The 144,179-nt window shown below is 41.1% G+C and overlaps 7 protein-coding genes and 1 long non-coding RNA gene across 8 annotated transcripts; 4 read left to right on the top strand and 4 right to left on the bottom strand.

The window, feature by feature from the left end:
- Nucleotides 1-17,222: 17,222 nt before the first annotated feature.
- On the bottom strand, nt 17,223-27,302 carry LOC307265959 (3',5'-cyclic-AMP phosphodiesterase 7B-like; the record flags this gene model as incomplete). Its single annotated transcript, XM_080047815.1, has 12 exons — nt 17,223-18,141; nt 18,268-18,348; nt 18,780-18,876; nt 18,975-19,119; nt 19,643-19,734; nt 20,132-20,263; nt 21,235-21,335; nt 21,613-21,708; nt 21,901-21,964; nt 22,113-22,276; nt 22,560-22,649; nt 26,960-27,302. 12 exons carry the CDS (start codon nt 27,300-27,302, stop codon nt 17,873-17,875), a joined length of 1,674 nt encoding a protein of 557 aa, XP_079903941.1. The 3' UTR covers nt 17,223-17,872.
- Nucleotides 27,303-35,363: 8,061 nt separating this feature from the next.
- On the top strand, nt 35,364-42,596 carry LOC307266302. Its single transcript, XR_013845369.1, has 4 exons — nt 35,364-35,479; nt 39,599-39,685; nt 41,269-41,315; nt 41,979-42,596. It is a non-coding gene; the product is annotated as an uncharacterized lncRNA (long non-coding RNA).
- Nucleotides 42,597-43,478: 882 nt separating this feature from the next.
- Nucleotides 43,479-49,310, bottom strand: mtfr2 (mitochondrial fission regulator 2). The gene is made up of 8 exons (XM_080047645.1): nt 49,181-49,310; nt 48,022-48,205; nt 47,690-47,794; nt 47,313-47,437; nt 46,202-46,413; nt 45,532-45,829; nt 45,188-45,371; nt 43,479-44,076 (listed from the first exon to the last, which is right to left on the bottom strand). The coding sequence occupies exons 2-8, from the start codon at nt 48,091-48,093 to the stop codon at nt 44,032-44,034; spliced, it is 1,041 nt and encodes a 346-aa protein (XP_079903771.1). The 5' UTR covers nt 48,094-48,205; nt 49,181-49,310; the 3' UTR covers nt 43,479-44,031.
- A 168-nt stretch (nt 49,311-49,478) lies between these two features.
- armc1l (armadillo repeat containing 1, like) lies at nt 49,479-52,375 on the top strand. The gene is made up of 7 exons (XM_080047706.1): nt 49,479-49,498; nt 49,916-50,091; nt 50,541-50,632; nt 51,033-51,210; nt 51,301-51,417; nt 51,586-51,660; nt 51,803-52,375. The coding sequence occupies exons 2-7, from the start codon at nt 49,939-49,941 to the stop codon at nt 51,992-51,994; spliced, it is 807 nt and encodes a 268-aa protein (XP_079903832.1). The 5' UTR covers nt 49,479-49,498; nt 49,916-49,938; the 3' UTR covers nt 51,995-52,375.
- A 1,373-nt stretch (nt 52,376-53,748) lies between these two features.
- On the bottom strand, nt 53,749-81,832 carry map7b (microtubule-associated protein 7b). Its single transcript, XM_080047583.1, has 18 exons — nt 81,782-81,832; nt 68,089-68,232; nt 67,660-67,737; nt 66,918-67,081; nt 65,379-65,496; nt 64,293-64,403; nt 61,982-62,101; nt 60,450-60,598; nt 59,436-59,575; nt 58,936-59,174; nt 58,335-58,485; nt 56,480-56,651; nt 56,262-56,366; nt 56,118-56,168; nt 55,978-56,011; nt 55,674-55,785; nt 55,195-55,373; nt 53,749-54,326 (listed from the first exon to the last, which is right to left on the bottom strand). Exons 1-18 carry the CDS (start codon nt 81,825-81,827, stop codon nt 54,316-54,318), a joined length of 2,124 nt encoding a protein of 707 aa, XP_079903709.1. The 5' UTR covers nt 81,828-81,832; the 3' UTR covers nt 53,749-54,315.
- An 8,654-nt stretch (nt 81,833-90,486) lies between these two features.
- Nucleotides 90,487-110,048, bottom strand: ppp1r14c (protein phosphatase 1, regulatory (inhibitor) subunit 14C). Its single transcript, XM_080047811.1, has 4 exons — nt 109,706-110,048; nt 94,735-94,818; nt 94,338-94,370; nt 90,487-92,929 (listed from the first exon to the last, which is right to left on the bottom strand). Exons 1-4 carry the CDS (start codon nt 109,955-109,957, stop codon nt 92,855-92,857), a joined length of 444 nt encoding a protein of 147 aa, XP_079903937.1. The 5' UTR covers nt 109,958-110,048; the 3' UTR covers nt 90,487-92,854.
- A 2,015-nt stretch (nt 110,049-112,063) lies between these two features.
- iyd (iodotyrosine deiodinase) lies at nt 112,064-115,100 on the top strand (the record flags this gene model as incomplete). The annotated part of the gene is made up of 5 exons (XM_080047594.1): nt 112,064-112,256; nt 113,346-113,549; nt 113,937-114,096; nt 114,266-114,422; nt 114,918-115,100. 5 exons carry the CDS (start codon nt 112,064-112,066, stop codon nt 115,098-115,100), a joined length of 897 nt encoding a protein of 298 aa, XP_079903720.1.
- A 788-nt stretch (nt 115,101-115,888) lies between these two features.
- On the top strand, nt 115,889-133,191 carry sec63 (SEC63 homolog, protein translocation regulator). The gene is made up of 20 exons (XM_080047914.1): nt 115,889-116,157; nt 117,120-117,219; nt 120,986-121,100; nt 121,232-121,344; nt 121,490-121,551; nt 121,966-122,024; nt 122,250-122,300; nt 122,487-122,595; nt 122,738-122,832; nt 122,994-123,126; nt 123,729-123,821; nt 123,957-124,102; nt 124,226-124,373; nt 124,680-124,762; nt 124,937-125,005; nt 125,146-125,310; nt 126,233-126,436; nt 127,990-128,190; nt 131,050-131,154; nt 131,695-133,191. Exons 1-20 carry the CDS (start codon nt 116,034-116,036, stop codon nt 131,830-131,832), a joined length of 2,313 nt encoding a protein of 770 aa, XP_079904040.1. The 5' UTR covers nt 115,889-116,033; the 3' UTR covers nt 131,833-133,191.
- The last annotated feature ends 10,988 nt before the right edge of the window (nt 133,192-144,179 follow it).

Raw genomic sequence — 144,179 nt, forward strand, 5'->3', positions numbered from 1 at the left:
CTTTTTCCACTCTGAAACTACCATAACAACACATATTGTAACAGTAAGAATCCTGAAAGCTAGCCACACATTCCAGAACTAATGTCGGACTAGTAAAAGAATGATGGGGTTTGGTCAATTAAGCAAAGCAAATTTTCTAAACACTTGAAAGTAACTCTGAACAAAATACAAAATCAAATACAACATATTATAATTCAAAAGGTTTTAATAAGATTCAAATGAAAGATAGAACCAGTTAGATTAGAACACAGTCTGGGGGTCAGAACACAGGACCCTTAAGGCCGAATTCCACTGGCTGCATCTCCGGTCCTTCTCCGCTCCAGCACGGCAGAAACAGTAATACAATTAAGAGCAGTCAGTGGGTGAGTTTCCACCACGTCCGCTGCACCGTCTCTCTGCTCCGCTGCTGCTCCAGCTCTCCGGTGAAATACGCACTGCTTCTATTTCTGCCGGATGCCGGAGCTCACCGCATCAATTTAGCACCGAACACATCGAGATAGACAGGAACACAGGCGCCGACAAAACAATAAAACCTCCGGTTAATTTTCAAAATAAGACACTCGGTGTTCACTGCAGGTGACATTCTCAAAACAGAGACACATACAAGCATGTCCACTGTTCTTTTACTCGTTCGGATGGGAACAATAACCTTCCGTGCGTTCGTTGTTGTGTAAATACCATATAGGAGAATCATATTATCAAGAGCGATCGCCCGTCACTTTTATTACCGCGGGAACTCCTCGTTCTCGCGACTCCAGCTGTTCAGCGGAGCTGGCCGTGCTGCTTTGAAAACGGAGCCGGTGGATATTGACGGACGTGGGCGCACGGAGCAAAACCGTTGGACACCGCACGCGCAGCCAGTGGAATTCCGGGGTTAGAGCCAGCTAGTGTCTGGGGGTCAAAGCATAGGAAAATCAGAACCAGCGAGAACAGCCTGGGACTCAGAACACAGGAGAAGACCCAACTGGATTATAACATCAGCCTGTCATACTCAACTAGGCCTACTCTGCATTCCAGCCCTGAAGTTTACAGGGAAAGATGAGAAGGTGCTCTTTCTGTGTGGTTGACCCAAGTCGTCTTCCTGGTGTATTTCCTTGGCATGATGGCTTTTCTACAATGTGTATGACATTAAAATAAAACATATGTCATGTAATATTACATTAAAATATGTTTAAGACTAAACTTAACTTGTGCCTTATGGTGGGGGAACGTGAGACAGTGGCTCACTTTCCCCCACTACCACAATTTGAGAAAAAACTACCTCTCTTAGCATTTCAGGCTATTCTTCAGTTATCAGCATCACATGGTTTCATATGTTGGTAGTTCATCAACACGTATGATAGAAGTTTTTCTACGTGAATACATTTGCTTTGGCACAACAGTTGATTAAGTTGACAGCAAGAAAATTTACTTTTAGGGTCAAGGGGAAATGAGAGGGGCTTGAAAACATATATCTCACATGACCACAAATGTTTTCCGTTGCCTAGATACAGGGGGTGGCTCACATTACCCGGTACCTCAGATTCCCCCGTTCTCCCCTATCTATTGAAGCAAACTTCTGATCTTCATTTATTTTTGTTTACCTAAACATAACTGGTATGTTATAAAATAAACAATTTCATGTGAACTAATTTCACTCTTTCCTCAAAGAAAATATTACTTTATTTGTGTGAACTAACTCAAATTATTCAAAACTGTAAAAATTAAAAGTTTGTAATTTGAGTATTGGGGTTTGATGCTAGTGTTTCTACTCTGAGTGTGTTCTGAGTGACAGTGTGTGTTATCTCAATGAGGCTGGTTCATAGTGTTTGCTGCACTGAGCCTATTTTGTAGGTGAAGTGAACTGTTCAGCTCCAGTGACTGTTGGTAGTGCAGACTGTAGTTAGAGTTTTGCACATTGAGCTACAGTTGTGCCCACTGTGGGTTAGCAATCGAAAAAAACTGTAAGCTTATATATCTCTCTCATATATAAAAAGTGAAAATGTGCGGTTTGAAAATCCAACGTTTAAAAAAGTCAACTGAAGATGTGTTTTTTTACGGAATCCTGAAGTCAGTGTTAGCCTAATTAGTTGGCCAACCACAGCTGATAAAAAAAAATCTGACAGTTAATTCACATTAAAATTTGAACCCTTTTGTCTACCTCTGTCTGAAATCAAGGATCCATTGCTTCAAAAAAGTGTAAAAGTTTACACATTTAAATCGGCCACCATAATCATAATAATCAGTAGGCCTACTGATAATAGACAGCTTAACAGGTCTATTAAGGGTAACTGGGACAGGTGTTGCTACGGACAGCAAATTGTAGCACATCTGAAATGTTCTTCTTGTGCTGTCTTAACTCAGCCTTTTGAGCACTTTTTCCCATACTTTGTCTCTGTTTAGGCCAAAATTAAAGTTCCACTTGATCATTTGAAAGGATATGGATAGAAGAAGAAAGGCACATTCACCTTAAACGGTACCTTATCTAAAAACTTTTAAATATGAAAACATTTTCAAACACAGGGACAATATTCATGCTAAACTCTAAGAGGCTGCCCACAAATGCCTCAGACTCAAATGCACCTAGCTGAAGTGGGCAGAAAACAGGCTGTTCCTGAATCAGCCACAGGCTCTTCTCTGGGAGGGCATGGTGAGGATTGCAAAACAGGAAACACAGGGCCTTGATAACTCATACACACACACACACACACACACACACACACACACAAAAACACACACTCAGACACACAAACATACAGGGCACTTGCACATACAAAAAGTGTGTGGGCATGTTGCGTAGGGCACTTAGAAATGGGTCATAGTGAAAAAGAGAGTGTGTGTCTTGGCAACAGGGCCCCTTCTGATGCTCTTCTCTTGAGAACTCAATAAGTACAGGATGTGTGTGTGTGTGCAAGTTGTGAAGTTGTTAAGTTGTGAAGTTGAAGGGCTTTCAATGCGTGCAAAGATTATCACAAGTTGTAATTGATGGCACTAAGGCTGTTCGCCCCTCAGTTATACTCTGCCGGACTAACAGGTACAAAAGGAAGGAGCAACATGAAGAGGAAAACATTGTAAATGAAACGAAAGGAGCAGTAATATGAGTAAGTGCTCATTAAGGTGGATGAGAACCTCCTCTTCATCTCTCGTGGTACCTGTTTCTCTGCAATACACACACACACACACACACACACATTCACAGTGTTGTCTTTTCTCTGAATCCTGGACAAGTTTGAACATGCACATCTGCCGATGATGACTTAAGCACACACAGTGCACACATGTTGAACCAGCACTTAGTGTTAGACTTCATCTGACACATGATTGTCACAAGATATTATTGCAGCCATGGTTGTGACAATAGATCCTTAAATGGTACATTCATATGTCTACCACTATATGCCTATAACAATAATTAAAAAAAAAATAGTCAAATGGCATTTAACACCGTACATGTTTTCTTTGCCAATCCAATAGTGCCTTCTTCACTTTGTATTCCTTTTATGTCACAGGAATTGTTGTTCAGAGAATGACCACAATTTGTTTTATAAGTAATGATATCGATATCATACAGATTTTCTTTACTCAAACAATTGCGGTCACATTCATTCATGTGACCGCAATTGTGCAACTGTGCTCATCTTAAAGAGGTTATAGTCTTCTATACATATATGGTGCTTGCAGAGAGAAACTCTGTGCAAAGTTAAGGTATGGTTTTGTCCCTGCTATCTTGGGGAACTTACTGTACATTTTGCGGTACGGGTGGATGTGAGTGACTGAGTGTCTGTGTGTGTGTGTGGGGGGGGGGGGGATTCTTTGGAACAGGATGTACTGTAGCTGTGCAAACGCCTAAAAGCTCATTTTGCTGTGTGTTTGCAGATGAAGAAGTAGTAGGGAGAAGAAAAAAACAGATCCCTTTTCTAAGCCTCAGGTCCGCAATGCACTCTACCACAACCTGTCTGTCATCCTGCCGGTCTGAGGGAGGACAAGCTGTACAACCAGATACAAATCAGTTTGGAAATGCCTTTATCATAATGTATATCCATCAGACATATACACACACACACCAGAAAAAAAGACAATATTTTACAAATATACAGCCGAATGGATCATTTGGCAGCAACACAGTCAAATGCAAAACTATGCAAATAAGATGCAAAGAGTGAGTCAGCGCTAAGATGGAAAATTTCCTCTTGGCTCAGAGACACTTTTTCACCGCAGTGAGAAAGCAAATAAAATGTGACAATCCTTAAGGTCTGATCATGAAAAATCAAACAATCCGGTGCTGATAGTCGCTTAGTACGTTTGCTCAAGTACTGCACTTCATGGGTACAATTATGATGAGGTACTTCTTGTACTTTACTTCAGTGTTTCCATTTTTTTTTTTGCAACTCTATACTTCAACTACAGGAAAGCTTTTTACTCCACCACATTGATCTGACAGCTTTTAGTTAGATATTAACATTTTTAGATGTAACCTAAAAAAAACACATTTATTGTATGGTTTAATTACACAAGGCTCAAAGATTTCAAATGATCATACATCCCATAACAAAAGGAAGTACCTTTAACATTGGTAGAATGAAAATAATTAAATTTACTCCTTTACGGCATGCACTTAAGTATTTGTATGTAGTTTGATTAAAAGTTTAATCCAACCTGTACGATACATTGCACAGACACCTTTATTGTGGTAAAGTAGTTTGTAGATTCCATATTGACAGTTATAAAACGCTGCTTTTACAGTAATGTACACGTAATATCATCTCAATAATAAATATGATAAATGTAACACGGTGGAAGGTTTTTTTTATTTAGTGGTGTACTTTGACTCTTGACACATTTTGCACATTAAACGAATGTACTTGTACTTAAGAAGGCTTTTGAACGCAAACATTTCCATTTTACTATTCTATGGAAATTATTTAATTGAGCTTAAGGGAGAGACACATGTAGTTAAAACTTCTAAATATAACAGTCGAACATGTTTTTGTCATATTTGTACTTAGAGTTGTAAAGTTCATGTTTCAGTCGCTCCCCGCCACGGTGAGGTCAAAGGTCAGAGGCGCGGTTCGTAACCTCGTCCGAGGGCATCTCCACTGAGCAGGTGCACTTGTCAACACCTGCTTAAACAGCACCTACATAAACCATGCGGCATACACAGTATATATACAGAAATTAAAGGTCTAGTAAACTACTTAGCTCATAATGATTCCTCTGTTACACTCCTTCACGGAGCAGGAAGAGCTGGTGACGGGAAAGAAAATCCCTTTTAGATCCAGCTGATAAATGCAGACACAGAAAACAGGTTTGACGGCTATGACTTCATTTCCCTCCTGCCAACAAAAGACGGCGAGGGATGGATGGATGGATGGAGGCGTTGGGAGAGACTGAAGGGAAGACAAGAGCAGGAAGAAAAGACAAAAGAAAAATAGAAAAAGTCACGTCACCACCAAATTCCAGGGACATTAATGGGTCACATGAGATGCCAATGGCAGGGGCGAGGGAGGCAAAGACGCCAACCACACCCCAGCATTTGGTAAGAATTATCTGTGTGTGTATTTGTGTGTGTATTTGTGTCTGTGTTTGTGTGTGTGTGTGTGTGTGTGTGTGTGTGTGTGTGTGTGTGTGTGTGTGTGTATGGGGTTGTCCGTGTGGTAAAAAAAACAGGTGTATTTTAACCACTTGCGTTGACTCAGATGTTCTCTCAGCATCTGGGTCTGGCATCTCGATTTAAAAAAAAAAAAACACTGGGCACATGGGCGCCATATCTCTCTAAACAGTTATGGAAAAACCTTGCGGTCCGGAGAAGGCCGGCTGGCTGATGCCTATCTGGTGCTATTTTCGCATGAAGAAGCTCTCACTTAATCCCCTGTCTGTCCCTCACCCCACCCACCTGCCATACACCGAAACTCTCTCTCTCTCTCTCTATCCCATATAGTTTCTATCTATATACACATCTGACTGTCTTTGCCCAACTTTTTTTTCTCTACTTTTCTTTTCTCAACCTTTTTTTTCTGGCTCCTACTACCTGGAGCGAGAAACGCCGGAGGTTTTTCTCGTGGGAACCTCTTAGGTAGAGGTATGTTGCCCCACAGGGAGTGAGAGGTGGAATCCCGTTTTTCTGGGTCTGCTCTGTCTGCACTCCCTGCTCCGCCATCCCAAACCCCGGACTCTCTCCGTCTTTCCATCGGCAGTCGTGTCGGGACTCGCCATGTATCTGTGTTGGGAAACTCTCGGGGCCTGTTCTCGCTCAACCGGATCCTGGGGTTTTGTTTGCAGGAACTATATTAGCAGGAATTATATTTATGTCATACAGCAAGGAAGACATTTAGGTAACACTTTATAATAAGAGTACATTAATTAGCTGTAAGTTAATGCCAAGTTAATGCTATTTATGGTTAGTTATTGCATAGTTAACACCTATTAAGCAGGGGTTAAGTGTTAATGCTAAGTTATTAACGGTTAGCTAATGCTTCATTAACTAATGCTTAGTTAAGCATAAACTAATCATTACAGTTAGTTGATGTACCCTTATTGTAAAGTGTTACCGACATTAACATTAAAACCGGCAAATAACCTGATTTCCTTCAGTACAATAAAGTTCATCCTGGGTTTACCATAGCACCTTTATAGATGATTAGAAAGGCATCTTACAATGACCTTTAGCCTATTTTTTGGAATATCTATAAAAGGGCAGGTGAATAAAACTATAACTATAAATCAGCAAACTGAAACTGTGTTCATTATCAAAAAGATCCAATCCATTACTGTCTCTAAGAGTGCACCTGCTGCTGCCCCGATAGGCCGTATCAAAGGCCGCTAGTAAGGATCAAGTCACATGATTTACAGTTATCAATCTTCAAGGAAGGGAAAAAACAACAGTGAGAAAGGGAAGTGTGTTTTCCAGCTGTACGTGTGTGTGTTCAGTTGATGAAGAGCAAACATGATTTCTTCAAGTTCTTGGTAAACAAAATTAACCTTTTCCTTCACATCAAGCTCCCAAGAGGATGGGGCTTTTTGATGAGTCCATGTATAGGACTTCAGCCTATCAAAGGAATTTTTTTTTAAAACAACTGTGCATGCAAATCAGGGAATGTATTGTTTAACAGATCAGTGTTGTAGGAAAAAAAAACTGTCTAACAGTTTATGTAAAATGTATTCGGTTAGATTTGAACACAATTACGTTAGAGTGGGTTGACATGATTGAAACATAGATGTCTGAGTCTAAAAGGTTTTTGTGATCTAGAAATGGTGACATGATATCTTGTTATCATGAAAAAATATGCAAAAAAGAGTTATAGTCTCTGGCGTGAACTTCCTTGTTGCACTTCTCCTCTCTCCATTTCCCAGAAAGAGGGGAGGAAAAATGATCAGCTCGAAAACAAGGAAGTTGTGTGAACTTGTTATGTGAAAACTCTGATAACTGTCTCCTTTTCTGTGTGTGTGTGTGTGTGTGTGTGTGTGTGTGTGTGTGTGTGTGTGCATGCGTGTGAGTATGTGTGTGTGTGTCTTAACAAAACACATACTTATCGTGTCCATATTATCCCTAAAAGTCCATCATTGTGTTAATGTGACCCTTTCAAAAGCAAACAATCAATCGATTATTTTGAGATGCTTTCATTTCAAATTTCAGTATACAGCAGAGCAGTCTCACATCCCTATGCGACTTTCAGAATCATTTCACTAACACAGCAATACACTTTTACTTTTGCTTTTGTGTAAACCTGTAGCCACAGAGAAGGCAGGCATGTCCAAACGAGAGGTCATGTGTCCAAAAAACCCTGGACCTGTGTAAAGTGGGGATGCTTATAACACCAGAGGAAGACAAAAAAAAAGAAGTGAGGCAAAGATCAAGTACAAAGAAGTCATGGAACTTACATTGAGAAGACACAACAGCCCAACGTCTTGGAAGAGTATGGAAACGCCAGGAAAAACGGTCCCGGACTTAAGTCTGAATGAACGGGCGCTATGAGAGAGAGAGAGACAGAGAGAGAGAGTGGAAGACAGCAGGAAGTGAGCGCTGTCAGCTGGGTGAAGAGAGCAAGGCTTCCTGGGTCAATCACACACACACACACACACACACACAAACGTACACGCATGTGCATTTAGCAGACTAACACACATCGTGATGCAAGCGCCGGTGACATATCCACTCATCAAACTCACATATGTAAGAAGGTGTTTTTTATGTTTTTTTTTCGCTTGAATTTCACACGTTTCAAACATTTTCCCACACGCAAAACCTGCAAACTTTGGTTTCTGTTCGCTACATTTGTTTCTCTTCTGCTCTCTCTTTCTCTCTCTCGCGCTGTCTCTCTTAACCAGCGGCGAAGGTCAGCGAAGGTCAGAGGAAGAGTTTAGGGAGGCAGTGTGTTACTGGGAACTATACTGTAAATAACCAAAACAAGATTTATAAAAGTTGTTATTTGGGGAAGGGATTTGGTCAACCAATTGGGGAACCGTCTCAATTTTATGGTCTAATCCCTTCATGGAGAACTTGACTGGAGGAAGTGTGATGCAGGAGGAACAACAACAAGAGCAAGATCCAGTCATTTGACTTGTTAATCACATCAGCAGTGGAGCATTGGGTGTGTATCCATCTTTCTGCAATATGCACACACACAAGTTCTCCCCCCCCCCTCCCCTCCCCCCCCCCCCCCCCCCACACACACACATGGAGAGAAGAAGAAAAAGAGGAAATTCTCTCTCAATGAGGCGAACAATACTTGACATATCTTGACATATTTTTACTACACACTTCCCCTCTTTGTGACAACTTCCTCACAGTTTTCACTACTAGTACTACTTACTACTAGAGGGTGCACATGAATGAAGAAAGATGCACACACACACACATGCAGAAGGAGGGAAGTTGTTTTGCAATTATAAAGAGGAAGACACATTTGTCGCTCGTGCTTTTGTGATGCAACAAGGACAACTCAATGAACACACACAAACACACACACACACACACACACACACACACACACACACAAACACACACACACACAGGCTTGAGTTCTCCCCATCACTTATGCAGTATATTATATTGTATTGCGTGGGTACATTTTCATTGCAAAATTAAATTCTACGCCCATGGGACAATGAGGGGGATCTGACGGGGCATGATGTAGCATGAAAGCAAGAGTCCTTCTTTAACTTAATGCTCACACACACACACACACACACACACACACACACACACACAAACACACACACGCACGCACGCACACACACACACACACACACACACACACACACACACACACACACACACACACACACACACACACACACACACACACACACACACACACACACACACACACCATCTGAAGTGACCCACCCCACTTTGCACCCAGCTCTCCTTGCGTCCAACTCCCTGGCACAGCAGCAGATTTGCATAGACTATTTGCAAGTCAAATGAGATGCATGGCAAAGCGGGCGTGTAACTTCGGAGAGCAAACTCCCTCAGAATTCCCCTCTTTGCTGGAGACTCCCAAATCACTTCCAAGAAAAAAGTTTATACTTTCTGCATCAAACTGACATCTGGCATTGGTTAAATTGATTTACATAAAACATTAAAAAAAGTGTTGACCTGCACCTGCACCTGCACATGCACACCCCTACACATTCATTTTTTTCTCATGTACACAATCTAATGTGGGAAATGATTACAGAGCAAAGACACTGCATTGATTTTCTATTATATACCTCACCACAACCAGCCTCAGGGTAGATTCCCCAAATGAAAATCACCCCTATTTGTTTTTGTTGATAGAGATAAAATGTTGTCTTTGTTTCCTGCTAATTGATGCCTAAAGGGGTCAAGAAGAAGTTCACATTCAAACTGCAACCATCACATTTTCAATTGTATTCATTACTTTGAGCTATTTCAACTGTTTCTCTATTTCCTTTAGCTATAACGTTTGTTCAAATAATTACAAATGGAGTCTCACTGTTTCTTTTGTACTTTTAGCTTAAAGGTGCTCAGAGGAACTTTCAGTTTGTGTTCATTTTTGCTCCCCCTTTGGACAAAAGCAGTAGTGTTTTTACTAAGCCAGCTGTAGTTCCTGGGTGAGCTTAAGCATGACAAAGGCATTAAGAAAAACTATATAAAAATATCATTCTTAGCACTGATGGTCTTGTTTACTGTTATATGTCATTTAGGATCATCAGAGGAAAAATTAGTTTCAGAAATACTGAAAAGTTCCGCGTAGCACGTTTAAGAATTAAACTTTCCATTAATTACTTTAAGTAAATAATTGTTACTGTTTATCTATAACTTTGAATGGTTTCTTCATAACTTTTACTTAACAATTTTAATTGTTAAGTAAATTTAACTATTTTGACTATTTATCCCTTCTTCTTTTAGCCAATGATTCTTACAATGAATTTATTATTTTAAGAGAACAATTTTTCCATTATTTTATTTAAGAATCCAGCAATTAAGCTCCATTCTTAAACTTAAAGTATCCCTGGTTAAAAATGACTGCAATACTTAAACATGTTACCTTATGTATTAATGACTTATTTTAAATATACACAAATAATTTTTCTTTTATTATTTATACTCGATGCATTTAAAAAAAAATTAGAAACAATGGTTCAACCATTTTTAGCAATGTCAAAACGTTAGACCTAAGAATTGGAACCAAACAAAGCTCACTGCCCTGATGTGAATTGAGCCTCTTTGAATAAACTAGGTAACATTTTGACTATGCAAATGTGTGGCTTTGCCCTGAGGCCATGCTGGTCTTTATAGGTTAGAACACTATTTAAGCTAATTAACTATTTTGGGTAATTAAGCATTTCGTATATAGGATCTTCCACAGGCTCCATGTCAACCTCCTGCTTAAGTCTCCTTGACCTGTCTGCCCGTCTCCCATCACAGTTCAAAGAGGATGTCCTCAGAAGAACATTACAAGTATTGAATGAACAAAAAATGTAGATAAAGGTTCATCTGAAAATCTGAAATTCTCCTGGAAGAAGAAACACACACACAAAAAAAGATGGATCCAACTACAAATACTCAAAGAACTTGACAAAACAAACAATGGCACACATGCATGAATCCACAACTCCACGCCTTGTTTACAGCAGCAACAATATAACTGAGCCCGTAGAATGGTGACTTTGATAATAATATGATTTGACTAATGATGCGAAGCCGGAGGAACAGGCCTAGCAGGTCCGACTACACTTGTAATAACAAGAGGAGACATGACTCCCGGGAAGCTGCCTGTATTCCCTCAGCCAGCCATAGAGAGGAATTGTTCAAACCAGTAGAGTAGAGAAAAATATGAAATGGTCCCTATTGGGCCACCAGTTACACTGATATATTAATAGCACTTGTTAAAAAACTGTATTGACACTTTTTCTTCTTTTTTTAAAGCCAAAAGGAAAAAGAAGGGAGAATACTTGTGTCTATGAAAAGAGTTCCCCAAACACACAGATTGTCCGTTGTGAAGCTTACAATCATTGTAATGGAAAACAGTTGCACCCTGGGAATTTTAGGATTCACCCTTTTTCAGTGCAATTTGAAGTGCTCCAAAACAAACTATTTATTTGTTATGTGATTGCAAAGTTTGCTAACTTTCTTGCCGTAAATATGCTTTGTACTGTGCTTTGTGTGGTATAAAGTTCAAATGTCACTACTGGGTTATATATTTTTGCACTATGGAAACATTAGGGGGCTAAGGGAAACTATACAAAACCCACCTATACATTTTGGGGACAAATTTCAAAAACCCTCTCCCGATGCTATCAGGCCCAAGGCACTTAACAACCCCATATAATCTGTTGCAGAAGCTTGTGTCAAATGGTCAGAAAACACTGATGAAAAAACATATACATGTGTCTTTCATATGCTAAAAGCCCTCTCACCTGCCCACGCTCTCTTACATATATTTGCAGAATGCAAATTGCAGAAAGCAATCGCATAAGCATATAGTATTAACCATCCAAAGCACACAAAATCACCACACAGCGACAATGTGGAAAAAATGACTGTACACACACACACACACACACACACAGAAATAGAGCAGGTGAAATGTGGCAGGTGTGCTTCTTCAATACCTGGGGGCTGTGTATCACTGAGTCAGAGTAGGAGCGGAAGGATAGGGGTTAGGAAAGATAGATAGGAGATCTCTAAGCGTTCGCACACACACACACAGACACACACACACACACACACACACACACACACACACACACACACACACACACACACACACAGTCAGAGGTGCAAACAGGTTTTGTTCCTGGATAATCATTATGTACATATATTTGTTTGCAGAGTGTTTGTGGATGTGTGGGTGTTGCTCGTACAAGATGTCAGTGCATGAGAAATTAACCCTTTATTTCCCTAAGTGTCCGCTTTAGTCATTCCACAACGCTGGGTGCTGCCTGGAAACCACCTGCTGCATAGAGACACTCAAAAGCAGGGATGTACTGGAGTGTAACGGCCAAAATCCATTTTTATATTTGACAAATGAGTTGAAATCAATGACATTTGAACCATTAATTGTGGTGCGCACATTTACATTCTTTCACTCAGCACTACTTTTTTATGTTAACCACTCACCTCAAAATGAGTCTGAAAAGAAAAGCCATAGCCACTGAGTGTTGCTTACATACTACATGTCTCACAGTCTTACAACTGAACAACCAGCGTTATGACAACATACAGGTTGAAGCCAGACAAACAATAATCAAGCGCCGCCAAGTCATTTTAAAAACAGCTGTCATAAATAACATTATATACTGTACAAAGCTTTAAAATCTCCAGATTGTCAAATTAAATGGTTTAGCTCTGGGGAGTTTACTTTACTGAGAACAATGATGATGATGATGATGATGATGATGATGATGATGATGATGATGATGATGATGATGATGGGGCAACTTGGCGTCTTTGAAACCACACGTTCAATGTGTCATATAAACAAGATATTTCTTATAAGCATGCCATGACAGTAGATTTTTTTTTACTGGCAGATCTGTTAAAAGAGTATTTAGGGAAAAGAGAGCACAGAGAGCATCTTCTACTTGAAAGCGCTGGCTGGGTAGGGCTCTAGCAGTTTCCTCAGTAACTGAAATTGAAGGGGAAAAAATAGCTGATCTCGTTTATAAAAGGAAATGTACAGTAATGTACGCTATGTCAAGAGAGATAGAGAAAGATGTCTTATAACTGCACACATCTCACACATGATGGCTATTCAAAGAAAAGAGAGAAAACAATGCAAAGAAGGGGAGCATATACTAATAGCCTACAGTGCACATAACCAGGGACGCTGACTAACAACAGTAGATTAACCCTTTGAGTGCAGATGCAGCAGCACGGTGGCCAGACAAACGAGGTGAGACAGAGAACAGCCAGAGAACACCGCAAAAGTTTCATTTTTCACTTTCCACAGACACACACAGCCGTAAATCTTCATCTCACTGCAGCGAGGCCAAGGAAGCCAAGGAGTTTCACAATTCTTGGCTCAAATGTGAATATCTCCATAATGCTCTTTTAATCAGAAAATAATCCAATAAAGGTGTATGTCATGTAATGCGTAATTCGTACTACCATAGTTATTTAAAATAGACCTAGTTTATTTAAATGTCCCTGCAACATGCATTTGGGAGGGAGATGGTTATCGGTGCAATAGGCTGATGGGGTGCATGTTTTTCCAGAGGGAGTGGTTGGATGACTAAAGAGGGGGCTCTGTTTGCAGTGTCAATATTTACAGTGACACATGCTGGATGACTTCTGACTGACTGAGGCCAATGGTTTGTGTGTGTGTGTGTGTGTGTGTGTGTGTGTGTGTGTGTGTGTGTGTGTGTGTGTGTGTGTGTGTGTGTGTGTGTGTGTGTGTGTGTGTGTGTGTGTGTGTGTGTGTGTGTGTGTGTGTGTGTGTGTGTGTGTGTGTGTGTGGGAGAGAGAAAGTTTGAAGACAGAAAAGACGGTAAAATGGATGGATTATCAGCATGACCATGGGGATGGATGACACGCTCTGATGGACAGATTGAAAAGTCTTCCAAATACATAACTTCTTCTAATCTTGTTTCATCTACCCCCAAGGCATTAGGTGGCAAAAAGTCCCCCATACTTGTGTGTCAATGGAAACACAGACGCACACACACACACACACACACACACACACACACACAAACACACACACACACACACACACACACACATACACACACACACACACACACACACCACTCCTGTTCCTTTGCTCTCTACAAGATAAAAAAAAAAGTTCAGAGAAGTCAACGGGTGCCACGTTAATGGGATTTTAATAGGTGACCAATCACAAGTGGACTCGGCCGTCTGTCACAATCCACAAGCCTTTTTTTTGCTTTTGCATTGCAAATCTGAGACATGCAAATGAGGGAAACACAGGCCCGCTCAACTCACTATACACTATCTCTTGGTCTATGTGATTTCCCCTTCTTTTTTTCAACCCTGTATTTACACTGTGTACATTTCTTTATTCTCCTCTTTTGAATACTAAATCCCCATCAATCTTCTCAATGTTTATCTACATTTGTCTGACTTTAGAGTTTACATTACACTCCCCCTTTGTTTTGGGGGCGGGGATCCTCTTATCAATCTTCTAAATGCATGTGGGTTCTGTAAAAAAAAAAGCTTTTGAATACGTGAGAAAATGCCACCAATATAGGAGCGCAGTTTCATGATTAAACATTGTGACTCACTGCTTCACGTTCTCTGTTGTTTGTCCTGCAAACTACAACTACCACAACTGTTTGATTTCAGCCCGTCTTTCTTCTTTCTTGAGCTTTTTTTTGTTGTTTACATATGAGCTCATAGCTCCCAGCTATGCTTACATTACAGCAATGTGTCCTGTTGGTTCATAGGGTGACTACTGTGTTTGTACTGTAAACAACAGAGCAGCAAGGAGAGGCATAATGTGCCCCCCCCTGCCATGAGGAGCCAGTGTGTATGGTATCTCATACACAATGATTTTAGCGCCCTCTAGTGCTACAATTGTGTACATTGTGTTTGAAAATTGAGCCGTTGGTTACCACCAGTTCAATTTCAGTGAACTGCAGCACACACACACATACACACACACACACACACACGCATGTACAAACTATCTGCCTTCTTCGGTATTTGAGTGAAAAACATTTATTTAATTGTTCACAGTGCTCAGAGGTTGGTTGTCGGAACAGAAATGTACAGTCAGGAAGTCAGATAATCTATAACCAAACACCAAAATATAGAGATTAACATTATTGGACCAGTGTACCTCTCGTTTAGTACATAATGCAAAACACTCTTTTAATCAACTCTTAATTAGGCTTACTAATACCCGTACATTTCATACATTTTGACATAGGTTCAAATGAAGTCTATTCGTTTGAAGGGTTTCATTCAAAGGTTCTAAAATGACTAAGAAGAATATTGATTTTCCTCCGTAGACATGAGTCCTTGAAGGTAGCTAGCATAACGTTTGTATGAAAATCATTCAACCACAGCAAAAAGTAGCCTCACCTCTGAATGAATCTCTTTGACCATAGAAGACACTCTTTTTTTAATAACATGATAATTAAAATGAGTCTGGTATAATAAAGACCCTGGCATTAAAACGTCAATAAAACACAGAGTACATATTTGTACTGGTTAGAGAAAGCAGTATGGCTCAGTGACCCTGTTTTCAGGGTTTATTTTTGAGAGGTATTGAAAAAGACCTAGGCCTCCTGTCTCCAATATGTTTACACTATGGCAGTAATGTGTGACTTTACTGTAACATGGAATAAACAGTGCACACTTTAGACAATAGTTTGGCTCACATCTAGTGGGAGATTGAGCAAAATCAATAGAGTGTATACGTTTTGAATACATTGCTTATGATAGATATTCTTACAACTTGGCCAGTGGCTTAATTTTATTGCACTGTACATCATAGAAAAGGCTTATGTCACAGTATATATATTATATATTTCTTAAAAAAAAACTCTTTAGGAAATGCATAATTAGGTATGATTTCTTCAATTAGATATATCTTTTACCGTTTTTACAGTGTACATGTCATATAATCTCATATAATACATTGTATGTAGAATATACTGTGTGTTGGCTGGGTTGCTGGAATCATAAAGCTCAGGTTACTGCTCTATAGCTGAGGGAAGACATAGGGCCTCTGTTAGCACCGTGTACACAAAGAAAGGGAGGGAATCTTAAAAGTGACAACCTTAACTATACTTATTTAGAGCAGAGTGAGAAAAAAAATTGAAAAAAACAAGTACATCGTACACTTGGACCAAGTAGTATTTACAAATACTTTCTAAGTCTAGTTTAAGGTTATATCAGCAAGATTTTAGATATAAAACTACCATTTTAGACAATGAATTGTACGTATTAGAATAAGAGGTATTTGCAGTAACTAATTGGCCCAAGGCAGTTCATGACATAAGATTGAGTGCACACAGTGCCAGCAGGAAGTGTAATAAGAAAAGTACTATAAACGCCTTACAGAGGTCACAGAGGAGTGAGTGGAGTGTCGGAGCAGTACATTGGCACCTTGGCAATGCTGAATGGGGTTAAGACCCAATCTGACCCTGATACCGGGCTGAAAGATTAAACAGGAAAGAAGCTGCTGCAGTTCCTTTAGAGTGAGTGTTTCAGTATGCTGGTATGGTTGGAGAAAAACAGGCAGACACTGTAAATGTAACAGTTGGATAGTGTAAGAAAGCTTACCCAGAAAATGGTAAAACACCATTATAAAAAATAGGTTTAACAGACGGACAGACCAAATTGCTGTTAAGGCTTTGTTGTATATGAGCTTGAAAAGTGAAGTTGTCTGTTAAAATGAATGAGCCCATTAGGTTGTTACAAAGGTAACACCAGTGTAGAAATGATATTTTACCAATATTCATACCCACTAAAAAGGTTTTAACATAGGTTTTGGCATGTGAAGTGCGTAGGTCATACATTACAGTATGTACAGGTTACACTGTTTATAACATTACATATGAACACAAACATTTATTAACAAAGAAAAAAGAAAAAAAAGTCTCTGATTTGTTGTCTCCACATCGTTGATTCTGCTGGAGACCAGAAACATCCATCTTAAGTCTCCCTGCCTCACTCAATAACTGTGTGGGCCAGTTCAGTCAGTCATGTACACTTCACAGTCTACAGTGCCTTGACAAACCAACCTAGTGCTCGTGGTAAAATACGCACATCAGTGAAAAGAACACCAGTGAGACACTTGTATGAAAGAGCATCTAATAGAAGTGCAATCTGTACAAAAAGAGAGAAAAAGTGAAGAGCTTAATACAGCATATAGAGTCTAAAAGTTTAAAAAGTATAATATAGTGGATTTATTCATATATTTCCACTTTTTCTTTCAGGTATTTTATGTCATCTTTTCCTGCGTCGTCCAGAGCTGACTTCTATGTCGTTTTGGCCTTTTTATTTCTTCACAGTTCTAGCAGCATTGTGCAACATCAATAATAATACGTGACCCCATCGACCCCTCTTCTTCCACCAGCCATCACCTTATCATTCTATTCCTGCTCTTCTCAGATACTTTGAGGTCAATAGCACAGGGTTAAAGAGCAAAGGCGTCACTCTGTCACAATGGCATATTTACTAAAATCATCCACCCATTGGCCTAACTGAATCTCTCTTTATCTTCTTTTTTTCTTTTTCACTGCAGGAGTAACAGTCTAGTGCTCCAGCAGATGGAGCCATTTCCCATGGTTCCATGGGCTTTATTCCTCATCAAGTGCTGCCACTTTCGCAATTGCCAACTACCAGCAGTGGGAGGACAAATCTGCTCTTGGACAATCAAGGAGGTGGATTAGCACTCCTCTCCTCCGCTCACAAGGGAAGATGAAACAGCTCAAGAGAACCAGAGGAAGATTAAGGGATGTCTTCCCCCTCTCCACCTCCTCCTCCTTCAGGCTGGGGTTCCTCTGCATCAGGCTGTTTGTTTGTGTCTGCAGGTGTGTGTGCGTGTATGTCTGAAGGTGTGTGTGCGTGTGTGTCTGTTGGTGTGTGTGTGTGTCGTAGGAGGCTCCAGCGCGCCTGGTTCTTGTGCAGGTGGCCCATCATGGCGTGGCTGAGCAGGCTGGGCTCAGTGAAGCGCTGCCACTCCTCAAACAGGGGCTCCACAATGTAGGAGATGAACCCTGAGGAAAATGAGGCAAAAATGCAAAAAAGGCAGGATTATCAGTTGAGGGACATAATACGGTTAATGATACATGATGATACAGTTAGATTTAGGTGTATGTAAGTTCTCACTCACTAATACTCACCTATCTGAATGGCTGGGACCGAGTCAGCCTGCTGGTCACACAGAGGACTGATCTCCAAGTCAAACTTTCTCTCCAGGTCACCTGACAGGGTAGAAGCCAAAGAAGCCAAATTAGGGAGACATAGTAATTATAGTAATGGATATAGTGTTTTATTGATTGACGACCATTGCAACTCTCACACAGCCAACATTGGATCATATGAATCAATGTCTTCAGTTGTCCATTGCTATTAAAATGGGAATCTCTCTTTCTCTACCATCCATCCTAAGAATGACACACTGGCAACATGTATTTCTATCATATTCTTAACATGGAGCAGAGGGGGTTTGTGGGAGCATGTGTGTAAACATAACTGTGTGAAATGTGCAATTGATAGTGAAAATGATTTGCTCTGTATTAATATACAGACTGTTAATAGTATTAAGGTTTTAATTTGAATCCTCACAGCTTAAAAGTGACATAACGCTGTGCCTTTAATAAGACATAAAGTATATTTCTGAGAGGACACTCACCTTGCCTGTAGAACTCCTCACACACCCTATCACTCCACTTTTTGCTCAGCTCCCAAACCCGACAGGGGTTGCAGACGTCTGCACACTTTAGAGCAATCTGATGGCAAAGAGAGAGATTTGCACATGAACGAAACATGAGGATAGTTAGATTAATTGTTTCTTCAAATGCATGGACATAGTGTAATGTGAGTATACCTGCAGCATAAAGTGCCTGTGTGAAGCGAGCTGAAGGTCCAGGTCTTGGTTGTCTAGATGTTCTCTGAAGGTTGTCAGGAACTCGTTCTGCCTGCTGATGTCTGTAGCCAGGATGAGAGAGCCCAGCTGCTGTTCTATGTCCTGCCTGAGGAGTAGAGGGGGGCACTGCTGAGCCAAAAACAACTAAAAAACACTACAGCCCGTTGCAATATTGGATTTGACCAACAGCTACATTTTTAAGAATATACTGTGTATTTATTTATCACTGACTTATTCCTGCCCGCTTGCCACACCTTTTCTACAGCTAAGTGCTAAATGGAAAGCCCGCGTGTGTAGCTGGTTTACGACTGACCCTGACCTCCTGACCTTCCTGTGGAGGCTTAGCGATGAAGGGAGATTATGATAGTGAATGCGTCATGATTATTTAACCAAAACAAATGTGTGTGTGTTTCTATTTTAAATCTTTTGCAGGTGACAGGTTTTGAATTTTCTCAATGTTTATGTTTGAAGAAGTAACAGGAAATAAAAAAATATTAATAAAATTAAAATAATGCAGGTAAATATGTGTTTATATTATATCTTTCAGAATTTTTTTCCATATTGATACCAGCCAAACAAATCCAGTGTGTTGTTGTTTTTTTCTGTGTTTGCGTGTTGTGTTTTCTTACGACATGTCAGCAGGCAGGTGTGACAGCAGTCCTGACTCTCGCAGCATGCCCACAGTGGATCTCCAGTGGTGACTCTCCAGCACTGACCTGTTCTGTATGGAATGGGGGGTAACAACCACAATGTTTTTCAAACACACTCAGTTTCAGGCTGGACAATACCAAAGCTATGTAATATAGCACACATTAATATTAGAAATTAGCAATTCAAAAGCTGAGTTCTGATGTTCTTCTGCATTTAGACAGTTCAAAGCAGATAAGATAAACCTTGTTGCATTTGTCACTCTTTTAAATTAGAATTGCTGTGTTGCTTAAGCCTTCCTAACCTTACACATAACATCACCACCAACAAAGGAATGTATAATAATTATGATATCGGACAGTATTGGTATCGGCCCATAATCCAAAACACAGATATCGGAATGGGATCGGACAGAACAATAGTGGATGGGTGCATCTCTACTGAGAAGATGTCATGCCAGCCCTGTGTACCTGGTAGAGGGATGCCAGGTGGTGTCTGGTCTTGATGAGGAAGGGCTGGTTGACTCCAGGATGGTCCACGTCGTGGGCGGCCGCCGCCATCAGACCCAGAAAGACGTCCAGAGGACTCAGCTGCTCTGCCAGCTACAACATAGAATAACACCAAACAGGGCAATGGCTGTTTAACTAGTATCTGGTTTTCCTCCATGTTGTCACTTTGTCACTTTATCCATGATGGTTGTAAACAAAGATAGCTGAAGTGCGCGGCCGGCCTTCAGAATAGTGATTATTCTTATTGTTGAGGCTCTTCTCAGACACTTAATATGGAACAAATCTATACTTGTGACGTAAACGAGCTGGCTTTCACTCTGTATGGGTGTTTGAGGGTGTTTTACATTGTGAGCCCCTTTCATTTTTTGGGAAAGATACTAGATAAAAAGATAATCACATGAGGACTCTAATATCCTCAAATTGTTCTATATTGCTAAGCTGAAAAACAAACAAACAAACAAAAGTGTATGGTTTTACTCCTCTATCTAACTGTGTTTTTTGGAGCTCAATCAATAAATCAATAAATAAACTCCCCCAAACAGTGTACCAATTGAAACTCAATCTTAATAAGCACACTCAAAAATATAAATTTGAATTCATTACAGAGCTAGGTGTGTGACAGGGTAAGGATACATGATTAATGATCAATGAAAGACAAAATGGCATACTGGTGGGAGAAGCAGTATGCTTGACATTTTATACTGCGTGTGTACACTTACAGTATGCAGAACACTTTGACATGTGTGCTGTCTTGAGTTCAATGTATTCATCTAAGAGCTTTTAACAAAATAGGGGCATCCCAAAGTGAGTCACGGACAAAACAAAGTACACAAAAGCAATTACTGTATGAAGGGAAAGATGCAGAGACACTTAATCTGGTCAGAGGGCTCTAGGGATTTCTCCAGGCGCTGATAGATTATGTCAAGGAGAAGCTGAGGCCTAGCAAGCCTTTATAGTGTGTGTGTGTGTGTGTGTGTGTGTGTGTGTGTGTGTGTGTGTGTGTGTGTGTGTGTGTGTGTGTGTGTGTGTGTGTGTGTGTGTGTGAATACAGTTCCATTCATTACCTTGGGCTCCTTCAGGTAGCAGTACATGGCTTGAGTGACATCCGCAGCATGAACAGCATTGTGATAGGGATTCTGGGAATGGTAGTCCTCTTGCACCATGCCTAGAAACACAGACAACAAGGTTTAAAACCCGTTTAACTATCATAACCTCCACATTCTTCATATGGCCTTAACGTTATATAAATGCCTTTGAATTGAGCGTAGCAGAATCTTACTTGTAATAAAATAATTCAGTTGACACACCAAGATTATACCAATCCATACTCTTTACAGTATTTGATGTGCATGTGAATGAAAATAATCAGTTTGCAAGCCATGATCATCAAGTAGATTCAATTAGAATTTTGCTATTCACATCAGGATACACTTTTTATTTACCAAGAAACCTGTGCAGCTTGACCATGTCGAGCTGGAAGTGGTGAATGAGACCGTAGACATTGAAGAGATGGCACATCAGAGTCACTAGGCTGTTTCCTACAGCACACACAAAATATCCAAAGAAAAAAGAGTTTGAGTGCATTAATGTCAGCTATCTGAAAATAAAATGTTACACTACGCAGGGTAGGTAGTAAAACTGTTAAAAATGTTCTCATAAAAATGTAATTGCGACACAAAAAAACAAAACATGCAATCTCAGTTACACAGTAACACAAGAAGCCATCTTACCATTTGTGAGACGGTCGAAGAGGAAAATGTCAAAGTTCCATGTGCTCACTTTAGATAGCATGTGCTGTAACCAAAAGACAGGCTGTTTTTAGAACTGATCTGTGACTCACAACTGATACATACACAATACAGAGAGATGCCTTTAACCTCAGCTCATGTGATGGGTTGTTGTGAGTGAGTGAGTGAGTGAGTGAGTGTGTGTGTGTCCTCACCGCAGCTTGGCCCAGGTAGTCATCATCCAGCAGGTGTAGTGACCCGGGGGTGTGGGGCATCAACCCCCTGAGAAGCCTGGAGGCGTGGCAGTATCTCTGAAAGCTCAGCTGACGCTTCACCTTTCTCCTGGTGCTCGACTCTACCTCCCCCTGCAGGGCACTGGCTGAAATGACAAAAAAAAAAAAAATCAAAAAATGTACTCTACAGGTGCTGTTCTAGAGAGGTGATGATTAATGTTGAAGCATTCTTTTGGAGGATTGCGGTTTGTGGTGAGGCTGAAATGCATTGCATAATACTGACGGGTTTCTATTATTTCGTCCAACCCATTTACTTCCATTTTGAAGTTTGGATTAGAAAGCTATGACACAAATGCATATGAATGGACTATGGAAATTAAAACATCTAGATTAGAGTTGTGTTAGGGGACGGACTGATGGCCGACTCACTTTTGAATATCCGCAGGTCAATCAGCGGGTAGGAGCCTCGTCTCTCGACCAGCAGCACACCAGCATGACCAGTGTTCAGTGTGCCATCAGCTGCACACACAGACAGTGGAAGAGAGAGAGAGAGGGGTGGAAAAGGAGAGGAAGGAGAAAAAGAGAAGATGGGATGAATAACTATAAATATTTGGTGCCATTACCGAGGTTCTGTTGTAGCCAATTTTGGAGGCAGACGTGCTCCATATGAGTTCCATCAATCAAACTTTCCAGATGGAAGTATAGGGACTAAAAGCAGAGGAAATAGGAGGAAGAAAGCAGGCAAAAGGGTGATGGCTGCTGAACAGAGGACAAGAGAGCAAAGTGTCCCCAGTGCTTAAATAGATGTTCAACATAATCAGATTTAAAAATTGTTCTTCCATCAGATTTCATGAAACAAGAGGATCTTTGACATTGCTGAATCACTAGTACATTGTGCATCTGGCCCGAGGAGAATGGATTTTGTGCCGCTGTGCAGCTGTGGTGGTTCATGTCGGAACACTTGTTTATATATGTATATCGCTGCATCGACCGTGAATGTTCTGTTCATAAAATGAGTATATTCTTGTTTTAACCTAACCTCACTTCTTACCTAACACCGATTGCTGATTTGATGCAGTGTAACATTTTGAAGCGCAGGTTTGAGGACTCAAAGGTGTGTATTGTAACCAAGGACTGGGCAGAAGAACTGGACAAAATGTCTGAAGGGTTTGTTTCTAAAACACGATCGTTTAAACAACTGACGGATGTTATCTCACAAAGAATAGTCAAAGATAATTAGTCATATGTCCAAAGTGACCATGTGTTCCTAAACTGCTGAGAATGTTTGTGTCTACGTTATGAATTATTTCCACAGGGAAAGTGTCATTTTGGGTTTGAATCCTTACTGTGAGTGAGCACCTACAAAACAAAGCAGTAGCACAAAGGATCTTTGAATACTATAAACTGTTTAGAATGCACTATACAGACCATCGGGCCCTAAAAAACACAACAGAGCTAGATCCCCAAGTAACAGAGGACATGCACACATGAAAGAGTCACATCTTCCTTGAAAAAGCTCAAAACTATGGGAATACTGAATAATTTACAGATCAAATGTGAGGAACTGGAGCGTATTGTGTCCCTGAGGTAGCCAATTCCCACCACCTTGGTGACTGGCGCTAGGTGAGCGGCTTAACTACCTGTTAATAGGGTCAGTGTCACTGTGGTAACTCTCTTCGGTTGCCAGATCTTGCCCTGCAAGTGTGCGTTGCCAAAGTGGCAGGCAAAACATTACAGGCACGCTGTTGTGGTATTGGTAAATGTCTGTGTGTGCTGTGTATGCTAGGTAGTTATACATAAAACATATGGTGGGAAGGAGACCTCATTCCTTTTTTATGTAGTACATACAAATATGAACTGCTTTTAGGGATGTGACTCAGCCTGTGTGTGTGTGTGTTTGTGTGTGATTGTGTGAAAAAAAGGCACCGCAGTAACACTCAAATCTCACACACACACACACACACCCTCCCTGGGCTCTCTTCCTTCACTCAAGCTATCTCTCCATACTTCTTATTTATGTCAGTCCATCCTTCATTTCTTGCGTAGTTCTGGCTCCTGTCTCCGCATCCTCCCCCCCTCTCTCTCTCTTTCCGTTACTACCCCCTCAACCTTCCCATCATCCTTTATTCCAAGGATGGTGGTGTTATTCAACAACAACACCACCTCTCACCATCTGATCCACGCTTTGACTTGCCTCTCTTCTCTTTAACTCTGTGTGGTAAAATAGGTCATTGTATCTGCGATGCTGGCAGAAGAACTGGGTCATTCAGGATGGAAGCGTGAATCAGTGGGAAAAAGAGGTCTGAAGATGCTGCGATGCACGCGCGCCTCGTCATGCACAACAAGGCATACATGGAGACAAGCAAACGACACTCACTGAACATACGCACGCTTGAAAATGAGGTTAAATCCCTGATTCTAATTGTGAAAAAACAACATCATAACAGACTTTAAACACATCACCCACACACACACACACACACACTGACACATGGGGCACTGTTATGAATATGTTCACTTGGCTTCACTTGAATCTGTGGGTGTTTACGGCATCTATTGTGCTTTAGGGGCTGTTTTCAAGTCAGACACATATGAGGTGCCAACACTTGAATACAAACAGTTTCAAACACACAGTGGCAGCTGATGCTTCAGGCCGCCTGCAGCTGCTGCTTCTTTTTCACGGTAGAAGCGTACAAGGAGTCGACATACTCTGGTTGGAAACTCCGGACACACTTTGATATTTATGTGGGATTCTACAGTGACAGAACAAGCATATTTAGACATATTAGCTTGATTTTTCAGTTGTTTGGTTGATAACAATAGTAAGAATGACTATTAAAATTCCCAAAGCCCATGTTGACATATTCAAATGTCTTGTTAAGTCCAGAAGCTTAAATATAGTACAGAAATATTCATAATGTTATCAGAGAAAATAGGTTCTAAAAAATAGGTTTATTGATCATTTGATTGATCAATTATCAAAATAGTTGGCAAGTAATTTTCTGCATATTATCGACATGGATCAATTGACTGGATCATTTCAGCTTATTTTAATGGTTTGTGCAAAACCTCTAGGTAAATAGCCTTTATCCGCTGCGTTTTAAAGATGAAACACATAATAGTTAGATTTAATAAACGGTTTTGCCTGTGGGCTTGGGACACATAACTGTTCTTTCTTACAAATTTTCGGTCCTTGCAGCGGTAAATGTCAAATTGACTCACTATCAGCGCTGACACGTTATTTCAGTGTCTGGAGACATGACATCAGATATTGCACAGATCGCCTTTTCGACCTCTGTAAGGAGACATGAAATGAATGAGGTCACCACGAGGGAAAGTCACAGGCAGCAGTCAACAACGTGCATTTGGCCATTTTCCACCTTATGAGTCACGGCTTCCGCACAGGTCATTTCCAACAATGTGTGAATCATCAATTACTCCTGACTATTCAAAATCACATTAAATATGTATACTATATGTACAATGTTCAGTTTATGTTATCAAGTGACTTCTCATTAAAGCATTATTCTGGAAAAACATGTATTGTATATAATAGTGTTCATTACTCATGGGTATCAGATTCAAGTCTTTCACTGCATAAGACTTATTTTACTAAATGGAGATGAGTAGAGGTGGTGAAAGAAAATCGATTCATGTAAAAATCGCGATTCCTATCTCCTGCGATTTTAAATCGGTTCATAATTTGCCAAAATCGTTTTTTTTTTTTTTTTTTTACATTAATCACATGCATTACAAGCTTCACATTAAAAAGAATTGATTAAGATAAATAGGACATAGGCTTTAAGTTGCTTTCATGTCATATTTTGCCACAACGCCTCTTAGCACACAGTGGACTGGAGTAGATCCTGAAATCCTCTTTTGTACCGAAATCGATTTTGAATCGAGAATCGTTTTGTATCGAAAATCGATTTTGAATCAAATCGTGACCCCAGGAATCGGAATAGAATCGAATCGTGGGATTCCAAAAGATTCATAGCACTAGAGATGACATCAATATTTTCAAAAACATTTGACAGCTTGTGTCATTCTGACAATGCCAACTAAATGATGTCAATATAAAAAGGCAGAAAGCCTAAGATCAAATCATTAGATCTGATCATTCAAACTGTTCCTCCCTTATAGAAGTATTTCACACCAAACTGTCAACAATGTTAATTTGCATCTCCAGTGTTACACTCCAGACAGACGGCCAGAGTCACTGGACTGATGGCGTCATGTCACTGTGTCATCAGTTACAGCTGCGGCTCAGCAGATGGTTACACAGATTTATTTGGTGGACTCTCTGGCTTACCAGTCCAAATCCCTCATTTTACGCTTCACGGTACCTCTGAACCTCGTCTCAACCCATGTTACTTACGAGCAAACGCATGTTAAAACATATGGCCAGAGGTGTTCTTGTCAAAGATAACGTGCCTCACACACACACACGCACTTGCAAATAAAACAATGCTTGGAGTACCACTACACACAAAATGTATGCAAGAAAACCACACAAAAACACAGCCAGTAATCCTTATAAAGAGTAGTGACCTGCCCAAAACAAGACTACTATTTTAAAGAGACAAATACAAATCCGTTATACACAAATCATTACAAATTGTGAAGGAATGTGACCGATAATCCCCAGAGCCCCACACACACACACACACACACACACACGCTATCTGTTTTCTACCATTAGTGTGTATCATGAAGCATACACAGTTGCCATGTCAAACGAAAAAGAAAAAAACATACATAAAAGACATTAAACATTTATCAGCAACACTGACTCCCCCAAGCTTCTATAACATGTGGGTGAAAGTTACCTTCCAGATGAGCACTCCCGTCCTCATCAATGCCATCATGTTTCACCTCCTCTATCTCTTCCTTCTCTGTTTCCGACCAAGTGCCTGCCTGGCTTCTCTCGGGCCCCAGGGTGCCTGCTCCCCGGCGAGCCCTCCACGCCGCCCGGAGCTGCCGTATGAGAGCCGGGAGCTCCAGGGCCAGCGACAGGCCTCCCCTGCAGCTGACCGGAGGCATCTTGAGGGGCCCCCACACCGGTGTGCGAGGGGCCTCATCGGGACAGACCCCCACTTCCACCCTGTCGCCAAGACCAGAGTCCGGCATCCTCAGACCTCCTGGGGCCCAAAGCTCCTCAAGCACTGGCATACCTCCTCACACACACACAAAAAAAGACGCGTATTTGACGCAAAGGTTCAACGTAAGATGGAAAGATCAAAGTGAAGAGGATGTGAGATGTGGCAGGAAGGAGAAGCTGGCTGTCAGGTAGCCATAAAGGTGAGGACAGTCAGAGTCTGGAGATAGTACCAAGACAGAGGAATAAGGACCGCAGACTGAGAGACCAGAATCAGTACCAAACAGGTCAGAGGCACAAAAGAGATTGAAAGCCAATGAGCAAAGAGGGATGAAAAGGACAGGAAAAATCGCAGTGGGAGGAAAGGCCAGAAAAAAATTAGTGAGAATCTATCTCTATCCCTCTCACTCTCCCGGAGTCTGCAACTGCTCCGTCCTTCTGCCGCATTCTCTCTCCTCTCTACAGTTCTCACTCGCGCCAGTGTTGTTGTGGAGTCTCAATGCCCCTCCCCTCCCAGCTGGGAGCCCCCGCTTACGCACTCTCTCACTCACTGCCTACATGCTGCTGCTACAGCGACGGCAGGCCAATAGGGTTTGCCTGGTGCCCGGTGGAGCTTTCGCTTAACCGATACACAGCCTCGGTCCCCCCACATGAAGTTCTATAAATAATATAAAAAATGTGTATCCAACAAAACAAATCCATACAGACGACACAAAAGAGTCGGATCAGAATGCCGTGCAGGATTACATTTTTCAATGATTTGACTCAATAAAATAATTTTTAATCTATAAAATAATAAATAGTGCAAGAAGCCCATCAAAAATTCCCTGAACTAAAGATTTCATCTTTGCAATGTTTCTTCCAACCCAAAAAAACAAAACCAAGGTTGATTCAATTACAATAAAATACAGAGAAAAGCAGCACATCTGATAGGCTGGAAGCAGCAACTGTTTGACATACTTAATGAATGTCATGCATGATTAAATCAAGAAATCAATGAATTGTTCTTATTGTTAAAGTACTGGTTCTGCGCACGAGTTAAATGAATTAACCTATTAACATTCAGAAACACACAGCAAGGATTTTTCATTGACGCAGATAAACAAGATTTGATTACATATATTTAGAGCTGGTCTAGACTAACAAAATAATTTGTCTCATCGTCTCATTACTTAACAGAGTCTCGTAAACGGAAATTGTTTAAATATCCTTAACTCAGATGGCTTTAACTCAGAGGAACGGATTAATTCATTAGAAGCTGAAAACACTCTCTTTCGGCTGAGCCTAAATGTCAAACAAACCCAAAGGCTTTCCTATGGATATTAATTAACAGGAATGAAATGAAGTGAATGTAAGTAAAATAAACCTATCTGTTCCACTCTATAAGCATGTAATCCTGAAAGACGCAGTGCTGTTACCATTATATATTTCCAGGGAAATGTATTCTTGAGGAACAGTGACACGCATACAAAGGTAGGCTACTAAGGCGCACACACACACACACACACAAACACACACACACACACACACACACACACACACACACACACACACACACACACACACACAGAGACAGGAACAGACTGCCACATATCCTTGAACGTCTCACATTAGACACAATAATTCGATTGCAAGATATCCAGAGACAGAGAAGAGCGTTGAGATAAAATATACAGGCTGTGAGAAACTGTGAGAAGCCACCAGTGAAACACAAAGTCCAGCAGGTTGAAATACACCAGGCTGGAAGTTGTTGTAGCTGTGATCACAAGCAGTTACTTGATATTGTTGTGTAAAATAATGTATTTTCTTGTTGGGTGTAGTAATGTGGTGAGATATAGCCAACAATACTCACTCCACACACATCACTGCTGCTACGTGTCACAGGATTCATAATGTCAGGCTGTTAGCACCAACTGGCCTGGACTATATTGAAACTATCTTTCTATATGTTGCCATGGGCAAAAAACAAAATAAAATAAAATCAATCAATGGAGAATAACAGAGATCTAGTCTTCCTGGGACAAAACCATGCTGAATGTGACTTTAGTATATGAGAACATATGAAAAGCGTCCTTGGGTTTCATGAAAGCCGCTATATAAATCTACTTAATTATTTTTATTCTTATTCTTATTATCATTTAAAGAAAGGGTGGCAATAGAATAACAGCAGCAAACAAAATGAGATATGATTTGTAACTCTGTGAACGTGTGAAAAGAAGGAATGTGGCCGAAAGAGAGAAACATATCAGAGAGCGGACGAGGTCAGTGGGAGGCTGGATTAGTAAACTTGGGAGTGAGCCAGTGGACGAAAGAGACAAACACACACACACACACACACACACTGCACAGTAAACAGTAGGACTGAGGCTCCACCGCACTCTGTGTTGTTTACGTGAGTGAAAAACTCTTATTTCCGATTCTCTTTAATGATGCCAGCAGCGGTCACTCTTCGGGGCTGGCCGCTATAGAAAAGTGGGTCAGACTGTGAATGAAATGGCCTGTCTAAAGAAAACCGCAGCTTGTGTTTCGACTGTGTATATTATCAACATTTCAGCCTGTTTGTGTTTGTGAAGGTGAAAGTTGTGCATGATTAGACCACTGGTCATTTACAATCTCCCTTACTGTGCCCTTTACTTATCTTATCATATGTTTATGCAACTAAGCACTTCTTCAAAGAACATTTAAACAACTTTGACATTAACGTGGGGATTAAATGCTTTAGCTACATGTCAGGGTCTTTGAGGTCTGAGGCTGACGCTGTTATGATAAAAAGTTTCATTTTGCTGGCTCCAGTTAAGACAAAACTTTAGAAATCCTGACTGGAGTGAAAGTCAACATTATGAGTTCAGACCTAACGTTTGTTCCTTATAGTGGAAGGCAGCTTCTGATTGGTTCGTGCCATCCATAAAGTGTGGAGGGCCCCGTCTGACTGAAGGCTAGATTGAGGACGACATGCATAAATCAATCAGAGGCTGCCTTCCACTAACGGAGATTGGAGAAAGACCACTGATCTGTGAGACTGAGAGAGAACTAAACTCGTAAAATCAGGCTGGCCTACAGATTACACTGGGTCATAAGGTGAGTGCCAGCCTTCAGCACTGTCACCAAGTATTTGGACACATCTCAGTTTGCAAGTGGACAACACATATTGGAAACTTTTTGCACCAAGGTATTCAGGTCAGCAGTCTTACCCAGCATGCGTACTTGTGTGGCATTCTGCTCCGACCTTTTAAATGCGACTGCTCCACACCTCTGAAGAAAAGAGAGAGAGAGAGAGAGAAAGAGAGGCTTAGATTAATATTACAACACCTCAACATACACACTGCTATCAAAGAGCATCAATGAACGTCACTAATAAATTGAATCTTTGCAGAAAGTCAAGGTGACATTCTTTGCAAGGCTTCACAAACAGGGCCCTATGTCACACTGGTGGGCCATTCTTCTAGCCACAAACCCCGAAAAAACAAACAGCAGACTTTAACTAAGTAATTTGTTTTTTATTCTTCCACATCAGTACAAGTAACATTAGATTAAAAAGACATGTTTTACTGCAAGATAAAGGCAGACAAATGATTATGGGTTCAAATGTAAATAACTAAATGTTGATCCCTTGATAATCCTTTTTTATTATTATTGCTGTATCTGCTTAAAGATTACTCTTCATCTTAGTGAGTGCTTAGTGCGTAGGCACAGTAAGCGACAGTAGCGTCTGCCGTTCCATCAGCAACATGTCTGTGTGTTGGCCAACAACACTGGGAAAGTGGGTCAGGCAGCAGTCTGGCATAAACTGGCAATGATTTTCACATTAGTCACATGCTTCCACATGGTTGGTCCTCATAGTAAAGTCATTTTTGGGGCATTTTCTATCAAAGGTACGGCTATTGTTGGAAAAGGTTTGATATCAACACAGATACTTATAGCTTGATTCAGATACAAGTCCGTGAATTTTTTATTTCGATAGAATGATGTATGAAATCCGTATAAACAAGATGCCACTACACATAGTGGCTAATGGTTTTCAGCTCCTTTGCATACACATCAGCTAAAATCGACTGCCTTCAAAACGACCACAAATGCCCCTCCTCCTGAGCCACTGCAGCTCCAACAAAATATACGGGCAAAAAGGAACAAAATGTAAACAATGCAATGAATCAGGAGGCGATGTTATGAAGTAATATAATAATAATTTCCATCAAGAGCCCTATGGTTTTAGATTAAAACCAACAATACCATGCCCATCTCTTGCTGCTGAGTAAAATTGATTGTGCATCAGCTGTGTGGTAGACTGCCATTTGAGGTCAGTTACTAATCCTCATTGCATCCCAAAGTCTGGTGCTGCAGTTCACTTCAGGCAGACGCAGCGTGCTCAGTTCATTTCCCAATTGAGGTCATCTATTTAAAATAGCTAGCTAGTAATGGCTAAAATAGTTATAATGACTCAACATCTGTGTGCATAGTGGTCGAGAGTGATAGGGGATTAAATGCACTAAGCAATGTAACTTTGAGGCACAAAGAAAAACACACACACACACACTGGATAGAAATCAGGTTGCCCAGCTGATCTGCATTAAAAATAAAAATATGTCTTACATGGTTTTTATTGTTAGCCCTCTGGAGGGAGAGATAGTCATGGAAGTGTGCCTCGAGTAGGTTGATTTATATCTAAATGATAAATTACGGTAGCACACTGTTGTTTGCGTGCAGGAAATGGGTGGATGGAGACAAACCTAAAGCAATGACATTTGACTCATCCAGCCCACGTGGCTGTGGAATGTTTACATGACGCCCTCTGTGAAATGTTATTTCTATGACATGTACGTAGCTCTATGCTCACATCATTATTCGATTTTACTGGTGTGTCTCTCTCTCTCTCTCTATTTTCTTATGGCTAGCTGCTGTCAAACTGTTCACGTTGGGCAGGTGTGTTCACTGTCTCTTGTATGTTCACCAGAGCTGGCACAAAATGGATTTGGAAAAACTGTTTCACATACCATATGGGCTTTACAATATTTACATTTATAATAATTACATGATTGCTGCAGATTTTTTGCATTAATAAACATTTTCTATGCAAAAATATGTATCTATTTGCATACACAAAATTACAAGAAATTAGAATAGATTAGAATAAGATTGATACATTTTAAAGAGACAGTTTCTAAACCCTCCATGTCAATGTTTGAAGAAGTGTAAATACATGACATACAATTGTGCTTATAACTTAAGGGATGGATAGGCAATGAGGAACAAAACAACAAAGGAGGTTGTTCCAAAACAATCAACAAGTAACAAGCGTTAATGTAAAAAATAATAGATAGTAAACAAAAGTCAAACACCCCTGTGTTTTCACTATGAAGTTCAACCACATTGCCCATCCTGTAGGTTCTTCGCATAGAAGTAACTTAATCAGCATTCCAAGCTTTTTTTTAATCACATGTAAAATGCTCTATAACCGAACACACAGACACCAAACCTTCCTTATAATGTATCCTCCTGCTGCACACCTGCCCCTTCCATGGCCCTATAAAGAAAGGCCCCTTCATATGGTCTGCAGTATCAGGCTGTAGGTTCGCTGCTGTAAAAGCTGTCAATACACTGACGTGACACATTGCAATAATAATACACAAGGCCTACTGTAGCCCATCACTGCAGCTTATAGCAGGGGGGGGGAAATACGGTATAAGAGTCTGCGGCACCAACAAATAAAACAAGGTCACTAAAAAGTCACTTTCTAGATTCAAAACATATTAGCCTACTACGTCACCTACAGTCTATGAGTAGGCTACTACACACACACACACACACACACACACACACACACAGGAATAATGACGCTAAGCATACGCAAAGTCGAAACTCTCTTTTGAGCACTTAAGACACTAGGTCAGGCACATTATAAACATGTAACAGTTGTTTCCCCTTTTACCAGGCCTATTCCAAAACAACTCTGCGTAGGCTATCTATTTGGAGGCACGTCTTCCGTATCTTACATACCTCGACCATTAAACAGGACATTTAACCATCGTAGCCGCTCGTGGGAAGAGAGTGAATGCGACGGAGTCAGGCGCGTGCAGAGTGTTTTCATCAATTTTCATGCCTCGCGCGAACCGCATAGGCTACAGCAGAGCCCTAGGAAAGGGCTACAGCTGGACGAAAGAAAGGTCTATGCCGTGAATGACACCTGTCTATCAAAAAGCTAACAATTTCATCCTCCTCTGCTCGCGAGACCGTGTTCGACCTTACTCGCACTTTAAAGTTGGTGCAGGCTTTTCAAAGAGGGCAAGGTGAAGTTTCCGTTAACTACACCCCTCCTGCTCCACCGCCTCTCTGCGCGTGCCACTGCCGCTTATATGACTGGGTTGTGTGAGCCGCAGAGAGAGGAGAGGGGAGGGGCTGGTTGGAGCATCATAGGGGCGGGACTCGTAGGGAGTCGACCAATCAGCGCTGGATATGATCACTGATTTGAGTACAATTGGTGGTCCTGAATTAAAGAGCGCTTTTAGGAATATTTTAACCAAAAGGAGTCGGAATGCGGGAGAGTTTGCCGAGTATTGCCCACATTAATGCGTTTTATTCAAGCAATCCTCTAGATGGGTTGCATATTGTAGGACTATAACGCCTACTAATGGTCATATAATGTGGTAATTTAGCACCCGTTGTGATTGATCAAATGTAGAGGCAAATAACATCTATTATAAAATAATGAATGCCCTCTTGAAGAATAATGCAGCTGTCAGTTCAGTTTATATTGTTATTTGGTGGAATATAATGGCCTTTTAACAAGTAAGTTTCTTGGTTGGAACCATTGAAGGTTGATAAAAAAAATATCTCTGTATAGTTGGTTAGTAGTCTGGGGACACTTGACTACAGCAAGCTTTAATATAGGGTGGGTGTAAACATGATAACATGATATTGGAAGATATTGTTGCTATTACTGCAGTATTAATGTCCAGTAGGTTTGTGAACAGAGTTTTTCTTTAGAAATATTAGATTAGTAGATGAATTTAGCATTTTTCATTAAAAAGAAAAACACCTAGCCACCATATGCTTAGTTTGCACATATAAAACCCAAAAATGTGGTAACAATGCAGAACACAAAAAGTGACAGCCAGCACTTCAGAAAAAAGTCTAGACACCAAGAAAAGATGTAAAGAATTTAAATTGTGATTTATTTATTTCACTTCCCTTCCTCTAGAAAATACAGGCTTAATGTGTGTGTCACATGTTGTTACTGCTTCTGCTTTTTCATTATGCCTTATTGTAAGTTTATACATCCAATGATAATATCCATGTTTAATATTGTACATGGTCCGTCTCAAATCACATCAACACTTTCAAATATGAGCAGTTGTTAAATTAGTTAAAACACTTTTTCTTTTTAAACTAATCATTTAAAAGAAAATTATTTGTTGTAGATTATTTAAATGTATGTTTAGTGTTTCCTCTACATATTTACGGCTGAGCCTGACATATCCTGGCAGGATGTGGGTTACTTGTTCTGCTGATGATCTCATTTTGTGTTACAGTTACGAAGAAAAACAATGAAAGGTTTGTATTCTTGAAAAGAGTGAGGTGTCTAATTATATCAGAGAGTGAAATTGAATTATGAAGGCATTAGGGCGTAATTTTTAGATAAATCCTACAGGAAGGTTTCAATCAATATGACCAAGATATTTCTGAAATAGGGGGTTAAGAGTGCCTATACCAAGCCAAGAGGGGGGCATGTACCCATAACATGCAGAGGTAATTTGTTTACATACTTTATAGGCCTACTATGTGTTTTGTTGTTCTGCCGAGCAGTTGTGCCAGCAAAGGCTGCATTAGTGCAGATGCTTTACATCGAAAAAAGTGTCTGCACGATGTTAGCAAGACTGTGACTTCTGCAGAGCAGCGTAAAGGTCAGGTTGTTTCCTCCCATCACTTAGGTTTGTGGGAGGCTGCACTTTGCACGTTTCTGTGCAGTGTATAGTTTCCTTTGAGAACTGAAACAGACCAACTTGCAAATCTGTGACATATAACAAGAGGAATACAGAAGTACGATCTCACTTTTGTTCTTTGCCATAGGCAGGAGTTGTACTCTCCTTTGGCGGTGAAATTACCATGATGATATTATTCAAACGATAACTCCAATAGACATAGATCTTTAATGAAACCAACAAGGATGGATGGATTATTCATCAGATCTTTCTCACAACCCAGATGGTGAACCAATGTGAAGAGTCTGTAGCTAACCTTCTATACAAGAAAAGAGGTATGTGTTTTCTTTTGTTTGGTAAGAATATTTTTTGGCATTTTTATGCTTTACTGGACAGTTTGGAGACACAGAGGTGAAATGGGGCAGAGAGGGGTATGACATGCAGAGAACGACCCGGGTCGGATTCAAACCTGTGGTCTGCTGCTTCTGAGAACTCAGCCTCTATATTGGGTGGGCACTCACTATACCATGAGCGTCCACTTGTGTTGTTTTTTTAAATTAGATTTTGGAGGGTAGTGAAGAAAAAATTGTGTACGTTAAATAATGTGTCATCAGCATATATGGAATTAACGTTTGAAAACCTGCTTTGAGTAAGTATTTTTGGAATAGTTTAATAGAGGGAAAGAGGCATTTTTATTTTGTTTACACTGTTGGTTAAAAATAAATAAACAAAGCGATTATTCCTGTAAACCAAGCAAAGTTTTCATGTCATGTTTGAAATAGCAATTTGAAGTTTCTAACATCGTTGTGTATTAATTAGTATAATACGTAAGTGTTAACAGAATTTAGTTTGCTTTATTGTATAATATTTTAATGCACAATACATGCTTTCTGCCTATTGAACTTTGTCTCAGTAAACCTGACAACTCCAAGGGGTTTTTGCTACACTTTAGGACAAAGTTGTTGTTTGGCCTTGGAGGGGAGGCTGCCTGGTGGGATTTTGGCCCATACAGAGGTATGACGCATTCATGTGCACAGTAGTTTCACTCCCCATATTCTGTTATCAGACATTGTATGAAGGATAACACCAGCTGAGATGAATTTCTGGGAATATCTACCTAATTAAAAACATTTCTGCTTTCGCCAGCAAAATAAGGGCTGGACACACCAAACTTAGTGTGTGTTTGCGCACACACCACCTTCTCTTGCATATAATCCCATGTACACTGTTCATTCGATGTATTCAATCATGTAAGCCCATTTGTGATGCATGTTGTTTGACCCTTGCATGCTGTTTGCAAGTAAATTCACCTGCTTCCAAGAAGGCCTGACTCAGTTTCAATTATTCAAACACTTGGGTAGTTTGATGAAATAATTCTAGTAACAAATGGTCCTTCGAGTTGCCGGATCCAACATCTTCTTCTCTGGACAAGAAGAGCCTGCACCGTGAACGGGGGAGTCCAAGATCTCTCGACAAAAGACCTCCAGTAAACAGAGCTACAAAAGAGGCTGTCTGCAGACTCTACTTGGACGGAGGAGGGGTGACGGAATCCAGAGCCAAAACTGAGCGAGTCGAGGCTTTCTTGAAATCAGGTGAATATAAACAGCTGATTTTGTTTTGTCCAGGAATTAGGAATTCCTTTGTTTTATGTATTAGGTAGATAAACTAGTTTATGAAGCAGTATTTCTCATGGTTTTACCGTAAGGGAGAATAACTGATCGTAGTGTTTGGGAAAATGCACTAAAGAGAAAAATATTTCAACCTGTAGTGTTTGGGGAGATGCACTAGAGACAAACCTATCTCAGCCTGTAGTGTTTGGGGAGATGCACTAGAGACAAACCTATCTCAGCCTTTGGTGTTTGAGAATTTACACTGTCAAAAACAAAAGTCTCACGTACGTAATTAGATGATCATTAGTGTGGGGTCGAGGGTGGTCCCTTTATTCTGACAGATATAGTTTGTTCCATTAAACTGAGAGTTCTTTGTAATTCGGGAAGGTTTTATGGAAACAAATTGATATCTGGCTGCTTGTTGTTACTTAGCCTGGGGATATAGTACTGCTCCAGGGAGTTAGTCTATGACAGGTTGTTTATTTGTTTTGTTTTGTTATGTTTGTCAATAGTCTACAACTGCAGAGTAGACTTATTAGTTTTGTTTAGAATACATCACATAGGGTGTTCTAGTTTTAAATTGGTGAATTTTATTAATCAATTGGAGGGAATAGGGGTGTTCACCCTGTTTAAATAGATTACTGGGTAATTTGATATTAGATTTTACATTTAAAAAAATTTAATTACATAATATGGATAATGATAAGATAGACATTAGAAAAAAAAGGAGACTGGTGAAGAAAAGTCTCCTCTACCCCTTCCTGTGTCTCTTTCCATTGAGACCCAAAACCCCGGCTCCTCAGCTGCTCTTCTGCTGGCAGGTCCAGAGAATCAGATAAAGAACAGTAAAGAGAAAGGTGGTGGCCAAAGAGATGAATAAGAGAATGTTGTTGAAAGTGTAAGAGGAAAAAGATTGTTTGGAACTGATTGTTTATGGATGTTATAAAGAAAGAAAAAGTATGTAGGGGAAGGGAGATAAAAGGTTTTAGTAAGTGTGAAACGCTTTAAAGTTTAGAGCTAAATATCTTGCCAATCCAAGACCCATAGTGAACCTTAAAGATTAAAGGTGCAGTCAATCATTTGAAGTCCCAGCATAAACTTACAAAAAAGCGTCCTTTTGTGTTCTTTTTATGAAAATGTTCACTGAAAAGACTTGTTCAATGCTTTTGATTTGAATTACAAGTTAAAGGGGATTTTTATGCTGAAAATATGATCATAATGTGTATTGTTGATATAAATTGATTCAAAAACTGAGCTTCTCAGGAATGTGGTGTGTGTGTGATTCAGTCCCATGCAGAAAAGGGAGGGCCTGTCTCACTGACTGCCTGTGTGTGCTTGAATGCTGCCCAAACACAGACAAAAAATGTGAACTGAAAAATGAAATCAAACCTATCCTAAAATGTTGTTGTGCGTTAATTGTGACATCTAGAGCAAGCAAAATGGATAGGATGATATTTTAGAAACAACCCTGGCAGAATGATGAGCATTTCTTTTGAGAACATGTTACTGCTCAAATTCATTCTGTTTCAGATGCAAGGAGAAGACGAAGCTGACCATTCTTCAATAAGGACAATTGGACACTGAGGAACAATCTGAATCGGTTATGGTAATATCCTACATAACCATTCCCCCAGTGACTGTGATATGAAGGACACTTTGCGTCAGAATGCCACAAAAGGACTTGTTGACCATCAAGACGATCTTGGTTCCTGTTCCCTGGCTTCTAAAAAAACTGTCCTCTCTGAAACTGTACATAGACTGTTGCACCAGTACACACACTTGCATTTTCACAACTGTGATGTTGATGTACTTGATATTATTCTGCTTGACTGAAATATATTTACTCATATCCTTTGCCCTTTTGCTTTGAAGTGTTACCTGAAAGTAGCATTAAATATTATAAAAAGGGTGGAATGTTAACAGAATTTAGTTTGCTTTATTGTATAATATTTTAATGCACAATACATGCTTTCTGCCTATTGAACTTTGTCTCAGTAAACCTGACAACTCCAAGGGGTTTTTGCTACACTTTAGGACAAAGTTGTTGTTTGGCCTTGGAGGGGAGGCTGCCTGGTGGGATTTTGGCCCATACAGAGGTATGACGCATTCATGTGCACAGTAGTTTCACTCCCCATATTCTGTTATCAGACATTGTATGAAGGATAACACCAGCTGAGATGAATTTCTGGGAATATCTACCTAATTAAAAACATTTCTGCTTTCGCCAGCAAAATAAGGGCTGGACACACCAAACTTAGTGTGTGTTTGCGCACACACCACCTTCTCTTGCATATAATCCCATGTACACTGTTCATTCGATGTATTCAATCATGTAAGCCTATTTGTGATACATGTTGTTTGACCCTTGCATGCTGTTTGCAAGTAAATTCACCTGCTTCCAAGAAGGCCTGACTCAGTTTCAATTATTCAAACACTTGGTGAAATAATTCTAGTAACAGTAAGACTTACGTGGTCTGATGATGAAATCACGCTGGTGTGACGTTTCATACAAATGAGAAAGAAGGAAGAGATTAAATGGCTTCCAGCGTTGAAAAAGAAGTGAATGTAAGTTAAACGATTTAAGTTGAAATAAACATATAAGTATTTAGTAAAGTAGCTGGAGGTACTGCAGTTTGGAAATGTACTGTTTTTATTTAGATGTAGACTGACTTGGATTGATTGAATCAGTCATGTAGTCAAGCACAAGTTAGCATGTTGAGGAATTGGACATTTGTTTAAGCAATCTGCTTAATTGCAAATAACTGGTAAAAAAAATGTGGTGTCATAATATCGGTGTTACGAGATTAATAACATTTTGATATTACATTGTTGACAATATTGCAGGTTTCCATCGAGTGTGAGGACAATGCTGATGGAATTCCTGGGGTAGTCGTCTATGATGATCTTACATTTCCCATTTCCTCTCAACAGGTAAGGTTTATACCATTTAGTTAGTTTGTTTAACATCTATTTAAATAAATGGTTTTAAACAATCAATCTTTGTTAATAGAGCAGTGGTCTTCAAACTGTGGGGCGCGGAGTTATGGCAGGGGGGGCGTGGATGAATATGTGAAAAAAAAAACGTAAAAAAACGATGTTAATGTTTTTGTTATTAACATCATATTACGCAAATGTAAGTTATCATACAAAAAAAAGGAATAAAATGTTTTGGTCTAGATAGTTAATCATCTGGGAGGTAATCCGAGGTTAACTGATCACGTCACGTTCACGTCCATGCACAGTCTGTATTGAGTTTATTTTTTTTAAAATATGGAAATGGGGCTGCCCTCAGTTGCCCATGCACTGTGTATAGTCTACAGCCTTTTTCAGCCTCGTCTGTGGAAATAAAGATAGCTGGACAAGAGTTCTTCTGCTTCGTTCCTCTCACTGCATTTAAATGCATTCGCTATATTACAGAGAAATATGTCTCGTTAAAGAAAAAGAGCTCCAAGCCCAACCCAGAGGACCCTGCATATTCTATTTTAGATTAATATTTTTATGGAAAATTCATGTGTCTTTCTTCAATAGCTTCTAATTCATCCGACTCAGTGTCTCCAAATTATTTGTTCACACAAAATCTCTCATATTTAGCCTCCTAATCTCAAAGTGCACCAGATTCATGCATTTCACTTTAAAAGGGTAAAAGAAAATCTACCGGGGGGGCATACTTCTGGGCCCCCCTAGGAGGGTCAGGATCTCTGCTGGCTACTCTTTTCACCCAGCAGGACATTGGAGGCACTAGCGAAAAAACACTGGGAATGACATCTAACAAAAGTCAATAATTTGGACAAGTCTGTCTGCCTATCTTTCTAACTCCACTGCACACTCAGTCACTAGGCCTACTATCCACGCTTAAAGGAAGCAGGATTAAACCACTGGATTAATATGTTCAAATGTATTTTGAAAAAGCAAAACAAAAACATACTTAGATAAAGATGTTAAAATGTTTAACAAAATGTGTTTAAAAACACACAAAGATGTTTAGAATGTTTCAAAAATATGTTTTAAATGTGTAAAATAGGAACAGAGTTGTTTAAAATGTGTAAAATAATTAAAAGATCTTTCAAAACACAAATGAAAAAAAAATGTATGGGGGGGGGGGGCTACGCTGAAATTTGTTCTCTGAGGGGGGGCTCACTCTCTCACACTTTGAAAACCCCTGGCCTAGAGGAAAGAGGGCCGACCAGTAACCGTGAGGTCGATCCCCGGCACCGGACAGGGGGGTATTATTTGTAAAGCTAGTGGTGGTTGGTATTGCATCTATGATGCCCACCATCTCTAGCATGTGTCCTTGAGCAAGGCACTTAACTCCAAAACTGCTTCAGGGGCGCAGCCCCTGCGCATGACCCCCTATATAGAACTGCATGTTTGTGTTAGAGATGTAGGAGGGGGGAGGGAAAACTTAATTTTGATTTCCATGTAAGTGACACCTTATGCATGTGTGTTAATTGACAATAAATGACTTAACTTAACTTGTGCATTGTGTTCTTTCTGTGTTTTTCTTGCATGACCAGGATGACATAGAGAGATCTGCATCTGCTGATGGACAAAACTTTTTCAGGTAAGGCAAGTAAGGTATGTTTGTTTGTATAGGTCCTTTCAACAAAATGGCAATTCAATGTGCTCCACATGAATTCCAACAAAGTCAAGTAGATGGCTTTAAAAAAAATACGATTAATTGGAATAAACAGTGGGATAAAAATTATATGAACAGAGTGTCAAAAATCTAACCTGATGCAATGCCATCAGTATAACCAGAAATGCTGTAAGCCCCTAATCATAACAGAGCAGCAGATCAGAAATCTGTCTGCAAAATGATAATGTATTTTGTTGTTTGCCATAAGCTGTGTATATACTGTGCTAGCGTGAGCATGAACATGATGAAAGAAGAAGCCAGAGTTCTTTATAAATGCAACAATTTAATATAAATATTCCGTCTTCACTTAGGAAGCATTAACTAAACGTTTATAACAGCTTAGTTAATGCCTACTAAGTCGAAACTAAGCATTAACTTACCATTACGCTTAGTAAATGCTTAACTAAGCATTACTTAACTAAGCATTAACTATGCATTAACTATCCGTTAATAGCATAAACTAAGCATTAAATAACAGTCAAGTAATGTGCCCTTATTGTAAAGTGTTACCATTTTATTTAAGGCTTCATATGAATGGATATAATAATTGTAATACTAATCATATATAACTTCTCTGCTGCATTTCAGTCTTTGGGAGGAGGAAGAGGAGGAGCGTGAAGACGATGTCAGGGGGCATCTGCAGCAATCCGGAATCAACATAACAATATTTTGTTGTAGATTTGATATACATCATAATCGCCAGATTGAATGGCATATGTGCATTCTTGTGTTGGGGGTTATTTGATCATTCATCAGCAATTTGTTTTTGATCCAAGCTAAGAAATCCAAAACAGAACTCTTCTTTGCTGGAAGCCATGGCAATGGAGACTCCAGGAAGTAACTGCTCCATGCCAAGAAATAGTCTGGAACGTAACCCCTAATATTTTCCTTTTTGGTGTTTGTACGGATTAAACAGACACACTATAGGCCTATCAATAGAGTATTAATAAGTAAGCCTTTGAGATGCTGGTAGTTGCTGGTTGTTACCTTTCAACAGAGCCAGTCAAACTGTTTCCCTGTTCCCAACTTTTATGCTAAGTTAAACTAATCAGCTGTGTTGTGTTTAATGGAGTATTCAACCTTATTCTTAACAACAAATTCAATATGCTAATTCACTATAGCATTCATTATTGCTGTAAGCTTTATCCTGAACTGAATTAAATCTCTAAATAGATACTCCCTTTTCTGTAAAGAGATACTTCTGTTTAACGCTATAATAAACTTTTCTTGTTTGTCCATATCAGTCTTTTCTTGTTCCTTCTTATCAGTCCGCAAATCAGCAGTGAACAAATCCTAAATGTAGCGTACAATTTAATTAATATTATGCACATCTTTCCAGAAATGAACCAGAAATGTAAAGTGAAGTGTTGATATGCTCTTTACTCATGATTAATTGCAGAATTTGGAAAGGTTGTCTCTGAGGTTGTTCAGAAGATTTAATCAAACTGTTAAGTTATTTAAAGACCTATTATTGACAGTTTGTGGAAATGTTTCTGTGATCATACTGAAACAGGCATAGTAGTATACAGTATGCATGGCTCACCAATGGCAGATTTGATATTTCCCATGCAGTGGCGAGGCAACACCTGTATTGTCCACCGGTGATGATGAAGTCTCTCTGAAGGCAGACTAGCAGGAGTAAGAAAACAAACAGCAAGATAATGACCCAGATTATGGAAATCCAGTGTTTACATTGTGTAAATTTGGACATTATTTTATTGTTCTCTCTTTATGATGCTAAATAATATGGATATATTAATATGAAATTTGGTAGTCACTCAATTTCTAATATTTCTAAATAGTATTGAGGATGACGATGCAGAAATCTCCACTCTTGACTCTGGAAACCATCAGATTCCACAGCCTACTTATTTTCTTATATCATTTATTCTGCTGCATATACACTTACTCACCTTTTAAAATGGTCTCCTCTGAGTCTCAACCTTATGAAAGTACAGTACTCAATTGCTAAATCGTTTAATAATGTGAGATAGCTATTCACACAAAGCAACATGAATCTGGTGCATGATGGCTGCGGTTTAAAGAACAATTATATGGTGTTTCACTGCTTTAAAAGGTCACTCATTTCAACTAAAAATGGATCTGGCCACACTGAAATAGCAAAAAGGAACCAAGAACACATATCAGTGCACTTTCACACTTTAATAAAAGAAAATAAGCCTGAACCAGCAGTTGCATAGAAAACAGCTACATATGTGAATCTCAATAGCCCCCGTTATTCATTTCACTTTGTTGAGGTAAGAATTAAGTCCTCAAAAAGTGACTTTAGAGACATGAAGGCAGGATGCTGCAATCTACAGTGCCTAACTGCTTGAATACATTATCACATTGTCTGTATCAGACTGTACCGGAACCCTTCCCTCACAGCAATCGCTGTCACAAAAATATACATTAACATTTTTTCCCAACAAAGACATACATTAAGACAACAGAAACAAGCACTTTGTTTGATGTGCGACAAACACTCTTAAGACAGATAAAAACAAATATAAAAAAAGAAATGTAAAATCAGTAGCTGCAGTAGTAATCCGTTTATGAGGCACATCCGTGGGAGCTGCAATGGGCTGATGGGTTGTTCGACTTTTAACATTTTGCGGTCAAAAGTTTGTTTGGAGCAGGATCAGAGGTGGAGGCGCCCCAGACTGCGTCTCATGTGCAAAATAACCTGAAACAGAAGCACCTGATTAGTCAAATGTGTAGACAGGTTCAATCTTGCAAACTCAGTTTCAATAAGATACAGAGAAGCCCAAAAAATTAACAACGCCTTATTCCACTTTAAAACCTCATTAAGATGAATGGTAACTGTCAGGTCTATCTTAAGACATACAACAAGACATAGTGACTGTTAACCTGAAATGACTTATTGTATGAACAAATTTATGATGGTGTATCTTAAAAGCAGAAGTAAGTGATATATTTATGTTATTTGTATGTATGTTTGTGTTTTTCATTGAGTACAGACCCAAACAGCATCATTATAAAATAAGAAAAAATAAAGTCATCATTCTGTACAGGTACTACCGATCAATAACATCATGAGTCCCTCAGATGTAATAGACCGTTTTTTAAGGGCGCAACACCGCCTACTACAATCCCATTAGCAATTTGAAAAAACAAAACAGGAAGCAATGAAAGTAGGGGAGAGTGGCCTAAATTGTGCCACTTTTTACTCAAAGTGATTTTAAAGTGAGGCATTGACAGTAAAGTCTCCAATTCAAATATGTACATATATTTCAGGATGTTGTGCATCCCTGGCAATACAAACTTTGGATCTGGAATAAACTGTTTAAGAAATATAGCTTTCGGAAAAAAAGTTGTCGTGGCACAACTTGCCCCCGGTGTGGTGCAAGTTGTGCCACAGAAAGAGCCGAGAGAAAGAAAAAGAAACTTCACAAAACAGGTGCTCCGGCTGACTGACGTAACGGCGCTAGCTGATTATAATGTCATCCACACTGAATAAAACACAACTTAAAACACACCGGTCTCCTCACTAGCAGTTTGTGTAGTTTGGAGCCAGGGGTGCGTTCGGATTGAACAGTTTATTCAATCAATTCATAGTAGGCTAACGCACCGCATTTAACGTTCAGTAACGATAACGGCGTTGTAACAACGGAAAAAGTAATTAGTTAGATTACCCCGTTACTGAAAAAAGAACGGCGTTACCTAACGCCGTTATTTTAAACGGCGTTATTCCCAACACTGCAATTTAGGCCACGCTCCCCTATAGAAAAATTAAATAAAGTGAGTTAGAAATGATTGATCTTTGTGAAACAAACCTTGGGTGATTCTGGGCTGCCGAATGGTGAGAGCTCGAGTGAATTCTCTTTGTCGGAGGAGTTGTTATGGCGATACTGGGAAAACTTTCTCTTGAGTGCCTCGGCAATAAGAGCCGCTGGATCACTGAGCAATGCTGCACTTCCCTTACTGCGCCGCCTTCCGACTGGTGTGCCCCCTGGTGATCTACAAAGAAAGGGAAGGAAGATGATAAATAGGACAGAAAAAGAAACAAAAGAGCATTCTGCCACATCAGGACGGACACAAGAACACCATGTTTTAGGATATGAACCGCTCGATCGAAAAATTCTAACATATTCATATTCAAATCAAATGTAGTTTGTACCTATCCACTGTCCGCAGTTTAACATGATTTAAGTCCTTGAGAACATCCAGCATGGATGGCGTCCCTTTAACTTCTGACCCCATGCCGAGGCCTGATTCCTGGGTCTTGACGTTGGTTTTGCGCCGGCGGATCAGCTCAACTAGAGACGAAGTCTCAGTGGAGGAGTTAGGACAGGGAGGAGGAGGAGGAGGAGGAGGAGGTGGAGGAGGGGGAGCACAGCGAGGCGTGGAGGTGAGAGCTGGCAGAGGCGGAGGAGACATCAGAGGCGTTCCTGGGGCGTTCTGAGACTCATTCAGACCTAACAAAATGTTGAAAGAACACAAAGGGTTATAACAATGACAGTATAACTTTTTCAATTTGTTTGGTTTATTTGTATTTCATTATTTCTTTCTGATTTTTATTTCCTCCTTTGGCTTAATCTTTATTTTCCCTTTTCAAAAATGTATCATCACTAAGGGATATATGATAAGATGTCATTTGTAATGTTGACTACAATGTTGACTACAATGTAACAGCGGTGTACAAAAACTCAATAAAATACAAATTATATATATAAAAAAAAAACAATCACAGTATAACATGCTAATAAACATGTGTACGTGTTTGTGAAAAAAAAAAAAAAAAAAAAAAAAAGCAAGTTGAAAGTTGGCAGAGAAAAATGTGTAAAAACCTGAGGCCGGAGCGGCTGTAACGATCATGGCGATCTGAGCTCGTAGTTTTAGCAGCTCGCTCTCCAGAGCTGTGATCTTATTCAAGGTGTCTGGATTGCTGCTTGTCTGCCTCACGGATCCTCCCCCTCTCTTGGCTTGATTGACGGCCGGTGCTGGGTATCTCGGCGCATCCCGATTAACGGTACTTTGCTTCATCGGAGGTAAATGGTTCCTATTGGAGACCGAGCATCAGTTAAAGGTGAAGTAAGCAATTTATTTATGTTAACATAAGTGTTAAATCGCTCTTTGTTCATACAGTGATCACTTATATAGTGTGCACGTTTCATAAAGCCAATCTCTCAGTCACTCGCTCTGCATGTAATCGTCAAATACACTTTTCTGTGATCCCACTACTAATAACCAATCAGAAGAGAGAACGCTACAAACCGGCACCCGTCTCACTGCCGGTGCACCCGCAGAGCGACAGATGGTGAATGTTTATGCGCCTACAATGGCAGAGCAGGTAGAAATCCTTCCCAATGTCTGTTTTGATGGTTTGTATCATGTTTTATCACACTTATAGATCTGAGATGATGCTAGATAACTTGCTGCTTGAAGACCACAGTGCATTAATGTGGTGACGTGGGGACGAGGGAGGGGACTGATAACTGCAGTCATTGAAAGGAAGTTAGCTAAACTGACTATTCCGCTTACTGAACCTTTAACTTCATGACCAAAGTATTATATGAGGTAAGAATGGTGTCGTTTGTACTCCGTAGTCCACACAAAGAGTTTTCCTCCTCAGACAGGCTGCCTACACAGTACGTTACCAGCTTACACTGCATTTTCAAACAGGTAGGCTTAGAGTGGCTCTATTTACCAGGCACAACTACTAAATTACTCATGCATACAGAAAGCAAGTTCTTCTGCTTGCTTCAGAAAAGTACAAACTATGCTTTTTATGTACCAATGCAATAAACGATAAGGCCACTCTTAGCGCCCTGCTAGCCATATAGAGTACACACATATTTTGAGCGAATGTGCTTTTTTTTCTTTAGTTATTGTTTACTGTATACCTGCACTGGAAAGCATTACCTTGACTGCGTTTTTTTGTTTCCATTCTGTTCTCACCTGGTCTTGGCAAAGCTTTCACCCTCGTCCTCAAACACCCACAGGACGTCAGCGAATGAGGGGATGGCAGGTGTATCCGCAGGGATCTCTTCATAACCATGGGGCCTGTAGTTGAGCAGCGGGATCTGAGGAAGACACATACAGACAGATTAGGAAACACGACAATCACTATTTCTCTTTTTTTAATATTATAATAGATACATTTGGACAAAATAAGAATATAATTCTGCTGAAGGGGTGTTTAAATGAAAAATAAAAGTAAGGAAGGTGTGAAACAAATTGATATCTGTTTTGGGTGTGTGTCACTTCAAACAAATCAAACTGACACCTGAGCTCTATTAATCCTTTTCAGTGTGTATACCCAAGTAGTACAGTACCTCAAAGTGGACCCGTGGTGTAGGTTCCAGTTGCATGTTGGTCCCGATCATCCGCACAATGCTACGATACTGACCACACAGCTCACTGTCCCACACTGGGACCAGCTGCAAAAGAAAATGTATCTTGGTTTAAATTTGCCATAAGGTGTCAATGAAGTAACACTACTGTTGATGAAAACAACTAGCAATCCCCTTGATCCCGGTTTGAGAATAGGCAAGATAATCATATAATAGAAGTGTGTGTGTGTGTGTGTGTGTGTGTGTGTGTGTGTGTGTGTGTGTGTGTGTGTGTGTGTGTGTGTGTGTGTGTGTGTGTGTGTGTGTGTGCTCACCATCTCTGGAGGCACTCCAAAGTACTCGAGGACGAAGTGCAGCACATGCAGAATATCCTCTACTAAAGACATTGGAAGGTCTTTTTCATGCACAAGCTGATGACGGCAAAGCTCCTCTTTCTGCTGACTGACTGGATAAGAGGCCCACACAGATTGGATGCCAACAATGTCACATACTTAACACCTGAAACAAAAACAAAACATTCCACACTTAACGCTTAAAAAAAAGAAGAGAACCATTACAATTCCCTACTTGAATCCCTTAAGAGCAGTTATGGAAATGTGTGGATATTGTCCCCAGAGTTAATAAATACAATTGAAAAAGAGCATTCCATTTTATGCTCTTACTTTTGTCAAATAAATTATATTAGGTATTCATACTCACCCCACATTACACTGCACTTTTTGAAAATTATTCTATTTATATAAATTTTGGCTTGTTTTTTTGTGTCTTTCAATGCATATTTCTGTTTTCTTCCCCCAATATACATTGTATTTTGTTCTATAATATGTTTAGCATCTTTTTAAATATCTTATTAAAATATTTTGAATTGTCCTGATGTTGATATGTGCTATAGCCTACACATGTTTGCCTAAATGCTGAATTTCCATCACTGAAACAGGTAAAAAAGGCCTAGATAAATACATCTTCAAACCAAGTAGAATTATGTATTATAATTAAGGAATTACACCCGCTTTAGTGAAATAGGTCAAACACATAAATAAAGTAACATAGGAACAATCCAACCTACACCAAATGTACACTTTTGTGACAATGTGCAACAGAATGTGTGAATTTATATTGCAAGATTAGAGATTCCACGAGCCCTTGGAGTCCATTATTGATCCAACTGCCTTTCGTGTCACCTGGTGGCAACTGGCAACACAAACAGATGATGCTCAGAGAGGCAGTTGTCTCGAGTTCGGAGTTTTCTAAGCCTGTACCGCTGAATGCTGGCTAGGCATTACTGGCCCAGCACTAGGAGGGGTTTCCGAGTGAGTTTTAGTGTTTTAACCTTAAAAAAGTATTAACATTGTGTGTGCCAGCTAGGCCGCACAGGCACTGCAGTGGCTCCCACCGCAAAGCGAGGCTCTTCATAAGTGAATGCAACGTCAGGAAACATATACAGGGATATCTGGGAAACATGCGTAGACTTACCGTTGGACTTTCTCGTCAAAAATGGCTTTTAATAGCGTCTTCCTTTGACCGGTATCTTCATAATAACCGAAAATAAACTCTGTAACACACTAATAACTAGCAGCAGCTTTTCTTCCTCGCTCGCGCATCCAAGGCAGCGAGTCCTGTGAAGTCAAATAAAGCCGCAGTAACAAAACCTCCTCCGATTGGCTGTGGATACAGAGCAGCCAATAGGAAGGGGCGACTTTGCAGTGTAGGCAACGGCTGGTCGACCAATCGTGTGTCACGAGAGCGGAGCTCCAAATTCGTATTTTTGTTTCCACGAGCTTCCTCTTTTGGGTAAGAAAACATCGCCTAACTGAATTTTAACCACACGTATCGCACTTTCAGTGTTTTTTTTCATTATGAGGTATCGCTATCTCACTGTTGCATGTTAGAACGACGCAACGAAACAAATAAAAAAACTGTATTTTAAGTAAAGCTGGTTTGCTTCTTCACGTTTCAAACTTAGCTAGCTTCTTTAGCTTAGCTGCAACGTTTACGCCATCGCGCTGAATTGACAGGACTACTTTTAGTACTTGAGCGTATATAAACAAGTCTCGGAGATGGAGGTTCATAGCTGAAGACACACACGTATGAGTTATACACAATTGTCGCTTTTTGTGGTTTCAATTGGTTCAACGTTTTCACAACGAGCACGTCATTGTCCACAATCGATGTTATATCTTCGCTTTAACGTGACCATTCTGTTTTCAGGTCTAGGGTAAAGTAAACAAAAGATGATGGACGCTCTGTCGGTGGTGAGTCAGCTGCGGGACTTGGCCTCTGAGCCGCAGAACCGAGAGGTGATAGTCCAGGACCAGGGCTGTCTCCCCGGGCTGGTTCTGTTTCTGGATCACCAGAACCCGGACGTGCTACTCGCGACTCTTCAGGTGACAGATTTATAATAGGGCCATGGTGACAGACGACAGAGGCTGGGCTGGTTCGTGTCGCGTTTGGTCTGAAGCTGCAACTTTGTAATTTGAGAGTAACAACACGTGACGTCACTGTAACAGCAACAGTTATAGTCACAGTTATTATGGATAATCAATATCAAGCATGTCTTTAGTCTCTGAAAATAAACTGTTATATCTTTGCTGATATTCAATTAAAACATATGGCTTCATTAAAGGTACAACAACTAATTCTCCTTAAATAATGTAACAAGAAAAGAAAAGAAAAAAAATGGGACAGCTTTATAAATTGAGAATGCCCTGTTAGTTATTAATGCAGGACAGCTTGTGTAATGGATGGGATGTGAAATGTTTGGCAGCTGCATGTGACTGTTTGCCCAAATGCAGTGTATATTTATAATCCCTGTTCTGTCTTCCCTTGTCCTCAGACCCTGCGCTACTTGGCGGAGTTGTCTCCCAACATCCCCACCATGAAGAATGAACTGGGTATGATGGTGAGCTTGGAGAATCTAATTGTGAGGTAAGGAGATATTTTCTTTTTTATATCATCTTGTATTTTCAGGGACCCTGAAGCCAACCTTGCAGAAGTCTCTAGACGGGTGCTACACCAGGATGCTGCGTGCAGTACTTAACATCAGCAGGAGTACACATGTTACCAACAGTATCCTGTATGAAGGAATACCAAGGGTTAGCGAGAAAGTAGCTTCTAGAAGAATGAGACTGGCGGGACACTGCCTTAGAAAGCAGTGATTTATTGGATGAATATAACAAGTTTATATAATGCAACTGGTGTTCAGTCAACCTCAAACATAGGACTAAATGTAGCCTGATAATCATGCTGAATTACCATTTCTTTTCACTTCTGATTTAGAGGATCTGGAAGACTTAAATAACATAAAATGTCATATTTCTCCATGTAGGCAGGGTCTGTCTATCGACATCACAGCCTTGGCCCGGGAGGTGTTCAATATTCTCGGTGCACCTGCTAACCCTGTCCCACGCCCATCTGAGAAAATAAAGAAATCCCAGTTCTTTATCAACTCCACCAACAAGAAAGCCAAGTCTGTTACTCTGCACATCCAGGGGCTGGACAGCGCTGTGAGTAGGGAGACACACACACATTCTTATTACATTAACAATCGTTATTACCAGCCTGTTAAATAACACATTCTGCCTCTCTTTATCAAGAGCCAGCGAGGCTTGTGTGAGGAGGCTCTTCTCAAAGTCAAAGGAGTGATCAGCTTCACCTTCCAGATGGCCTCCAAGAGATGCACCGTCCGCATCCGTTCAGACCTGTCCACTGAGGTAGCACAAACATTTTCTGTCAGTGTCTGTTTCCAACGCAGACGGCCTATTGATATATTGGCTTTATATCCCTAAGGTTAATATTCAACGTCTGTATTATTACTGACGTCACCGAAACCAGTGGGTATGTGGTTCAGGAACATGATTTTGGGTTTATTCATTCTCCAGAGTCTGGCGTCGGCCATCGCTGCCACTCAGGTGCTGTCAGCCCAACAGGTGTTGAAGAACGAGGCAGGAGAAGAGGTGAGTGGTGGTCAAAGAGCATGTGCATTGACTATGATGATGAGTTGACGATAAACTATTTGAATGTCCACCAGAGAATAAACCAAGAATCGCAGATGTGAGTTCACTCTTTAACTTTTGAACCGTTTTCTGTTTTCTTCAGGTTTTAATTTCTCTGAACCCATCCGGGGCGGAGGTGCAGCAGAACTCGGCTATACCAGATTACCTCCCGGAAGAGGAGGAGGGCCCCGAAGAGGTGGACCGAGCAATATCCCGCACCACAGCCAAGGACGATTCTAACGGAAGCTGGCTCAACTCCGCAGCCAGTTTCCTCACAAAAACATTCTACTGGTGAAGAGTTCGATTCCAACCCCCTGAGATCCAGTGACGCAAAGTTCTACAAAAAGACTACTACTGTTTGTTTTTGGAATGGATCACAGGACAACATCCTGGCTTTGTGTGCATAAGTCTGAACATCACCAAAAGCGCTACTCATTTGACCGCTTATTGTGCCCACTTATTTGAATGGAAGCACACACACACACTTGAGAAATAACTTTCATCTCTGGACTTACATGATGCTGTTGTATAGCCAGCATTCTCTTCAAATGTAAATATTTTCTGTCTGTTCTTTCCAAAACTTGTGTACTTTTCTATACAGTTTGAAAAGTATTTTTCTGTATCATACTGTGTGTTAGTTTTTATTGGCTTGTGCTGAATAAATCTACAAAATGCATTCGTTTCATTATTCTGTATCTTTGTATCTTTGATCAAAAAAGGAGGATAAAAGCATCAGTGACTAGATAATCAATTGGAAAACGTTTTATTTATTTGCCAAACACCGGCTGCAACAGTTGAATAGTGATTTCAGTTTTACAGTGGTTTCAAACATCACATGCCACAGCTACTCTTCTGAAGTAGAGGGGCTGGTATTTTCAAAGCTTTATGGTCAGTCTTAGTAAAATATATTGACTTTAAACATAATGTATAGGATATTTCTGTATAATGTAATTTACAAGTGATGCTTGCTTCCATCAAAGCAATGTATTTGCAAGTCAAGTAACCATGTTGATAACATGTTATGTACAACCAGTTGAAACCAGCTACACGTAACCAGGACGTTTATCTTTCTGAAGTTCCTTCTATTTTGGTGGTACTGCAAGATATGAACGAAGATAACTTTAAGTGCAAAAGTTTCAGAACAGCTAGGAGAGCAGCATGTTTAGTGTAATGGTAGGGCTCCTGTGTTTTAAATGTCTCAATTGTTTGACATTATAGCTCCAATGTGAAGACATAATGTACAAACTTGACAACATTTCTTCCAATCCATACTTTTAACATCAATCAAGAAAAGGAAGCCACAGGAGATTCCGGTGCGTGTTGCCGGAATGCCAAAGCTCACACTGGGAATGCATATATTTATTTTGGTGAGTGAGTACAGACAAGCCGCCTCAATCTTTCTGCGATGCGGTAAGGCAAAGGAACGTCAAAATTAGCAGCATGTCTTCTTCAATCCTTCATTAAAGAGATCAAATCAAATCAACATTTTCTGAATTAACATTATTTTTTTATCCAAAAGGTTAACCTATAAACTACAGCAGCCTCCTTCAGTACGGTTCGGTTAGACAGTGTGACAGGACATAGGATGCAGCATTGATCCCTCAATCTAGAGGGTCAACAAATTAAAGTAAAAGGGGCGGGATTTAACGTCAAAGAAGATTTTTTTCTCTCTCAAATGGAACAGAAATTGGAGACTGCATGAGGACGAAACAAACAAAAATAATCGCATTTTATATGTACAGTAATTAAATAAAACTAAACAAAAATCAGTAGTTTACACCCTAATTCTCTGAAGGAACAGTATTTTCATATATTATTTTTTAAACTTAAACTCCATGATGCTCCGACACCCCCGTCTCAGCCCAACAATAACCTCTAGTCTTAGACACTGTCGAACACAGCATACATATATTACATGACACCATTCCTTTTAGTCTGAATACAACTTCATGCACTGACTTAATTTCCTAGATCCCATTTCTTCTTGGACATTGCCATAGCAATGTCGAAACACGAAAATTAAATGAAACCTTGTAATTCTGAGCCTGTTGTGCGTTCTCCAGTTATAACGTCACATTGCTGATTTTTCTTTGAGAAAAAAAAAACTAAAACAAAAAAAAAAACTCTTCAAGTATCGCTGCTGAAGACTTTACAGCTGATCTCTGTTTACAACATTCTAATCTCTCATTCACACACACACACACACTCATGAAACACATGCACACAGAGTCACACAATGGAATAGGCCCGTTCAATGCCCTTTCAGGACATTCACTTCAGTATGAGGGGGTAGTTAGGGATCCCAGAACATTAGAAACCGCGTAAGGGATCTGTTTCCCAAGTGAGCTTGTTGAGGGGAGGATGAGTAACTTCTCTCTGGAGATGCTTTTGGGAAGTGTCTTTGGAGACGCCATCTTTGGAGGAAATGGCTCTTCTGTCGCAGGAGGAGGGAGAGATGGAAGTTAAAGGTCTGGAAGGGTCTGGCCGTGATGCTGCCAGTTAGTTCCTTCCTTCCTCAGATTCAGTCCGGCAGCAGCTCTCTGTGCAGCTACCTCTCTCTGACCGCCTCACTTCCTGTCTCTCTGGGCGTGCTATCATCACGGTCTAACGGAGCAATCAGGCAACATCTGAAAACCAAAGGGAAACAGAAAAGAAGGCCAGTTGCTGTGAAGGCTAGTTGCACTGTATTTTCCACACACAGTAAGGGTAGTGCACTTCTACCACCTTTCATACCAATGACTTTGTATTCAAGATGATTGGATTACTATTGGACACTAGTATTATTGAAGCTCTGGATAGAACATTTGACCAAATGTCATTAACTGACAACATCCTGGCTTTGGCTAGCAAGCTAACTGGCCGATTCAGATGACAATGAGGGTACAGTATGTGAAGCTAAGAGGATGAGGAAAAGGATGGATGATCAGGAGAGATACACAAAAAATAAATAAAAGGGTGAGTTGACACACTATAAGAAACCACTACAAATCAACTACCCTAAGCCAGAAGTGTGTCTTTCCTTTGGATGATATTTTCTAGAGTGTGTAGACCCATTAAAAATGGGCCAAGCTCCACAAAAAATGGATCCTACGTTCCCCATAATGCAACGCTATAGCGTTTAAACCCCTATGACACATTGTTATGCCATCACCATGACATCAGAGACTTTGGGGAGCTCCCTGTAGAGCCACAGAAGACAGAAATACTATGGTTTTCACAGCAGGCTAGCTGTATCAACTTTACGAGATCTGATTTAATATGTTAGTGTATCAAACAGAGGTGTAGTCTGGGGCGTGTACCATATTGTCTCCGGCCTTCGTTGCAGTGGTCGCGGGTTAAAGTCCGACATGTGGACCTTTACTGCATGTCATCCCCCCTCTCTCTCTGTCTCCCCATTTCAACTCTGTACTGTCAAATAAAGCTTGAAAATGCAAAAAAAAAAAAAAAAATGTAGTAGAGGACTACAAATAAAAGAAGCAGAGGAGGTGTATTGACCTGGTCCCTGCTGGGCTGATAGATCCTCCATTCCACTGAGAGGCTTTAGGAGACCGTTCTCCTTGAAGGCTATGACAGGAACTCTCTCTTCATCCTGCTGCTGCTCCTCCTCTCCCTCAGCAGGAGACAGCCTGGAATCTGAAGGCAGTACAATCACCTCTTCAAACTCCCCGTTCTCCCTGGAAAACCAGAGGAATAAAAAGAGATAGGTTTTTTATACCCACAACAGTCATGGATAAATGGTTTTTCACAGACCCAAAGCGCTTAACATTATTGTATAGACACACACCCAATCACACACACATTTATAGACCGATATCAGCAGCTACCGGGCAGGGTGCAAGCTAACTATCCGGAGCAATTTAGGGTATAGTGTCTTGCCCGGGGACACTGACCCTGCAACCCAGAGGACAACCGCCCTACCTACTTCGCCACAGCCGCCTAAGACATGGATATGTGACCATTGACATGACATTTACCTCTGGTCAGTGTGGCTGAGTGTGGTGGGGTTGGGGTCAAGGTTGGGGTCAGGTTGGCCACCATTGCTGTTGTTGCCACTGTGTGCAGATGGACTCGGAGCGGCAGAGGTCACTGATGATTGAGAGAGAAGCAACACAGCAGTAAGAAAAAAATCTTCATTCACTGGAACTCTACAGTGGATGCATTTTTGAAGTACAGGACAATACTGTAACAAAAGTTATATTCCTGCAAATGTGACTATTCACTTTTTCCAAAATAATAAAATAATGTTTATGATTATAGACAAAAGTTAATTGATGTTACCTGCATCGTCTCCATTGCTGTTAGGAACTACTTTCTAGGGATGGCAAAGAAGAAGGGAGTTAGAACTCAGGAACAACACAAACTCTTCTTAATAAGTCAGATACTTGCTACATTTGAACCGTGTTTCTTTAAGGCGTTACCTTCTCTGCTGGGTCTGAACGTCTTGTTCTCTTCATGATCTCCTCCAGACGCTGTTGAATTGAAAATAGAGATTTGTTTTCCCCCTGTACTGCACATTAAGGAATATTATGAAATATCAAAACGTGTGTATGAACATGTGTCACCTTTTTTCTCTCCAATCGTTCGGCCTCCTGTTTCTGGAAGTGTTTGTCTCTCTCCTGCCTCAGTCGCTCTGCCTCCTCTTTCTGGCGAGACTCTTCCTCCTCTTTCTAAACAACACACACACAACAAGTTTTTAATTTTATTGTGACACCGACAAACCTCCATGGGTTCTTGCACTGAGTTAAGCCTTTCCCCAATTTGCCTGTACACGTTTTCTGACCTGTTTCTGGAGTCTCTCGGCCTCCTCTCTCTCTTTCTGAAGTCGCTCTTCCTCCTCCTTCTTCCTCTCCTCTTCCTCCTTTCTCTTCATCTCCTCCATGTTACGCTGGGCCTCCTCCTCTCGCTTGGCTCGCTCCTCGGCCTTGCGGCGAGCCATCTCCTCCTTCGCTATCCTGTACATACACACACGCATACAAATTAATCCCAGTAAAAGGCGGCAGATAAACACATACATATATACAGTAAATGTCATCCATCTCCTTTCACTCTCAACAGATGGTAAATGGACTTCACTTACAGTGGCTTGCAAAAGTATTCATACCCCTTGAAATGTTCTACATTTAGTCACGTTACAACCACATACGTACATTTATTTTATTGGGATTTTATGTGATAGACCAACACAAAGTGGCCCAACATTGTGAAGTGGAATGAAAATGAAACATGGTTTTAAAAAAAAATTATAAATAAAAAACTGAAAAGTGTGGCGTGCAAAAGTATTCAGCCCCCTGAGTCAATGCTTTGTAGAACCACGTATCGCTGCAATTACAGCTGCAAATCTATTGGAGTATTTCTCTACCAGCTTTGCACATCTACAGACTGATATTTATTGCCCATTCTTCTTTGCAAAATAGCTCGAACTCCAGATTCAGCATCAGATTGGATGGAGAGCGTCTGTGAACCGCAATTTTCAAGTATTTCTCAATATTCTCAATTGTTTTTAGGTCTGGACTTTGACTGGGCCATTCTAACACATGCCTATGCTTTGATTTTATCCATCCCTTGCCAAAAGCCATGCATAGTCAGATGAGACCAAACGTGACGTTTTTGGCCTGAATGCAAAATGCAATGTGTGGCGGAAACTAACACTACAAACCACCCTATACACACCATCACCACCGTGAAACATGGTGGTGGCAGCATCATGCTATGGGGATGCTTTTCTTCAGCAGGTACAGCGAAGCTGGTTAGAGTTGATGGGAAGATGAATGGAGCCAAATACAGGGCAGAAAACCTGTTAGAGTCTGCAAAAGACTTGAGACTGGGGCAGAGGTTAACCTTCCAGAAGGAAAACTACCCTAAACATACAACCAGATCTACTATGAAATGGTTTAAATCAAAGCATAGTCATGTGTTAGAATGGCCCAGTCAAAGTCTAGACCTAAAAACTATTGAGAATATTGAGAAAGACTTGAAAATTGCTATTGACAGACACTCTCCATCCAATCTGATGCTGAATCTGAACCTTGAGCTATTTTGCAAAGAAGAATGGACAAAATATATCAGTCTGTAGATGTCCAATAGATTTGCAGCTGTAATGGCAGCGATTGGTGGTTCTACAAAGCATTGACTCAGGGGACTGAATACTTTTGCACGCCACACTTTTCAGTTTTTATTTATAAAAAAAAATTAAAACCACGTTTCATTTTCCTTCCACTTCACAATGTTGCGCCACTTTGTGTTGGTGTATCACATAAAATCCCAATAAAATAAATATACGTATGTGGTTGTAACGTGACAAAATGTGGAAAATTTCAAGGGGTATGAATACTTTTGCAAGCCACTGTATATAGCGCTTTTCCCTGTTTTTTCACAGACCCAAAGCGCTTTACATAAATTTTTTGCACACATCACCCACACATTCATACACCAATAGCAGCAGCTAACCACGCAGGGTGCAAGTTAATTATCTGGAGCAATTTAGGGTTCATTGTCTTGCCCAGGGACACTTGTGGCGTGGCGACAGGGGATTGAACCACTGACCCTGCAACCCAGTGGACGACCGCCCTACCTGCTTCACTACAGCTACACAGATCAAACACACACACACTTGTCCATGCAGTAAGTCCGCGTACCTGGCTTGCTCCTCCTGTTGCTTGCGCTCCTCTTCCTCTCTCTCCCTCTGCTCGCGGGCCAGTCGACGGTTCTCGGCCAGGATGCGACCGGCCTCCTCTCGGTCTGTGGTGCCTGCTGAGGGTTTGTGGGCTGGAGGACTGCTCACACTCTCTGCAAAGACATGATCAATTAGAAAACTGACTGATAAAAACCATCCAGGCTGCGTGATTTATGTCAGTAGAGCCTAGTTTCCAATGAGCGGTTTGCTGCGGCACGCTTTTTTTTGTGTTTCTTTCCACTGTTGGGAAGGGTCCAAAATAAGAGAGCCAAGTCAGACCCTTTTCAGTTTCGTCCCAAAGGGTCCCAAAAGGGTGGAGCTCAGCACTACAGTCCGTTGATTGGCAACAGAATAATTTCCGTTTGTAGTCACCTCGGCAAGAGTGAAGGGTCCTGTTTTTAAGAGGAAAATTTCGTTTTTCCCATTCATTTGAGTTATCAGCAGGTGGTAGAAACGCATGCCATATCTAGGGTTACCGTGCCCCAGCCGAACCAAACCGAACCGAACTGTGTCGCTCAGTGGAAACGAGGCATAAGAGACTGGGCTTGGGAGTGGTCACTGACCGCTGGCTGCTGTGGGTGTGGTTTCACTGCTGCTCTTGTTCTGACCCAGAGGCTGAGGCCGAGGCTGAAGAGGACTGAGGACCTGCTCTCCCTCTCCCTCCTCCTCCTCTCTTTGTCCCGGGGCGGTGCTGGGGCTCTGGGGTGGGACCCTGAAAGGACGAAAGTTCCCAGGGTCCTCTGGCCCCGGAGACTTAAGCTGCTTGGGGGTCGGCGGGCGCCCCGATGACTTTTGTGGAGGTCTACATGCAGAAAAAGAAAAAGCAGCATTTCAGCAACTCACAAAGCTGTTACACCTTCACTTTTTTTTCCATTAACCTGAACTTAAATTTAGACATGAGAATGTTCCTGTCTAAATTCCTGTCCATGGATTCCCAAACATGAAAGTTTCATTTCAAAAACATAATTTTAAATTTTAAAATAAAGACAAGTCACAATAAAACAAACAATTAAAAGTGAATGTTGTTTTAAAATTGTCAGCTATCATGGGTGTGTTCTCCTACCTGCCAGGAGAGGGTGCTGTCACTTTGCTGGTCCTCTTGCCCGGTGAAGAGGAGCGCTTCTTGGGGGGCAGAGTCAGAATGGGAACCAATGGGAGTGACAGGTTGCTCCACGACTTCCTCACATTGTCACGGCTCTTCGGCTATTGGTGCGGGAGATGGAGATGAAAAAAAAATATTTAAAAGAGTATTATTCCAAATGAGCAGGATTGTTTTTTCACCCTCATCAGGCCCCCGGGTCAGCCTGCAACATATGGCCTTTTACAAAATTGTATTGCTCTTCAGAAAAATGTCCTTAGCAACAAACACAGTAATCAGGTGGTTTATAAAGTGCCCTACTGAGAGCAGCAGAACATGTCCAGTAACAGGATTAGACTCAGACAGCCGTCCTTTGGCTGTGTACAACCTTTGGATCAAAGCCATGACACCAATATGTAAAAACTCAACTGTTTTTTGTTACTCTGAAAATCAACATTTTCTCACTCTAACAATCATATCTTCAGTCATTAATCATATCCTGCTTGTAGGGGTGATGTGCAGGTCACAACTCCCTCAGCTATACATTAACAATGACGAAGCTCAATACATCCCTGGTATATCCTTGGTATGAAGGATTGGATCCAGCATATTAATGTGTTTGTGTATATGTACAGTCTATGCATTTTTTCTCACTACAGGTGACAGTGTGGAATATATAGTACAGAAGATGCCTTCCTTTTAAGACCTTAATGGTATAAGCAGCAGACAGATGGACATTGGGTCCAGTGGTGTGTGTGTGTTCGTGTGTGTGTGCATGCGTGAGTGGGTGTGTGTGAAGAGCACAGCTTCACAGAGACTTGATTTTTCTGTTCTATATCACATAGCTAATGTCTGAAAAAAATAAAACAATAATATATATATTTTTTTAATTGATCGGAGATGTCAGTATGATGTCCGATACGTAGATCCCTGCCATACCTGACCCGATACCCATATTGGATGGGATGGGCCCCATCCCTTCTGATGACATGAACCCACCTGTGTGCTGCCGGTGGTCTTTCTGCGGGCGCTCTTGGCGCAGGACGCGGCCGTCTCCCGGCTGAGGTTGCGGTCGTGGCTGCGGCAGTGAGGGATGGGCTGGGCCTGGATGGCCTTAAAGGACATGGAGCCCATGGGGTGGCAAGACACTGAGCGAGGACACACAGGCATGGCTACATTGATGTATGGAGGAGGAGGGGGGGAGGGGCGGGATTCGGAAGTGTGTTTTGGGGGAAGGTGTTACAGATCGGGGCAGTGTGTGTGAGGATTTATGGAACGTCGGGGAAAAAGGTTTGAGAAACGGGAGGCACGGAGAGAGTGAGAGAGAGAGAGAGAGAGGGAGAGAGATATCGGGAAGTTGAGGAAGGAATGAGACGGGTGTCAGATGAATAAATGAGTGAACAGAGTTTGGAAGGAACGGCGGAGGATTGGGAGGAATGAACAGATGATGAAACAGAGAAAGAGAAAGAAGGCATTAGTGCTACTGATTAGAAGCACATCGGTTAATATACTGCAACCATCACCTCAGAACTAGACGACGAAGAAATCAATGTTTAAATCTTTTAAGGTGAAGTATCTACTAGGATTGGCTAGTCAGGTTAGAGCTTAAGAAGAAAATGACATCTTTAAAGAAGCAAAATGTAATCATGTCAAATTCCCTTTGTGCCATTACACTTTTATGGGCAAATGTCCTGGCAAACCAATCCCTGCTCTAAAAAGTCCCATTGTGAGAAACATCTCGACAATGTAAGACTTTGTGGTCCAGTTTGTCATTATAAACTCCTAACTGTGGATGCATTAGACCCTACACTGAATAGAGAGAGTGAGCAAGTAGAAAAATACAGAAAACCCATGCAAGAAGAGCAATGTTGTGGAGTATATAGAAGTGTGCAGAGCAGAGGAAAGCAGAAAAAGACAAAGCGTGCTGTGTGTGTCAGTATGATTGAGTGACTGTGTGTGGGAGAATAACAGAGTGATTTTCTCAACAACAAAAAGAGAATTTTTTTTTTAACCAATTCGCAGTTCACAATACACAATTACAACAAGCAATGCATTAATTTCAGGTAAAAGGAAGTGACACGAATTGGCTTATTTAGACTACATGGGTTCTTACTTAATATTATATATTTTACATTACATTATTTCGGGTAATTTTTTCAACAAAGGGCTTCACCAAGAAAAACCTGCAAATATTCACACACAAACTATCTAAAGCTTTTGTTGTTGTGGTGACAACAGAATAAGACAAGGATTTAAATCCACGTGGAAATACTTCCTCAACAGCCTAATTGTTTTAGACCTTTGTGTGGCTTTGAGTGCCTGATACAGGCTGGTGAAGGAAGTTCCAGACGGTGTAATGCTTTAAGTCTGGCCAAATCTGATTAACATCCGAATCTGCTCTGGTCAAGAGACCAAACTATATAACAGCGTAAATAGTATACTTCTAGCACTATGAGCTGCCATTACATTTGCCACTGACCATAAAAGCCAAGAGGGGTCTCTCATGTGGGTTGTGTGTGTGTATATATTACATGATTGCTCTCCTGACAGACTCATGGCACTGCGACTGCGAGCCAGGTAGGAGTGTGTGGGCTGCTGCAGGCGGTTGACCACATTGCTCTCCCAGGGTGTCAGTGGAAGACGGCGCAGGCCTGAAAACACACACAAATAATATTTTAGGTTTGATAACAGCTAAAAACTATTAACCGGGCGCCCACTGATTAGCCTCAAGAAATCCGTCAAAGCAGATTATAATTGCTGCAAAATGACTTTGTTCCATGCCATCCCTCACACTTCACAGTAGGCGAGAGCTAAAAAGTGGTAAAGGAGTTTTTACTATGCACAGGCTACTGTGTTACGCCTACACCTGCATGCACCAGTTTCTTAATTATGAGTGGAAGTAAACAGCCTGGAGGTAAAGTGCGAAACCAAGAGCAAACAGGGAGGAGAACATTCAAATAAGCAAAGCAGAACAAAAGGACATACTGCATTTGCATTTTATTGAGCATGAGTAAAGACCCATTCATTAAAGAAGTGCTGAAAGCCATGCACAGTCGTAGTACCTCGGTATAAAAGTTGGTGCAGGTAATTAACCAGAGTTGGACGATTGCCAAAATGAATTCATCTTCATTCGGACCTGATCTGCCACAGTTTAGTCAGGCAACACATGCAGCATTGCTCGCTCCGATAATGGAGCACAAGGTTACAGGCTGCAGAACGAGGGGGTTCAAAGATACAACTGGGCTGGAAACTGCGAAAAAAAAGGACAATTCCGTGTCTCTAATCTACACCGCTTTGTATGCAAGCGACGTACGGCTTTCAAAGTTGCTGTTGCACTCAGTGAATGTGTGACGTTTCTCACAGTGTCAGTTTGAGCGGCCAGGGTTTGCCTTGGCAACATTCAAACTTGGCTCATGATTACTTTTTTTTATGTCTACGATTTGTGTAAGTACGATAGTTGAAATGTGGGTGTTGATTTTGCCAGTTGGGATACAAACAGTCTACAGTGTTCCCACAAAAACAAAAAGATTATCCAACAGAGGATTAGAGAAAGGGGTCACGCTAGAGCCGGGGAAAAAATCTTGATCCCTCTGAAAGTGCAAATACATGCACATATACCATACAGTGTTTTATATGCCATTAGCCCAGTATCATTTTGTAAAATATTGTGGGATTTCTCAATTATACTCGATACTCAATTATCAAATACATGTCATCAAGGTAAAAACAGGACAGTACACAGGGGAATCGCAATTTATTTCCCATTGAAAATCCCTCAACAGTTTCCAGCCCATGATCTTTTTTGCTGTAACATGTAATATGACGAGGGACCTAATTGCAAATAATTCCCAGAAAACACCTGTGTTTTTGTGCTGGGTGGTCTTTCCCTGGTGTAGGCGGGGTTTGGACTGAGCTTTACTTATGACAGGAGAGGACGCTGTTCTCATCCGTAAGCCTGTCAGCAACATATGAACAGCACAGAATGTGTGATCTACTTGTAAAATTAGCACAATAGCTAAATATATAATTCATAGAATAATTTGATATTCTGACAGGTATGTTCATTAGCTTTATGGTTTAAGATGAGAAGATCAATACAGGCAGCTTGTTAGCTTAGCTTAGCTTAGCATACAGATGGAAAAAAAGGGAAAACAGCCAGTCTGGCTACCAGCACCTCTAAAACTAATTAATGACATCATCTATAGCTTGTTTGTTTAATCTGTCTGAAATATGGAAGTGTAAAAATGTCAGGTAGTTGTATTAGGGAGGTTTTGTCCAGCCCCATTTCTTTTAAGGGTGCTGTCTGGCAACCTTAAACTCCAACTTGTCATTGATACACTTGTTTCTTGTACAGATTAAACAAACAAGATATCAGTATAATTAGTGAGTTTAAGAGGTGTTGGTAGGCTGCCTTTGTAACGGCCTGCAAATAGCAAGTCTAGCTGCTTCTCGTATACTAATTAAGCTAAGCTAACTGTCTGTCTACTACCTGTGCTCTGAAACCAAGTTGTATAGCCTAGGCTCTGTAAACAGGTATGTTGAATGCTACGGTGGGCCCCCTTTGTTTCCGTTCTCTTTGTTTCCATACCAGTTTACAGAGCCTAGGCTGTGTATTAACACCAGATTTTTTTTTTCAAAATATTTTACAAGTATTCTCCAGAATCTCTGACTCCACCTGGCTGTAATGCATCATTCTGTCTTTTTTCCATCTCAATGTCACAGTATCCTTGAATAGAATTTGGTTAAAAAAAAGAAAACCATGAGCGCTTAAGACTGTCACAAGGTTATGTCCCAGCTGTATAATACTGGCGTTTCTGTGTGTAAAGTTAATTTTTTCTTTACCTCTGTCTGGTGAGTGTAGGAGTGTGGCAGAGGAGTAGGAGAGGCGCTTGGTAATAACAGGGTCTGTATGTTTGGATAGATTCATGGTGGACACGGACCGCCTGTCAGAATCTAGAAAAACAAGGAAGATACACGATATACACAAATGAATGGTTTATTAAATAGGTGGACTTGAAGACAGAGAACAATAGGAATAGAGGGAGAGACGGAGCCAGCAATCTCTCTTGGAAGGATTAATCTAATCTAGTTTGGTTAAACCATGTTAGATGTCGAGAAACTACCAAACATGTTGCTAAAGAGGAAAACATATTAGTGCTAAACGGGTCTTACGTCGTCTATGAAAATGGAGCAACAATGGTTTTGAATTAATGATGCTTTTGTCTTGGGACATGAGTTCAAGTTACAAACTGGAATTGCTACATGCAAATAAAAACAGCCAACACTAATCACTGCTAATTCACATTGACCTACTTTGCCACTAATAAGCTAAAATGGAGCCGGTACAGTTACGGTGCTAGTGCCAGCGGTCTAACGCTGGCCGCCTAATTGACACACTTCTACAATAATATTCACATTCGGAGGTCATTCCGCGGTATCTGCGGTAGTGACCGAGAGCACCCTGCATGTGCTCTAGTCCGGCAAGGTCGAGTGGAAAGAGGAAAGCCGACTCGACAAAACCTGGACCGGGAGAGGACAATAGCGGGGAAACAAAGAGCATAGAGGGAGGTAGAGGGAGATCAGGTAGATGGAGAGAGAGAGAGAGATAAGGCGAGAGAGAGAGAGTTTGAGAATAAGGGAGGGAGAGAAATAGAAGGAGAGCCAGAGCAGGGTGTGAGTCAGCAATAACAACAGAGGGCAGGGGGATGTGAAAAGTTCAAATACAAACATGGCAGAACAATAGTGACACGCAGAGGCAGGCAGACATATTTACACAGGAGACAAACGGTCTGGCAACCAGGAAGATGAGATATACCGTATCAAACATTTTTGAGAAACCAAAAAAAACAAAACACTGGTACTCTTCAGGAGGCAAAGTGGCTCAACGATACATAAGACAAATACTGTGTGTGAGATGTGTGAAGGTACCGGCGGGTGTGCTCGGAGTGTTGGTATGCAGTACTCCTCCCCAAGACCACCGGTTGGGCTTCTGTCTGGTCTTATTGCTCTTCTCCAACGTCCGACGTATCACTGCCTCATGGCGAGCCTAAAACAAAATGACAACATCGATTTGTCACACAATCGGCATTGAATAAAAACAGCCAAACCTGCAAATACAAATGGAAGACTGAAACAACTTTTTGCTCTGAAAGAAACTTGGGGAGATATGTTCAGTCTACAGCTATGAGGTGTATTATGTACAAAGAAGATACAAAAAGTACAAGGCAACATGCTCAAAATGAAAGCAGAAAAGTTAGAGATTATTACCCAGGAGGTGAAGATATTCTCTAGGCTGTTGCAATGCCAAAAATAATTAAAAAATTGTTTTACCTTTCCTAAAAAAATAAATCACAAAATTCCCATTAAAAACTAGCCAAGTAGGGCGTCTGCTGGTGGAGTAGTGGTTAGGGCGGATGCCACCTTGCGCCAACATAGCCAGTTCATTTCAAACCGGGTGCCTTTGTTGCATTAAATGATGCCTGCATCTCTCATTCCCTGCACTGAAACCCTACTGTAACTAATAAATAAAGGGAAAATGCAAGTTGCAATCAAATATCGCAAACTTTGAGGTACTTATAAATATAATTTTTGAAGATTTGTTTTGTTTTGAAGAATTGGTCTAGCCTTATTTGACAACAGGTAGAACATGCGATTACATTTTTGACCACTTGGCCACAGGGACTCAACTTTTAAAAGTTCCTTTGAACTAGGGGTGTGCACGTGTAACCGTTTAGTAAATCATAACCGAAAAATCAATAAACAAATCGGCGCGCACACACACACACACACGGGGAGTCGCCGTGCTCGGGTACGAGTCACAGCCTAAAGAGTTACCCGGTTGACGCGAACTACGCGCGTAGGTAGCCTGAACTTCATAACACCTGTTCAACCTGCATAAACGTGGACATGTAGAAAGCGATAGGCTATATTAATCAGGAAATTAATGAAGGGCGATAATGACATGACAGGCGACCGTGTGTGTGTGTGTGTACCATGGACCTATTATAAGAGCTGTGTAAACGAGCGTAGTTCATGTCAACTGTGTGTTTACAGGCGAACAAACGCGTATTTGTGTGTGCGCGCGCCTACAAGACAGTGGGCGCACAAGGACAATGACGTCACGGTTAACCGTGTACACAAAAAAAAAATCCGTCGTGTACACGGTTAGACTTTTTGTAAACGTTCACACCCCTAGTTTGAACCTGGTGGGAAGATATGAGAAACTATTATCCACAGCGACTTCCAACTTGAACACAGATAGCATTAAGGGTCTTGCCAAACGTCCCATTGATGACATTGCAAAATGCATATCGTCCATGTTTCCCTATTACTCCATGGGGCAAGAAAGTTAAAAAATCCAACTGCCTTAAGTGAAGAGGGAAGGGGGCAGAGTGTATGTTAAAAGATGGTTCATGTCTATTAGGTCACAGCCCACAGGTTGAGTACGGGGCCTTTTGTGTGTCAGACCTTGTCTTCCTCCAGTTTCTGCCGTCGTTTCTCCTCCACGGCAGCCCGTCTCTTGTCCTCTTTCACCCTCTGCTCCTCCAGCCTTCTCTTCCTGTCCTCCAGGTGCTTCTCATAGTGCTGCTTGGCTCGCTCCTCGCGCGCCTGCCACTGGGCCTCCTTAGCAGCTTATTCATTGAGTAACACAAACAAACACATACACTTAGAAATGATTTGATGCATATGCAATAGTGTGTTCACTTGTGCTCACAGGCTAAAAACAAGAGTGTTCATAATAATCATATGCACAAACACATGCCACATGGACACACACAGGCTTATGGCAGTGGTGTGATGGCTCAGCTAGAGATCATGTGACGAGGGCTTTAGCTCTCCTCACAAAAGAAAATCCCCTCAGCTGGGGCCAGAGGTTTTTGACCACTGTGTATGATGCTATGAACACAAACGCATGTCACTAATGAAAACAGACTGACACAAATGGGTCACAACTTCCTAAAAAAAAACATTAGTTGCGATATGTTACTCACACACTCTTACAAAAACACACATTTAAAAAAAATAACACTAACCTCCCCTTAACCACCATCCCATGGCCTGAGCCATTATGTAACATTGGCGCCATGGCAACGGAGGGGGTCTGGCTTCAGGCTAAACTTTTATGTAACAATCAAGCCAAGCGGGCACCACAGCTACCAAGCAAGGTTAGTCATGAACACACACACACACACACACAAATAATACACACCATTATGTTTCTCATACTCCTCACGGCGCTCACGGGCTAACCTCTGTCTCTCGTCAATCTTGTTGAAGAGCAACGAGTCTGCAACAAAAAAAAAACTGTCAAACAGCAGCAAAAAGAACTCCACAGCCCGATTGAGACACTGGTGAAGGCAAAACCAATGCTGCTCATGTCTTAAAGGTGCTCCGAGGAACTTTCAGTTCATTTCTATTCTTTCACCCCCTTTGCACAAAAGCGGAAGTTTCTAGGTGAGAGTACCCATGACAACTTTATACAAATAACATTATTTGCACTGATGGTCTCGTTTGCCGTTGCATGTAATGTTTGATCATCAGAGGAAGAATTAGACAGAAATATTGAAAAGTTCCTCGTAGCACCTTTAATATAGTGTTTAAACATAACAGACAGATGTTTTTCTGTAACAAAGTGTACCTGTTTTGGTGGAAGCATTGTTGGTGTGACCCGGGGTGGGGGTTGGGGTTGGGGTGAGGGTAGGGGTCACGGTGGGAGTGTAGGTGTGCCCGGAACCCCATGAGCTGGGGCGGGTAGCATCCTCCGATTTATACTGGTAAGATGCTGGAAAGAAAGACAAGAAAGTGTCAATAACTACAAAGTCGATAGAAAGAGACACTAAGAGGTGAAATAAGAGACAGACAAGGAGTAATGTACATTTAGGAATTACTGAGAAAGACTTCTCATCAGAAATATCAGCATAGTAGTCATCCTACACAGTGAGGAAAGTTTAATAACAAGAAAAATCATCCATTGACTAGCATTCCCAGTACTTTCTCTTCCTTTAGAAAACAAGTCAAGGTATTGGTAATGGTAGGTGTGACCACAATGAACTGCTGTTTAACATACAAAACACATCAGACACACATGTCTTGCACGCTTCATAAATCCACTTCCCAGTGATACATACAAGACTGGCTGAGGGGCAGGACAACAGCTTCCCCACCTTGTGCCCACACACTCACACAAAATGTAGCCAACCTCTTTCCCAACACGATGACAATGCAACCAGAAACACACCATGAGAGTCAATGTAGCAAAGTAAGTAACAACGTGATAGACCAAAACACACACCAGACATAGCACCACCACCAGTTAACCTTAATGTACAAGTTATTTTATGAAGAATTATATTTATTTGATATTATTCAATTGTGTCCCTCCAATACAGCATACTCAGTTATATCTATATCTTTTTTTCTTTATTTTTTTTTTACTATTGTAAGTCTTTTTGTTTTACCTGAACAGGGTCTCTTTGGTCATAAGGAGGTGCCAGGATTAACCAAAGTTAAGAAGTAATTTGGGCATGAAGATGACACATAGTAACGTAAGGTATGAACACATTGTGTGTGTGTGTGTGTGTGTGTGTGTGTGTGTGTGTGTGTGTGTGTGTGTGTGTGTGTGTGTGTGTGTGTGTGTGTGTGTGTGTGTGTGTGTGTGTGTGTGTGTGTGTGGTTCATATGAAAACAATCAAGAGTAAAAGAGAAACTAAACAAGTGTTGGGAATTAAACATATTGACCAAGAAGCGAGTGGCCATTGACATGTAGAGTAAACCACATTCTAGCTCGCAGTCTGCACATGCTGCATCTATTTTTGGAATCTGACAATTGGGTTTTGGAGACATTTAGGGCCTATGTAGTGCGACCTGAAAACAATATATCAGTGATTCTTGAGAACCAGGATAACAGGCCGTCTCCCATATGTAACTGCTGTTATCTTTAAAAATTAAAATATTTAAAATTGTAGATGTTATTAGGGATTAAGAATAGAATGTCTGGAGCACAATTATCCCCTTAAATCAAATATATGACACTTGTTATCTTCTCACGACGTCCAAAACAGTGTGTCTCGCAGGCTCTGAGCAGAGCGGACAACCACCTGTTGCTCCCGACATCAACTGTCACCCATGGCAGTTGATTTTATATACTATTTATGCCCCCGACACAGACGTGACCGTTAGAAGTTTAAAACACGGCATGGGCTAGCGAGCTGTTATGTTTGGCTGTGCGCAGCTACTGATCCTGGCTGGGTCAGCCACAAGTGACTGTAGTAGTACAGAGCCGGTGGGATGCACGGGGCGGATCATTCTGCACAAGCGTTAATTGCGATGAAAAAAAACGCGTTCATTTCAGAAATTAATCACCCTGCGTTAACGCGTTAATTTTGACAGCCCTAAACAATAAATGATTATATTTCATAGTTGTTGAGGAATGGTTGGTCATATGTGAAAATCTAACCAGTCACCTAACATGAGAATGTGTTTTGAAATTTGAAACACATCTTGATTGTTGTTAATTTTAAAGTAAACATTCCATTACACAGTTCAACTGAAGAACATAGAGGAAAATCGATATAAAATATCTATATAATAGTCATATACATTTTGAAAATATTTTTGTGGCCTCTGTCAGTCTTGGTGAATACTTGTGATCACAATTCTTCTCATGGGTCTAGCATAAATTGAGGGAAAATTGATTTGTGTTTTTGGTGTCCGACGGTGTTGACACAAAATAAGGAATGGCAAGGTAAAAAGCCCATTTTGATAAAAAGGATAAAAGCTGTGAGGTTGTATCAAAGCTTAGCTCGGTAGCTTAGCATATGTTGGAAACATACATGTAATTTAATTTGCCTAAACATAGGGTTTTTTTTTTCAACATTGCACCCTGTTTTGTCCCACTTCTCAAGAATCACTGATATAATGTGTTCCCTGTATTCCCAATATGTTCCCAGTGTGTTGCAGTGTTTCCACTCAGTTTAGAGCTATATTGATTGATGGCAGTGTCATGCTCAGGGTGACTCAGCACTTCCAGGCTCAGAGCATAACATCGAGTCTAAGGCAGACACAGATGAGCCTGTGTGACGGATGTTCTAAAATCACAACATGCACGCACTAGCCTGTGCCCCGGGGGGGATTCAATTCATTAATCAAGGATCCAATGTCAAACATTATGAGGCTGGCAAACTCAGGGACAATTTGCTGGCACACAAATAAAATCTATCAAAATTCAAAGGTGAGGTCAGCGATTCTAGAGAACACTTGTTGTCAAAATCCCCTTTTGTCAAAATCGGTGAATATCTTCTCACGATCCACTACCTGTCCATGTGCGTAGGAAATAGTGTTAATACACTGCCTAGGCTCTGTAAACTGGTATATTGCTAGCTACGGTGGGCCCCTTTGGTTACTTACCCTTTGTTTACATAGCAGAAAGGATACTGTGTATTAACATCGCCAGATTTATTTTCAGTGCAGACACACACAGTACAGATAGGTAGCTTATCGGGAAAAGATTAGGGCTGCAGCTAACGATTATTTTGATAATCGATTAATCTGTCGATTATTTTCTCGATTCATCGATTATTAATCGATTAGTGTGGCCCGTAAAATGTCAGAAAATGGTGAAACATGTTGATCAATTTTCCAAAGCCCATGTTGACTTCCTCAAATGTATTTTTATGTCCAAAACACAAAGATATTTCAGTTTACTCTCATAATAGGATTGAAGAAACCAGAAAATATTCACATTTGAGACGCTGAAATCAGAGAATTTGGACATTTTTTATTAAAAAATTACTTGAAACGATTAATCGATTATCAAAATAGTTGGCGATTATTTTAATAATCGATTAATAATCGCTTAGTCGATTAATCGTTGCAGCTCTAGAAAAGATAATCATGGATTTTGACAAAAAGTAATTTTGACAACAAACGGTTCATCAAAATCACTGACTCCACCTTTAACTGAAACTGTACAGTACTCTATGCAACGGTACTGTGGGTCTGCAAAATGAGTATTCAACACTCCCTTTGCGTGACTGTGGTGAAAAGTGACAGTTAAAGCTCCACCAATATGTGCCAGAAAGTGGGCGGCTAAATCAAATGACCCAAATTGACAAACTGAAACTACAACACGTCCTCTACCTGAAATAGCACAAGTTGCACAACCCATCATACACCTTTCTACATGCTTTCTTTATCTCTTCACTTCAGTGGCATGTCAGCAGGACAGATAAATAATGATGCCGTTGGACCAGGTGCAAAGTACAAGTTTCATATTGACTGCTACAGGTGGATTCTCTTACGCCATGATAAACAAGTACACTGTGTATTTAAATGTAATAATCAAAACTTCAACTATCCTCCTTTTACCGCATAGTTCAATGCATCTGCTGATTTCCCCCCACTGCTGAGTTTTAGATGATCAGACTAAACCTGTTTGATATCTATGCTTTATTAAAATAATAACCTGGCTACTAAGACGCTACAGTGTAGTCAGCGTAAGGACTGTGGGAAACGGCACTGAACATGTTCCTCTGAATACTCAAAAGTACTAAATCTGCATGCTGTGTGCCATACGAGTGTAATATGTAAACTCAATTTCCAGCTTATGAATAAAATTCCTAAAAACTTAAATTTAATATGAAACTTTGTTTCTACACTTTTTCGTTTGTGATGTGGCAGAAAATGTTATCAATCTCAAACACTCAAACGCTGTCTCCACCCTAACACATTATGATGTTGTAAGTCACAAAAGGACATGCCAGACAAAGACATTAGATCATATCTGCAGAGGAGAGGTATTGCATGTCACAGTCTATGAGACATCTACAGAGCAGTGTGCATGGGTATAACCAGATTTACCAAGCCTCAGGTGCACCAGCTTTGGAACTGGTTTTTTAAAATGGCTATTGTCCTGAAGAGAAAGGCTGGGCTGCCCCAGGTTATAGTAATGTGAAATCCTTTTCATTAAACAAAAGACTAGCTCACTAACAGAGGAGTATATTGTGCTCGCTGTAGTCAAATACTACTGCGGATATTTGTGAATGGGCTTTCAGGACCATAAAAAAAGTAAAAGGATTTAATTCAAATAGAAATATAATATATATATACAGTGTTTATTAACCAGCAATTTACTTCCACAACAAAGGTCAAGTGGCTCTAGAGTCTAGATTGGCCTCAAAGTGACATTTGTTCAAGTTAAGTTCCATTGACTGATGAAGTGGAACCTTGTGACAAGCTGAGTGGGCAACACACTCCACAATAAGCCAGTGGTGACAGCCTAAAGGGCACAACCACTTTTCTTCAATTTGACAGCTTGCCCCCTGGAACACTTCACTGAAGGAGCTGGGAACGGTCTGAACCACACACATAAGAAGAAACTATTCTCTTCCTTGAAAAGTCTGGCACAGAAAACTAAGCCACACAAAAACAAAAGAGACGGGGACAAACAGAGATTGTCCACGAGGAAGGAATTTAAAAAAATATGTTCCATTTAAAATATTGCACAATATATAACAGTGTAAATGCATCTACCATCATAATGATTACTAAGGCATCAATGCTATTATTTATTTTTTATTTATTATTCTTTCGGACAATTCCACACAATTATCTCTTTCACATCATACTTTGTGTTGTCCGAAGGGTGAAGGAAGAAGCCAAAGGCTTATCAGGTCCCGCCCCCATTTTCATCAGATTCAGATTCAGATACACATTACATTAAACATTATCAATGAATCATGCTGTAAATGATGCTTGTGGGAAATTTGGATTCCTACAAGAAAAACTGCTGACACAATGCGGCTCTAGTTTAGAATGATTACATTAATATTTCACCAATTCAATTTGAATAGCAGCAACCTAACCCTTATCAAAAGATTTGTATATGTATATATGACACACACTTTATTATGTGACAAAGTATAAATCGCCAAGGCAGTTATTGGATGTTGAATAAGGCCATGTCAGAGGTGTGTGTATAATAACATACTCATCATTTTAGAATTCTAAAAAGGGGTGGATTTATGACGTCAGGAAGACACATATAAGACCAGCACAGATATGCACAACTTCAGTGGTGTACATTGTTTGCCTAAACCTACAGTAAGAGTCAACGTCCATATTCAAATGTTCACAGCAGGCTCAGTTTGGGATATGGCTTTGCATAGCCCAGTTTGAGTGAACCAAAATCAATACAAAAGCCATAAATTGGAGTCATCCTGCACCTGCATTCAGACCAGTTCAGCTGAGGTCAAAGGGCAACTTGTGGCTGAGACCCTGCGTTCTAATACCCATACTTTTGGCTGTTTAGTGTGGCAGAAAAAAGATTTAGGATGTCCCATTTCTTGTGGTCAGATTTAGAAGCCTTAAAAATACCCTGATGTCTACCGCATCCTGCTGAGACTTTTAGTGTTGAAAACAGCATACTATTTGGGCGATTCTGACCAGTGACATCACATCGACAGAGCCTCTGTATGAAAACAACCGGGGATGCGACGGATACAAAAGCAAGAGGCAAGAAAAAGGTGCAATGTTATGACGAAATAACTAATAGTATGTCCCAATTGTATGCCTACTGCATGCTAACTAGATTTTTTTTATGGTCGATGTAGTATGTAGAATAGAAAAAAGAAAGAGTATGCGATTTGGAACGCAGGGAGTGGGTGAGGCTGTGTGCAGTTCAGAGAAGCCTAGGCTATAGTTTTTTAATTTAGCTATAAATTAAAATATGTGAAGCCTTATAGAGAGGGACAGCGGACTGGATAAAGTATACAGTGATGAATGTTTTGAATGCAGAATGATTAGAATATAACTGATCTAGTGTTTCCTCCTGCTGCATCTCACACCCTCCATCCATCTGTTGTAGAGGTCATTAAACAAACACAACTCAAACAGCAGCGAGCATATTTGCTTGTGCGCAATAGAAGGCCATTTAGCAGCCTTTGCAAACACACCAAAGAGAATCATATTTCGGAGGATAGTGCTAGCTGCCCAGTAATAAATATCCACCAGTGAAACTCAAAAGACTCTGGCCACATCAGCCACACTTAAAAACCATGAGCTTTCTCCAGACTTTACTTACCAAAATTAAATGTGAAACTACGCTGTTCTAAGAGAATATAAGGTGGACTACAAATTGTTCTAATGAGGTAAATGAATGAGACAAACTCTCCAGTTAGAGACGATTGGACAGTGTGATGTGTGTTTTTAAAATGATTTCAACCTTTTTTTCAACTCACATGTTTTTAAATGAAACACGGCTTTCGAGTGTGTAAGGGTTTTCAAACATATTGGGTGGGATGATAACACCCCTAAATTAAAGCTCTGAATGCCTGTATTGTAGAGAGACATATTACTTACAGATTGCACTAAACATACTCATTCCCTACCCTGCACCTTGTTCAGTGCGTGCAGATTCATCAACGAAAAATGCAGATGTTCTGGGAACAAATCACAAGTCTTTACCTGGATTTTGGTTCATGTTTCCAGGTGTGTCAATCCCAGGATGGGACCCGTATAACCCCTGGCTTGTGTCCCACTCCAACTACGGTAGTCAGATTGGAGGGCCAGAATCAACGTTCCTACTTCCTGAAAACATCCTACACACAGCGAAAGATAAGCTTGAATCCAAAGTCCATGGGACAGCGAGGGGGACGGAGGATAAAAAGCAACATAACGATATTCCAAACAACTGAAAAAGGGACCACCCTATTCTGAACTTTCTTCTTAGTAAAGGGGAAAGAGAAAAAAAAAGGGAAAGAGAGATGTATCTGCTTTGGTCGGAAACTCTGTTGAGAGCAGACTGATTGTGAGACAGGTTGTGGCGACTTTCCAACCCCCATCCTTTTGTCCATAACCGTGTGTGTATATGCATGTGTGTAAAAGAGACAGAGTGAGGGAGAGTGTGACCGTTTAATCTGCCCCTCCCTCCCTCTGTGTGTGTGTGTGTGTGTGTGTGTGTGTGTGTGTGTGTGTGTGTGTGTGTGTGTGTGTGTGTGTGTGTGTGTGTGTGTGTGTGTGTGTGTGTGTGTGTGTGTGTGTGTGTGTGTGTGTGTGTGTGTGTGTGTGTGTGTGTGTGTGTGTGTGTGTGTGTGTGTGTGTGTGTGTGTGTGTGTGTGTGTGTGTGTGTGTGTGTGTGTGTGTGTGTGTGTGTGTGTGTGTGTGTGTGTGTGTGTGTGTGTGTGTGTGTGTGTGTGTGTGTGTGTGTGTGTGTGTGTGTGTGTGTGTGTGTGTGTGTGTGTGTGTGTGTGTGTGTGTGTGTGTGTGTGTGTGTGTGTGTGTGTGTGTGTGTGTTCCCCACCCCCCATGTATCTGCATTCATTGGCGGTCAGATTAAATGGTCAGAGTTAGCGATTAATGCTGTGCTGTCCGGGACCAGTGGTTAGCGGGCGAGCATGCTGTGTGGCTCCCGCCTACCCTCGCAGCCTGAGAGGATTAGCCGCTGCTAATGCTAAGCTAAACACTAAGCTCCAGCCAATGGAGAGTCAAAGCAGGGCAGGGGGTGGTAGGCCTCCTTTTCTAGCCCGAGGACAGGCCTGGATAACAGGGGCCTGAGAGGAGAGGAATATGGTGCCACGTTGCACATGGCAGCAGGTACAAGTTTCAGTTTAGAGAGGAGGTATTCCTATAACTTCTGAGCTGAAACTAGAGTCACCCTATTACTAGTTACGGCTTTGGACAACAAAAGGTAGGTATACATAATAGAAACGTGTTGTTTATATTGAAATGTGGCAATTTCTTCTACTATACGTTTGTTAAAAGATGTTTTGTTAAGCAAGCTGTCATTGACATCAGTTTAGAGTGTGCATCCAAACTGATACGAGATGATTAAATCAAAAATTCTATATCACTAAGATGGTGATCATCTCAGCTCTCATCCAAACTGTTAACATGATGTATTCCCCCAGGCACCAAGCTATGGTTTTATACCTCTTAAAGTCCATCAGTTTATTTGTAAAGACTGCACTATTGATGAACATTTAAAAAGGTAGGCTAGGATTGAGCTTGACAAAACAAGTGTACACTTAATGGAAGAGTGCGTATTTGTTTTGATATATTATTAAGCCTATTACAAGTATACATCCTGCAAGTTGGCGACTTTGAAACAAATACAGGATCACAGTATTTGAATTGACAACAAACAATTTAGCAGGTATCTTGTACTTTGAGATAATTCTCAATGGAAAAGCTCAGTTATCTTTTTTTCTCGTCCCGTCTCTTCTCCTTTATTATTTATGGTTTAAGTGAGCTGTTCATTTGTTCTTGCCCAATAAGGGGCAGTTTGATTGAAGACTTAGCGAGTGGGGGGAAACCATATAAAATTCATCTTCTTGCGTTAATGTCTCATTAATGTTGTGTCTCCCTGAGTCATTAAACAAAGCCATCCTTCATCAATCTGTTATACAGGTCAAACATTTGTATAGCAGTAGAAAAACTCATCAAAAGATGTTCAAAGGATGAAGGACATAAAATACGTAAACATTTCTAAAACACATCACCAATATTGCCACAAATTATCCCTCCGTGCACTAAACATTAATACTTCAAAGTATAATTTATGTCTGTTGTACATTATGTGAAGGATTCAGAGGGGGAAACCTGACTATATGCACACTGTATATTCTTGTTGTACAAATTTGACAAAACAATAAACCCAGTCACTTTCAGGTTCAATTTGTATAAACTACATTACCAATCAAACATTACACATAGCTTTTTCCACTCCCCTAAATTCAAACGGCAGCGATCTTATACAGCGAATGAAAAGGTCGGTAATGTATCAATATTAAACATAGCACATCTTTATCTTTTGTGTTGTTAAGTCCTGGAAGCCAAAACAGCACGTTTATACCTGCTGTGACTGCAGATACATGCTGTCCTGTTGACTGAATGCTCTGCCAACTGATGCATTACACCCACATAAAGTGGACTGCACCTTCACTGTCATCTGCCCTTGTGTTGACCCAATCTCGCCATGTCAGCTGATTCTCTCACACACACACACACACATCTCATCAGACTTGATGAGAAATGACTTTTTCTGTGCAAGTGCAAACACACACGTTACACAATTACTTCCTTACTGTCCAAGCTCATGTATTCATCATACTGTGACACCGCGCACACGCACTACACAAAAGGAATCCTAAACTGCACCAAGTAGAACATGCAAATCCAATGTCCCTCTACTTTACAGCCCTTTGGTCAGCTTCCCTCTGTCATTTCCCTCCATACCTCTTTTCTTCCTCCTGTACGCATCTCTCCGTCTCAGCCCCTCCTCTTCCTCAGTGATGGTGAAGAGTGCCGGGATGGCTGACCGGCTGCCTCCCTTCTTTAGCTTCTGCTTGCCCCGCGAGCAGCACCCACCACCACCTCGTCCTTTACTGTCTGGCATCTCCTGCCCTGTTGCTAATCCTGGAGCCACTGGCTAACTCCCCCAGCCCCTGCCCATCCCACCCTGCAGTGGTAGGTGGTGGGGGATGGGGGGGGGGGGGGGCAAGGTAAGTGATGGACTCCAGAGGACTTCGAAGGACGAGGGTGTGGGGGGTCACCCCAAAAAAAAGTCGTATCCTCTGTGAAGATGTAGATAGCTTACTGCTAATGCTAAAAGCTAAGTCCTCTGGCTGCACCTTGCTCCCTCCCTCTGTGTCTGAGACGGCAGAAAAAAAGAGACAGGGGACGTGTGGAGGACGGATCAAAATAAGAGCAGGAGAGATGGAAGGGATGAAATCAGGAAATGTGATGATGGAGGACAGAAAGAGAAGGCCGCTAAATGAGAGTAAATAATGATAGGGGAGAGGGATAAAGGGAGAGAGCTGCTCTCTGTGCCAGGTCCATACTTACTATGATGGCAGTGCCTGGCAGAGAGACATAGTGAAAGAGATAGAGAGTGCAACAGAGTCTCTGAGCTCTTGTCGTCTGGCTTAGAAGAGAAGACTTAATCCACAAGACTGGCTGGGGTCGCGAGCAGGAAAAATTGCACTTCTCTTGACTCACTCACTCCTAAAGAGATGCTGCTGCTGCTACTACTACTGCTGTCACTCCTGTTACTGCAGCCCTCCTCACCTCTCTCTCTCTCTCTCTCTCTCTTACTAGGCCTATTCTGTTAATGCAAACTTGTCAAACGCATCACATCACCTAGTCACTGGCTGTACAGTATGCACACACACACAAAAACGGTAACAGAAGCATTAAAACATGCAGTGTGGATCTATCGGTGGAAGTTGAAACCGGTACCGGCAACAGCAGCACATGGACCAATCATGCAGTTTGAGAGGGGAGCAGACAGTTATTATTTAATGCACACACACACACACACACACACACACACACACACACACACACACACACACACACACACACACACACACACACACACACACACACACACACACACACACACACACACACACACACACACACACACACACACACACACACACACACACACACACACACACACACACACACACACACACTTGCAGTAGTGGAACTGCCTCTGTGGAAGGGGTGTGTTCATAGAGCACATGGTATACAGTATGTCCCCGCCCCCATTCTCCACTTAAAGAGCCACTTTGCTTTTACATACATACACCACTAGACACTGTAGTACGCAGTGCATCAATATTGGGCTTCCCTTCTGTTTTCATCCACTAACACTGCATGTGCAAATACACTGGATATGCTCGATATCAAAGAGTACAAAAAAGAAAAGAAAGAAGATGCCCTAAAAAGTGTGAATGTGGTAGAGACACACAGTGGGGCAGTTCCCATGGAAGTAATATAGACATAAGGGAGCAATAAGGTTGTTTTAATGACAGACAGGTCACATTATCGGCCTCAGAGGCCTGTCCAACAAAAGGGCACACATCAGCCTGAACAACCACGTGGCATGTAGTTGTGCTCTTATCACACAATCGACTAAAGCAAATACACACAGGAGTTTAATTAACCAGCATGTCAACTGCCACCAAGAAGCAGTGTGGCTCATAGCAGCGAGGCAGCAAAAAAGAAGACACACCCACTCCAAACCCATTACAGGTGCTCTTCTTCTTGTAGTTGTTGGCCATTTTTTGTTGCAAATCACACAGCGTAATACAGACTATTTGAGCACAGAGAGATTAATAAAGAACAAACATACAATTCCTAATTCCTTCAAACAGTTATTACATAAAAGGAATTTCAGGACAAGACTTGCTGACTCATCTCCTCAGGGAACACATGGTACACACACACACACACACACACACACACACACACACACACACACACACACACACACACACACACACACACACACACACACACACACACACACACACACACACACACACACACACACACACACACACACACACACACACACACACACACACGAAAGCGCAAACTGATCTTTGTCCCTGCGGGATATAGTAATGCAGTAATCCTACACTCAGGCTTAAACCGGAGAGGCAACACACCCTTCTCACACCTATCACGTATACAATAGATGCACAGGCACGGGAAATGGTGAAATATTTTGACTGTTGTTCAAAATTATACCTTTAGTATAGTGTTATCATGATACACCATTTTAGTTAATATGCATGACAAATTGATGATTGTTTTTCATGTGAACGCACATTTGCTGCGAGTCTAGTTCCAAATATAATAGTTATAAGAACACAATACACATTCACATCTGGTAGTATGACCATGCTCTTAGATATCCGATGTCAGCTGATATCAACAAAGAAATATAAGATGTTTTTTGCTACAGAGTGACTGAAGATATGAGAAGCAATGTTGCGTAGGCAACTATTGCATGTCAGATGGGAAAAAGACTTGAGGAAAAACAGATGACTGATAACAAGATTAAAGCCAGTGTCGATGCTGTGTATCTCAAAGCTTACTGCAGCATATAGGATAAATAATGCATGCTAGGAACTTGGTGGTTTATGAATACTAAGCTAACAGCAATATTGGAAGGCTTGAAAGCATCATGTTAACGAAAATGGATGTCAAGACTTTGCAGCATGCTAACATGTGCTTCTTGAATTGCAACTGCAAGTGAAGTTAATCTAAGTTGGAAAAAAGGTTCTTTTCACTTCTGTTCTTCAATTAAAATCCAAATTCAACTAGTCTGCCTAGTGTAGGAGTATGATGAGGACTCCAAAGTTGAACAAAAAAACATTTCCCTGTTGTTTAAATCTGCAATATTTGAAATACTGCATGCTAAAACCCCAACAAAGATAAAGGCTGCATGACAGGTTTGTGCAGTAATTTACTAAAGTAATACAATTAGACAAGTTTGGCATAGATCTACCTACAACAATGCATTATTGGACACATTATTGGACGCATTATTGGATATTAACCCATTAACAGCAAACCTAATTGAAAACACCTGTTGTTTTATTGGAGATACAGGTAAGGGGGCTGGGGGGGTTCTAACCACTATATTTGTGTTTCTTTGAATTTGGCGACGCCCCTGGTCATAAGTGACCATTGCACTAACGCTATGACCCGAACAGCCAATTATTACACTGACAGCTGACTCACGCGCTGCCAAACATAGGCTACCGCCATTAGGCAATATATAGGCCTATGGCTTTTATAGCCTTTAACATATTTAAATTAAAATGGCAAAAGTCTGAGAACAGTGGCTAAAATGCTTCCAACTAATGCATGACAAATCGTGGTCATTTTTAGAAAACATAATAGGAGAAGTGACGACACCATTTGTTATTTTCTTTTTTTTACACTTCAGGTGTGCAGGAATCCGGTTTTGAAAAGAAGTTGCAAGTAGTAGGCCTAGTTAACAAGTCAGGCCAAACTGTAGTAGACATTTCCAGAAACATATTTAAACAAACGCCTATAAACGCCAGGAAACAAAGTTGTAGCCTGAAGACATTATAAAGCTAGCTTCTGCCATTCCAACCCTCTGTTCATTCCCATTTATTCACCTGTCGCTTCAACTGGAGGAGTTGACAAAATGTCAGCAACAGGTGTCTCCCCCGCGCAGGAGGAGCGAATAATGTCTATCGGGAAGGACGAAAGGAAGGTAAAAGTGGAAACATTTGTGTAACCTACTTCAGAGAACAGGTCATGTTTAAGAAACGTAGAGCAACCGGCTGAGTGAGTTGGTTGATAGTTAATCCAATTCCCGTGACCGACCCGGCTTCCATGAGTGCTGGAGTATAGTCCTCTCTGTAATTCACCGTCAGCGTTCAAAACAACGACAACAAATCAAATGAAGCCGTTCCGCTAAAGCCCCACTGAATACTTAAAGACAGACTGTTTGTCCCTGTTGAAAGTTTATTTAAATAAACTTCTCTGTCGGTAGGGCAACTCACCTTGGGATTCGGGAGGAGATGCGTCGATGCCATCCTGGTCCGCCATTTCTCCTGACGTCAGCCGAGAGGGATCAGCGGGGCAGCCACTCAAAGGGACCTGCTGCAATCATCCAAAGACAGACCGGGCACCCTCCCACGGACAGGTGGGGGACGACACAGCCAGGCAAACACTTGATCATAAGAATTAGCAGGCCTACAATAAACTGACAACATAGCTTTAGAATCACATAGTTTACTAGGAACAGAGTAGGTCTGCTTTAGAATTACATAGCCTACTAAGAATAGAGTAAACTTTTTAAACATTAATCTGTTAGTGACATATTTGCCTCATTCTGGACCTTAAATGAACCTTAACCTTTCCCTTTGCAATTTGTAATAATGTGTTGCCTAGCTTATATGTTTTAAATTAGAGTAATTTCTAACTGAGTTTATGATATTTAGCCATTTAAAAAAGCACTGTTTGGTAAGCTTGAGATGGGAGCAAAGTGGGCAAGTGAAACTATGCAGGTAACCTATGTCTGAAGTGTTATGCTGACACCTACTGGCAACAGTTTATCATATAGGCCTAGTGATATTATTGCTATGAACTTTTCACCAATGGTTTGGTGTTCACCGTAGGCCTACTTGAGTTATTGTTTTCTTGATATTCATAGATTTTGGTTATAAAGCCAGAAAGAATAGTCAAAACTTTGTTACACCAAATAAAACTTAAATCATACAATTCTTCAAACATATGACCAGTGATGAAAGAAGTATTCAGATCGTTTGCATCATCTTAACATCACAAATGTTTCTAAAGTACAACAAATTGAAAGAAGTATCAAAAATCCTCAAAACTGTCCTTGAGTAGACAACAGTACTTGAGTAAATGCCTATATAATGTAGGCTATATTCCACAACATATGACACAGACAGACAGACAGACAGACAGACAGACAGACAGACAGACAAACAGACTACCATGGCTGTCACTGTAGGGGAAGGGACATTTTTGACCTACAATTTTGATAAAAGGCACACATTTTACTAAATAACATTAATGATGGATGGATCTGTTCTATTCAAGTGTCCCAAAAAGCCATGACAGTGTAACAGTAATCATAACACCAAGACCCTGAAAATGAATGAATTAATCTTATTACACCTACCTTCTACCAGGAGCAACTAAGCAAACATGAATTATTTGTCATGTTTGTTAATACCATCTGCTAAACTGATATCTCAATGTCCTGTATAATTCACAGCAGTCCAGTTAGAATCCAAAAGTATATTTTCTTTGGGGCGCCCTTAGCTCAGTTGGTAGGGCGTAACCCGGCCGGGCCGGGCCCAGCAGCAGACCCGGGTTCCATTCCCACCCGCGGTTGTTCTCTGCATGTCACTCCCCCATTTCACCTCTGTCTCTCTGCACTATCAAATAAAGCATAAAAATGCCCCAAAAAATATCTTAAAAAAAAATGTAGGCTATATTTGTTTAGCAAGTAGGAGACTTTTTTTTTCAACCCAAAAATGGAACGCTTAATCCTTCAGTTTGTATGAAACATTTCAAATCACTAGATTTTGTTTTACATAGGTTTAGATGGACAGCGTTCATGGAACAAATACATACCAATTTCTAGAAGTTTTGACCTGGCAACCCACGATCACCAGCCATATTAGTTGACTGTATTGCTATTGTCCCATAAGACCAGCAGAGGGAGCCCTCTTCTTACATTAAAAACGTTTGACTCATCAAAACCACATTCAGATCCCATATTTCCTCATTACATTTATTTGATATATCAATAACGATTTTTGAAACACAAGATACAGAATTGTGAAGTATTGTTTGATGCTTGGTCCATTATGTCACCCTACCATGAATCTAGTCAAGGACATGTCAAGGATTAGCACAGTGCAATGAAAATATGTGGGGCATTCCATATTGGTGACCCTTTCACAAAGAATTGTTTAAATTAGACAAGAGGGTGCCACATGAGACACAAATATGATTAGGACCACTGTTATTTCATCAAAACACTGACACTTGAAGCAAGGATTTGCTGTTCCTGGGTGAATGTATGCTAATCTCCTCACATATCACTGCCATGTTCCCAGACTGCAGGCTTACACCCCCCTTGTGGACCCCCTAGTAAAATGAATTGCTATTGGCCAGCAGAAAATTGCAACCATGGCAACCAGCTGTTTGGTAATTCCTCTGATGGAGTTGGTGGAGGGAAGAGTTATTGCCCCTTAGGTATAAACGATCAGACTTGCAGACAAACACACGATTGTGCGCATCTTTTTGGTGCCCGACAGGATTGGAGATGGACCAAGAGGGAAAATACAGATTGCCAATACAGGGAACTTTGGCGTATACTTATATAGCCCGCTTGTGTTAGGTTTATATGGCCTCAGATCAGTATCAATATTAATGAATGCACAGAGAAGGATTCACACTTGTATTTTGTGATTTGTATATAAATGACTCTCTTCTCACAAATACATTTCAATGCACACACAAATGGATACCGTCATATATAAATGTAAAATAAATCCATCTATAATAAAAAGTTTCACAAACACATTTCCGATCCACACACAAACGTGTCTTGTTTTAAATAAATGTAATATAAATCCATAAATATATTAACTTAAAAAAGATTTGCAATTTTCATCAAAAATGTGTTTGGAAGTTGTTACATTTATATACAAACGGTTATATTTGAATTTACAAAATGCTTTTAATTTGTGAACTTCCTTGCATTCATGTGTGAATTGGTCTGTATTTATGTGCGATTTATGAGACTCCCCTGACGTCTGCTGGATTCACGAATGTGTTTTTTTCAACCAGGAACTATAACATTATTATTGAGATCGGTCTGACCCCTTAGGTTTAACCCGAGCCTCTCATCCCACCTTTAAAACCCTTCCAGACAATGGCATACCATTGCTCCTCCTCTCGAGTGTTTATTTACATTTTTTTTGTGTGTGTGTGTGTGTGTGTTTGAGCTTGGTGTGTGTTTTTCATCTTCTGTGTTGCTGCTGAGAGGGGTAGTCATGAGGTGCAGGGTTAAGTCAGTAGGTGGTGGTTACACTTGGAGGGACATTTGTGTGTTGGACTGTGTGTGTATGATGAAAGCCCTCCCCTGAACTCTCTCTAATTGGTTCCAAAGGGAACAGGATCTTAAGATTCTCCCTACACATGAATAAATCCATACCATACACACACACACACACACACACACACACACACACACACACACACGCACACACGCACACACACACACACACACACACACCGAGTATTTACCTTCTGAACTGTGTGAAGTGAGGGAAGGCACTGAGAGATTGTGTGTTTTCTTGACCTCGATGTGGAAAAGATTTGAAAGGGGGAGAATGAATGTCAGACGTTTCTGCTTTGGGGACGTTGATCCTCTGCTGATTAACACTCTTCATGGAAGATAAGGCTGGGAGGGAGGGGGGAGGGCAGCCGAGGAATAAGCAGATCCAGGAACTGATTGATTTTGAGGACAAGTGTCCCTTCTTGCTCCTCACTGATTTATTTTAGATGAATTTGTGTTTGTGTGCTTGTGTGTGAGCTGGCACTGGATCCAGATCTAGATTTGAGAGGGGATGTGGCATTAAAGTCCCTTAAGATATATACATTTTTTAAGTTATTTTTATTTGGCATTAAATATTCATGACATGAAAAACAACAATTCAATGTCTAAGTTTTAGGAAGGAAAAAAAACTTATTTAGGCATTATTTACCGGTTCTATTTAAAAGTGTAACGTTAAATAATCTACCCCGTTTGCTTAATTAAGACCATGTAACTTTGCTTTGATCAGATTTGGTTGACAGTTTCAAGCAACATGTCATCAGAATATAAAAACCTTAAATCCCAGTATATTCAATGAAATCAGTTTTCTGAAAGTGAAACATTTCACCTTTTTGAAATCACAGTGACATGCAATACTAACCGTTCTATTTGTATTTACATTCTGTATCGGGTCAATAAGGAATCTTCTGTAATGAAGCTGGAATTGCAATATTTCTCATAGCAAGTGAACTTAGCATATAGCAGCTACTTATGATGATGTGCTGAGATTCTAGATAATGACTTATGCAATGCATATGCTGTGTTCATTTAAATTTAACCCAGTTTATACAGTAGAGACCTACCAGCTTGTTGACGATAGCAACACATTAGCCCCTGCGAACTCTCATCTGAGCAAGTAAACAGATGTCAGTGGTATCAGCGGTATCACTTTAGCAATGGATGTGTTCACAGCTTAGCTGCGAGTTTTCACGACTAAATCTTTTTCTCGTATTTAGTGCAGTACTCCAACCAAGAAAATGCTTGATTTCCTTTCATTCGTTCATTTCACTCTGTCAATAATTTGCAGATGTCTTCATGATGGTGAAATCACACATACTCTGGCAATGTATAATGAATTACATACACATACTAAAATGAGACTAAAGCAGGTGACTTAACTGTAATTGCCACGACTGCAACACATAGTCCAGTCCATTAACCTAGACTTGTTTGACACTTGTATTTCTTTGTCTTATTATCACTTTTCCTTTTAGAACTGGCTCTGTCAGCCTCCTTTCCTTTGTCGCTACCTCTTTTGCCCCATCTGGTTATCCTCATATTACCTTTTAAGCAGCAGACAGGCAGGACCATCTCTCCATAGCAACACATCACCCCTGTCGTTGATTGGCCGGTAGACACCAGTCCCTCACTGTTCATTTTGTTGATCGCGTTTTATAAGACCAAAGGGAACGTTAATACTGCTTTAACGTACCAGAGGATGGACTTTTGTGGTTTGTTATTGGTCATTGTTTAAATATTGAGGAAATATAGCTCAGTGTTGTTGCTTCTTTATATTTATGAGATTAATCTTTATGCACAAATCATACAGTATAGGACCAAATCTTAAAACGTTGCACTGCCGACCTGTTTCTCTGCTGTCACACGTCTGTTGGTGTTTGCACACTCATTGGGGCGCTAAGCATGTCTGTGTTGTTTTGGTGGAATAATGATAATAGCCTCTTTTAATTATCTTGGTTTCTACATAATTCACTAGAAACAGATGGCGTAATGGAGAACTCCCCCCCTGCAGATAGACAGACCCCCTGACCCGGACTAACCCATGTCGTCTAAATAGACTTAAACTGCCTTGAACACACACACACACACACACACACACACACACACACACACACACACACACACACACACACACACACACACACACACACACATTCTGCTGTACACTGCATGCTGTATATAGGTATGAGATTATTTACCGCTGACCAATCTCTTTCCTATGGGTATACACAGAGAGCTCCAATCGCAACCAAGAAAGTAAACTGCAAAAAAACAAAATTAGTTCATACACAAACATGCCAGCAGACATATGGCTACGTGACCCAAGTAAATAGTGCTATTCATTCTAAATCCCTGCTAATAATCCCTCAGGCGGTTGAAGTTGTATTCTACAGTCTAGTCTACTCAGGGTTCATAACAGCACTGTTTACTGTCTAAAATCCTGGCTTTATTTTGGGTTGGTTTGGCTATTCCATATAGCATCAAACACACAACCGCTACAGTTTAGGCTCTGATTGCATCCCTGATTAATGTTGTCTACTACCTGTCCGTTCTTATTCTCAAGTATAACCGAATATACACTAATGGTGTCTGTAATACTATTTAACTTCTTATGAATTATCAAGTAGCATTATTAATATATGAACCCCAAAGGAGCACATCTTGTCTGTTCTTTACTGAGAATACTTACTTGATTATGGCTTATTCCAAACGCCATACAAGTGTTGGTATGTAACTTAAGTATATCCACTCAAAAAAACTCAAAAATTATTTTTTATTTAATTTTATACTTAACTTCAGACTGAAATATTGATCACCTCTTGATAATACTTAAAATATTTTTTTTTACATTGTTGTACTGGCAGGCATGTACAAGTACAAATGGACTTGGCTTATATGAATACTCTCTTCTTTTGTCCAACCCATCACCCACCATTAGAGATGGTTCTAAGAAATGAGATACATATAAAGTATAAAGGCTTTGATCTTGATCTTATAAAAAGCTACTGCAGACTTCCTCAATTCACTCTTTTATTCACATACATCTGCTATGTGTGTTTGCCTCCAGCTGAAGTAGTAGTAGTAGAAGTCATAGTAGAAATGGTCAATGTTGGCAACAAAGTCTGTGTGTTGTAATACACGCCTACATCTTTTATTGCTAGAAGAGCATGAGTTGTAACATTTATGTCTGGAGTGCTGGGAAATTGAATGGGCTCAGTGTAGTGAAATGAAATAGATTTCCCACAAGAGGCACTGCAGGGTACACACACACACACACACACACACACACACACACACACACACACACACACACACATACACACTCAGGCAGGCTGTGTAAGTAGAACATGTGCACGTTTGTAATATAGTATTTATAGAGTCAAGTAAGGAGGTTGTACTTAAGGTTTGGAGTAGAATAAAATATTCAGTTATAGTGTCCGAAACACAAAATCTTGCTGACAATTGCTCATGTTTGGGAAATGGCCTCTAGTCCACTTTACAATTCAATTAATAGATTTCTATAGTGTTTTTGCTTTTATTTGCTGGTGTCATCTCTCTCTCTCGTTAAAAAATCTGGATCTGTCTCTCTTTCTCTTTCTATCTCTCTAAAGAATTGTCATGACGGATCAATGAATCCACCAGGGAAAAGGGGGGAAAACATAGAAGAGAGGAAGGGGGTGGAGAGGACTGAGAGAGAGAGAGAGAGAGAGAGAGAGAGAGAGTAGCAAAATCAAGAGATGGAACGGCTATTTCACTAAAGAAGATATGGTGTATTGCTTATTGTGTTCCCTTTGAGCAATTACAGTGGCTTCATCGTGATCTTGAAAAATTGCACTGCCTCTCTCTTGCCAATCTAATGTCATCATCATACAATTTCCCCTTTCCTCTGTCAAACGACTGTCTCCATTGACGTCAGTTTCAACATTCTAGAAGAACAGCCGCCGCCGGGGACTGGAGAAGACTGGTGCTGGTGTGAGATTTGCTGGTGTGGATGTGGCTGCTGAACCAGGCACGCTAGCGGGACGTGGGGTAGAGTGGGGCTTCCGTCCTTAGCTATTCTCCTCACATTCACCTTGCAGTCCCAATTATTCAAGGCAGCATGCACGAGCGCTCCCTCCCTGCCAGCCAGCCAGCAAGCCAGCCCCAGCTGTGGAAAGTGGGTCACGGAATTTAAAGGCACACGCAGCCATGTTGTTGCACCGGCACACAGTCTGCATTGGCACCCACTGATCTGCCTCCTCTCCGTCTCTCTCTCCACAACACTCGGCAGCATGAAGCGTGTGCAGGTCTGTTTCCTCCTGCAGTGAAATCCACGAGGCTGTCTCTTGTGAATGTGTGTCAGTAAATCAGAAGGCCTTTATTGTCACGTTCTCTAAGGGAATAAAAGCTGTGGCGTGTTCACCAAGTCTCTCTCTCTCTCTTTCCATCCCCTGTGTAAACTGGCCTATATTCTTCAACATTACTTCCCTTTTAGAAATGAAAAATATATACACTTTGATTTTGGGTGAGATTGCTCGATTCTTCGAGTTTCATTGTGCGTATTCCTTCTTAGCGCCCTCACAGTGGGCCTATTTAAAATAAAGGCTTCAATCTGTGTCACAGATCGGTGAACATTTTCTACCTAGCAACAATGTACAGTAGGACAGTAGGGCAGTCCATATGGGGCTAGACATGCTGCAGATAAAGGCTACTCGAGCGCACGTTGAGCAATCATGTCATACCCTGATGAGCACTTTACAGAAAGAGACGGCACACATTACTGTCCTACTAAACTAGTGCCGCACTGTGTGGCAATGAGAAGGAACACATTGGCCGACTATGATGCTCTAATATTCCCATTGTGCAGAAACACAGGCATGTGGAAGCACACATACTGTATGAAGAACCCCCCACACACACAAATCTCAACATGTTTCAGTAATGGCGTCTGCTTGTTAAATGGGCTTAGTGGATCAATAAAACCCTGATGTATGTCCTCCAAGTACGGCTACAGCTAAATTTGGCAACAAACCTAATATTACAATCAAGCTGATATTAAAGGAGAAGTAAGTGATATTTTTTGTTAATATACGTGTTAAATCTCTCTAAATTCACACAACAATCACTTAAACAGTATGCACAGTTCATAACACAGGTCTCCCAGTCATTCAGTACTGCAGTAGTTGCCAGTTAAAATTGAGTATCCCGCTCGTTTTATCCAATCAGGAGACAGAGTGCTTTAAAGCAGCGGGTCTCTTTGCCCATGAAAGATGACTTGCTGCTCTTCATCACGGCACTTTCTGACGAAGACGGCTGCACGTTCATGTGGTGGTGACGTAGGGACGAGGACGTTAGCTAAAAGGACCATATCGCTTACTTCTCCGTTAACAATGTTATAAATGAGTATTAAATTATTAGGTGTTTTTTGTTAGACAGGGCCAGGCTAGCCGTTTTCCTATATACCTGTCAGAAATGACTGATACCGTTCTTCTTATCAAAGTCTGGGCACGAAAATAAATAAGTATATCAACCAAAATGTCAAACTATTGTTTTAAAGAAGGCACGCATACCATGCATAGTAAACACATCCTTTATCCATACAAAAACCAAACATACACAGGGAAGAGATCTGTTTTAACAATAGAGTTCATCTGCATTTTTTTATTATCAGCAAAAACAAACCACACACCACATTACATTTCAAAAACAAGAACGCCTATTGTGGATGTACAGAAGAAAAAAACTGCAGCTGAAAAACTGAATAGTTTAGTTTCAATAATATAATAATAATAAGGTATAAAAAGGAAAGTGTTCTATTTTGTGAAATAAAAACCTGTGGGCCAACAAAATGTTCCCCTCAACATGCAACTTTAAAAATACATGCAAACGTAAAGCTTTCTAGTATGGACCCCTTCAAAATATTCTCCACGTGAAATCCCATAAATTGTAAAATATATCAGCCTATTGCCCCTGAACTGTTTCTTGACAGAGGAAATCTTATGGAGTACCTCAACATGAACCCTGGGTGCATGTCAGTTGTCTGTAATGAATTCCCCTTCAACTTTCCCTTTCAATTCACTGATTTTGTTTGCCGTTTGAAAGTAAAATGCAAAGAGGACACCAATTTGGCCTGTACGCAACCCCATCGATTAGGAATAACACGTTTTTTGTGGACGCATTTCTCCGGGATTAAACGCCAGTGAACATGTGTTTCAAACCAAAACCTGGGAAGAACATCAAAAACAGCACCATTTTTTAAATATTCCTGGATTCTCCCCAACGTGACACTCACGTCGTTGCAACACAAATAAGTTCTACAAAGTCAGACATGGTAGCTTAGTCAAAAAAGTATTTTTTGCTTGATTATAATTCATAATATCTATACTCTGTATCAGTGTTTTTTTGTTGTCTGTTGTAAGCATGCTGGACGGGTGCTTTGCGAGTGTTATGTTTAAACCAAACAGTGCCTGCTTTTGTCTTTGGCAGCTGAAGGTATATGTACTGTATATCATATGGCAGGTTGAGGTCTGCTCCATTCTGGTTGGTTCACGATTGACTGCTCCGAAATTAGACAGATCCCAACCCCCTAAAACGATAGTCATGATTGTACCAGAGCTTACAGGTTTGTAAGTGTGTTGATGCATTAACAACAAAAAATAACTAAATCCACCTCCTAAACCTGGGAGTAGGCAAATACCATCTATTTTCTGCAAACTAGAAAGATTTCTTAAAATTCTGCGCCCTCCCGAGAGTTTCAAAAAACAATCTCTGTGGAAATGCTGCGTCACACAAAGGACATTGAGGATGTGATGCTCCATTATATTGGCACTCCTTCTCTTAACTGTCAATGTTTTCAAGTTGTCCTCAGGTTCTGACTTCACCGTCTTTGCCTAAGGTTCGGTGCTAGGAAAACGGTGAACTGATCCTGGATACCCTTAAAGGCAACATCAACCTCAACCACTATTAGAGAGGTAACTGAGCAGGGTTAAGTGTAACAAAGAACTGCAAATGTTTGGGCTTTGTGCTTAAACCGAAACGATCAACTGATATGTATTCTGATGAGGGAGAGCAACGAGCAACACTGCATACCATGATAATATAGTAGTGGAAGGCTGCCAATCATACAGGTATTGCAGTCTCCACAGGGAACTACAACACCCATCATGCCTTGATGTGGTTAAAAATGTGTACTAGAACAGTAGGTAAGAAAACAAAACTCTTTATTTTAGCCTTGTTTGCTAAAATGTCCCCACAATTCCCAAAGTTCACACATCACAAAAGGACAAAATTGATGTGAGAACACCTTGTGCTTAAAATAAAACTACAGAGCTCTCTTACATATGCAAGCACTGACAGAGTGAGGAGAAGAAAAAGATGGACTTTAAAGTAGGACAAAAAACAACAACTGTTGACCACATATCAATCACATGAACAAAACATGGCAACAGACAGTTAATAAAAATTTAAAAAAGTAACAGCAAAACACCTCAGTAAAAAAATGACAAAATCATGAAGCACTGTTTACATAGTGCTACAGCTAATTTCACACCTACTTCAGTACAAACATGTTTTTTTTACCACCTTCCTCTTTGAGATTCACCTCAAGTCTGTTATGGCCGTTGGGATCACAGCATCCGTTTGTAACATGGCTCTGAAATGTGGAAGTAGGTGTTCATGTTAAAAGCACAGGTGCAGTTCTGGCACATTCCAGGGCTTGACATTTTACTGTGGCCGTACGCTATATAGAACCATGTCGGCTCCGTTTTGCTTGAGTACCTTTCAACAGTCAAATATTATATTACACCTTGTTATCCTATGTGATTGTGAAATGAATTACTAGTGCTATATGCATGGAGTTCATGGTGTATGTTTGCAGGTTGAAGAATCGTTACTAATGCTGTTATGGTTCAATAAATTATTCTTTGTGATGACAGTCCATGTTGAGTGGGTTAAGCTGAGTTGACGTAGTGGTTGATTGATGGTTGACATACAGCCATTATAGGCTCTTCTTAGTTGGAGCACTTAGTTTTCTCATTCCCCTTATCCTGCCCAGCAACTCACGGACAAAGTCCTGCAAGAAAGAGAGAATAGAGATAGACAGTTATTAATCATTTAAGTATTTGACATGCAATAAAGTTATCAAATGTAATAATCAAATAATCTCAGAGGACAATTAAAGTCTTCAATTGTCACCAAGCCCTTCAATGCAATCGACAAAACAAGTGTATTGGTTTGTGTGTGTCTGTGTTGTGGGGAACTGTTTGGGAGAAATAAATATCTTGATGTGTGCTGATTGCATAGAAAAATCCAGCTATACGTAAACTACTAAAGAGATGGAAAAAAAGAATATGTAGCACCCCACCTGATTATGGTGGTATTGCCCTTTTAAAAATGGAAATGGTGCAGTGGATTATGAAAATAGTCGGTTGGTAAGAAAAGCGGACAAAGATAAGCCACATCTTGGGTTTTAAGCAAGATATTGTAAAGGTTCACAATATAGTGTGACTGGTGGAAAATATGCTGGAATATAATCCTTCTCATAATACCAGGGATGACACTGCATGTGACCTAATTACTGATAACTCCCGCCCTCTCTCTCTCTCTCTCCTGCTACAGTATCTCCCTATACTTCTGTCTGTCTTCCTTCCTCTAGCTGACTGTTCGTGTATCCCTCTCTTTCTATCTCTTGGTAATCCCATAATTTATCTCCTGTTATTTGCCCAGTGTACCCTTTCTTTCATCCTCACTCTCCATCCCTCCCTAATTTAGTCAAATTCACCTTTTTCTCTCCATCGCACCATTTACAGTTAATCCCCAGCGGATGCCTTCTTTGTGGGATTGTGAGATAAAGCATTATGCATTTTGTGTGTGTGTGTGTGTGTGGGGGGGGTGGGGGGTTAGTGGGTGCGAAATGTATCAGTGGCTGTCATCCATGTTGGAAACTTCTGTAGCTTTGGATACCAGTGACCTTGTATAGGTTGTCTCAAGCCACACACACACACACACACACACACACACACACACACACACACACACACACACACATGAATGACATATGGGGATTCCAGGCCGGATGAGATCACCCTATGTAGGGGTGATTTGATTGGTCAGTACTAATGTTAATCACCAAAATAGCTTAACCCTTCCTCCGCCGAACACAAACACTCAACACCTCAAATCCCCTCTCTAGTAAACAAATGTAGGGTGTGTGGTGGACTTATATGGCTTAGTGTCTGTTTTGTGTAGCTCCTGATCCTTTTAACCATCTATTTAGGTCAGGATGAAAACACAAAAGTGAGGGTCACCAGACATAAATTAACACACACAGACACATCTGGGACATCATGCGTCGACATACAGCGCTCAATAAACTGCTAATCGAAACAGTGCATCTGAGCATCAGTAATGTCCGTCTGCACACAGGCTGCTATATGTCATTGATTGTACGTATAGATGACAGGCACACTCAACATACTCACCTCTGTTGGTTTGTAGCAGTCTATTAATGACACCTGTGCAAAAAGTGAGAGAGAAAAAAAAATTGAGAAAAAAAGTGAGTTGTTCAGGGTTTTGACATTTTCAGACATTCCCTTACCAATCACTACAGCTTGTTGAATTTTCTTTTTTATTCACTAAGAAAATTGTTAATTTATTGAATTATTTTACAAGTTGGCAGCTCCTGGTCTGTTTCTGCACAGCTAGTGTCATATTGAATGGTTAAAAAACGTATGGTTGTGTAAATCATCATTAGCTTTGGTATCAGTCGGCCACAATCAAACACCAAGAGTTATGAACAGTGCAGTAGAGAAGGCAGAAATGGCAATTTGTCCACTGTTAGAACACTTCATAAAAAAAATTAATCCGTCAGGGGTGTACCTGCAGTCTGCTGGCTCGCTCGTCATCATCGTTGACCTCCAACAGATCGTCTATGTCTATCTCTACCTCTGGCATCTCCTCCTCCTGTAACGCACAAACAAAAAAAAAACTCTTGGTTAGAGAACTGTTCACAATAAACATTATTATTGTTGTGTTTTGGCAATTACTCCTCACCAAAACAATCCCAATTACACTGTCTCTCACTTTAACTTTCTGTCATTTCGACTTTAAGCAAAAATCCAACAATATACGCAAAACACTGTTTCCACATCTCTGCTCTTTAAGCTTTAATAGCCCGGACCTACTGTATATATGCCTATTAGGAGCAGGCAGGCATCATATGGAAATGTCATTGTGCAATGCCGAGGCTGGCAGGGCTGGGTTGTTTAGTGGCTCGCTGGTTAGAGGCTGTGTTCTGCTCTGCACCACTTCAAAAGGTCCTGTGTTCATTTCATTTCACCACGAGGCGTGTGCAAAAGAGGCAATGCAGGCAGGATCAAGCCTTCCCCTCCCAGCCACCACATGACGTATTCCTCCCTTTTGGGAATTAAAACCATGAACTGTACGAGTTCATCCAAGTGGTGGCCTTTACCAACAGCTCAATTGCTTACTGTCAACATACAGTACTGTATGTTGACAGCAAAATGGACTCTGCAGACGATTTTGCTTGGAGTTACTACCATATAAGATGATTCTGCACCTCACGATTTATGTCCTAATGCCAACTTGATTGGGGATGTAGTAAATGGGTTTAGTAGTAATTTATTTTCTATAACCAAACTAAAGCCATGGTCAGCTGACTGTATGCTTGCTCCTAAGGCCAAGGTTTTTCTTTTCGCTTTTAGAAAGTTTCTCATGTCCTTCCTTGGCTATAAAGTGTGTGTGTGTGTGTGTGTGTGTGTGTGTGTGTGTGTGTGTGTGTGTGTGTGTGTGTGTGTGTGTGTGTGTGTGTGTGTGTGTGTGTGTGTGTGTGTGTGTGTGTGTGTGTGTGTGTGTGTGTGTGTGTGTGTGTGTGTGTGTGTGTGTGTGTGTGTGTGTGTGTGTGTGTGTGTGTGTGAGTGTGTGAGTGTGTGAGTGTGTGTGTTTTGAGCCTCTCAGAGGACTCCTGTATGCTTTTGCCTGGAGCGTGAACTGGTATTCAGATGCAGGAACATGGAGGATGGAAGCAGGAGCACTGGGGATGGAAGGATGATTTGATTTAAGCTCAGAGCGTTTAAACTCGGTGGATGTGACTTCACTTTTGCGTGGGTGGGTTGATGTGCACAGAATAGAATTAGCTCACAATTATACCTTTTATGAAATTACAATACCAAATGTGAGACAAGAAGCGAGATGTGTCCTTTATGTTCGACGGTGGGTGACTACAGATGAAGTACCCACATCTTTTTTCTAAAAAAACTGAACTGTGAAAAAAAAAATTAATTCCACTTGAAATCAGTGACGCTTGTATGGCCCACACAGACCATTTTCAATTAGCTCATACACGCTTGACACTCATACCCATACTTGCACCCAAGGCTTTCCCACCTTCATTCTTATTCCTGAGCTGTTAAGAGGCATTTACACAACTTGCATTTTAAGCATCGCAGCCACTCCAGAGACGAGCATCCCCTTCGACCTACCTCTCGCTCTCTCTCTCTCTCTCTCTCTCTCTCTCTCTCTCTCTCTCTCTCTCTCTCTCTCTCTCTCTCTCTCTCTCTCTCTCTCTCTCTCTCTCTCTCTCTCTCTCTCTCTCTCTCTCTCTCTGCATCTTACTGAGAGATTCCCGCTCTGAAACCCCTCCCCCCTACACCTCGTTATGGAAACAGAAAAGAAGGGAGGAGAATCGAGGGAATGTATCAAAGCTTGTCATCTATAAGTACAGAAGTGTAGGACTGAGGTCATATGCAAATGCAAAAAAAAAAAACATCAGAGGAGAGATGAGCCATTTCAAACTGAGGAGAAGAGGGATAAATGGCTGGATAGACTGCAATGTGGAGAGAAGGGAGGCAGCTGTGTTAAGTAAGGGGGGTATATGATGGGACATAAGCCTAATGCGTTTGCTGTCTTTCATTCATTTTCATGTTCAAAGTGCAGTATCTACTTGGTCTTTGACACTTGCGTTTTTGGCATCTGCTATACCATGTACTATATGATAATGTCAAACAAATGCGAAATTTTGAAATAAAAATATGATAAACTAAGAACAAATATGTAAAAGCCAAGGATGGATTTGTATGCTCTATAAATCGTATATATTGCGTTTATACCACATAAATGAGGCAGTAGCTAAATCTAATCATGATGGAAAATAGAGTCGTACCAGATAAGCTAGCCCTGCTCAAAGCTAACTAGCCTAGCTGATCTCAACCTCCAGATGAAATTCAGGTGATTTGATGACCTCAACATAATGGTACTTAATATTATATGTGTAAAAATATTAATGCACTGGTTGTCCTAGCTCAGTAGTTCAAGTGGGCAAGAAAGCTGAAGAAAGAAACAAAAGCACATTGTGTTGGTAATACCACACTATAGAAGTGCCATTTATTTTTTACAGTGACGTTTCTACAGTATTTTAGGTTTTATTTAAAAACTGTGACTACTTTTACTGATAAGCCTAAAAAGTTATGCTTTTACTACTTATTTTGGTTTTCATCAAATCAATCCATCCATCCATCTCTAGCTCTCTTTCTCTAGATAGCTGGCAGGCTGTCTGTCACCCTCTGTCCTCTGTCACTGTGATTGGTGTTGACTAGGGCAAGCATGCCCTGTGCATGAAGCATGACTGCAGCAAATCGCCAACGACGTGCAAATCTTCTCACACACACACATTCGCTACCATCAATCTTCTGCAGAGTACCGCTCACCACAGGGCTTCATTGCTCTGTGGAGCTTGTGAGAAGAATACCTCCGTGTGTTGAATAATCTGCATGCAATGACAGGAATGGAAAACGCTCGCACAAACTCAAGCACCTCACATGTAGATAGGCACTGAACTTGTTGTCCTGCTAGTGATTGAGAGCCTAAAATAGTCCCAGTCACACCCACGGCCCCAGGGGAAAACAATTTTCCATCTTGCCAGCAGTGGAAGGGTGATAAAATGACAACACACAATGCCAGGAGACAGAATGGAACGGACAAGACACACACACAAGCACATTCAATAATGCCAAAACAATTTTATGAGAGGGTGAATAGAGGCACAGGTTGAAAAGGCTTTCATACAACTCCTGGCAGAATCTCATCCGAAGAATAAATATTTAATGGGAGATGCAGGTATTGTTACAACACGTTTAACAAGAGGAGACGTTTTTCTTGTTTCATCAGACACATGAAAAGGAGAGAAATAGAAGAAACCTTGATTGCAGATGTGAATGAAAGACATGGTGATGATAAAAAGGAAAGAAGTCGGTCAGTGTGTTTCTTATGTGTAGAGGATGGTGTGCGCAATATAAATAACAAGGAGTGTTCCTTGTAATGAAGGCAACTTTCAGTATACGAGCCAGCCAGCAAAAGGCAAGTCGGAGAGAGAAACGGAGGGCGAGACAGCCAGCCAACTGTTTTTGGTGTGTGTGTGTGTGTGTGTTGTGTCAGACTTGTTTTCTTCGTCAGCTAAGCAGCCGGCAGCGTTTTTCAGTCTGGTTCGTCTGTGATGAGGAGGTGAATCGAAGCTAATGTGAGCAGCCTGACCCTGTGATTCACCACAGACTCTATTCAAAACACTCTGAGCGAACAAAGAGTCAAACTCTGTGACGGGGAATCACTTCACTCAGGCCAAGTGATTCATAATTATTCCTATTCAGAGCCTACATGAACTTGAACTACCAGTTGTATTGAACAGCGGCTAAGACTCACTGAGGGCTTTTTCCAAGGCTACAACAATAATAAATATTAGGTCGATGGAACCTTCTCAAATACGTTTTTATTTTATTTTATGTATGCCATGGCTATAAGTAATGATTAGCTAAGAAGCTAGCTGCTCACTTGTGCTTGATACTGCAGTAAAACTGTTTGGCAAGCTAGGACAAGTTTTCTGTAGCCTTCGCTAGCCCATATACAGTAGTTTCACTAGCACAAACATCACACAACTGTCCATGCAAAATTAGCATGGCTCCACCCATGTCAAACAAAAGGAGTATCTTATTATGAAGAGGAAACCGGTTTTTAAAAAAAGAGAAAGAAAGCAATGTTTTTAAGTAGCAATTTAGTTGGCTATATTGTAACATTAAAAACAACATATTCACACCCACAGCCATGGTCTACTAACTTGTATAAGTTTGAAACAAATTAAAAATTTCGTACACAGCTGGCAGTAAATTAGCTCGCTAGAGGTAGCTCTAGGTCGCCTATCCCCTTCAATTGTGTCTCTGGACAATCATGGCAGCTGTCAGGTACAGATGCTGAAAATGGAAGCATAAAGGGGGTCCCTATGTTCCCAAAGCCCAATCCCACAGCCCTATGTTCCTGAAACACAGATTTAGGGTAAGGTGACAGGGAGAGGTTAGAATAGGATTGAGACACACACACACACACACACACACACACACACACACACACACACACACACACACACACACACACACACACACACACACACACACACACACACACACACACACACACACACACACACACGGGCTGTGGGAACATAGACACACTCCCCATAAGACTCAACACCACTTTCTTGATCTGTTTCTTTTCTTCACTCACATTTATCTTCAATAATTCTTGTGATTTTGTAATGTTAGTGCGAAGAGCACAGGGACATTCAGTCTCTACATGTAATGGTATACAGAAACTGAGTTTCTCTGAAATACAGGCACAATGTGGCTGACAGTGCCAGATACCTCACATAACTTGATAATATTGAACAGAACACATACAAACACGCACACAGTTTGATGTGGTTTCACAGACAAGTTTTCCAGCAGACTAATGAGATAACATCACCCACGCTAAATCACTGTGCTCTATTCAAGTCATAAAGATTACTTAGGAAATAATACAAAGAATTGGAAGAGAAAGATAGTATTACAGAAAGGGAGGTGAATTTTTAACAGTAAGAAGATGCTAAAATGTTCCAACCATATGGTCAACAATCAAAATGCATCGAAGAACAGGGAATAAAAGTGGAAAATAAAATAGCCTATAGCGCAGGAATGGAAGAAGACAACAATGAAATAACAATGGATATTTGTGAACTTTTGCAACTGTGCAGAGATGAGAGTAACATAGAGGTAAAAGAGTGATGATGAGAGAAGTATAATTATAAAATACACAAGAGGAGTTAATGGGATGCAGGGAGATGGGGAGCGCACAGATAAGTAGGTCACTGTATTGATGAGGAAAGAGTGGAAGGAAGCAGAGGATTGTGTAACACAGTAAAAAAAAAGAAGAAAATCACGACTCAGCTCTCTTCCTCTCTCAGTACACTGCCATGCTGTGTCACATCAAAGCCAGGAGGAGCTCAAGGTGGGACCAATTCATCATGGTGAGACCGCAGGAATGAGGGAGAGAGAGAGGGAGAGAGAGAGAGAGCACTGCACACCAGAGAATAATGGAAGGGTGACGATTGGGACTAGAGGAATAAGTGAGAGGGCCGAGGTGAGCAAAAGGGCAATGCAGGTGTGAAACGATAAAGTTTAAAGGTTTGCGAGGCTTCCAATGAAGGCTTCCACAACTCTCAAAGTTTAAAATACTTAACCTGCGTTCCAAATCGCATACTCTCTTTTTTTCTATTTACTGCATCTGACCATAATAAGAATCTAGTTAGCATGCAGTAGCCATGCATTTGGGACATAATTTTACTTATTTATTTCATCATAACATTGCGCCTTGATCTTGCCTCTTGCTTTTATATCCGTCGCATCCCCGGCTGTTTCATACGGAGGCTCCGTCGATGTGACGTCACTTCCAGTGTGCACTGGATTGTGGGTCAGAATTGCCCAAATAGCATGTTGATTTCGACACTAAAAAATCTCGTCGTGATGTAGTAGACAGCCAGGTATTTTTAAGCATACTAAATCTGACAACAAGAATTGGGACATCCTAAATCTTTTTTTAAATAGCAGAAAGTATGCGTATTGGAATGCAGGATTGGTTACAACAAAAAGCTGCTATGGTTATAGAAATAACTGTTTTCATAGTTATTCTTTCCTCGCATATCACCTCTCCCTTCGCAACACCCCCCCCCCCCCCCCCCCCCCGCTCCAGCTGTGCAATTTGCTGAAACCATACAGCACGGATGATGTGACTTCACTGCATAAAGTTAGCTGCTGCAGCAAAAAAGCTCTTTCCCACGCTGATTCAGCGGTACCTCCAGAGGACACCTTATATCAGAGAGGAAGGGGAGCTGCTAGAGAAAGAGGACTGAGAAGAGTTAATCCTCAAAGGGGAAATCTCAGCCAAAAATAACAATGATTCTGCATGCTGAATTTTTTCAGAAGCTAATGGCGCTGTCGTTAATGTCCTAACGATTCATTAACCCCCTATTAAAAAGGAGTCGCTTCACCACAATGCATTGATTTCCCTCAGAACTCCCATCAACCAGCTCTCCAATCACGTAGGTGTTTTTTGGCCTTACACCTGTGTCCGACCAAAAAGTGGACAATGACCGACTATTCCTTCAATGTGTTTAATGTTGTCTGCACAGTCAGTCACAACAGTTCTTGCAGTGTATACAGTATATATCCCCCCATGGAGATGTTGATCCTCCAAATGATGAAGTCCAAAGAACAGTCACAACGACTCTCCCAGACCAATGTCCTCCTCAGACGCAGCTTGATGTTCTTTGACATTTTTCCTTCGTCTCATATCCCACCTTGAATTCCTGCTTAAATAGATAGAAGCATTTTGCCTTTCCTATATAAAGTTAAGTTTCTTTATTTGTCTATTTACACAAGGCATATCGAAATTCGTTCTTCGCATATCCTCAAGTTACCACACTTCGGAGGGGGTCAGAGCGCAGTCATAGTACAGCGCCACTGGAGCATATACAGTGTAGTGTGAAAGTTTGTGAACCCCTTGAGCCTTTTGGAATTTTATTTATTTTAACCATTATTAATTCATTTTGATCAATACCAGTATTTTTTATATGAAATAACAGATGTTTGTTTATCAATTCAACATTTTTCTTTTCCAGAAATCAACTGTTAAAACAGATAAAACTAATTATTTAACAAATGTTGTATGTGCAAAAGTTTGTGAACCCTAAGCTGCATTGCTTAAATCGAGCAAGGTAAACACAATCAGGTGGGCCAAATCGAGTGATGAAATAGACCAATGTAATGAGAGATCTTTAGGGAAGAAATTGGGCGGCACTAGATAAAACAAAGATAAAACCAGGTCAGTTTAGGCCCACCAAACTGAACCCATACAGGTCAGACATGCTCAAAGGGGAAGCAATCTCAGAGGAAGAAAAATGTTGTTTTGATAAACAAACATCTGTTATTTCATATAGAAAATATATTGATAAAAATGAATTAATAATGGTTAAAATAAATAAAATTCCAAGAGGCTCAAGGGGTTCACAAACTTTCACACAGCACTGTATACTGTACATATATGACCTCATTCTCTTTCTGGTTTAAAATCCCGATTTGAAGCCTGGACAGAAGTATTGTTGTCGATTCAACCACTAAAGTGCCCGCATTTGTTCTGTGACCCTATTTCACAGTGTTGTGATTCGAGGGGCCGCATGATTCATTTTACTGTATTTACCAGGCGAACAGTTCCTCCCTGAGGCTAATGTATTGACAGCTGGGGCCCATTTGGACGTTCGCTCTCAGCAGCTTCCAGCCAAACTGGACGTGAAACGTCAATAGCACCAGGGTCATAAGAAGCCAGGCGGTCGAATAGATGGATTTATACAAAGTCAGATGTGATTACAAAAAAAACCTTTGTTGTGAGTATAGGGTAAAAGCAGTGGTGTAGCAGCGATTACCCATTTTACACTCTGTTTAGTTTATTTTTAGGCATTTAATACATAATAGTGGGTTCTTGTTGATTGGATCCACCGCTGCCAAATGTGCTGAGTCATTCATTATATAAATAAAAAGGTAGACGTACAAGTAAACTACACTCACACAAATGAACACACCCACCACACAGACTTTGAAAGTCAAAACAATCATCTTCTCTCTCTCCATCTTCCCCTCATCTCCTTCCCTCCCTCCACTCACAGAGACGTGTGAACGGCGACAGTGTTTTGTATCTTTTTTTTCACAGCACCAGCCGTAAATAGAGAGAGACTGAGTCAGTGTTAGTGCACGGCCAGTTTATAAATTGTGTCGGCAGGCTGACAATGACCGCAGTGATTAAGCAGATCATCTCGGGATGGGAGGAGATGTCATGGGAAGACAAGAAAGTCAGTGTGTGAGTGTGAAAAGTCAACATCTCTTCCTTCCATGTACATTCCAATGAAGCTTTAATCACTCCACAGCTCTCAACCCATTTTAAATGTGAAATTCGCTTAACAAACAACTGCTCGCCCAGGTTGAAAACAATGTAAATTATTCAAATGGATTGTCATTTGTTCTTTGTTCCGCACTATACGCCTTTAGACCTATAATTTAACTTAATAACCCGCAGACATTTCTGCATCCTTTTTGTTTTTCCATCTTTCCCCATCTCTATTGTCATCGTCTATACAGCAGACCCACTGAAATGCCTTCAAGTGTTTTGGTATTAGGAACATCTAAAACCTCCAAGGCAGCATTAAAGTATCACAGCAGAACCCATAAACACAATATGCTGTATAGAGTTAACAGAGTGAGGAACCATAAAGGACAAGGGAGAAAAAGGTTACTGAAAGAAATGAAAAGAAGCAGGCTGACGGCAAGAACAAAACTAATTTGACAAAAACATGCTTTGATCATATCATTGACATTTTGTCATCTTTTTTTTGATAATGATTCCTTCCTTTCATGTTTCATGCTTGATTGCTTGTAAGTTTCATGTTGATTGGATTTGTATTACATATTGGGGGTCCTGATATATTATGTTCTGTGGCAGTGAGGTTATCGCTTTATCAATGTGGCAATTAAATGTTCAGACAGCAAATGTGATTAACAGCGTCAACTATAGACATTAAATTGGCTGATCTGGAATAGAATGTGTAATGGGAGGGAGAGAGAGAGACATACAGACAGACAGACAGAATAAAAGTCTGCAGAGTGACATCAGGATGAAGCACGTAGGGAGATGACAGCCAAGGGAACAAACACATTGTGACCCTTGCACTCTTGCTTTGCTTTGGAGATAGATAATTGACACCTTTCTGCTGCGTGTGTGTTTATAATGGCTTCAACAGCCGGTGGCCGTGCGCTCACTAAAAGCCCTTCCTGTCGTCACCTCTGATTTGTTTAGCAGCAGATGTGCGCGTCTTGCAGGTGCGACATGAAATGTGTCAACGCGCGCCTCGGACACAGACACAAGCGTCTATTTCTGTCTGTGAAATTTAAATGGCCGACGGATAAACGTCTGGCTTTTTCTAAGCACAGATAACAGATACAAAGATGACCTTCCCCCACCCAGCCAGATCCATAAACACTCCAGGGTCACCCATTAAAAGCAAACATCCAGCTGGACAGGCCAAATCTCCCCCCAATGGGTGGATCTGTCATCTGGGCTGTTATAATTGAGTTAATGGTGGATGTTCTACATTCAGGTGTATAATGCGTGCATGGATTTTTCTTTCTCCGATTCTGCCTAATGTCCATGTTGCTCTTCCTACCCCCCTTGCTTTTTTTTTTTTTACAAATTTGACCTTTGACAGATTGACACACTCGATTGGTGCAGAGAGCCCATCTTGGTAAGAATGAGGTAATCAAGCTGAGCCCACTTCCTGCCATCAGTCAGAGGTAGATGTGTTCAATTGATCAATGATCTGAATCACATCCGTCAAAGATGACGGGTGAGCATTTGAAATGGGACAATAAAAAGGATGCAACCAAGATCATAAAATATTGCTTACTGTACGTCCACAGTAGGTGTACAAAGAGTGTATCCAGTAACCTTAATGGTAACACGATGCTTCTGTCTTTGTGTGTCAATATGTGTGTGTTAATCCCTGCCAGGCTATTCCTAAACCTATTGAACTTAGCTAATGACTTGGGTTTGAGTTGCACTGTTTACTCCTCCTCTACTGCACTATGAGGTTCACATGATACGCGTCCGTTTCTCTCCTTCCCAGCAAAGGGAAACGATATTGACAAGGTCGCAGGAAAAACAAAAGGGGGAGGGCAGGATAATGACACAATACAGGATGGAAATCTAGCACACTGTGGTGAGGGGTTGTGCTATCAACGAGAAGATGCTCCATCTCCCAGCTCACATCGCTCCATTAGGTCCAAGTGTGTACACCGACTTGTGTGTGTGTGTGTGTGTTTTACAATAAGAACACAAGGACTCATCCCCTCATGGAAAAGTACCCATGACCGCTCGCCACCCCAAATCTGTCAAAGAGCATGTAGGGCCTAATACACACACACACGGCCTGAGGGCAGAGCGCTGCATGTCGGCGGGGTTTGTGCTTGCACACATGAATAAGCTCCATTGAGTTGGGGCTCTATTGAAGCTGAGCCATGGAAAAGTAGGGCATTACAGTGTCTCTCTCTCCCCTCATTCTGCGGCATGCACCCCTACAACACACACTTGAAATGGCAGAGTCTGATAGACAGATTTGCTACTCTATCAATCTATGTTATTATCTGTCACACACACACACACACACACACACACACACACACGTTCATTGATTGTGTTTAGGTGCTCCCAGACGGACACTCTGGCTAGTGCTGCCTTTTAATCACCTAGACTTGACCTCAGCATTAATCTGCAGTCTATCACAGTGGGCTACTGAATGACTGCGGGGGTTAGTGGTTTTCAGAGGTTGTGAAGAATGTGAATATATTTACAGCCATTCAAAATATAAAAAGTTACATCATTACTAGCCTTTTGTCAGCTCATCCTTCAAAAGGATTAGGACTAGAAGCATTAAGAGGTTTCCTTTTTTGTAATAGAATATTACATTATGTCATAATAATATTAATAGATTTGACTTGAAGGTCAAATCAAGGTTGCAGTGACTGCAAAGGTAGAAAAACACTGCAACACCGTAGCGATAGTGTAATGCAAACGTTAGCAATGGGCTTTGTAAGAGAGCAACATTGCAGAAAATGAAAAGGAGAGAATAAGATACTGTAGCCAATGACTCCTCTGTATTAAGAGGTGCACTGGGAGCACTTGGGTCCTTGACTTCTCTCTCTCTCTCTCTCTCTCTCCCTCTCTCTTGAAGTCACCACTCCTTTCTGTTCCCTCCTCTTGCTCCTCTCTCCGTCCTCTGAACAGCACAAATGAACAGAGGCAACATATCCCCAGGAGAGTAGAGAGGGGGATCCATCTCTGACAGAACTCACCTTCTGTTATCCTATCGCCCAGAGAGACACAAGCAAGAGACTCCAGGCAAATTAAAAAACTATTTTGGGCAAAAAAACATTCCAAATAAAAGACTATAAGAAAACAGGACAACATACCATGGTGATTTTTAACGGTGTTGTTTGTTTCGAGGTTAAATAAATTCTTTGCTTATTCACATTCTTCAGAGAGTTTGTTAAAAAGATCGACACCTAATATAAAAATTAATTCCACAACTGATAACAAGCCGTTTTGCATTTTAACAATGTACAGTAAGTAACGCATTTTTTTTGTACTGGTTGGCTTTTTTGTATTTGCATTTGTTGTAAGAGCACAGAGCAGAGGCTTTATCTTCCCTGGGTTTTTGAACCTGCAACCCGGGAAATATTTTGGACAGGAGAATTTGGAAGCAGAAATTCTCACCTAAAAGACTTACGGAAAACAAAATCCTTTTATGCCTAATTTAACCCTTTCCACACTCCACTGCATTAAGCATCAACACACACTCTGTTAGTTGTTCTCTAGTATCGGGTTGTCTTATGAAATTGATACAGGGTCTGACCTTTAAGCTGGACCGGCACATCCAAATCAGCAGTGTTTCACACACACACACACACACACACACCCCTTTGTGGAATGAACATGGAGGTGTTAACAGCCATGGCGGGGAGTGTAAACTTCCTGTTTACATTCACGTGGCCAAACATCATCAGTGAAGCTCTAAAGTCCACCTGCTCCAACACTGCCGTCATCCTATCTATATTTATTCAGGGGGATGAACAGACACATGCACGGATGAATGCGAGCCCTAACAATGCGCCAAAGTGACAACGTGTCAAAATAATGATACGCTGCTTTCATTACCGTCCGTCCTGCCAGTCTTTACACATCTTTCCAACACCCGTCGACCACTGCTCTCAATCCAGAAGACGGCCGTGATATCAGACATGCCAAAGAGCTAATAGGGGATTAGCATTTGATATCATCCCATTTTTTTTTCTGTGCGAAAATCATACTACCGAGGAGGCAGTGTCATGCTGCTTGGAATATATCTATACTGAAATCTACACTGCAGAGCTACTGTGCTTAAATCGAAGTCAGGGGGGGGGACGTCTGCAGACAAGAGAGTGAAGTCTTTTTTCTAACAGCACAGTGCTGCAATAGTGAAAAGACAGATCGCACACTGGCTCTTTACTGCATCAGGAGGTTTTGCTGTGCGAGTGTTTTTGAAAATGCAGCTAAATTGGCAATTGCATTAAACAAATCACGGGTCGACATCCATTGGCAGAGTAAGGCATACGCTATTTGACAGAGATGTGACTGACTGAGCTGACTGCTGGGCTGGTGCACACCCACCCTCATTAAAAAAAAACGTGAAATGAAATGAGCAGTAGATCCGAGTGGGGAAGCATCAATCGACTTGCAGATCAAGCACACCTGCTTACGGCAATACTGACACACAGCCAGGAGCTCAGCCTGCTTTGAAATGTTAACCAGTCCACTCTTTAAGGTGGGCTATATGCAGCTCTTTCCAACCCCTTCCCATAGCACGACTATAAAGAGGAGGGGGAAAAAAAATGTTGGGGAGGAAAAAAATGACATTCGTATAAACAGCAGCTTGTGGCTCCTAAAAAGATTCCCCTTTTGGTAACGATTCAAGTGGGTAGAAGCCGTTTAGGAGCCACCACAGGGCATTGTTATTACGGCTTTGCACACATGCAGACAGTCTATTTGCCTTCCGTGTAGGGGAGAAGCATTTGCATTGAAATGCTCCCGTTAGCCGAGGGTGAAACTGAGACAGACAACAATGCTTTGTTGTTGCCAGTCAGGTGTCCTGCCTGTGATTTGTGCAGGTGTTTCCCTTCCACACACGCACACACTGCAATCATTCTTGGTAACAGTCAGAGATGCAGCATGTTGCATAAATGATTAGGCTCAGACACACACACACACACACACACACACACACACACACACACTGCAACACCGTACACACACACACACACACACCTTCTTTGTCATATTTAAATAAAACACATCCCCAGTGTTGTCTGACAGGTTCTTGTGTGCATGGCACGTGTGGGTGCATGCACACTCACACCGCCTGCTTCATCTCTGTATGTCTGAGGTGACAGACGTGTCTGTGTGTGTGTGTGTGTGTGTGTGTGTGTGTGTGTGTGTGTGTGTGTGTGTGTGTGTGTGTGTGTGTGTGTGTGTGTGTGTGTGTGTGTGTGTGTGTGTGTGTGTGTGTGTGTGTGTGTGTGTGTGTGTGTGTGTGTGTGTGTGTGTGTGGCCGACCCTCTGTTGCGAGGAAGGGGGTCAGAGCCAGAGGAGGTGATTGGCTGGTGAGGAGAGCTACAGCATCAGCACATCCTTAACCCACTGCCCTTCTTTCCCCTTCTACCTCCAGTAAATCCCCTCCCCCCACTTGGCTCAGGCAGCATACTGTGTGTGTGAGTGTGGCACCACACACGCACAAAAACACACGCATGCTCTAACACGTCACCTATAGAATATCTCTGTTTCTGCACCCCCTCCATCTCTGTCTGTCTGTCTGTCTGTCTCCACACACATGCTAGGCCTAGGCGAGCGCAAACCCCCCATTCCATCATCCCCTCTTTAAATGTTAAAGAATGCGACTCTTGTGAGAATAATTGGGCTGTCGATACACTCTGGCGACAGACCGTCGTCCCTCGAAAGGTGAGGAGGGTTTAAAAGGTCAAGAAGAATTTGCCACAGAAACAACATTGGAATTCATTCTAAAATACATAGAGCGTCGATTCACGCAAACATAAATTGAAACAATATAGCCTACTTGCTTTTTATGGTTGAACCTTTTTAGAATTAGTCCCACTTAAAGCCCGCATGCAATAAAATGATTAACCCCTTTAAGAATGCAGTTTAAAAACGTAACAAAAGACCAATGCGACTGGTGCGTAAAAGGCGCAACCGTGAGCATTCCCCTTCTCATTCTCCGCTTCATCCCTCTCTCCCTCTTCCTCAACAGCAGAGAGAGGACACGGTAGGCTATAACACATCGTGTCAAAGTCAAAAGTGTCCTGCCAAGATACACATGATTACACCAGACAGCTTAGACAGCCCTGCCATTCTCGCCTCAGCAGCTGTGAGCCAGTGTTGCAGAGGACAAAGAAACACCAATAAACCTAAAGGCACACTAGACCGTTTAGGTGGAGAGGGTGGGTTCCGCTGTAGCCTAATAACGGGTTGCATTAGTCTGAAGCCTTTTTCAAAGACGGGCTGATTGATTGGAGCGTCCATAAGCTGCAGCTGGAGACGATCCAGATGCAACTCGGTCAAACAGATTCCCCCAATTAATTATATTAAGTGTGTCTTAAAATTTGATTTACCATTGGGTTTTCTCATCCTTAAGCCCATCAAATTGATAGAGCAGGCATTCCAGACCAGTTTCCCTGCGTGTCATTATCTTTGCTATACACTTGTCATTGTCCCCACCCCCCTCTCGTCTCCCCCAAATGTCCACACACGTTTCTGAAGGTGTCGGTAAAAAAAAAGTGAAACAAGGGGATTTTAAGATAGATTGCTGTTCCACACTCACCTCGCAGTCGTACAACTCGCTGAGTTGCTCGATGATCCACTCCTCCAGGTTGAGTCTTTTCCGCAGCTCTTTTCTGTCGTACTTGACCGTCACTTTGCCCTGTCTCCTCTGCACCGGGTCGTCCCCTCTGCCGACCGTGGTGATGGTGGGCCCGGAGCCCACGCAGCCCACGCCGGACGCGCCTTGGAAGAAGACGCGGCTGCCGGCGGTGGGCAGCAGCGGGGCACTAGTCTCGGTGCTGGCGGCCGACATTGAGGGCTCGTTATCGGATCAAATGTGTTGTAAATGAGTGGGGGGAGTCGGACTGCTGCGGTGCTGGGAGGTGGTCTGACTGAGTGTTACACGGCACGGCAGACAGGAGGATAGTGCGGAGCCTTTTAAACAGCTGCTATTTAAAGCGCAGCGCCGGAGACTAGCCGAGAAGGCGGAGCTATACATACGCTGCAAGAAGTGAGCGTTTTTTTGTCTGCTGTTAAAATTCCAATCAATATTGTTCCTTCAAAATAGGAAAGAGAACCTTTTTCAGTGGAGTGGCATTACATGGAATTATGGCTTTCCATTGTAGTGTATTTCGTTATGACACATTTTAAGATTACTGTAGTGTTTATGATACTATACATTTTATATTAAGGCCTATAGGCTACTACTACTATACTATACTATACTACAGGACAAAGACAATGCCTCATCTGGCAGGGGGCAAAGTCAGGGATGTCAGCTGCCTGAGTGAGGAAACCCTCAAGGCTGACCTGTAGATCATTCAAATTTCACACAAAGGTGACTGTCTTGTGAGTTAATCAAAGACAGTCTGGCTAAGAGTTAACAGTAGTTTATTGACCCTGGCCACCATCATCATCATCATCATCAGCAGCAGCAGCATTGTCTTAAAAGTTGCTGAATCAGACTTCTTGGCCAACGTGACATATCGACTCTAGGTGATGACTAAACTCAGGATGTCCTCTGGGGGCCAGAGGTTGCCCTCTGACCATTGGAGTGGAGCTAGTTAGGGTACACCAATTAGGTGTTAGGAGGAGCAGGGCGTACTGTCCTAAAGAACCAATCAGATCACTTAGATTGGCAGGTTAAAACCAGCCACAATGCTGGAAAAGTTGGGTCTTTTAGGATACAGGAACTTTTCATAGCTTTTGGTTTTATGTAGGTACCTTTATTAGTTATTTGGCTACAAACACTTTAAATTCTTATTGGCTTCGTTTTGACTGCAGGATGAGTTTTGTTGTAAATAAAAGAATTGTTCCTGAGACCTCCTCATCTGCATTCAACTGTGTCTTCTTCCATCAACTAACTACCAACGCCGCGCTGGCTTTCTGAGTGGACCAAGAAAATATACTGCACAATCAATGTGTTCCATAGAGGGACTTCACTGTGAAAACAAGTGCATGACCTTTCAGTACAAGGAGTCAGGACTATTGCTAAAAAAAAGGCAGAATATTGAGGGAAGTGCATGGTGATGGGTTAATTTTTTGCAGCGCGCATGCCAAATTCCCTCAATGGTGCTTGTCTGCCCAGCAGCGCGCACCGGCGAGCAAACAGATGCTAAAGAGCTTCAACAGAGTCAGAGGGTCTTTCCTTGCATTATGCCACCTTGGGTTATAATTTATTTATTGACCTACATCCATAGAGTAGCCGATTTTAGCCTATCCTAGTTTGTGTGATGCACTGTGCAGCGTGTCACCGGCATTCTTTCAAATGTGTCCAATTCTGAACCCAAGGATTTCAGCTGGCATTGGGAGAGCTATTAGCGCCATCTGCTGGTCAGGTGGAGATATTTCTATATTTTTTTCTTTCTTTTTACCACATAGAAAAAGAGATCAGTAAAAGCTCGCGCATATGGATTGGATACAAACAAATCCTGAGTATTCCACTGCACATAGTGCAACACTGTAAGCTGTGCAATGAATGGTGCACATTTTGACTTTTCCCGAAGACTCCACCTCCTTAATAGCCTATATAAAATCACCCAGTTTAATGATTTTCAAAAGTCCAAAGTCGCCAAACTGGTCACACAGCCGTCCATATTCTACGAAAATAAACTTAATGCAAATTAATAAAGATAATCACAACACATCCTTGTTGTTGTAGATCAGTGCTATGGTATTTGACATATTTCGGCTGGTTTACAGCATTTGTCATGTCATTTACAACCTTATTCGAAAGTTTCCACTAAGTTCAGACACATTGCTCACAAACAATATAGGTATTTTGCTCTGACTCAGCGGAGAGGCCGTCCCCTGATAAACTGCACAAGTGTTGGTGCACTGATCTCAGGTCTGCACTCAGTCACACAGGCGGTGGGTCTTTCTCTCCTATCCTCTCCGCTCCCCTGCTCTGCTCGATGCCATGGCGCTCCTGTCGGTCCTCACGCCTGTCCTGGCCGTGATCCTGTGCTTGGTTCTCGGCTTCATGTTGGTGAAATCCCGGGAGACCCCCTCGACCACGGTGGAGAAACCCGCAGGGGCGTCCAAAGCGGACTTTAGACCGTGGGTGGACCAGGACTTACAGGACGATACAGACACAACAGCTAGACAGGACGGTAGGCGATGTTTTTTGTTCGTTGCTGAACTTTGTTGTTGACTTTTCTCACACGTTTTAAGTTCCCAGTTCAATATTAGAATACAAATGTTTACACTTCAGAGGGATTTTTTTTTCTATTTGAGGAATGGAAAAAAAAGTATTGTACTTTTGTCAAGTTCAAGTTTAAAAAGAGTCTTTGGTCTCAATGGGATTTACCTGTATAAATAAAGGTTAAAAAAAAAATATATATATATATATATGTTTTGTGCACAAAATAACAATACAGTTACAGTTGACTGATACCTGGGAATTCATTTTTTTGTGCCACTGTTATCATTGGCAGCTTGGTTAATCATCAATGGTAAGGTCGTGTTGTTTGTTTAGAATGCCATTTCCAGGAATAGAAATCATGCAAGTTATGAAATATTTAATTATTTATATACTTGTGAAATACCACAAGCAACTGCAACATTAAAGGGATAAACAAATATATGCACCAATAAATGTAATCCAGCTATGCTAAATAGGCCTATTCTGAGATATGACTTACTGCAGAACGACTAGCCTACCTTTACTTTTTGTACTTAAATTACATTTTGATGCTAAAACTTTTGTACTTTATGAAAAAGAAAAGTATTGCAAACAGAGTCGCAGAGTGGTTCTACAATGTGATATTGCTATGTTTATCTAAGACAATGATCTTATTCTACCACTGGTCATAATCAGATATTTGCCTGTGTTAGACAAAGATTGAACTGCAACCTGGATTACTTTGGGTCATCAAAGAGGGCAGCTGTTCCCAGGCCATTTGAACACAATTTCTGTTCAAATTATGCTTTTATGATGCATATTTTCTTATATGTTTGCGTGATTGATCAAATCAATCAATATATGGTTTCTGGTGCTGAAGACCAACATGTAATGGTCCGCCATGTAATCGCAGGTACCACTTCATTCACCTTAACAAAGTAGGCTACACAATGTAGCTCTCCACAGCAATCCACAAGTTTGCTACTGATTTTCGCAAATGTCCTTATAAACACCCATTAAAAACTAAATTCAAAATGTAGAATTTTCCTATCTTTGTCATCCATCCCTTTTTTTTAAGAGGATGATGGTGATTGGGTTGACGGCAACGAGGAGGAGGAAGAACTACCACATGTGCCCTACTCACCCACACGTTACCCAGAGGAGGCCATGCTGCAGAGATCCCAGGAGTTCTACACTGTGTTGAACCAGCGGAGGTCGGTCCGATTCATCAGCCCGGAGCCGGTGCCGCGTGAGGTCATCGATAATGTCATCCGCACTGCAGGCACGTGAAAGCTTAAAGTTCACTGCTAAATCAGCCATAGAAAAACAACTAAATACATAGGGTCTAGAGTTAAAGGAGAAGTTAGTGATATTTGTTTTGTTTATATACTTGTCAATAAATGTATTCATACAGCAATCACTTAAACAGTATGCACAGTTCATATTAAACACAAGTCTCCCAGTCATTCAGCTTTGCAGTAATTGCCAATAAAATTTGGATTATGTAGGGACGAGGGAGGGGACTGCTAACTACGGCCACTGACAGACAGTTAGCTCAAAAGGACCACGTTGCTTACTTCTCCTTTAAATCCAGCTACTGTATTTATGTATGCTTATGATTCCGCCTTATTAATTCTTTTTCTGGTCACTCCCCTTCTCTCGCGGACAGGTACTGCCCCCAGTGGAGCGCACACAGAGCCCTGGACGTTCGTGGTGGTGTCCGACCCAAAGATGAAGCACCAGATCAGGCTGGTGGTGGAAGAAGAGGAGGAGGTCAACTACCGCCAGAGAATGGGGGACAAGTGGGTCAACGATTTGGCCCCATTAAGGTGAGCGCACCCACCACACTCTCACACACATCTATATCAATACATTTGCACTCAAGATTAAGGTAAATGTAACCGCACTGACAGCGTTTAATCCCCCAACCCCCCACATCAGTCATTGTGGAAGAATGCGAGAGTCTTACTATATACTTACTTCCATCCTCTCTTGCAGGACAAACTGGATAAAGGAGTACTTGGATGTCGCTCCATACCTGCTCCTCATCTTCAAACAGACCTACGGGATGCTACCAAACGGCAAGAAAAGGACACACTACTACAATGAAATCAGTGTCTCCATCTCTTGTGGAATCCTGTTGGCTGCATTACAGGTAAAGAAAGACCACTTTGAAATAGAAGTAAGAGTTAAGGATCTAAGGAACTTTATCTTCCCAGCCTATTTTAAATGCATGCCATTAAAGGTGCACTATGTAACCTCGGCTGTGTCAGAGAAGTGATAATTTTCCAAGGTGTATTCCTTATAACTGAACAAACAAAGTTTGAGTTTAGAAAGCTTCCTTCAAAAGTTACTGTTTCACTGTTTTTTTTTACAGCAGCAGGGCCCACAGTTATGTTTATGACCCTATCTATAGTCTTACGTTTGGTTCCAGGTTTCTTCGAAATAATTTTCTTTTGATTTATGATTATAGAATTATTCAATACTAAGAAGTACATATGAAAATATGTTTTGTAAACCAACTGCAGGCTCTGCAAATGTAAACAAATCCCCTCCCTTGAAACTACATAATGCACCTTTAAGGATGAACCGAATAACGTGTTTTGCCATTGTCTTGTGAAATTCCTCACGTTTATTTTTTTCTCATCAGAATGTGGGTCTTGTTACGGTCACGTCGACGCCCCTAAACTGCGGTCCCCAGCTCAGGCTCCTCCTCAAGCGGCCCGCCAACGAAAAGCTGTTGATGTTACTGCCCGTGGGTTACCCCGCTGCTGACGCCACAGTGCCCGACCTGAAACGCAAGCCTCTGGATGATATTATTGCGCACATATGACAAGAGTCCCATCTCACACACAGACTCATTGGTTGGAGTTTTGTGCCTTTGCTGCCATGTCCTTGTGTGTAATCATAATAAAAAAAAAAATAAAAAAAATAGATGACATTAGTCTCTTCATAGATTTCAAATGAAGACCCGGCCGGCTGACAGGCATAGTTTTAAAACCATTACTTTTATTAAAAGGTAAAATGCTAATGTTTATTATTTCTATTACAGAGCTTTTCCTTGAGGAAATTAATGCAGAATGTGAGTTTTTCTCTCATAATGACCACCGTACTTATTATTTTTCTCAGATTTTCATAGGGGGAAGAACACCTCACTATATTTAGCCTACCTGATGAGAGGGGTAATGTTTGCCTACATTCATCATATCAACGATACAATAAACTTATGTCACTTTGAGTTGACTATTACTTTATTAAACTAGGCATTAAGGATGTTAGAAAGTAAGAAATAAAGCTTAATGGAACCATATAGTAAATAATGGAACAATGGGAAAGTATTCCAAGAGTGCAGCCTATTATTGTTCATATAGCCTAAGAAAGAGATAAGATATAGCCTACACAAATGACAAAAATTTTACCAAAGGATATGAAAGTGCTTTTAGTCTTAGAACCGACCCCAAAATATCATAACATTTGAGCTTTAATCGAGCTCTAAAAGCCATCACCTCATCTATCCGCTGGGGGGCAGTAGCGGCTGGGAAAAGCGCCGAATCACCCTCAGAAGAACAAGAAGGAGAAGAAGAAGAATAGGGGCATCATTGCGCAGGCGTACACCACGTACACCGATGATCATCAGAGAGCTGTCTTTGGCTGGATGCTAGCTGGCTAGCTAACGGTCTGTCAACTAGTCGCGCACATTGGACCATAGGAAGGGGGGAAGCGCAGCGGCGGAGAAGAAGCAGGGCGACCCAAGCGCCGCTACGAAATGGCCGGGCAACAGTTCCAGTACGATGACAGCGGCAACACCTTTTTCTACTTCCTCACGTCCTTCGTCGGACTCATTGTGATCCCGGCCACATATTACCTCTGGCCCCGGGATCAGAATGCTGGTAAGGCCCCGATGTGTTGGTTGCAGCTAACTCGGCTAACACCTCGGCGAGTGTAACGTGAAGTAGTCAGCGCCGCGTCTTGGCTTGTAAACGCTCACCAGCTGGCAGGCTTTATTGTTAATCTGACCACTACGTGCACACACACACACCCGGTGCAAACCAAAATCTAACGTCACATTAGCTTGTAAACGAGAGAGCTAGCAAACGTTACAAAGATGGTGTTCACGTATCTTTTCACAGTACAGAGCTTAGTACAAGTCGACCAGTGTTATAACTAAACAGATTTACCAATTACAACCTCACCAGTCACCACATTGGCGTTTTACGTCTCTCGCAACCTTTACACTTCTATTTAGCATCGCCTACTGTTTTGGGGCAAACGTGAAGCTAAGTTTGGGCTAGTTTAAGCTAAAGCTCCAACACCAAATGCCAACGTCACTCTCTTGTTGCAGCCATACAAGCGTTTGCCTTTGGTGCCTTTTAATAATCTTAGTACAGCTATCTGTTTGTCAACAGTAGAGCATATCTGACATGGGTTATGTAAACACATGCTGGCAAACTTCACTGGAAAAGCTGAGTGACTGACAAGCTCACCCTTGACTGCTGCTGCTATCAGTTAACACAGAATACTTCATATAAGAAATCAGTGAACATTTAGGCACCATAAAAATAAAGCTATATAGTCACTTCTGCTGAAGTATTTTAATCTGAATGGTTTAAACATGCCTACCCTGCTAGCTTGGCTAGTATATTCACAATAAGGATGTTTTGTCATTGTAATTATCACGTTCCCCTGTTTTTGAAATTGTCAACTTCAAGCAGATGTAACCCTACCCTCGAATGACAACATGATGCATTATGGGTATTGATTGGGGCTGGTCCCAGTAATGTCTCTCTCTCTCTCGCTCGCTCTCTCTCTCTCGCTCTCTCTCGCTCTCTCTCTCTGTCCGTGCTCTTTCCAGAACAACTGCGTCTTAAGAGCTTGAGGAGGGTCCATGGCAGGTGTCTGTGGTACCGGCTCAGACTCATGAAGTCCCAGCAGAGCATCGTCCCAACACTAAAGTGAGTGACGTCATTGCGATTAATTTGATTAAAGGTGAAGTAAGTGGTTTATTTATGTTAATACAAGTGTTAAATCGCTCTTTATTCATACAGTGATCACTTACATAATGTGTGCGTTTCATAAAGCCGATCTCTCAGTCAGCTGCTCTGCATGTAATCGGCAAATAAACTTTTCGGGGGATCCCGAAATTAATATCCAATCACAAGAGAGAACGCTACAAACCAAAACCCGTCTCACTCATGGTCTCACTGCCGGTGCACGCCAGAGCGACACATGGGTGAATGTTTATGCGCCTACAATGGCGGAGCAGGTAAAAATCCTTCCCAATGTCTGTTTTGATGGTTTTTATCATGTTTTATCACACTTATGGATCTGAGATGATGCTAGATAACTTGCTGCTTGAAGACCGCAGTGCATTAATGTGGTGACGTAGGGACGAGCGAGGGGACTGCTGACTACAGTAACTGACAGGAAGTTAGCTAAAAGAACCATTCCGCTTACAGCACCTTAAGGGTTTGTTCGTTGTACAGAAGCAACAAAAAAAAAAAAAAAAAAAAAAAAAAAACACGCTGTAATTGATCCACAAATTCAGGGAGGGGCGAATGAAACGGATGACCGACCGACCTACCTCCCGTTTCTAGCCATAGTAGCACCTGTTTACATCTCTGAAAGCTGATCTTGCCCTGCTTGCTTACTTGGAACTTTTGGTTAGGGTTCAATTGAGCTGGTTATTGAATGAATTATTCACTGCTGCAAGTTATTTCTGGATCAATAACATCACCCCTAAATGGCTAAGTTAAGTTTCATTTAGCATTTTTTGACACATGCTTTTCGAGGCTGTGTTCTAACAGTGCCCCTTCTTTTCCCTCATTGTGATATATCCCATTTGGCCTGAGCCTAGTTTACATGGACAAAGGGCCAGTCATCTTTAGAAAAATCACCGGCGCTGCTCCTGACAGCTGCCTGCTTTGCTCAGTGTTATTGTTTCCCTGCTTGGACGGAGATGTTGTTGTGTGGACATGTGTCGAAGGCAGTGTTTACCCTACCATTATACAGGCGGGGCCGCCAGGCCAACAGGACCCCCCGCCAGGCCAACAGCAGCCTGACTTTAATTATTTATTTATTTTATTCCGTAATAATCATTTGCGAGCGTCTGCGCGGCACTGTCGGTCTATCCCTCGTGTGCGCCTGTCTTTACAACCTCTCGTTTGATCATCCCATCAGCTGATCTGTGTGTCTGCTTGTGTGTGTGTGTGTGTGTCTACGCACGGCGGGCGCGATGCGCGTGTGCATTCGGTGCGCACTTGTTAAACACGGAAGCCAATGAGCAGGAGCATGACAAGCAAGCAAACGTTGAACTAGTGGCGAAAATAAAACCAGCGCCTGCTCTATGGATATATTAAGGACTCAGTATCAGGGACGTTGAACAGGAAAAAGTGCTGAGCAAAACTTAGAAAGTTAAAATCGCTACGTCGCCTTGGCAACACAACCAATCTGTATCAACAGCAGAGACAGCGCTGAAAAAAACGGCATGCACACGTTTCAGTAAGTTTACAGAAGTGCCACACTGCTACTGCCTTTTGACATTCTCAGAAAAGCATTCATTTATTTTCAAGGGACATATTAATTTATTGTTTTAACTGTTAAGTTATCTTGAAAACAGCAGGCTATTGTGGGCCTTCAAGCTGTATTTATTTGTATTTTCAATGCTACTTTATTTTTATGTTTAAAATTGAGAAATAGGCTAGATGAAATATAATGGTCGGAATAGGGAATTTGCCTTATGTAGCACACATGTTGATAGGCTAATCATGATGTGTAGCCTATGTTAATTCATTTATTTTCAACAAGGCTATTTGCATAAAAAGAAATTAAGAAAATGTTTCAGTAGGCTAGCTTCAAGGTGAGGTGATTCAGATTATTCCAGAAATGAGTCCTAGACAGGACCTGTCTATATTAGATCTTAGTGTTTATTGTTTTTTATTGAAATCCATGTGTTTTTCTTCAATAGTTTACATGGCTTGTGTTTCCAAATTATTACAGAAAATAGTTATAGGCAGGCCGCAGGACATATGACAGTTGTTTACAGAGCACATAATTAATCAGATTTTGCCTCTCAAAGTGCACCAGATTGATGCATTTAACTTTAAAAAGGATAAGGTTTTCTTCTGCAGGGGCATGCCCCCAGACCCCCCTAGAAGGTACATTCTCACCCAGCAGGATCTAAAAATCCTGTGAGAAACACCACATGTACAAACGTACTGAATGTGAAAGCATAACCCTATTTTTAACGGGCTTTCAAAAGAGGCTCATCCCAAATGGGGTTTGTTTTGGTCAATTTCTTCTAGAAATTTGATACGCACGTGGCGCGCATACTCTTTATCAGCTCTTACCACCGGGCCTAAAAAAAATTCTAGGGGAAACACTGGAAGGCCTTTGTGTACTCAGAATCTAGCGCATTCGCGCGTGTGGAGGAGGACATGATGCTTGTTTTGGGTCATTTTCTGAGCGTGTGTGTCAGGCTAATGTTGTCATCGTGCTCTTCTTGGCGTAAACATCGTGTTGCACTGTTTAGCGCTTCTCTTAACATGACCCTGTTTTCCCTCGGTGCTGTTTATTCTGCCTGCTTGCACCTGCGTGGGTTAAATGAGAAAGACAGGTGTAACAGTTCAGTGTCTCTCTCCATTTGCCTCCTCGTTATAGCACTTCTTCTGTCTCTCCCTTTCTCTGTGTGCAAGTCTCAGACGCTTGTCTTCAAACTCATGACTCTCCACATCTGTTTTGCCGCTAGATCCTGTTTTTTACTCTCGAAATGGATAAATTTGTTTTGTTCCCGTGGTTGCATTTTTTAAAAATGTAGCTGGTGATAGCATACAGCTGATTATTTTAAGTCAAATGGATCAAAATGGTTCTCTAAATCTTTTTTCTCTGCAAAACTGTGTCACAAAGACGGTTGTTTTTTTAAAGGATTCCCGCAAGTTTTTTTTTCTTTCTGGTGGGGGGCCACTCCGACAACTCAGGCTAGTGAGCTTATGGTTGTCATGGCAACAGATGCTGCAGAGGAGGCCATTGGTTTTTTTTGCCATTGTCATGGAAACAAGTTCAACTTCTTCCATGCATAAATACTAAACAACAACAATGTCACAACCTATCCTGCCCTTCTGCGTTGTTTGTAGTAGATTCAGATTCAGGCTCTGTGCAGTCCTTTGTGTTCTGACCTAATGTCCGTAGATTTTCATGCTGAGAGCTGGTTTGCATTGCAGATTGGTTCTGTAGAATAGCTGAACTTCAAACAGTTATAAGAACAAGCAGTATGTAGCCAGACGTGTGAAAGGGTATTGTTATAAAGGAGACAGACTCCAGACTGGAGGTTATGCTAGACTTTCTTGTTTTCCGTCATTTTGGTGGACAGGGTCATAAAAATTGAATTCTGTCACAATATTTCACTACCTGTAATTAGATCTTTTTAAATGAAAGTAGGGCAACTGCGTTAGTGTGGTCTCTTCATATCAACACTAATCCAGACAGTTTTTCTGCAAAACATCGAGGCCACGTTGAACATTTTGGCTATATAATGAAATTTACAAAATTGAGCGATTACAATTAAATTATGGGTTGGAAACAAAACAAATGGAAGTCAGTCGACCTTACTGTTGCCTTTCCTTTAACTTAAACCTTCCTTCCTTCGCCACATAGATTTGAACTATCAAAATGACCAAAGATTAATTTTTGTTGTGTGTTGACATTTTATTTTTATTTTTTTAGGAAAGCAGCCTTGTTATTCGGCTGGGCTGTGTTCCTGCTGCTTGCCTACAAGGTGTCCAAGCTGGACAGAGAGTACCAGGAGTATAATCCATACGAAGTCCTCAACTTGGACCCGGTAAACTCAACGCAAGACATTCTACAGAGCTTCTGATTTCTTATTCTGAAGATATGGTTTAAGTCGTGCCCGCAAGATATTGAAACCATAACTCTCTTGTCAGTTAATGTGAGTTGTATTTCTGTCTCCAGGGTGCATCGCTGTCAGAAATCAAGAAGCAATACCGTGTGCTGTCACTCAAGTTCCATCCTGACAAAGGTGGCGACGAGGCCACGTTCATGAGAATCGCCAAAGCTTATGCTGCGTGAGTGTTACTCGGGGGTTTTGACTTTATAAGCCAGACAGCAAGACTGCATCGGCATCATCAACTGATAAATCAATCTGGGGTTGACTCACTCATTCAACTCTATGTCTGTCTATCTTTTTTTCTTTACCCCGCCCTCCCACAGTCTGACCAATGAACAGTCGCGAAAGAACTGGGAAACATACGGCAACCCAGATGGTCCGGGAGGTGAGTGACGCCATCGGTAGAAAGCCCACAGCTCGCATTTGCATTTCTCATTTTGTATGTGTCGACATGCTTTGTATGCTCGTCGCTGGTGAGTCAGCCTCTTGTAGACATGCAAAGGTGTTAAGACAATAGAAGATGAATGGAGAGACTCCCCATTCATTCCAGTGAGAGCCGACACCCTATGATGAAATAGTGGCTCCCTTTTCTGCTTGTATAGTGGGTAGTTTGTAATGTGTGTTTTCCATAATGTAGACCTACTTATTTTACTTGAAGGCTTTAGCAGTGCCAGTTGACGTTCCATTCCTACTTTGTCTACAGTTACCACAGAACCCGGTGCTTTTATAATCTGTCAAAAGGGGGATTATACCATTTTGATCCATGCCTTCTTTATGTCTCCTGTCCCTCCCTCTTTAGCAACCAGCTTTGGTATTGCCCTGCCCGCCTGGATTGTCGACCAGAAAAACTCAATGCTGGTAAATATCAATCAACTGTGTCAATGTTGATTTGAATTGATAAACATATTCTAATTTGCTCGAAAAGTATTGTGTGTGTGACCAGCAGCAAACCAGTGTCATCAATAAGACCCAAGATCTAAATATTATACCAGGTCCCCCATTTATATGCTAGACCTGTATTTTGGCTATGCGTACTTACATTGGTCTGATTTCCAAATGTTCCTTTTTTGCTTTCCTCTCTAGGTGTTGTTGGTCTATGGCCTAGCCTTTATGGTCATCCTTCCTGTCGTCGTGGTAAGTCCTCACCATGTTTTTTCAAGCAAGGATCTGTGTAATAGATTGTGTACAATAATGGGATGTCTCACTTATCCCTCTATTATTATTATTATTATTATTATTATTATTATTATTATTATTATTATTATTATTATTATTATCATTATCATTATTATTATTTTTTGTTCTCCTTCTATAACTTAGGGCACATGGTGGTACCGCTCTATCCGATACAGCGGAGACCAGATCCTCATCAACACCACTCAGCTCTTTATGCATTTCATGTACAAGACGCCCAACATGAACATGAAGCGTGAGTTTTCACATCACTTCCCTGCATATATTTTACACTAAATCAGTCAGGCCTTTTAAACAAGCCTGACTTCCACCTAACAAAACCCTGACTGACCTCCTTATTTATTGATTTGTTATTTTTTATTCATTCTGCCCTCTAGGGTTAGCCATGGTGTTGACGGCCGCATTTGAGTTTGACCCTCGCAGCAATAAAGAAGCCACCATAAAGCCAACAGACAACATCGAAGTGCCACAGGTACTGAATAAAGCGCGTGTGTGTGTGTGTGTGCGTGCGTGTGTGTGTCTGTGTGTGCGCGTAGTGGATTGTATGGAATTCAAAAGGAAAACACTTTAAAGAAGGACAGATCAACCCCAAAGAATGTGTCACAAACCACCCTCTCCTCGTCCGTCTTGCAGTTGATCCGTGAGTTGGGAAATATCAACGTGAAGAAGAAGGAGCCTCCGTTCTGCTATCCGTACAGTCTGAAGGCCAGGGTCTTGGTGCTCGCTCACCTGGCACGCATGGACGTATCGGAGGAGTTGGACGAAGGTAGGCGACGAAAATATGGAAGTAATCGTCATTGTACTTTTTCCAAAAGCTCATATCAAATATCCGAAAAAATTATGTAGTATTTTAATTTCTGTTCTAAATTCTGAGCGCTACTTTTAAGATGGCTGATAGGTGTTGTTTCTTGGAAGTTACATTCTGCCCCAAAGTTCAAACTTTTTCATTACCTGCTTCCCTTTTTTTATGTCTGTTAAAACACTGCGGTACGTCATAATGTTCACATCATACACAATGAGTCAGCTTCTATGGCTCCATGTCTGTGACACAAGAGGCCAGAAAACCCTGGAGGAGAAGACAATGTTTTGCTTGAGCTGTGTTGTTTTGGAGAAGAGCTGAGTTAGTGCTGCAGTGGTTAACCAACATTTTGACTTACCAGGAGAATAAATGGGAGAACTAAACTTTTAAATATGAATCGGCACAAAAAGCCATTGAGACGGAACTGTAGGCTTTCATTCCAGACCTTTTTGGTGTGGCTTTCTCTGCACAATCTTGATATCTTATAATAACCTAATGAAATAATGTGAAATATAAGGAAGTTCAGGAACATGTCATTCAGAACGTATGTATGCGTGTTCCTGTTTCAGATCAGAGGTTTGTGGTGAGGAAGAGTCCGCCTCTCCTCCAGGAGATGATCAATGTGGGCTGTCAGCTAACCATGATGGCCAACAGCAGAGGAGGTACACGCACACACACACACACACACACGCACGCACGCACTCTAAAGTGAGAAGGATATATAACTTTTCATAGGCCTAAAAAAACTGGTTTGATCATTTTGGCACACTGGTAAAATAAGCTGTATGTGCCTTCAGGTTTCCATGCCCCTCGGCTGGTAACCATAGAGAACTGCATGAAGCTGACCCAAATGATAGTGCAGGGTCTACAGGAGTCCAAGTCACCACTGTTGCAGCTGCCCCACTTTGAGGAGGAGCACCTTCGCTACTGCATCTCTAAGAAGGTAACTGTCTTACCTGTGTGTCTGTTTGTCTGTTTTTCTGCTCATGTACATCAGTCTAGCAGTGTGGTAGAGAAAGGGTTTGGTGGAGCCCTGGGTAAATACATTTGTCCTCTTTGTCTCTAGTACAAAGTGCGGAGCCTGCAGGACCTGGTGAGCCTGAAGGACTCTGACAGACGCAGCATGCTGCGCTTTCTAGGAGAGGAGAAGTATGATGAGGTCATTTCTGTGCTGGGCAGCTTCCCTCACCTCACCATGGATACCAAACTACAGGGTCAGTCTTTAAATACCCCTAGAAATAAACAATTTGTTTGGTGAAGTTTGTACAGTTTTTTATTTTTTTGGAAATGTACAATTACATTTATTAACCTAAACAGTCATACCAGCTGAGGCACCTCATATGTCATGGCATGCAATTTAAGAAAAATATGTTTTCTCTTAACTGCTGGTTAGTGAGTTTGATTTCAATTAAATACCACAAACGCATCGTGGAAATGCACAGATTCTATACTTGTTTTTGTCAAACTTGGATATTTAAAATGTTCTTTCTCTCTCTCTCCCCCTCCCTGTGCCTTTGCAGTCCTTGATGATGAAGACAGCAATAACATCACAGCAGGCTCTATCGTCACAGTAACCGTCACCTTAACCAGAAAACGAATGGCGGTGAGGAATGATTGCATCTGTTTAAATTCTGACTTTAACATCTTAATAATAATAAGTCACTAGAAAAGCAACTTGTGTGAATCAAATGGAATTGTGGAGATGCACTACCAGGGATGGCCACTAGAGTACACTGTTGGAAAGCCCGAATGAACTGTATCTGTGTGCTGTGTGCAGGAGGTGTTTGAAAAGGAGCAGGATTCTTCGCCGTGTCAAACAGAGGAGTCTGCCACTACAGAGGAAGCTGTAAGAAATACACACACACACACACGCACACATTCAAACAGCACATGTAATATAAATGGGTCAGATGATAAGAAGTGTTTAATGGTTCGTGAAAAGTTATTGTGTTGTTTACCCTAACCTCATTTTGTCTGTGCGTGCAGCAAGGAGACTTGAGTAAAACCAAAACAAAAGTGTGGCAGAACAACAAGAGTAAAGGTGCTAAGAAGACAGCCAAGTCCAAGAAGAAAAAATTAACCAAGAAGAAGGCAACTCCTGCACCCGCCGCCGTTAAAGCCAAGCAGGCCAACGGCAACGTGGCGGGAAATGTATGTGTAAAAAGTGATTTTTCTCACACCCCTTTTTTTTTTTTACATTTACTGTCAATTATTTTTACATTTAAAGGTGCACTATGTAACTTTGGGTGTGTCAGAGAAGTGAACATTTAGTAAGATATATTCTCATTCATTATTAAACAAACTTTTCTCTCAGGAAAATTGGATCCCTGGCACGATGTTTGAAGTTAGAAAGCTTCCTGAAAAACATACTGTTTCGTTGTTGTTGTTTACAGCAGCAGGGCCCACAGTTTTTGTTTACATATTCTAGTCATATGTTTGGGTCCAATGTGCTCAAGGTAATTTGGCTTTAGATTTATGATGATATAATTATTTAACACTAAAAACGACATATAAAGAAAGTATGTTTTATAAACTAACTTCCGGCTCTGCTAATGTAAACAAATCCCCCTCCCTTGACACTGCATAGTGCACCTTTATAATTACCTTAAAACCTGTAGTGCTTGCATCATACATTTTATTTTTTTGAACATATAAAAGAAAAACTAAAAATGATGTTACACAAAATAGAAAAGCATTACTAGATACATGAATGACAAAGACTTTGATGAATGGAATAACATGTTCGAAAAGGAGCGGGAAGAAGTTCACACTTATCCCACACCTTCTCCGTATCTCATTGTAATCAAGCTTTCTCAGTCATAATAATAATTAACATTTTCATTTATTATTATTTATTTCATATATATTTTTTTTAACGCATCCAAGTATATTGTGTCCTACAAATGAAATCTATTACTTATATGTTCATAGGAAATCAAATATATACTATAATTCTTTGCCCATTTCTCAAAAATATTTAAACTTTCATGAATATATATTTATATATATTATTTCAGTATTGATTTATTTTAGTATCAAAGCTATAACAACTATCTTGCCATTGATGTGACAGGAGGTGGTAGCTGCAGCAGCAGCAGCAACAGCAGCAACAACAGCAGCAGCAGCAGTAGTGAAGGAGGATGAGGAGGAGGCCTCAGACAAAGGCAGTGAGTCAGAAGGAGAGGAAGCCACCAAGGACTCTCCCAGTGAGAGGGACGAAGACAGTGACAAGCAGAGCGACACGGAGGTGGATGAGATCGCCGGCGACGATGAGGAGGTCAGAGAAACACATTGAAGCCCCAAATCCACAATATGCTTCCGACTATGTCATTTTGGGGGATTAAGTTGCTTCATTAGTAGCCTAAGCATCTGAAAAGAGTTATATTATCAATCTGAAATAATGATTTTTGTCATTTTAAAGGTGAAGTAAAGCGATTTATTTATGTTAATATAAGTGTTAAATCGCTCTTTATTCATACAGTGATCACTTACATAATGTGCGCGTTTCATAAAGCCGATCTCTCAGTCAGCTGCTCTGCATGTAATTGGCAAATAAACTTTTCGGGATCCCAAAATTAATATCCAATCACAAGAGAGAACGCTACAAACCGACACCCGTCTCACTCATGGTCTCACTGCCGGTGCACGCCAGAGCGACAGATGGGTGAATGTTTATGTGCCTACTATGGCGGAGTAGGTAAAAATCCTTCCCAATGTATCATGTTTTATCACAATTACTTATCTAAGATGATGCTAGATAACTCGCTGTTTGAAGACCGCAGTGCATTTATGTGGTGACGTAGGGACGAGCGAGGGGACTGCTAACTGCAGTAACTGACAGGAAGTTAGCTAAAAGAACCATTCCGTTTACAGCACCTTTTTAAAGGAGAAGTCAGCAATATTATTTTGTTAATATACGTGTTAAATCGATCTATATTCATACAGCAATCACTTCAACAGTATGCACAGTTCATAACACAGGTCCCCCAGTCATTTAGCTTTGCAATAATTGCCAGAGAAAAATGTAAAACATTAAAGCCTTCCTCTAAAACCCCAAATCCACAATAAGCTTCTAACTATGTCATTTTGGGGAACATGATAGCATAGCCTATGCATCCGAAAAGAGTTATATAATCAATCTGAAATAATGTTTTTGTCATTTTAAGTTTGATAAACTTTTACAGAAATTGAGGCAGGCTATGACAGCGTTCTTAAGACACATGAAGTGTTTTGAACTAATCACGGGGAAAACAATGACTTTCTTACTGTCATGTACAATAAGAAAGATCTTTTTATTGCTTGCAAGCAGAGCCATCAACTACATTCAACCATGGGGCTATAGTCATGACTGAAGAGATGCAGTCTCTCTTCAGTAGATACAGTGTTCGGGATTAATACACAAACAGTGCATACGTCACAACAAGGTCTATCAGGATTAACATAGGAAGTCATAACGTACATACTTTGACGCAATCTTAGTATCAACACCCAGTATCTCAACCATAACAACCTTCACAATGACATGGGTCAGAACTCGTTATCAATCAGATGACTTGTATTTAGATTCAAAATGACATCTGGCAACATAACAAATATACACCATTATATTAATTTTCATAAAAATACCTATACCTAACCCCCCGATTCTTCCACTCCCCCAATAGCAATAACAGTTTGTGTATTTCAGTAAATGTGACTTTTATTCTGAAAAAATATTCCTGAGTAATTCATTTCTAAAGTTAAATTTTTGCCGAATCCATATCTAAGGTGTGACGTAATCAGAATGCATGTTTAATATGAGGAATTCTATTTGACTATTCTTTCAATCAGGAGTGGGAGGCGCTGCAGCAGAGCATCCAGCGGAGAGAGCGCGCCCTGCTGGAGACCAAGTCAAAGGTGACGCACCCCGTCTACAGCCTCTACTTCCCCGAGGAGAAGCAGGAGTGGTGGTGGCTGTACATCGCCGACCGCCGCGATCAAACCCTGGTCTCCATGCCCTACCACGTCTGCACACTAAAAGACACAGAAGAGGTGAGTGCCTGTGTTTGCTGCTGAAATGGACAAATATACCTTGTGGGGGTAGACAGACACACAGGAGGTGAGCGTAGGCTTTTATTGTGTGTACTTTTCCCTTTAGTATATTTAATTGCATAAAGGTAAATAGCAACAAAGATTCTTCTGGGATCATTTTGGTTTCTACATTCCTTTTTGTTGCTGCCGTAAAACAAACCAAAACCAAGATATACAGTTTATCAAATTTAAATTGATATCAAACTGATAAGGAAGGAAAAAAATGCTCACACCTCTGGAGAATCTGGACACGGAAACGTTTGATCGGTTCTAAGACAAATCACATAGACCAATAATCGATTGTTGATTAATTTCCTTTTCAGAACACCAATGTATTATATACTACCATAAAGTGTGTGTGTGTGTGTGTGTGTGTTTATATTAAAATGATCTTAGGGTGTATATTGTGGCTTATGCTGTAATCCATCTGAAGTAGACAGGTCTTAATAAGTTAAAGTGTGTGTTTGTGTGTGTGTGTCTCTGTGTGTGTTCACTTTTCTTGTTTCCTGCGCACCCGTAGCCACCTTGCACATCCTGTTGCTAGGCAACCCTCTGCACTCTGTGTTATTATTTCCTCAGAGGAACGTGCGTGTGTGCGAGTATGTGTGCGTTTTTACTTTGTACAATTTGCACCTTTTGGTTCAAACAGCGTGGATTGACAGCAAGGTAAAAAGCCCCTAATGAGGCCTGTGTGAGATAGAGTGTGTGTGTGTGACCAGCTGTCTGAGGGAACGTAGTGGCAAGAGGTGACCCACCCATGCATAACTGTTCACCGTGTCGAGCCATCAATTAGTCCGCCACTCCAACAATTCCTTCAGTTGTTTTTTGTCTTGCGACGGCTGCTTGTAGGCTTACTACTGTGTTTTGAGGGGCTTGTTTTTAAATGGAGGGCAGAGGGGGCTGCCTTCATCAACAAGGCAGGGGGGGGGGGCATTCATTGCTGCTGCATTCACGACTCATTCTCCGCTTACATGCCGAATAATAATTAGCCTCATTGTGCCAATAATTAGATGTTTGCCGTAGGTAATTGCATGACACAGTAATCGCAGCCCCTGGGGTAAGGCAGTGTCTAATATTTACAGTCCGACCCCCCATGATCACGTGGTGGCTGATTTGTGATTACCTACCGCACTGCTTCTGTCTGGAGCTGCTGTACATGAGCATGTGCATCATACAGTGTTGTGCAAAAGTTTGTGAACCCCTTGAGCCTTTTGGAATTGTATTTATTTTAACCATTATTAATTCATTTTTTTCAATACCAGTATTTTTTATATGAAATAATAGATGTTTGTTTATCAATTCAACATTTTTCTTTTCCAGAAATCAATTGTTAAAACAGTTAAAACAAATTATTTGACAAATGTTGTATGTGCAAAAGTTTGTGAACCCTAAGCTGCATTGCTTAAATCGAGCAAGGTAAACACAATCAGGTGGGCCAAATTGATTGATGAAATAGACCAATGTAATGAGAGATCTTTAGGGAAGAAATTGGGCGCCACTAGATAAAACAAAGATAAAACCTGGTCAGTTTAGGCCCACCAAACTGAACCCATACAGGTCAGAGATGCTAAAAGGGAAAGAAATCTCAGAAGATCTCAGGAATAGACTTGTGATGCTGCACATTTGTCTAGGGACAGCTATAAATTTATATAAAAAAAGTTTGAGCTCCATCGGTCCACCGTGAGGCAAATCATCTACAAATGGAGAGCTTTACGAGTGACTAAACATCTGCCTAGAAGTGGACTTCCTTCAAAAATATCTTCAAGCGCCACAAGAAAAGTATTTCTTTAGTTAAAAGCCAACCCACACATTACATCTAGTGATTTGCAGACCTCTCTTGCAACATCTGGGACAGATGTGCATGGTTCCACAATAAGAAGAAAACTCAGTCAAAATGGCTTTCATGGGAGGGTTGCTGAAGAAGCCTCTGCTCTCAAAAAAGAACAAAACTGCTTGTCACAACTTTGCCAGAGAGCACCTGGAGATACCTGAAGTCTTATTCTGTGGACAGATTAGTCCAAAATTGATCTGTTTGGTCATAACCAAAACCGCCATGTTTGGGCAGAAACGCAACTCTGCCTACCACCAAGAGAACCTTCTCCCAAGTGAAGAATGGTGGTGGGTTCAGTTTGGTGAGCCTCAACTGACCTGGTTTTATCTTTGTTTTATCTAGTGGCGCCCAATTTCTTCCCTCAAGATCTCTCATTACATTAGTCTATTTCATCAATCAGTTTGGCCCACCTGATTGTATTTACCTTGCTCGATTTAAGCAATGCAGCTTAGGGTTCACAAACTTTTGCACATACAACATTGGTCAAATAATTTGTTTTATCTATTTTAACAATTGATTTCTGGAAAAGAAAAATGTTGAATTGATAAACAAACATCTGTTATTTCATATAAAAAATACTGGTATTGAAAAAAATGAATTAATAATGGTTAAAATAAATACAATTCCAAAAGGCTCAAGGGGTTCACAAACTTTTGCACGACACTGTAAGTAACAATGGGTTTAAGTAGTGTTTGTCCTCTACAGGTTTACCTTTCATGTTTGATCGGGTGAAAAAAAGAAGGCGAACGGTCTTAACTGCCACTTTGTTTTTCTTTATGTGGTTGGCAATTTAATTTGTACATTAACAATTTGGCCACAATGGAGCATTTGTCTGGCGTCACTGTAACACTTCACTTAATACGTCGGGGCAATCATGCCCCTGTGAGTGCTCCTGTGATTGGATTTGACAGCTGTGTGTGTGTGTCTGTGTGTGTGTGTGTCTGTGTGTGTGTCTGTGTGTGTGTTTTTGGTGTGGTGTTGTTCCCCAGGTTGAGCTGAAGTTTCCAGCCCCTTCCAAAACCGGCAACTACCAATACTCTGTCATCCTCCGTTCTGATTCCTTCCTGGGACTGGACCAGATCAAACCACTCAAGGTGACAGGAGAGAGAGAGAGCTGTGTGTGTGTGTGTGTGTGTGTGTGTGTGTGTTTGTGCTTAGTTAATGCTATGAATGGTTGGTTAATGCTGAGGTCATCATTTACTAAGCATTAACTGTTAATAAATGTACCCTTATTGTAAAGTGTGACTAAAACGTTTATATCTATAATTTGCTAACTTTGATTCCTAAATAAACCAACTTTCCTCACAAGAAAATCGGATCCCTGGAACACTGTTTTAAATCAGAAAGCCTCCTGGAAAGTTACTGTTTAACTCTTGTTGTTTATGGCAGCAGGACCCACAGTTTAGATTTTCAAACGTATTCTAGTCTTACGTTTGGTTCCAGGTGTTCCTCAAAACAATTTAGTTTTGATTTATAATGATAGAATTATTTCAATACTGATAAATTACATGTAGAGTAAATATTTGTTGTAAACCTAACTGCAGGCTCTGCAAACGTAAACAAATCCCCCTCCGTTGAAACTACACACTGCACCTTTTTAAACAGTGTAACTCTTGGTCCTTTTTCCCCCCTAGCTGGAGGTCCATGAGGCCAAAGCCATGCTGGACAACCACCCGCAGTGGGACATCCCCGACACGGAGGAGGAGGATGAGGAGCAGGAGGACAGTGACGGCATAGAGGAGAGCGAGGAGGACGAAGAGGACAACGACTGAATGCCCGAACACACACACACACACACACACACACACACACACACACACACACACAACCCACAACACACATGCGCGATCAGCTAACCCCTCAGACCGGTCTCCCCTCCCCCCACTCCTAAAACCCTACAGCAGCACTCGAGCGGTGGACGAGGAGCAACAAAAAGCTGTTCCTGCCTCACACTAAAAACACACATCACTGGGGACAGTTTATACACACACACATAAAAGCCCTCCTCCTCCATTTTTATCTTTGCAACGAGCGACATGGACTGTGACCCCGCCGCCTCCATTTCCCTCTTTTCTACAGAGACTTGTTCATTCACTTTGCGTCGCGGTGGGAGAGAATTCTGTGAATACTTACCCAGGCCCTGTGTGTGTGTGTGTGTGTGCGTGCTACAATATGAGCGAATAGTGTTTGCGCGCGTGTGTGTGTGTGTGTGTATGTTTGTAACCTTGTATGCGTTTGTACAGGTATGATAGTGGTGACACACTGTGGACTGGAGGACCTATTATCTGGACTCTTTTTCTCGAGGGGCAGAGGGGATGTGTTACAGCTAATTCCGTTTTTGCAAATATTAACAACAGCACATGACCTCCGTATGGAATATCATGGCGCCGCTCTCGCTCCTAATTTTTTTCAAACTCACTCTGCACCAATGTTTTCCACACCAGTGATACTTTCTATTGTACAATTTCAAAAATGTGCAGAAGTGTGAGCTTTAGCCCTATTTGTCGGAGGGGACTTCTACAGGGGCACGGTATAGTCTTTATCAGTTTTGTTTTGTTTCCCCCCGCTGTCACACCAGCCAGTCACTTGTATGTAGTTGTACTCACTGTATGTCCAAGGAGATTTGTGCAGAGGATCTCCAGTCAGCTCTGTTGATGATGCCTGTTCCGCCCCCCCTGCAATCCACAACAGCCTGTATTTTTTTCTGAACGACACAACTGTTAGTCGAAAGCAGGTGGATCTCAAAATGAATAATGACCTCAAGTATAATGGAGGAAAAAAATGGCAAAACATGCAGTGTAAAGATTTGTTTGAATTATGAGTACTCTTCTTGTCCATATACTACACAAACGTTGTGTTTTCTACCTTTTTAAGGGGCTCAGATACTGATATATAGATATATACATACTTGTGACTTTTCAAAGAAGTGACTTTCTATTCATCCTCTTTAGTTTTTCTAATTTTAATTATATTTTGCAATTGTAGCACATTCCAGTGTACACTCATTGTCCGAAAAGGCCTTATAATTACAACTGAAATACCACAACATACAAGTCCTAGGGTGCTATGCACCGGTGGTTCTTGGGAAAGCAGAAAAAAAGTGTTTTATGTTTATAAAAATCTACAGTGTTTTTTTTGTTTTTCCTTCCATTCGTTTCAGTTTAGAGTTAGTCTCTTCCTAGTTACCTATAGCCACTCAGTCTCTGGATACATATCGCTGCTCTTGCCACAGCAAAGCCTCTGATGAAAACACTTTGCTCTGCTGAAAGTGGATTAGCAGTGTGTGTGCGGCATGTGAGCGACCCTGTGTTAAGGGGATCGGAGTATAGAGTCCACAGCACTCATGATCTAAAAAGTGTCTGGAACAAAAAAAAAACAGTTTTGAAAGTAACGTTTAGTGCAAGTCTACAAATATTCTGTCCAGCACTTTTTTTTTCTCTTTACTCATTAAAGCGGAACAAGCTTAGTTTTGTAAGTAAAAACTGCCACTTCACATGGACATTTTGTTTTGTTTTATAAATGTTTTCATCTTCCAGTTAAGCTGTAGTTCTAACAAATGTACAAACATAGCCTTTGTTCTTTTCCATTCTGACCTTTTTGGTTTTTCATCTGTTGGACTCATGAGAAAAATCCTTGTGTAGCTCTGTGGGCTCTTGTTGTATGTCCACGACTTGGCAGTTTTTAAAAGTAATGACTAATCTTTCACCGTGAATATCCACACTCAAGTTAATGTTTTTTTTACGGCTTATACTACTGTGTCATGTTGGTGTGGGAAAGAGGGACCCTCCCCCCCCCCCACTGAGCTCCATACACCACATCAACTTTCCATACCGCGCACTATACCATAACCTGTAAATGTGCTCAAGGCAGGTGTTTGCTAACAGGTTATATTGTACTCTTGAGTATTTATCGCTCTGCAATAGAATGTAGCATCAGTGATTTACGCTGTGTGGAAAAAAGAAACTGCAGTGAGGTTAAATACGACACCATCTCTCCCATGACAGACCTGGTTCAGGCGATTGGCCGGCAGGCCGCCTCAGTTTGGACACACTACCTAGTGACTATCTATCTGCCACTTTTGTTTACAAAGGAGCTGTCATTGTAAATGGAAAAATATATTATTTGTATTTAAAATCATTTCAAATAAAAACTTTTAAATGAGATGGTGTCATTTCCCCCGCATTGTTTGAAGGTAGTTGATCATAGCAAGGGACTTGACTACTTAACTACTGGGAATGGAAGGGAAATTAATTTAAGGATTTTCTTGTCATCAGAAAATGATATCTCTCCACAAAATCAGTTTGTAGGGACACATTTTGGATGCTTTAAAAATATATATATTTCACTTCTTAACTGTGCAGCTGCTTAAAAGCCCCAGATGGACCAGCTCAGCCCCCCTAAAGCCCCAGTTCCCGTGCATTACACTTATATTAAGTCATTGAATGGATTTCACTTCCTAGGGTTAGAACCTAAAATCTCTCCCTATAGCATATTTATCAGTCAAGGTAATTTTCCTCCGAATATTGTGCATATTCCGGTGGGGAACCAGGAGAGCCCTAACAGGGACAGCCAGGCAGGCGGCTATGCAAACCAGTTTCCTCTTTATCTTTGAGCATGGAAATCCACAGTAAGGTGGTAAAGTTTGCAAAATTAGGGGTACAGTTTATCAAGATAACTCCAGTAGCCTATCGACCTCCGTCGATATAGGCTAAATGCCGCTGCATGTGTTGCCAAATTTACATTAGAATCACAATTAGCATAGCTGGCGACAGAAGTCTAATTGTTCCCGTATTTAATTGCTCCGGGAGAAGGGGTTACACCTCTTCAGTTTGTTTGAGTAACAATCTCTTCCTCTCTTCCTGCTTAACCATTGCAGGTAAGCAAGCTAAATGAGATTAGCAGCGTTACACCCAGTTAAGAAACGAACTAACCAACTTGCGCCCTTGAGGACATTGTAAATATTGTCAGAATCCTCCGGACAGCGTCGGGGGTCAAACTGCGGCTTTAGTTCGGTAGCCTACTCGCTCCAAGCTGTTGCACAGCCGAAGGTTGCTCTACGTCGGTGCGCAGCAGGGCCGCTGCTACGCTTTCGGGTGCCCTAAGCAGAAATTGTCAGTGATGCCCCCCCCACCCCCCCCAACAAAAAAAAACACCCAGAAGCTCGCGTCCGCAGGGCGCGAGCGAAATTTTTTTGCCATTGCAAGATCTCTGCGACTGCTTTTTGGCACATTTGCCAGCATTTACTAACAGAAAGAACAGCTTAACTTGTGAAAAAACTGCCTTTGCAAAGGAATTGAGTGATAGGATCATAGACTGATTATGAGATAATGGGCCCCTGGGCTTACACTCTTAAAGGGCCCCCCACTTGTCCCTATCCAGTCAGGTACACTGAATTTTCTACACGGATACATAAAATTAATGGCAAAAACATATTAAGGAAGTCAGTGTTTCCCACAGGATCTTGGGGTATTGTTGGAGGGACCCTGTACCTTGTTGGGGGGTGGGTGGAATTTTTTTTACCTTTTTAAAGTAAAATGCATCAATCTGGTGCACTTTGTGAGGAAATTTTAGAGACTAGAGAGATATCAAATCCTGAGATGCAGAAGGAACATTATTTTTCAGATTTTTCTTAAACAGGTAGCACTCTTTACTCTGCAACTGTAAAAACAGTAGATTGGTCTGCAGACCCATGTTCTATGATGGAGAGGCCCATTTCAACAGATAAAGGGTGGATATGAACAATTTAGAATTCACACATATAAAGCTTATTTGTGTATGTGTGAGGGGGCCTTCAACCCCCTTAGACAGAGCTACTAATGCTGTTGTTTTCAACTTGCTTTTGTATTTCTCCCCTACTAGTTGAGGGGCCCATGATGATTTCTATCTTGTTACATTTTAATGAGTACTTATATTTAGGCTATTCCTTTTTGGACCCTGTTATTGACATCAGTGACTGAGCTCTTTGACTATGCAACATGAAAAGTTACTATCAGTATCTCTGGCTAAGGGCCCCCCTGAGCCCTTGGGCCCCTGGGCCTGTGCCCGGTGTGCCTGTGCAGTAATCCACCCCTGGATAGGTTACACAATTAAGAAAAAACAACGATGGGCCTGTTCATAACTAATTTATATATTTTTTGTAATGTAATGATTATCATGAACTTTAAAAAAAAATATATATTTTGGGGGGCCCCCGGACCATCTCTTTTTCCTTTTTAATTTAAAAAAAAAAAAAAAAAAAAAAAATTATAATTTTTTTTTTTTTTGGGGTGCCCCCCCCAGGAACTTGGTGCCCTACGCAGTCTGCGTACTCTGCGTATAGGGAGCGGCGGCCCTGGTGCGCAGTCAGACTGCTGTGGAGGAAGGACCCGCAGCTGAATCCACGAGAATTCGAGATTGGTAACGATATCGTCCCTCTTGTAAGTCTACACACTTTTAAAAAAATATAGCCTATTATTATTCTATATTTTTTAATAGGATAGATGTTTCTACATGGAACATGTGAATAGCCTACTATTGTTATTGTTATACGTGGCTGCTAACTATTGTGCCAGTCTAAGCTATAAGGTCACAATAAACATAGGCTACTTCAGTCTCCCTAGATCAGTGGTTCTCAATTATTTTCTGTCATGCCCCCCCTAGGGGACAGAAATTTTTTCGCGCCCCCCCTAAATTGAAATAGGCCTACTATTGAGAACCTGCTAATATTTATTTATTTACCTGTACAAAACCACTGTATGAGTTTCTGGCACGAGCATTCTGCATACAATCACCTTATTATCAAATTAGATAACACAAATTAGCTGAGATAACTTCTGCAGCAAAAACATTCTAAGTTCAATTTATTAGCTCAATTTGTAACATTTAAACAAGACTGCTCAGTCTGTGTGAATCTCAGGACAGAGAAACAAGAGCAAAAGATTCACTGAGGTTTGCATTTCATTCAAAAAAATGTAAACTGTAAACATAGTTAAGGTGGTGTTTTTTTTTTATTATTATAGGCCAATAGGCCTTTTGTGATGCGATAAACAATAATTCATTAATGTTATTATTAGTCTACTTGCTTGATTTATTTTTAAATAGCCTACAGAGACACTTGGAGACACATGCAGACATTTATGCAAATCGCGGCCTTTTGCGCGGATATGACCATACATAAGCACACATCGCGCTTGCTAGCACTTAAAAACAAATAAAAAAATTGTCAGTTGGAAATCAAGGCAGCCCGCGCCCCACCATTTGAGAAGCACTGCCCTAGATGATTAAAGAGACTGTAGGCCAAATTTAGGTGTTTGACCTCCCTGTGTGTAGGTTCTCCTTCTCTTCTGTAGGCTACACACAATTGTAGTAGCTAACTAAAAGTTAATCATCATTAGTACCTACTACTAGGCCTAGAAGATACTAAAAAAAAAGTAATGCATAACTCCTAGGCTATAACTATGTTACTATGAAATAAAAAATGATAATGTAGCCTAGTAGTAACAAAAAAGAAAAAAACAATGTGGTAGTTACCAAGAAAAATATGTGAATGATTGATGAATCTGTTGTGTCACAACCAGAAGGGAGTCCCAGAGTTTATTTTGATAATATCTTTCCCCTTGTAAGGCGATGTCTGAGAAAAGCTTTAGTTTAAGGCCCGGACACACCGGCCCGATAATCGCCGTCGTAGAGTCTGGAGGGGGCGGGGACACGAATCTGTTTGGTGTGTGCCGTGAAATCGGTCGTCGTAGATGTCGTCGGGCTTCTTTTGTTGGCGGCGGCCAGTCTTTCAGTTGGAGCAATTTGATTTGTGGAGGGCGTACGGAAAGTCAGCAGTCGGCTTGGTGTGTTCTTTGCACTTTTTTGGCCGCGACGGGAAGACTGGAGCTGCCTGAATCGGCAGACTCCATTTTCGGGTAGTCGGACTGGTGTGTCCTGAACGATGGTCAGTACTGAATTGACAGAGGGAAACAGTTAGGCCCGTGTTGGCGCATAATTGGTTTCACCTGCACAGTAAATTATGAATGTTGTTTTCACTGTTTTTGGATATATTAAAAGACCAAACTGTTTAAACAAGATGACAATTAGCAGACAAAATCTTAAACAAAAATAGCGATAAAATAATGACACGTGAGCCTGTAAATGTGGCTTGGGTCTTTTTTTTAAATAAATCCCATAATGTAAATGACTATTGAGAATGTAACAAAATGCTATGATTTCCCCGCAACATATTAGTAATGCACCAAGTGACCACTCAGGTCTAGGCTACTACATCTTAATTTACTTACAATGAGAGCTTGCTTTAAATCAGAAAGTGGAATATATAAGTTAATAGTGAAGATTATTTTATTTATTTGTATGTTATATTATTTACAAATTTGATATAACTGCTGTTGGGCCTAAGGGGGCTGCTTGGTTTTGTTATGGAGGTCTTTCTAGTGCTCTTAACTCATGGTCTGAACTAGAACCAGTGTAAAATAGAACAGAGATGTGTGTGTCTGTGTGTCCGTTTGATTGTGTTAAAGATATCTCTCAAACTGTTACTCCTGGATGGGCTCACAGACACAAGTGTTTTGGTAGAGTGGCAAGATAAAGTAGTTTATTGCTCTCACGGGATGCAAATCCTTTAATCAGAAGCCTTTCCCTGTGTGTGTGTGTGTGTGTGCAGAGCCGGCCCAAGCCTTCAGGGGGCCCTAAGCGAAATATGATTAGGGGGCCCCTCTCCAATGTTAGCGCTGCTGAAACTATAGATCTTTGTTAAATATCATTCACACACCCAGTGTTTTCCGCTAGTGCCTCCACTGTGTGGCTGTGTGAAAATATTAGACAGCCGAGATTCCCCTCCTAGGAGGGTCCGGGGGTATGCCCCCCCGGGAGATTTTTTTAACCTTTTTAAAGTGAAATGCATGAATCTGGTGCACTTTGACAGGAAAATTAAGAGGCTAAATCTGAGAAATTTTGTGTGAACAAATAATTTGGAGACACTGGGTCAGATGAGTTAGAAGCTATTGAAGAAGGACACATGGATTTTCCATAAAAATATTAATATAAAATAAAATATTATGGAGGGTCCTCTGGGTTGGGCTTGGAGCTCTTTTTCTTTTACGGGACATATTTCTCTGTAATATAGTGAATGCATTTAAATGCAGTGTGAGTAACGAAGCAGAAGAACTCTGTTGTCCAGCTACTGTATCTTTTTTTCCACAGACGAGGCTGAAATAGGCTATAGACTATACACAGTGCATGGGCAACTGAGGGCAGCCCCATTTCCAATTGTTTTTAAATAAACTCAATACACACTGTGCATGGATGTGAACGTGACATGATCAGATAATTTCGGATTTCCTCCCAGATGAACTGATTACAATTTTAGGCTATTAACTATCTAGACCAAAACATTGTATTCCTTTTTTTGTATGATAACTCACATTTGCATAATATGATGTTAATATCAAACACACAAACTAAAAAAATATTTTTTTTTTTGGGGGGGGGGAGGGGGGGCCCAGGCAGTCGGGGGCCCTAAGCGGCCGCTTAGTTCGCTTATGCCTCGGGCCGGCTCTGTGTGTGTGTGTGTGTGTGTGTGTGTGTGTGTGTGTGTGTGTGTGTGTGTGTGTGCCTGCTGGGTTGCAAAGTGTTTCATGAAATCTAACTTTTCTCATTTCGATTGTTTCACGGTGCTACAGATAGCGACTGTGCGTGTGTAAAAACATCCTCTTTCATGTTTGTTTTTTTAGGATCACAGTTTGATGCAAATTCTTCCATCTGTATTAATGTTCTGGTTTTTCAACAGCATTTTCTTTAGTCACATATTTCTCCTTTGATTTCTTTTTTACTAATTTTATTTTGCAAACAAACAAACACACATTGCCATGGGTGGAGTGTTTCTTTGTGTGTGGCTTTTGTTCTTTTGGTAAAGCAAGGTACTGCTGAATCATTCAAAAAATATTACATCTGCACATTATTCAAAAGGTGAATTATTTGAATATCCTTCCCTTGTCATTTTTCCTCCCCTCTCACCATTTCCTTGCCCGTTTGCTCTATTCCTCTCTTTATTGTCACGTCTCTTTTGTCCACCATGTTGCTATAGACCGTGATATCTTATTGGATATCTGATTGATCCGTGATATTTTGTGCTAACAGTATGGTCATCACCAGTACTTTGTCTCCTGCTATAATTTAGAATGTTGACACGCTAAACTATGATCATGCAAATGTTATAGGTACCTGCTACACATCAGCAGGTTAGCATTGTAATCGTGAGCTTTAGCCTTCCGTTCAAAGCAGTAGATACAGCATCATAGAGCAACTAGCATGGCTGTAGACTTTTTCTGCATTTAAATATTGACAACTTTAACATTAACTGAACGTTAAAATAAAAATATTTTTTAAATAGTCATATGTCACACACTCATCATGTTTAACAGGTTCCAATTGTTTCCTTCTTTCCCCCTCTTCATTTGTTCCATCCAATACGGCGGCGGCTGAAAGCGTGGTTAGTGAGCGAAAGTTAATCAGTAAATCCAGCACCACCGCAGGCAAACTGGCATTCACTCTACAGCACAATAGACACATTGTCCCTGATACTTTTATCACTAGCAAAGCCATATTCTCTCATTAGCTACCAGTTTATGTCTTTGACCTCTGAACACACACTGGTAATTAGTCAACCGCCCCCCCCCCCTCTTGTAATGCTCCTTCCCCTCTCCACTGTCTCCCCGTTTCCATCTCCATCTTTCCTTCAGCCTGCCTGCTCTCTGCAGCTTCCACACTTTGTTTCTGTTTGAGGAATTGAAAGGTCTGAAATTAATTAGTAGAGGACAAGATTAATGTTGGAAAAAATTGAAATATTGGAGCAATTTATCATGAGCAAAGGGAGATTAGTAGAATTCAGATATATTGAAAAATGAACTCTAAGAACTTTGGCATTAGTTAGCAGGCCTATGGACCACCTGACTATCATGATTTTTTACGTCACAAATACAGTGTGATTTATCTTCTCCCAGGCGGGCTGAAAGGGTATGGGACAGGGAAGAGGGCTCCATTTCAACCCAGAGTCCCACCTGGAATTGGACCACCATCCTACTCCTCCACCTCCTCCCGTTGCCTGGTTACCCGGCGTCCTTCGTTTACGTTTGCATCGCCGTGGCAACCTGAGGCAGGGCTGCATCTGGAACCTGGTGGACTTGGAGGCGGAGTCAGAGACAGAGGGGCGGAGACTGAGTAGGAAAGGCCCTGCTGACACCTGGGCACAAAGTAAGAGTTGATCATTTAAAAGGGATTGCTTGTTTTGGCCAGACTGCAAGTATCTTGTTTTGGCTAGGTCACCCTTGAAAAAGAGATTTTTTTTTTTATCTCAATGGGTTTACACCTGGTTAGATAAAGGTTATAAAAAAAATTAAAAATCTGCTGAAATGTATCCAGTTTTGGTGTCAGCGATTCTGGAAAATGCTTGTTGTCAAAATCTATTTTTGTCAAAATCATTGAATATCCACACATCCGCTACCTGTATTTACTGTGTGTGCGCTGAAAAAAAAAAACGTAACGTTTATGTAAACTGGCATGTTGCAAGCTTTAGGGGCCCATTTGTTAACATACCTGTTTAAAGTGTCTAGGCTGTGAAATAACACAATAATAAATAAAAAAAAAATCAGCGCTCACAGAACGGACAGGTAGCGGTTCATGAGTAGGTATTTTGTGATTTCTACAACAAGCATTCTCCAGAGTCGCTTACTCCACCTTTATAAGCAAAACCGAAATAGGAGAATCAAGTGGTGGAAATTAAAATAAAATACATACTTGAGTAAATGTGACTATTTAACATCATGAATAGGAAAAAGAGCTACTGAAGAAGTTGTATTAAAATGTTTTCAGTCTATTTAGACATTTAACCATTCCTAGAAGTGATTTATCAAAATATCCCCAATTCTTTCCCCCTGCCCTACAGCTGATGATAAGAGAAATACTCTTCACCTTCCCTGTCTTCTGGAGTGTGTTGTGTTATGAAGGGGGCTTGGCAGAGATAAGGGTCGGCAGTGGTTGTGTGTGTGTGTATGTGTGTGCTTGTGTATTGTGGCTGTGCAGATATGTTTGTGTTTGCATGCATATTTAATACACACATTGTTGTTCATGCGTTTATTTATTCCCACTTCATCACATAACTCTGGGGCAGGATCTGATTTTGCTGTCTGTTACCATGGCGACACCCTGCCTGAGCTGTTAATAAATTCAGGGGGTTTGTTACATTGTTACATTGATTAGACAACAAACACACACACACACGCACACACACACACACACACAAATCTATTCTACTGTCAAGTGAGGACTTGAGTAGTTTTAAGTGTAAATGCTATTATTTTATGCATGCATTTTGGTGTGTGTTTGTTTGTGTGTGTGTGTGTGTGTGGGGGGGGGGGTGCACAGTGTTTAGACAGTTTGTTTATAGGTGTGTAGTTAAGTGAGGCATTAGCATACCTCACTTCTTGCAGTTGCCCCTCCGCATAACTAAAAAACAGATACAAATCTCCATCCCCTGAAGCTAGTGATTAAGTTATGCTAATCATTGCTGAGCACTGCTACATTACTGTGGCCATAACAGTGGGCTCCCGACCGCTTCCAAGTGCCTTCCCTTCACATTCAGCTTCCATAAAAGGAAACCATAGTCCCTTAGTCAAAATTAATAAATTAATCCAATTGGGCATAAGGGTTCACCGATTGCTTAATTGCTTAATTAGCCATAGACAAATTAGGCTCTGGTCCTGAGTGTATTGTGCAGGGTGCGGTGCATTGTTGCAAGTCTTTCCCTTTGCCTGCAAAAAAATGGGTGTTGTCTTATATTGTCAGTCCATGTTAATAATGAACTCACTCTCCCACCTCATATCCAATTCTTTTTTGAGTAAAAAGATGATTATCTGTTCTCTCTCTCTCTCTCTCTCTCTCTCTCACTCTCTCTCTCTCTCTCTGTCTCTCTCTCTCTCTCTCACTCTGTCTGTAATGTGATGTGCCATAATGGGACAGGACTGATCGAGGAGGGACATCAGGAATTAATCTCACTGTGTAATTACTTTTATAAATTATGGTTTCTCTTCCTTCATACACACACAGACACACAGACGCACACACACACACACACGGATGCACACACACACACACACACACACACACACACACACACACACACACACACACACACACACACACACACACACACACACAACACACAGAAGCCTAATACCTTTTATGGTTGATGCAGATGAAGTGTGTGCCAGCTCTCAGTCTCATAGCCTTCTTGTCCTGACCTTGCTGTTTATTGTCGTTTTTTAATTTTATTATTATCATTGTTTAAGGGCTTCAAGTTATGAAATACTGCAATGTGTCTGGCCTGTCACATTCAGTGTTGTTGGAACAGCTTGTGAGCGACCCTGCTTTACCGCAGCCTCGTAGCAAATCTCTTTACACGCTGCGTGTGCAAGCAAGGGCACCGCGCCGTTTGATCCTCCCTTTGAAAGGTTAACCTGATGTTGATTGAGTGTTTAAACCCACCAACGTGGCTTCTTTGACCACGGACAGGGATCAGCATAGCAACCTGAGCGTAACCAATCGATATGTGGCGGTGAAAGGGGAAAAAAACCTGGGTTGCCATTTAAGAGCAAATAAGCCCACAGGAGCCCGATGTTCCTCTTTAATACCTGCAACTCATGCACAGCCTCGCCTTTTAGCTTTAGTCGCTAATTCTTTCTAGTGTGTAGATTTGATTTGATCAGAACAAAAGCATGAGCTGACTACAAAAGGCATAGGGAATCTATAAATGAAAGGGTGGCAGTGAGCTTTGACAGCGATGTGATCTTTAATCAACAGAGAAATCCTGTAGGCCTTCTGTCAGAACATTTACACATACATTGGTCTCTTTGCCTGAAAGCCAGCCTGTATAGGAAAAGTTCTCCGATTTGATTAGACTATGATTTTGGAGAAAAAATAAAATAACAATTGGACCGGACCCTTTAAGAGAACTTGCTTCCTTCTGGAGCAATTTGCATTTGGAATTCTTCAGAAATAATTGGAGGACATATTACAGTTTGTAACCCCAACGCTTGTAGCACAAAAACACTGCACAGCTTGAATCCCTTGTCACCCGCTCTAA

The sequence above is a fragment of the Ammodytes marinus genome, assembly GCF_949987685.1.
Source record: "Ammodytes marinus genome assembly, chromosome: 19".
NCBI lineage: Eukaryota > Metazoa > Chordata > Actinopteri > Uranoscopiformes > Ammodytidae > Ammodytes > Ammodytes marinus.

Bases quoted from the DNA above. Each gene is read 5' to 3' on its own strand.
- map7b (XM_080047583.1), bottom strand. From the start codon at position 81,827: ATGGCGGACCAGGATGGCATCGACGCATCTCCTCCCGAATCCCAAG. The intron at 59,576-60,449 runs GTGGGTTCATGT...CCGCACCAATAG, and splicing joins AGACCACCGGCAGCACACAG to CCGAAGAGCCGTGACAATGT. The intron at 55,786-55,977 runs GTAACATCAATT...CTCAATCATCAG, and splicing joins CAGCAATGGAGACGATGCAG to TGACCTCTGCCGCTCCGAGT.
- sec63 (XM_080047914.1), top strand. From the start codon at position 116,034: ATGGCCGGGCAACAGTTCCAGTACGATGACAGCGGCAACACCTTTTTC. The intron at 122,301-122,486 runs GTAAGTCCTCAC...TCTATAACTTAG, and splicing joins TCATCCTTCCTGTCGTCGTG to GGCACATGGTGGTACCGCTC. The intron at 131,155-131,694 runs GTGACAGGAGAG...TTTCCCCCCTAG, and splicing joins ACCAGATCAAACCACTCAAG to CTGGAGGTCCATGAGGCCAA.
- ppp1r14c (XM_080047811.1), bottom strand. From the start codon at position 109,957: ATGTCGGCCGCCAGCACCGAGACTAGTGCCCCGCTGCTGCCCACCGCC. The intron at 94,819-109,705 runs GTGAGTGTGGAA...TGTGCGTTACAG, and splicing joins GCGAGTTGTACGACTGCGAG to GAGGAGGAGATGCCAGAGGT. The intron at 92,930-94,337 runs GTGAGTATGTTG...TCTTTCTTGCAG, and splicing joins ACTGCTACAAACCAACAGAG to GACTTTGTCCGTGAGTTGCT.
- mtfr2 (XM_080047645.1), bottom strand. From the start codon at position 48,093: ATGTCTTTAGTAGAGGATATTCTGCATGTGCTGCACTTCGTCCTCGAG. The intron at 47,795-48,021 runs GTGAGCACACAC...TTTCTTTTGCAG, and splicing joins TTGGAGTGCCTCCAGAGATG to CTGGTCCCAGTGTGGGACAG. The intron at 45,372-45,531 runs GTACAAACTACA...CTTTCTTTGTAG, and splicing joins AAACTGCGGACAGTGGATAG to ATCACCAGGGGGCACACCAG.
- armc1l (XM_080047706.1), top strand. From the start codon at position 49,939: ATGATGGACGCTCTGTCGGTGGTGAGTCAGCTGCGGGACTTGGCCTCT. The intron at 50,092-50,540 runs GTGACAGATTTA...CCTTGTCCTCAG, and splicing joins TGCTACTCGCGACTCTTCAG to ACCCTGCGCTACTTGGCGGA. The intron at 50,633-51,032 runs GTAAGGAGATAT...TTCTCCATGTAG, and splicing joins TTGGAGAATCTAATTGTGAG to GCAGGGTCTGTCTATCGACA.